General features: G+C 42.4%; 3 protein-coding genes and 1 non-coding gene across 10 annotated transcripts; all 4 read right to left on the bottom strand.

Annotated features, from left to right (window-relative positions):
- Positions 1–3014: 3014 nt before the first annotated feature.
- Positions 3015–7428, bottom strand: TMEM25 (transmembrane protein 25). Of its 4 annotated transcripts, none has more exons than XM_012524364.3 (9): positions 7347–7428; positions 6788–6878; positions 6280–6591; positions 5534–5824; positions 5195–5326; positions 4978–5008; positions 4728–4828; positions 4496–4585; positions 3015–4361 (listed from the first exon to the last, which is right to left on the bottom strand). In XM_012524364.3, the coding sequence occupies exons 2-9, from the start codon at positions 6855–6857 to the stop codon at positions 4288–4290; spliced, it is 1101 nt and encodes a 366-aa protein (XP_012379818.2). In that variant the 5' UTR covers positions 6858–6878; positions 7347–7428; the 3' UTR covers positions 3015–4287. The 4 variants fall into 4 exon arrangements, with proteins under 4 accessions (XP_012379818.2, XP_004456369.2, XP_012379819.2 ...); XM_004456312.4 differs by having other exon boundaries at positions 4496–4582; positions 7347–7405; XM_012524365.3 differs by having other exon boundaries at positions 6788–6875; positions 7347–7405.
- A 137-nt stretch (positions 7429–7565) lies between these two features.
- TTC36 (tetratricopeptide repeat domain 36) lies at positions 7566–11219 on the bottom strand. Its single transcript, XM_058289529.2, has 3 exons — positions 10964–11219; positions 9428–9616; positions 7566–7877 (listed from the first exon to the last, which is right to left on the bottom strand). The coding sequence occupies exons 1-3, from the start codon at positions 11079–11081 to the stop codon at positions 7615–7617; spliced, it is 570 nt and encodes a 189-aa protein (XP_058145512.1). The 5' UTR covers positions 11082–11219; the 3' UTR covers positions 7566–7614.
- A 673-nt stretch (positions 11220–11892) lies between these two features.
- On the bottom strand, positions 11893–101518 carry KMT2A (lysine methyltransferase 2A). 4 transcript variants are annotated; one of them, XM_058289521.2, is made up of 37 exons: positions 101046–101495; positions 98858–98956; positions 76495–76564; positions 70642–73289; positions 69150–69327; positions 68004–68238; positions 65963–66027; positions 65143–65520; positions 64721–64794; positions 64035–64166; positions 63526–63639; positions 60926–61072; positions 60400–60495; positions 60034–60154; positions 58958–59080; positions 58344–58528; positions 57252–57425; positions 56406–56516; positions 55629–55702; positions 54817–55010; positions 54383–54489; positions 53139–53276; positions 51172–51330; positions 50731–50848; positions 50534–50612; positions 49096–49256; positions 48715–48900; positions 44251–48493; positions 43532–43612; positions 42636–42700; positions 41316–41486; positions 38672–38746; positions 30016–30194; positions 29754–29857; positions 17821–17904; positions 17298–17427; positions 11893–16800 (listed from the first exon to the last, which is right to left on the bottom strand). In XM_058289521.2, the coding sequence occupies exons 1-37, from the start codon at positions 101478–101480 to the stop codon at positions 16525–16527; spliced, it is 12009 nt and encodes a 4002-aa protein (XP_058145504.1). In that variant the 5' UTR covers positions 101481–101495; the 3' UTR covers positions 11893–16524. The 4 variants fall into 4 exon arrangements, with proteins under 4 accessions (XP_058145504.1, XP_058145506.1, XP_058145507.1 ...); XM_058289523.2 differs by having other exon boundaries at positions 58967–59080; XM_058289524.2 differs by lacking the exon at positions 98858–98956 and having other exon boundaries at positions 101046–101518.
- LOC111763652 (U1 spliceosomal RNA) lies at positions 49399–49558 on the bottom strand. Its single transcript, XR_002796483.1, has one exon. It is a non-coding gene; the product is annotated as a U1 spliceosomal RNA (small nuclear RNA).
- Positions 101519–118380: the final 16862 nt, after the last annotated feature.

Here is a 118380-nt window from a genome sequence, read left to right as displayed (position 1 = left end):
GCTCAGCTCCTCCGTTTTCTCCACAAGGTCAGCTATAGACGATGAGCCTCTCTAGACTTTGCCTCTCTCCACAAGGTCAGGTGAACGGCTCTGTCTCTCCGTGGGGTTTCTGCCGTGTCTAAGGAGCTGTCTTTATTCCTCTGTGTCCTTCTCCTGGCTCAGGTCCTCTCTTCCTGGGGTTTCTCTTTCCTCTGTGAGCTTACTTCCTGGGGCTCCAGCTTAAGACTTCAGCATCAGACTTCAACATCAGAAAACCTCAACTCTGTCCTTTGCCATGCCTTTTATCTGTGAGTCCCCATCTGTTGGTGGGGGTAACTCAACGTGCTAACAACATGGGCCAATCAAATCCCTAATCATAATCATGCCCAGGTACAGACCAGATTACAAACATAATCCAGTATCTATTTTTGGAATTCATAACCATATCAAACTGCTACATCTGTTATCCAAGGTTGGCAGTAAAGGGGGAACTCTTTTTCTCCTGGAAGTTAATTTTTCTAAGGGTCTCTCACCAGTTAACACTGCTTGTCTTACGGCTGCCTCTCTGGCCAGCTCCGACCTGTCTGGTTGTGGCGTCAGGAGGCCTACCTGTTGCAGTCATCCAAATCAGGGATGCCTGTGGCTTGATGAGAGTGGCAATAGAGATAGACAGATTTGGGAAAAATTTTGACAGTTATGTCAGCCATGCTCCAGTCAGGAAATTGGAAACCATGTTCATTATTTCTAACAAAAGATGTTTAATACAGGAAATTGGTTGCAAGTGTTGGAAGGGCTGAAGGAGCCAAAGGGAGAATGGAGGGTGTTGACGAATGAAAAGGACAAAGGGGTGGTACCCACTGCTGGTGCTGGAGTCAGAAGAGGTACCACTGAGGCCAAAGAAGTGCCTCACTGCAGGCCTGCGGACGTCCACAGCCCCCTACCCAGTCCCTGCAGCAACTGGGATCAACCCTGCTGCTTCCTTCCACGTTCACATCTCCTGCCAGAAATTAACACCTGGCCAGAGAATCTGGAAGATGTAGCTCTTAGATTCCTAGATCCAGCAGTACAAAGCAGAGTCCAGAAGGGACAGTAGGGGGGCGGGCAGACACAACAAATTTATAACTAGCAGAGGTTGAACCAACAGAACTTGGTGGCAAAACAGATGCGACAAGAGAAGGATGACTCCCAAATCATCCTTGAGCAACTGAAGGATCATGGAGCCAAGTACTGATGTGGGGGAAAAGTGGGGCAAGTGTTGATTGGAGAGGAAAATTACATTAAAATATTCCACTGTCAGCCTAACATTTACACAATAAACAGAAAGGAGGGGCACTGTTTTCTTACAAACTTCTAAGCTATGATGTTCACCTCATGCCTGAATTTGACGAGCAGGAACATCTATGTCCCTGAGCTCAGCTGTCACTTTGACATTAGGCCTGGGTGCTCACATTTAACTAATAGGGAAAGAAGGAAGGCAGAATATGATGGGAACCCAAATGCTCCAGGGAATGGTCACATTGCCTCCTCGGCTAGAGCTGTGACCTGTACTAAGCCTTCCCACCACAGCTCAGGGTGAACGTGCCGCCCTCTGCGCTCATCACCCTGCGCGCGCATCGTGCGGCATTCAGGTGCAGATTTCATCATGCGCTCCTCTGTCATCAGCCATCTATAGATACTCCCTTTTGGCTCCTCGCTCTGTGGCCCTAGGAAAAGTCAGTTAACTTCTAGGCCTTAGGTAACCCAGCTGTGAAAGTTATAGTTAAAGCTCACAGACTTGTCCCTTGGATAAAAATATATTTCATGAAAAGATTAAGTGCCACAAAATCTAAGACCTCATACTTGCATTACTAAGTCTAACTTTTCAACTTGGCCTTTCGGGCTTCCCATTTGCTACTCCCCCAGTCCCTAGAGCCTCATTTTCCATCTTCCGCCAACCGAACTGTGCTCCTGCCGGTCCGTGCTTCACCCGTGACTGGGGAGTGCCCTTTCTCGCTTAGCCTTCATACTGGCTGTTTGCCTTGTTTGAAATGCCCCTCCTCTGTCATCCTCGGCTCTCAGCACTGCCAGATAAACTAAGATTGAACACGTATGTATTCACTTCCTCCTTAAAACCTACTGAAACAACAGCATATGAAAAAAAAAAAACCAACGAGGTCAGGTAATAGGAAAACTGATGACAATTGACCAGATAGCAGCAAAATCTTAGAAGGTGGACAAGTGGTATCTGACTTAGCAGGTGGGGGTGGGGGGTGTCCCTGAAATCTGACTGCCTGTAGCGGGGAGGGCTGGGGAAGCTGATACACCAGTCATCTCACGCTGTACAACCCTGGCAAGGCCCAGGAATGGAAAGTAACAAATTTCTGGTATGTGTAGGGTAGTGCTTGTTACAGGATTGGTTGAAAGTCTGTATAAGGAGTAGATCTCCAGAACATTCCTCAGAACCTTTGCAGAGAAGCTTACATGCAAAATCAGTAAAGAGGTCAGAACTGAGTTCCTCTCGCAAAGCTGGAGCAGCTCCAATGGAAGATTCTGAACTAGACAGAGGTGAGGGGAGGACATGGGCCGAAACCCCCGAAGGTACGCAAGCCAAGCCAATCTGTCACTAAACAAAGTAGGACAGAAATCTGTCCTCAAAAAAGTCATCACATTGCTAGCCTTTTTCCCCCTCATGATCCCCTAGTAAATTTTTTGGGGAAAATCACAGCCTCCTCTGAGCCTCCTGCACCTCTGTTCAGGACAAAACTACAGTCCTATGTGGGGGAAGCAGCCACCAAATGAGAAGGACCAAGTGAGACTCAGATGCTGGTATAGCCCCGAGTCCCGTCGGGCATTCCCTGTATGGGAAATGCCGGCCCTGCCACTGGGAACCAGGTAATTAAAGAAATAATGTTAATTATGTCTTAAAATAAAAGATCTGAAGCAAATATGGTAGAATGTTAAGATTCAACGGAGGTGGGTAATGGCTAGACAGGTGTTTAGGTTTTTTCTAACTGTGTGACTGGAAAACGTATTTGAAGAAGTGAAGCAGACGTGAATTCACTCGGTCACGTTTATTGAATTTACTGTGTGCTCAGCACTGACCTAAGCAGTAACATGAGAAAAATTACAAAACAAGATATCCAGGGAAAAATAGACTCTGCAGTATATTAATTTGCAATCCTATCCTTGTGGCTTTTTAAAGTTTTCTTAGGTCGCTCGGGGGAGTTTCTGGTTTCCCTCTTTATCCACGCCCCCCAAACCCCCGGCACTTTTGGATTCTGTGCCCACTGTGCCCATCCTCAACAGAGCTGAGGGTGGGGCAGGAGCAGCGCTTCACGCTGATGGGGCAGCCAGGGGTGCCCAGCCGGGCTCCCTTGGGGGTTGGGAGTGGGGGAGAAGTGTAGGGAGGAAAACCAGCCATGAACCTGAGGCCTCAGGGCACTCACAGTGACTCCTCGGAAGGCCAGTCTCAGGAAGACACAGGGGGGCCCTGGGGCCCTTGCTCGCCCCCTCCCCCAGGGGATGAGCTTAAAGTGCTAACACTGTAAGAAACGATGCACAGCTAGGCTGTCCTGGGTCTCCCCCATTTCTCACCTCCTCCTCTTCCTTCCCAACCTGTGCAGACACCAGGTGCTGGCACCTCCAGGGCCCAGGCCAGTGGGGAAGTCTCGTGCCAGGGGGAAGGTGGAGGAGGTCCAATCTAATCGAGGATGCCCAAGAGGAGACGGGCGGAGAAGGGCTGGGAGGTATGCAGCAAAAGGGACTAGTTTGTGCTTGGCCAGTGCCCCGAGCCGGGGCCTGCGTCCTGTGCAAAGGGCAGTTCGGTTCTGTACAGCTAGCAGGGGCCTGAATGTTCCCTGAGGGAATCAAGCTGCAGAGCGGGGAAGGAAATACAAGACATGCAGGGCCTCCCTGCCCCCACCAGGCATGCCCGTGCCTCCTACGCCCAGTGCTGGCATAGGGCAGATAGCAGGCCCAAGCCGACCAGGCCGTGTCACCCGGAGATGCTGGATGACATCTGAGCACACCAGTTCAGAGCGCCATGTGCCTGGGCACAGGGCCACCCCATGCAGGCCCCCAAAGCCAACCTGAGTTACAATGAGGCCGGAAGTCCAGCTGGCAGCCTTGCCAAGGATACCTGCGCCCCGGAGGATTAGATCCCAGTGAAACTCATCATGTGGATGACACGGAGGGCACCCCTGCCAGGAGGGCAAGCAAAAGTGGCGGTGGCATGGCCTCTTCGCATTGGCAAGGAGGAAGAGGATGCCTTAGAGAAGGAGTGGGAGAGGAACCAGGGGCCAAGAGGGCACCTCCTGTCTTGCCCTCGGCTCACAGCCAGATCTCGTCGCTGCTCACGCTGGACACTCGGTAGATGTAGCCCAGCATTGGGAGACGGATGAAGCCTGCAGGGTCAGAGATGCCCGGGCGTCTCAGCAATGCCAGGCCCCTGGAAGCTGGGAGACCTCCGCAGCCCCCCCGGATTTCAGAGGCCCCTGGCATAAGCACAAGGGCTGGGGTGCAGGCCCCTGCCCAGTACCTCGGCTGGTGAGGAGGCCACCAGGCTCCGGGTCCAGAAGTTCTGGCCGGCTGTTGTTGCGCGCCGTCGGCCGGTCTGCCGGTTTCCCTGCTGGGTGACAAATGGGGGGGTGCCCAGGGCGAGGAGCCTGCCTGATGGGGCCTGACCCCTCCTCAGTACGCCAGGCTGGCTCTCTTTCTCAGACGCAGCTCTGAAGATAACGCAGGGACCCGCAGCAGGGTCCCGGGTGTACCTCTGGAATCTGGGGTGAGGTCGTTGAGCTGCAGGTTGGACGGGAGGGACATGTTCTCCCGCGGCAGGCGCACGTTGTTGAGTTTCAGGTTGTTGGAGTCACTACGGGGTGGACAAAGGCTGGGCTATGTCCCGGCACCAGCAGGCACAGGCTTTGGGGCACATTCCAGACCTAGCGGACGCACCAGCTTCCCGCCTGTCCCCCTCGTGCATTTCAGGCCCGCCCATGCCCCAGTCCTAAGGGGAGTTACCTGGAGATCAGAGAGGGGCGGCGGGAGGGGCCTGAGGAGAAAGAAACCAGCACCTGGTTCTCAGCGTGCCCACCGCGCGGGCTCTGCTGCCAGCCCCTGCAGACCCAGGTCCTCAGGCTTCCCACGCCCGCTCCTGCTACCTGCCACGCGTGCTGTCTTCCCACCCCAGCCCCGCCTGCTCAGCCACCCCCTGCTCCGTGGGCCCTGCCAACCTTACCTTTGGTCATCTTCTCTTTCCTGCAGACCAGGCAGGCCACCAGGGTGCTGAAGCCCACCAGGGTGCCCAGGGCAAGCCCTCCAGCCACAATGAGGCCCAGCAGGGGAACTTCCACCTGGGTGGCCAGGAGCCCTGCAGGGCACCCTTGGTTAGGTCCCAGGGGGGGCAGTGCCCCCAACCGGGAGATGCCACAGTCACCACTCTGTCCTCATTGCCCACAGTAGCTGTGAAAAGCTCATCCACAAGATTCACCCAGAGGGCAAAAAACCGCCCCGTTTCTGTACCGTGTCCCCTGTGCCCACCTGAGGCTTTGATGTGCCAGTGGCTGGCAGTGCTTACCTGGGGCTGGAAGGGAAGCACTGGTGACACCCACGTCGTTGGTGGCCACCACCGAGAGGTTGTGTGCCAGGCTGCGGAGCTGCAGCTGCACGGTGTGGTTGGTGAGCCAGGGGTAGTTCTGGGCGTCCAGCACCAGGAAGTCGGAGGCGTTGACAGACACCTGCCCGTCCTGGTCTATCCAGGTAACGTTGGCAGGCGGGTTGGCACGCACCAGGGCAAAAAGGACAACCAGCAGCCCAGGGTCCTGACCTTCCTGGTACTTGGCTCCGACCTGTGCAATCTCTGGCTTAACTGGTGCAGAGCAGAAAAAGTGCTCTCAGCACAGCCCCTCGTACTGCTCGCCCTTTCTTCCCGGACCCAGAAGGAAGCCAGAGGCCTGGAACCCTCCTCAGAGTGGGCGCTGGGAAGCACAATGGCTGGGGCCGGCAGGGAGGCAGCATTTTGTGGTCATCCACAGCACCAACACCGGGCCCAGAGCTGAATCCTGGCTCTGCCACTTACCCGCTCTGTGGCCTCAGGCAGATTGCCTCATCTCTTTGTGCCTCAGTTTTCCCATTTGTAAAATGGGGATAACAGTAGTAACTACCGGCAAGATTCAACTGAAGTTAACAAACCCAGTATGTTTAGAAAGTGCCTGGCCTTGGTCCACGCTCACTGCGTGTGACATGTCCGGCCAGGCCCCAGCCCGCTGGCTGCTGGGGGTCCCTGGGCAGAGAACTTCTCCTTGCCCATCCCGGGGCACTCACACTGCACGTTGAGGATGACAGAGGCGTTGGCTGGCCGGCCACTGCCCGGCTCCTGCAGGGAGCAGTTGAGCTCGTGCTGGGCGCGCTGGGCGGTGACAGTGAAGGTGCTGGTGCCCCCGGAGAAGGCGTCCCCGCCCACGCTCAGCAGTCTGGAGGAGCCGGCCTCCTGCAGCTGTCCATCCAGGTACCAGGCCAGCCGGGGGCTGCCGGGCCCCCCTGCCACCCGGCAGGTGAAGGAGTGGCGCTCATTCTCCCGAAGGGCCTTCTCAGCCCAGGTCTGACCATCGATTTGTGGCGCCAGCTCCCCCCAACCTGGAACACAGCAGGGGGCCTCTGGGGAGGGCTGGTGCTGTGACCTGGATCAGGTCCAGTGACCGAGGTGGCAGGACCGTGGAAGGTGGGTGAGGGGAGCCTGGGACCTGAGGTGAGTACCCAGAGAAGAGGCAGGGGCAAAGAGGGGAGAGAGGCGGCTTGGGACCCCGGAAGGCCAGGGATGAACGGGGCGTACCTGAGCTCAGAAGGGCGGGCAGGAGCAGCAGTGTGTGCGGGAAGGTGGCTGCGCCTGGAGGCTGCGCCATGGTGGCCCCGGCCTCAGGCTGCTGAGAGATGGGGGCCGGCCTTGGTGCCAGCGCGGACCGGAGCAGGCAGGCCTAGAGACCTCCTCCTCCAGGAATTTACTCTCCAGCCACGAAACGAGCCACGCGCGAAACAAACGTGCAGTGACCCGCCGTGGCGAACCGCCAAGCTCAAAGGCAGACGCACCCGGGGCGCACCTGGACACCCCGCGGGCGCAGAGCCCAGCCCGGCCTCCCACCGACACCCCAAAACAAGGAGCAGCCGTGCAGCCCGCAGCAGGCCCCCGCACGCGCGCGCACACACAGGTACCCGGCGCACGCGTGCCCCTCCCGCAAGGGCCCGTCCTTCTCGCGACCCCGGCCTCTCGCCAGCCCCATCCCGCCCCGCGTCTCTCGCCCGACGCCCCCTCCCCAGCCCTTCGGGCGGCGCAGGTGCGTGCGGGCTGGGATCGCCGCAGCACCCCCGGCCGGCCCCGCCCCCGCCCCGCTCACCTGGCTCCCGCCCCGAGCGCGGCCCCGGCGACTGCTCGCGTCTGCGGGGCGCGGCGCGCCGCTGCGGGGCCGGGCTGCGCCAGGCGGGGCCAATCGCTGGCCGCCCCGCCCCAAGGCGGGTGGGCGGCAGCTCCCCACCCCGCCCCCGAGCGCCCTTCCCGGCGAGGACGGCGCGCCGGGGACCCCGGGCGCACGCGCTGGACGCACAAGAGGCGGGAGTCGGTGGCGGCGGCGCAGCTTTATTCCCAGGGCCCGCCCGCGCCCCGGCTCAGCGCCCCGCGCGCGGCCCGCGCAGCTGCGCCACCACGTCGGCCAGCATGCGGTTGCACAGCGCGGCGTAGGGGTTGAGCAGCACCAGCTGGCGCCGCGCGAACGGGCTGCCCAGCCGCGCCGCGCGCTCGAAGTCCCGGCGGGCGTCGTCGTCCCGGCCCTGCAGCCGCGCCAGGAGCCCGCGCTGCACGAAGGCCTGGCGGGCGGCGCGACCCCGGCCGCCGCTCAGCGCCACGGCGCGCTCCAGGTCCTCCAGGGCGCCTGCGGGGCGGGGCGGGGGTCAGCGCGGCGCCCCAGACCCGCCCGGCTCCCGCGCCGCCCGCCCGCCTGCGGCCCTCCGGCCCGCGGGGGTCACGGTAACCCGCGGTCGTGATTGCGGCCGCGGCCTGGGCGGGCCATTGCCACCCCGCCGCGCACATCTGCCCTCGAGCTGGCTATGGCTATTCCCCTGGCGCAGTTCCGTGGTTGAAGCTTAGAAAGAGCTGGCCAGGCTTGCCCTGGCTGCATTAGTGGCAGCTGCGACCAAAGCCCAGGTCTCTCCTTGTTCCTATTATTTTCCCACCACCTAATACACCGTTACGTGAGGGTTGTGGGGAGATTTTTGAACGGCACTTGGCAGGCAGTGCATTCCATATATAAGGTATTAAGCAGCTCCCGTGTGCCAGGTGACCAAATCTGAATTCCAGGGTCCAAAAAATCGTAAGTAACTGCACAACCGTTTCTTGCGAATACAGTAAGGGTAATTTCTCCTTTTCCTTTTAGGGTTTTTCTCTTCCACCATATGCTTTAAAACAGCTGCTTTCTTATCTGTTTCCTGGACTGGCCTGTTTCGTCATTCTTTGGTTACCTCCATGATCTTCATTACTTTGTATCCTAATTGCATTTAAAGGACGCCTCAGAGCCAGAGGTGGGCCTGCATCCTTTTCATTTTTATCATCTTCGTCAAATACCTGTGTTGGGCCTCAGAACTCTGAAGTCAGAGCCTCCCGGCAGCTGGGCTGCCTTTCTTTGGGCTCTGCCTCCACTCACTCAGGTTCTCTAGTCTCCTAAAGAGCCCCGCAGGGCACTTGGGGAGCTCCAGCTCAGCCCCATCCTGGAGCAAGGCTAATTTGGGTCCTGGCTCTAGGTGTGTTTTGATCCCCAGAGCCCCCCTCACCCAGTACATTGTCACTGTGATGGAGAAGCCAAGGAGCCCCAAAGTTGGCCGGCTAGCCAGAAGATACTAACCCAGGGAGGAAGCAAGCCTTCTGGCTTCTGAAACTGAGCCAGTACTGTCCTGTTGGTAGGCCAGCCCATTGTGAGCTGTTCGTTGCAGCAGCCCCGAAACGAAAACAGCTCTCAGAGGGACTGTATCACGTGGGACTTAAGAGCACACTCTGGAGCCCTCCCACCTGGGTTCATATCCCAGTTCTGCCACTTCTCAGCTATGTCCTGTTGGGCACGTTACTTAACCTCTCCATGCTTCTGGTTTTCTCATCTGGCAAATGGGAATAAGACTAGTACCTTTTGTAGTTGTCGTGAGAATTAGACAAGCTACTACAGTTTATTAGTACAGTGCCTACCACAGGGCCTGCACTGCACATAGTAACTGCTATCAAAATAGTAGCTATCAGTATGCTCAGCACTTAGCCCACTGCCACACATCGGTTCTCAGTGAATGTTAGTCACATGAATACCTGGAATGTAATTCCTTCTGACTTGTACAATAGCCCCATGAAACTAGCCGGGCCTGTTAATACGGCCCATAGTTTTATAGATAATGCAGGCTCTGGGGGGGCTGTACTGCAGAGATTTCCGGCATCTCCTCTCACCTGACACATCTCCCTGCAGTCGCCGGGCCTGGGCGCGGTTGTTGTACGCTGAGGCCCTCTCAGGAAGCAGGCAGATGGCTTGGCCAAACCTCTCGAGGGCTGTGCTGAGGTCCCCGGCCTCCGCTGCCATCACCCCCTGCAACTCCAGGGCCTTGGACTGCTCCAGCTGCTCTTGAGGGAAAACTCTGTCTGGACCAGGGAGGGAGCCAAGAGGGGAAGGTGAGTTTGGGAGTAAGAAGCAAAAGACCCCTCTGGCTTAGGGAACCTGGGACCTGAGCCAGAGCTGCCTGGCTGGGGCGGGGTGACAGCAGTGTTTGGGGCTGGAGGAGCTGAGGCCATCGAGGCTGGGAGCCAGCACTGCCTAGTGCCAGAGGCTCCCCCTGCTCCTTAGCCTGGGTTCCCAGCACTCTTTGCTTCCACTCTACAGCCTTATTTCTCACTTCTGTTTGAGTCAGGAACATCTCATTGGCCAGGAACTCTAAAGCCCCTCACTGACTCTGCCCCTTTCTCACTTGGCTCCTCCAAACCCCTTCTCCAGTCCCAGCTCCCACACCATGACAGCGTGCACGAGACATTGAGGCAACCATGGCGTGGTCTAGGTGGGATCTGGGCTCCCACCTGTCAGTGAGCTCTTACTTCTTAAGGGCAGGGGGTTTGTACCACACGTCACTCTATCCCCAGCACCTGGTGCTGGGACTGATAGTTATTGATAAATGGCAAAGAGGGCAACTAAACTAAGAAAGGGCATTATTTGCTTTTTGACTCCACGATTCAGTGTCCCCGATTCATAAATTGGGTAATGTAGAAGTTGCAGACGTGGATTTGAACCCAGGTCTTTCCAGCTCCTTAGCCTATCCTTATTTTGCTCTACAATCCTGTCCCCTCCACAGAGGCCACCGTGACCTATTAGTCATGAAAACAACCCCGGATGTGTCCCTCAGTTTTTCAGGCTGAAGTGTCAGTAAGCCCCAATGCTGGTTTTTGGCTTCATCACTCTAGAAGCAAAGAACATGACCCCAAAATCCTCCATTAGAGACTGACGGAAAGCCAGTGCATGCACGCACTCTACGTAAGAGCTCAGTGCTTGCTTATGGCAGTGCCTTAGCAAAGGCTGGTTCCGCTTGTCTCTGTCGGAAGCCACTCAGCTGAGCCATCCCTGCCCTGTTTCTGTCTTCCATCCACGTGGGGTGGTATTCTCTGCTAGGACAAGGAAGACGTTGAGAGTTTGAGTTTAAAACTCCCTCTCCCCCACAGTTCTGCAAGGTGGGTTTTAGTACCTTAAGTTAAGCTTGAGTTATGGGGGGAATTAGTGATGAGGTAAGTTCAGGGTTGTGAGGGCTCAAGGACCGAGAGAAGCCCTGGCTTTCTCCTCGCAGCAGTAACTCTTGTCAACCCCCACCACTGCACTAGCCATCAGCCAGCCTCTCTGATTTCGATCTCAATCATAATCCGAGGACCCTGGAACAAGGGGCCTTAAAAGATCACTTCCTCTGCCACCCTGGGGAGGCCAGCCGTGCTCCCAGGTCAAGTGCTCACCTTCATCTACTTCCTCCTCCTCTGCTTCCTCTCCTAGGTCCAACCCAGCAGCATTTCCGAATGGCGTGTCAGGGTTGAAGATGGCCTGCAGCACTGCTTGATCGTTTGGAGTGGCCATAGTGCTCAACTCCAGAATTCAAAACCCGCCTCAGGACTAGAGAAGAGGCAGGAAGCTGGGCTGGGGCACAGAGCCTCTGCAGCGGACAGAGGAAGCAAGTTCTGTTGGTGGCCCGTCCCCCACGAAGAGTGTCTTGGCTGCAGCATAAGCTCAGCCCCCTTCTGCCTGGGGTCAGTGACCCTGGTCTGGCAAAATATTGACAAATATTTCTTAAACTGTACCTTTCATTCCAGTCCTAGGAGAAACAGTAAACGAATCCAAATTTGACCTTAAGGTAGAGTGGAATAAAGAGAGGACAATCTCCTGCTTCTCTCTGCAGTGCTTCCGTTTTATTATAATCACAGATGGGGTGAATGAGATAAATATTCACCTCCCTTCACTATCAGAGGTCAAACAGTGGCTCCTTAGCCACTTCTCAGCCATTATCTGACCTCTGACAGACAGAGGGGTGAATATGTACAAGATGAGCTATTCCTTTGTAGTCTTGACCCCTTTCTCATGTCCAAAATTAATTAGGTCCTGAACATAGATTACTGACGGTAAGGGAAAAATATGGTTTGAGAGAGCCAGTGTGGAGTGGGGCCTAAAGGAAGACTGCAGGGTGTGCTTTAGTGGTTCCTCCTTAAAATAAAGGACTGTGGAAGGTGCTTTGTAATCAGGTCACGGGCCACCCTCCCGCCCCAAGTCTCTGCCCCAGCCATGGCCAAAGGAAAGCTCAACCATCTGCAGCAATAAACTTGACATGTTTATTAATTAAACTATCACTTAAATAAAAAAAAGTGCATAGAAAATAAACATGTTTAAAAACTCCTTTTTTTTTTTTTACAACTATGTACACTTTTTACTTTTACATTCAGTCTTTCGTAGAGAGCTTTCAGCATTATTATTTTTTGAACTATTAATGTATTTTCCTTCATCCCTGTCACAGGGAATTAACACTGATGGACTTTAGACACATTTTCCTTTTTTTTTTTTTTTCTCTTTTTCTCTAACCAGAAGCTTGGAAGAACACAAGGAAAAAAACAACAAAAGATCTGTTATACATGATAAAGTTGTCGAGAAATGTCTTATTTCTAGAAAAGAAGCTTGTCATCTGTTGAGCTCTTGAAACAATTATTCAACTACCTGTATTTACTAAAGAGACTGTTAAAAGTTCAATAAAAGAAACACCACAAGTCTATTTTCTTGGTTGAAAGACAGAACTAGAGTACCTCGGAACAAGATACCAGGAAAGCACGGAACACAATTTTCCCCTAAATGCAGGTGGTAACCCCAACATTCATAACCAAAAATAGAGAAACAAGGAGTACAGGTACTGACTGGCAACATTCATGAGCAGAAAAAATCCAGGTGACACCATTTCTGCAATTCTCTCTGATCCCAGGAACAGCCTGTCTGGCCACCCCTTCATGGTTTGGGTTATCCCTATTTTGGGAATCAGAGGGAAGCCAGATTGACATTTTCCTGCCCCTACTAGCAACTGTAACACAATCCTTATCTATAGTGTTAAGAGAATTAAAAGCCATGGACTGAACTAGGCTTTGTTACATGGTGCATCACTATATTAGTTCCTATATATATCATATTTATATTTATTTGAAAACCAAAACAAACAAAAAAGTTGCAAGTTTTCAGAGTGTGAGACTTCTTGACTGGTATTCATGATTCGGCACAAAACCATCTGCTCAATAACCTTGTATTGCTTTAAAATGAAGGAAATGAAATAAAATTACACCCAGCCCTTTGCAATGACCCGCTTTTCCTTTAACAAAACAAAACAAAACAAAACAAAAGTTGATTTCTATTAAAGAAAACCCCAAATCAAACTTAAAAGTTAACATCTGACAAGGTTTTGACCTTTAGTATTTTCAGATATTTGATTGAACGTCAGTCCTTTAGAAAGATACATTCATTAAAAGATTTTTTTGTGTTTTTTTCTTGTTGTATTTTTTTTTTTTTTTTTTTTTAAATCAAGGGAGCTGCATGGTGCTCACTGCATTGGCCGGGGATTTGACAGGCAAGCAGGGTGGTTGAACTGGATCCCGGCAAAGGAGTCTGGTTGAAAACTTATAGCTGCCAAGGCTTCCCCCTTAATTCTTGTTATTGGTTTAAAAATAGGAGGGGCTGTGCTGGAGGTGGTAGATGGCAACGGAGGGAGCCAAGGGACCAAGTTCCGGCCAAAGGGTCAGCGCCATGCAGCTATTCTGGTTACACAGTTTTCACTGGCCACCAGGAAATGCAGCCACAACAGGTTCTAGCAGCAAAGCTATTAAGTGAGCTGGCTCTCACTGAGAACTGGCCAGGTTTGCAGCTGTTACTCCTTAGGGATTTGGGATGCCCCTTGGGGGATCCTTGGGAATGACCCACTGCAATTCCTTGGTCTGCACATTTGTGCGGAGATTCCCTTGGTCACTTTCAAAACAAACTCAGAGGTGTTTTGGAGATAGCTATGCCATTTTTGCCTTCTTTCCCTCTCGAAGGGAAACCTTAGCTTATCCCCCAAGTTGCTGGCAGGTATGCTGAATTTTGGCAATGGACTCAAGGCTGCGTTATAAGAGGAATTTCTCATTTCTGTGGTTGACAATTGGGGGTGGAAAGGCAAGGCAAACCATCTGCAGCTGGCAGGAGAAGGAAAGATGTGGCTTCCTCCCCTGGCCTCAGGGTTTGGTACTGGTAGAAAGAGAATGAGGAGGGGGCTCACAGTACAGCATAGCCTAGCAGGGCAGTAACTAGGTCTATTTAGCTGAGTTTCCCCCACCCCCTGACTGGCCTTTGGGTCTTTCTCAATGTGAATTCATGACCCATCAGTGCATTAATCATTTCAGTAACAAATGCAGCTTAAGTTTTTTTTTTTCTTTTAAAAAAAATAGGAATAAAAGGATTTACAAAAAAACCTCACACAGTGCAATCATAAAGGAAACCAGACACTAGTGGAAGCCCGAGGGCCCCTGTATCTTGTTCATGGGCAAAAGGAGGGAGGGGAGGGGAGGTCTGGGTAGAGTGCTTTCCCCAGTCCCCTGCTGGCACTTCTCCGTGATGACAAGGAAGTCACTGCCATCCTGGCCACAGTGCTGGGCTCCCTGCATGACAGTGAAAACAGTGACGATGTTCCAGCAAAGCCACCAGACAAAGTTCTTAAGGTCACGGGAGAGAAGGGAGCCCAGGATGGAAGGCACAGCAGAGCCACGAGTCCTGGGGCAGAGAGTGCTGGGCTGAGTCGTATTGCTTTGCTAGACTTCCAGAGGAATGGGCTTCTTGTGGCAAGAAAAGGGTGCCCCACCCTCTCCTGGACTACGCTACTCTGAAACCTTGTGGCAGAGGCAGAGAAAAATCTGCTTTATCGTGAGTGGTCAGACTGTGCTTCAGTTTCAACGGGCTGCCCCAAAAGAGGGCACAAGGGGATTGGTGGGTTCTTTGCAGGCATATGTACTTGGTGGGCAGAGAGAAAGGGGGCTACGAGGCAGATGGTGATGGAAAATGTCAAGTTGCCATTCAACTTGTTGGTTGCTAACTCTGAAGTGGGAAAGATCAGGGACATGTCGATCACCGCCTCTCACCACTCTGGAACTAGAGCCAGAAAGGAGAGAGACGCAATGTGGGAAGGAAGAGGAGAAACTGTTGTATCAAGACGCTATTCTAGCCTTATTTTTTTTTTCCCCTACTATAGCCTTGTGAGGAGCTTCGACAGGGGAAGGAGGGGCGTGCCCAATAGAGTTGGGTGACCTTCCTTCTCCATTTATTGTCAAAGAGCAAACCCCGGGAACAGTTTTAATGTCAACAGGGCATAAACAAGCTACACATTAAACAAAAAAGTACACCTTCCAGGGGGAAGTTGGGCAGGAAAAACCAGACTTTGTGTGTACAGCTGAATATTTTCTCTAACTTCATCCTATGAAAATAAAAAATTATTAAAAACCGATCTTCTTTTAAATTAGGATAATACCGCGGTTTAAAAAATAGCCTTGTCATAAGTGCTTCTCCCTATGAAGTGCTTCTCATAGAAAAATATACAAAATATATTTACATTTATAAAACCTTAAATAGTAAACTGTAAACAGAACAGAGTAAAATCCAATGACTTAATTTAACAGGTTCAGGACACTGTCTTGAGGGAAGGAAGAGAAAAAACACGTGATGCTGTTCCGACCACGTCCTAAGGAGTACTCAGGGCAGTAGTGTCATTGAATTCACTTTATCCACGGAGTCACGCCGGTGGCGGAGTTCCCTCAACACAAGGTGGCCTAGTCCCCAAGTTTTGGGCTTTGAAATCTGATTAGTGTTCTGCCTTCAACTGGACACTGACCTTTCAAAAATTAAGTCTTCCTATGTCTTACCTTAACTAGGGGAAAATGAAAGAAACTGTCTCCTAGGGATGGGGTCCAGGGGTCACCCTGGCTTGATACTCTGGTCGTTGCATGATTCAGATCCTATGTAAATCATCTTTTTCCCTCTTCTAAAAAATCATGCTACATATATTTCTTTAAAACTCTCAGTGGAGCTTTATGAAAACTTCTCCAAATTCTGTCTGGTTCTGTCCAGTGGCTCCTGTCCACTCCCCCACCTGGAGTGCTTACGGGCTCCTGGAACTTTTTCAGGCACAGACTGTGCCCAACAGGGAGTGTCCTTGAGCAGGGAATCAATCTCCCCAACCACCCAGAAAGAAGAATGGGAAAGCAGTGGATGAAGGACAGGGGAAACAAGACAGTGGAGTGGAGAGAAGGAATGGGAGAGGGAAGCCGCTCCTATTGTCAAGAAAGGTAACTGGCTGAGATAAGGCTCACAGGGATAACACTCCCACCTAAAGCCCACAGGCTCAATGTTTGGTAATTAATTGGCACAACCCCAAGACAGCCTTTTGTCACCAAAGGTGCTAGGAATCCTGTCTCCCAACCAGAGTGAACTCGCAGAGGGAGGATACCAGGGAAACCACCAAATCTTCTGTTTGTTCAACACACGGTTACAGGATGGACCTGGCTGGCGGACCATCGTGTCCCCAACGAACCCTTTATTTGGGGCCTTGTCTGACCCCTCACTCATAGTGCTTGGGGAAGGGCCAAGCTGAGGCTGGCAACTTCTTTCTGAGGCCAGCCCTGAGCTCCGGCCCATCTCCCAACATAACTAACCCTCTATAGGCTCCTTCCAGGCAAGTCTGCCAAGGACCTTGTTTCCCACTTTTCAATGGCATACAAGCAGAGAGCCTCTCTGAGGGGCCCTAAGAGAAAGCTGATCGTGGATCTTTCCTTTGAGACCTCCCCTCTCTCTCCAGGTCTATGATCACATGAATAATGTGAAAACAGGACATATGGGAGGGAGCTTAGCCATCACGGAGGCCCCTCAGCTGGGCCCACTCAATCCCGGAGCTCCTGGCTGTTGCAAAAGGCCCTCAGCATTGCTTGAATGGCCCTGGGTCCTAGTACTCCAACACTGGGGGAGAAGAGCAGCTTTAGTTTAGGAATTTCCGGCATTTCTTGGCGCCACAGTTGCAGGGAAGCTTGTTGCTGGCATCCTCAATGGGGAACTTATAGTCATACGTGAGTTCCTCCCCTCGGTAGATCTTACGCATCGCAAAGATGACAATGTGCTTCTGCCCATCGATATTGATGACCCGAGAGTAGCAGTTAGGCTCGCATGAGTGATTGATGAAGCGTGCAGCATTTCCGTGCATGGTGGCATCCACTACCTCCGAGTCATCGATTCGGAACATGTAGCAACCAATGCCCTATACATGGCAGGAGAAAGGAGAGGAATGTGTTGTTTATTATAGCTCAGGTTTGAGAACACTGGCAGACCCCTTTCTGATATGAACTACAGATGCTGATGAACAAAATCTCTTCCAGTACAATTTCCAGATTCCTCCTAAGTAGCTCTTTTCAGATGATTTTATAAGGAGTCCCTCGGTTACAGATGCTAGACTAGAAGTTTCTTAATGTCTCTGCAGGAAAGGGACACCTAAGAATTGTGTAGCTATGTGCTTTTGATACTGGGTTCCACTTAGACCTATCTTCAAAAAGTATCACTGTCTACCAATCCTTAGAGTGGATTCTGAACTTTTATTGGGCTCACCACAAACTTTGGAGATGTTATAATGGGGGGCGGTTTGAATCAGTAAGATATACTATTTCTTCTGAGATCCAGGGATCATATTTATAGTGGATGGCTACCTTCTACAGCAAAAAAAAAAAAAAAGAACGGGGAGAGTGAAAGTGTGGGACTTGCCTTGCTGTCATAGTACTTCTCTCGTTTGTCAGTCTGGATGGAGCGTATGACATTGCCAGCATACTCAATCACCATCTCCCCGGCATCAATGTTTCTCTTACAGAAAAGACCCCGGCCGTGGATAGGGGATCTAGGACATAAAGATGAAAAAGACATCAGCCACAAATTTTGAAAGTGAAGTTAATTCATGAATAAATGAATAAAATCTCCTGGTCTGTTGTCCCCTAGGAGAGAGACACTTGAAAAAAGGAGTGAACTGATTATTCTAATAAATGGCCAAGGATTAAACAATTCTCCATTCTGTAGCCCACAAGAAGTAGCAATATGTGAATGCTTTTGTGTTAAATTCCTTGTTCAACACCAAGAGTTATTGGATCCCAAGATATTTGGTTCAATTAATAATATAAATGTAGAGATTTATAAACCTCACTTACTGAATGAAGGTCTCCCCAGAATTTGGTTGACTTTGATTTTGGAAAACTTCATTAGTTTTCTATAATTCTTTCCAGAATTTTAGTCATACCTGTAGACACCAACGGCCTCCTTAGAAGTCTTTTTTAAGTGCCGGAAACGCATGGGCATTGGCAGATCCATGCTAGTTGCCCTCCTAAAGAGACAAGGCATATTATTAATGAATGCTCTTCAGGAAATAATCTGTTTTGAGTCTTGGTTTGAAAGTTCCTAGAGGATATGACTACACTATTCTCTTTGTTCAATGCCAAGCATAACATGCGACATATAATATTAGGACTCTTTTAAGATACATAGTTGTTTCTGACCATGATGACCTTGGTGGTACAGCCAAGGCTGACAGAGTATACTATGATTAAAAACAAAACAAAACATACATATCTTATAGTTATTTGAGTTTCTCCTCTATAACCGAATTTCCTTTTTTTCCTTTTTTTATCAGTCAGAAACTGCTACTTGAACAGAAACTATATTTCACCCTGAGTAGTCAAAATATTGAAAAAGAGGAACAAGAAGAAGGATTCACACTTCCCAATTTAGAAACTTACTACAAGGCTACAGTAATTAAAACAGGGTGGTACTGGCATAAGGAAAGACATATATATCAGTGGAATAGAAGTGAGAGTCCAGAAATAAACCCATACATCTACAGTTTATTGATTTTGATAAGGATGCTAAGATCATTCAACAGGAAAAAAAAATAGTTACTTCAACAAATGGTGCTGAGAAAACTGGATATCCACATGCAAAAGAATGAAACAACCCCTACCTCACAACATATGCAAAGATGAACTCAAAATGATCAACAACCTAAACATAAAAGCTAAATCATAAAACTATTAGAGGGGGAAGCAGATCTGGCTCAACTGATAGAGTGTCCGTCTACCACATGGGAGGTCCAGGGTTCAAACCCAGGGTCTCCTGACCCGTGTGGTGAGCTGGCTAATGTGCAGTGCTGATGCACGCAAGGAGTGCCGTGCCACGCAGGGGTGTCCCCCACATAGAGGAGCCCCACGTGCAAGGAGTGTGCCCCATATGGAGAGCAGCCCCGTTTGAAAAACGTGCAACCTGCCTGGGAGTGGCGCCACATACATGGAGAGCTGACGCAGCAAGATGACGCAACAAAAAGAGACACAGATTCCTGGTGCCACTGACAAGAATACAAGTGGACACAGAAGAACACACAGCGAATGGACACAGAGAGCAGACAACTGGGGGGGATGTAAGGAGAGAGAAAAAAAAAATCTAAAAAAAATAAATAAATAAAATAAAACTGTTACAGGAAAACATAGGCGAAAATCTTCATGACCTAGGATTTGACAAAGAGCCTTAGATATGATACCAAAAGCATGAGCAACAAAAGAAAAAAGGAGATAAATTGGATTTCATCAAAATTAAAAACTTTTGTTCATCAAAGGACATTATCAAGAAAGTGAAAGAAAACCTACAGAATGAAAAAAATTTAATATCCAGAATATATATAAAGAACTTCTATAACTCAACAACTAAAAGACAAGCATCCTAATTTAAAAGTAGACAAATAGGACTTGAATAGACCTATCTCCAGAGAAGATATACAAATGGCCAGAAAGCACATGAAAAGATGCTCAACATCATTAGTCATTAGGGAAATACAAAATAAAAACCACAACTGAGGTACCACTTCATACTCTCTAGGATGACTATAATAAAAAATTTAAAAAATTTAAAAATGGAAAGTAAGCGTTAGCAAGAATGCAGAGAAACTGGAAGCCTCCTTATCCATTGCTGGTCAAAGGGTAAAATGCTGCAATTGCTATGAAACAGTTTGGTAATTCCTCAAAAAGTTAAATATAAATTACCATAGGAGGTAATTCCACTCCTAGGAATTTACCCCAAGGAACTGAAAACAGGTATTCAAACAAATACTTGGACAGAGCGGCAGGGTATACTCGTCCTCCAGAAGTGACAGGAAGACAAGCAGACTTGCTGGTGTAGGGGGAAGTGGCAGGGGAAGTGGCATGGGCAGCCTTGCTGGCTTGGGGGGAGTGGTGCGGGAGGCCCCTGAGGGAGGTCTTGCTGGGCACAGGTAGGCGTAGGCCTGTGCAGGGGGCAGCCAGACAGCGGTGCTTGGATTCCAGGGGACTTCAGTACATCAAGGAAGGAGTAGGATGGGGAGACTGAGAGGCTGCCCCAGAGGAACTGGCTCTTTGGACCTGGTCTGTGCCCTCTTTGTGGGTACCTGGCCTGGTTTTGATCAGTTAAACACAAGCAATTCTAAAGAATTAGAATAAGCTGAAACAAGTCCGAAAGAAGAGCCTTATCACACAGCCAAACAGCAGTAAAACTAGACAAAAGAGAGGAACTGTCAGAGTAAGTTCATCCAGATTAGCAGAAGCTTAGACATCAGCAAAAAATCACAAGCCAGACTAACAAACTGGAAGATATGGCTCAATCAAAGTAACAAACTAATAAGTTGGAGAAGACCCAGAAGTTATAACAACTAATTAGAGATACCCACACAAATTTCCTAAACCAATTCAAGAAGATGAGGGAAGATAAGAGAGATTAAGAAGATACTGAGTAAGTATACAGACGAAACTGAAAACACACATAGAAAAATAATGGATCTTATGGTAATAAAAGGCACAATAGTAGAGATTAAAAATACATTAGAGGGAAGTGGACTTGGCCTAGTGGTTAGGGCGTCCGTCTACCACATGGGAGGTCCGCGGTTCAAACCCGGGTCTCCTTGACCCGTGTGGAGTTGGCCCATGCGCAGTGCTGATGTGCACAAGGAGTGCCCTGCCACGCAGGGGTGTCCCCTGTGTAGGGGAGCACCACGCACAAGGAGTGAGCTCCATTAAGGAGAGCTGCCCAGCGAGAAAGAAAGTGCAGCCTGCCTAAGAATGGCGCTGCCCACATGGAGAGCGGACACAACAAGATGATGCAACAAAAAGAAACACAGATTCCCGTGCCGCTGACAACAATAGAAGCAGACAAAGAAAGAGACACAGCAAATAGACAGAGAACAGACAACTGGGGCGGGGGAAGGGGAGAGAAATAAATTAATTAATTTAAAAAAAAATTAGAACCATAAAAGCAGAACTGAACAGATAGAGGAAAGAATTTGCAAATTAGAAGGTAGGACATCCAAAATCACCAGAAAGAAGAACAGATACAGAAAACAATGGAAAAAATTGAGCAAGTTGTCAGGGAATTGAATGACAGCATGAATCACACAAACATAACATGTTATGGGTACTCCAGAAGAGGAGGAAATGGGCCGAAGGAATGTTTGAGGAAATATGGCTGAAATTTCCCAATTCTTATGAGAGACATTGATATACATATCCAGGAAGCCCAACATACTCCAAACAGAATAAATGCTAACAGATATACTCAAAGACATATATTAATACTAATCAGATTGTCAAATGCCAAAGATAAAGACAGAATCCTGCAAGCAGCAAGAGAGAAGTGATCCATCACATACAAGGGATGCTTGAGAAGACTAAGTGCTGATTTCTCATCAAAAAACCATGGAAGGGAAAGCGGATTTGGCTCAACTGATAGAGCATCTGCCTACCACATGGGAGGCCAGGGTTCAAACTTAGGGCCTCCTGACCCGTGTGGTGAGCTGGCCCACATGCAGTGCTGATGCGCACAAGGAGTGCCATGTCATGCAGGGGTGTCCCCCATGTAGGGGAGCCCCACACACAAGGAAAACGCCCCGTAAGGAGAGCTGCCCAGTGCGAAAAAAGTGCAGTCTGCCCAGGGTGGCACTGCACACACAGAGAGCTGACGCAAGATGACACAACAAAAAGAGACATGGATTCCCAGTGCTGCTGACAAGAATCCAGTTGAACACAGAAGAACAATGAATGGACACAGAGAGCAGACAACGGGGGGAGGGGGAAGAAGGGGAAATCAATCAATCAATCTTAAAAAACAAAAAACAAAAAACCATGGAAGGAGGAAAGCAGATGTGGCTCAAGTGATTGAGTTCCTGCCTAGCACATGGGAGGTCACAGGTTCAGTTTCCAGTGCCTACTACAGAAGACGAGCAAGAGAGCAAGCTGGCACGACAGGCAGGTGCAGTGAGCTGCCACAACAAGATGGTGCAACAAGGAGATACAAAGAGGAAATACAATGAGAGACACAACAAAGCAGGGAGCTGTGTTGGCTCAAGTGATTGAGCACCTCTCTCCCACATGGGAGGTCTCAGGTTCAGTTCCCAGTGCCTCCTAAAGAAAAGATGAGCAGACACAGAGAGCACACAGCAAATGGACATAGAAAGCAGACAGCAAGAACAAACAAAAAAGGAGGGCGGGAATAAATAAATAAAATAAATCTTAAAGAAAAAAAAAAGCATGGAGGCAAAAGAAGGCAGTAGTATGACATATTAAAGGTAAAGAAAGAGAAAAATTCCTGCCAAGATTTCTGTATCCAGCAAAACTGTCCTTCAAAAATGAGAGACGGGAGCGGGTGTTGATTAGTGGTTGAGTGCCTACTTCCCATGTACAAGGTCCTGGGTTCAATCCCTGGTACCTCCTAAATAACAAAATAAAATTTTAAAAAATGAGGGAGAGATTAAAATATTCACAGATAAACAAAAACTGAGAGAATTCATCAACAAGAGGCCCGTACTATAAACATTTATTTTTAAAAAATTTATTAAAGGGAGTTCTGCAGGATAAAAGGAAAACAAAGAAGAGTGGGGTTTGGAGGAGAGTATAGATATGAAAATTTATGAAAATTATTAGTAAGGGTAACATAAAGGGTAAAAAGAGAGGCAAAAATAAGATATGACATATAAAACCCTAATGAGAAAATGGTTGAAGGTACTGCCGTCACAGTAACAACAATGAATGTTATTGAAAACTCCCCAATTAAAATGCACAGATTGGCAGAATGGATGAAAATATATGGTCCATCTATATGCTGTCTACAAGAGACTCACTTTAGACACAAGGACATAAAAAGGCTGAAAGTAAAAGGTTGGAAAACAAATATTCAACACAAACAGGACCAAAAAAGAGCTGTGGTAGCTGTACTAATATGAGACAGAATAGACTTTAAATATAAAACTGTTATGAGACAAAGAAGGATACTATATATTAATAAAAGGGCAATCTACCAAGAAGAAGGAACAATCATAAATATCTCTGTACCTAACCAGGTACCGAAAATACATGAGGCAAACACTGGCAAAACTGAAGGAAGAAATTGAAACCTCTATAGTAATAGTGGGAGACTTCAATAAACCACTCTCAGCAATAGACAGAACATCTAGAACAAGGATAATAAGTTTTTGTTTTTTAAGATACCTAATTACACACTTAGAGGAATTAGAAAAAGAAAGCACGCAGAAGAAAAGAAATAATGAGGATTAGAGCAGAAATAAATGAAATAAAGAATTAAAAAAAATAAAGAGAATTAACAAAACCAAAAGCTGGTTCTCTGTGAAGATTAATAAAATTGACAAACTCTTAGCTAGACCAATAAAGAAAAAAATAAGAGAAAATGTAAATAAATAAAATCAGAAATGAGAGAGGGGAATCATCACTGACCCTCAGAAATAAAAAGAATCGGGAAACGGACTTTGGCCCAGTGGTTAGGGCGTCCGTCTACCATATGGGAGGTCCGCGGTTCAAACCCCGGGCCTCCTTGACCTGTGTGGAGCTGGCCATGTGCAGTGCTGATGCGCGCAAGGAGTGCCGTGCCACGCAAGGGTGTCCCCCACGTAGGGGAGCCCCACGCGCAAGGAGTGCACCCATAAGGAGAGCCGCCCAGCGTGAAAAGAAAGAGCAGCCTGCCCAGGAATGGCGCCGCCCACACTTCCCGTGCCGCTGACGACAACAGAAGCGGATAAAGAAACAAGACGCAGCAAACAGACACCAAGAACAGACAACCAGGGGAGGGGGGGAAATTAAATAAATAAACAAATCTTTAAAAAAAAAAAAAAAAAAAAGAAATAAAAAGAATCATAAAAGGATACTATGAACAACTGTATGCCAATAAATTAGACAACTTAGATGAAATGGATAAATTCCTAGAAACACACAAACAACCTACACTGATTCTAGAAGAAATAGAAGACCTCAACAGACCAAGCACAAGTAAAGAGAGTGAATCAATCATCAAAAAGCTCCCAATAGGGAGCAGGGGTACCTCAGTGGTTGAGAGCCTGTTTCCCAGGTACAAGGTTCTGGGTTCAATCCCCAGTACCTCCCAAAAAATAAAAAACAAAACAAGAAAAATCTCCAAAGAAAGAAAAGCCCAGGGCCAGATGGCTTCACAGATTAATTCTACCAAGTATTTCAAACAGAACTAATACCAATCCTGTGCAAACTCTTCCAAAAAATCGAAGAGGAAGGAACATTATCTAACTCATTCTATGAAGCCAACATCACCCTAATACCAAAGCCAGATAAAGATGCTACAAGAAAAGAAAATTACAGAACAATCTCTCTATTGAATTTAGATGAAAAACTAAAAAAAACAAAAACAATGGCAAATAAACCGAACAACACATTAAACAATTATACACTAAGACCAAGTGGGTTTTATCTCAGGTAGGCAAAGGTGGTTCAACACAAGAAAATCAACTAATATAATATACAACATTAACAAATCAAGGGAGAAAAAAATCACATCATCAACACTATTGATGCAGAAAAGGCATTCAACAAAAATCCAGCATCCATTCTTGATAAAATCACTTCAAAAGACAGCAACAGAAGGAAACTTCCTCAACATGATAAAGGGCATATTTGAAAAAACCCACAGCTAACATACTCAATGGTGAAAGACTGAAAGGACTGAAAGGTTTCCCTCTAAGATCCAGAACAGCACCAGGATGCCCACTCTCACCATTCTTATTCAATACTATTTTAGAAGTTCTTGCTAGATCAGTTAGGCAAGAAAAAAAGGCATCCAAATTGAAAAGCAAAAAGTAAAACTTTCACTATTTGCAGACAACACAATCCTATACAGAGAGAGCTCTATAAAATTTACAAAAAAAAAAACACAACAAACTCCCAGAGCTCAACAAAGTGGTAGGATATAAGATCAACACACAAAAATCAGTAGCATTTCTATATACTTGTAATGAACAAGCTGAGGAGGAAATCAAGAAAAATTCAATTTACAACAGCAACTGAAAGAATCAAATATATAGGAATAAATTTAACTAAGGATATAAAGGACTTGTACACAGAAAACTACACAACATTGCTAAAAGAAATTGAAGAAGACCAAAATAAATGGAAGGACATTCTGTGTTCATTGGAAGACTAAATATTGTTTTGTTTTTTTAAGAAAAAGATTTATTTATTTATTTCTCTCCCCTTCTCCCTCACCCCCCCACCCCGGTTGTCTGTTCTCTGTGTCTATTTGCTGCGTGTCAATTCTACCCAAATTAATTTACAGATTCAATGCAATTCCAATAAAAATTCCATCAGCCTTTTTTGCAGAAATGGAAAGGCCAATTATCAAATTTAATTGGAAGGGTAAGGAGCCCTGAATAGCCACAAATATCTTGAAAAAGAAGAACGAAGTTGGAGGACTCACCACCTGCATTTAAAGGTATAGTGCTCAGGGAAGCAAAGTTGGCTCAACTGATAGGACGTCTGCCTACCATATAGCAGGTCCAGGGTTTGAACCTGGCCCATGTGGTAAGCTGGCCCACGCACAGTGCTGCCACGTGCAAGGAATGCCGTGCCACGCAGAGGTGTCCCCTGTGTAGGGGAGTCCCATGCACAAGGATTGCACTCCGTAAGGAGAGCTGCCCCATGTGAAAAAAATGCAGCCTGCCCAGAAGTGGTGCCGCACACACAGAGAGCTGACACAGCAAGAGGATGCAACAAAAAGAGACACAGGCGGCGGACTTGGCCCAGTGGTTAGGGTATCTGTCTACCAATATGGGAGGTCCGCGGTTCAAACCCCGGGCCTCCTTGGCCCGTGTGGAGCTGGCCCATGCGCAGTGCTGATGTGTGCAAGGAGTGCCATGGCATGCAGGGGTGTCCCCCACGTAGGGGAGCCCCACGCACAAGGAGTACGCCCCATAAGGACAGCTTCCCAGCACAAAACAAAGTGCAGCCTGCCCAGGAATGGCGCCACACACACAGAGAACTGACACAACAAAAAGAGACACAGATTCCCCTGCCGCTGACAACAACAGAAGCGGACAAAGAAGACGCAGCAAATAGACACAGAGAACAGACAACTGGGGTTGGGGAGGGGGGAGAGAAATAAATAAATAAATAAATCTTAAAAAAAAAAGAGAGAGACAGATTCCCCATGCTGCTAACAAAAATACAAGCAGACACAGAAGAACACACAGCAAATGGACAGAGCAGACAACGGGGGGGTGGGGGTGGGGGTGGAAGGGGAAATAAATAAAATAAATAAATCTTTAAAAATAAATAAATAAAGGTATAATGCTCAAAACAACATGGTACTGGCACAAGGATAGGTATATTGACCAATGTAAACAAATTAAGAATCTAGAAATAGACCCACATACTATGGCCAACTGATATTTGGCAAGGCTGCTAAGTCCACTCAACTGGGAAATAGTCTCTTCAACAAATGGTGCTGGGAGAACTGGATATTCATGTCCAAAAGGATGAAAGAGGACCCCTATCTCGCACCCTATACTAAAATCAATTCAGGATGGATCAAAGACCTAAATACAAGACCCAGCACCATAAAATTCCAAGAAGAAAATGTAGGGAAGCATCTTCAAGATCTTGTGGTAGGCAACAGTTTCATAAACTTTATACACAAAGCATGAGCAACAAAAGAAAAGAACAGATAAATGGGACCTCCTCAAAATTAAAAATTCTGTGCTTTAAAGGAGTTTGTCAATAAAGTGAAAAGGCAGTCTACTCAATAGGAGAAAATATTTGGAAACCACATATCCAATAAAGGAATACAGCATATTCTAAAGAGATCTTACTACTCAAGAGATCCTAGTCTTTTGGACTTTCAAAAGACAGCCCATTTAAAAATGGGCAAAGGACTTGAATAGGCATTTTTCAAAGAGGAAATACAAATGGCTAAAAAGCGCATGAAAAGATGATTAACATCATTAGCTATTAGGGAAATGCAAATCAAAACCACTATGACATATCATTTCACACCTACTCAACCGGCCACTATTTTAAAAAAACAACAGGGAAGCGGACTTGGCCCAGTGGATAGGGCATCCGTCTACCACATGGGAGGTCCGCGGTTCAAATCCCGGGCCTCCTTGACCCGTGTGGAGCTGGCCCATGCACAGTGCTGATGCACACAAGGAGTGCCGTGCCACACAGGGGTGTCCCCCGTGTAGGGGAGCCCCACACACAAGGAGTGCGCCCCATAAGGAGAGCTGCCCAGCGCGAAAGAAAGTGCAGCCTGCCCAGGAATGGTGCCACACACACGGAGAGCTGACACAACAAGAAGACGCAACAAAAAGAAACACAGATTCCCGTGCCGCTGACAACAACAGAAGAGGACAAAGAAGAACATGTAGTAAATAGACACAGAGAACAGACAACTGGGGCGGGGGGGGGGGGGGAGGAGAGAAATAAATAAATCTTTAAAAAAATAAAAATAAAAAAAAAAAAAACAACAACAGACAACTACAAGTGTTGGAGAGGTGTGAAGAAATAGGAATACTCATTCACTGCTGGTGGGAAAACAGAATGGTGAAGCTGCTGTGAGAGACAGTGTGGTAGTTCCTTAGGAAGCTAAGTACAGAACTGCCATTTCACCCGGCAATCCTGCTACTAGGGGTCTATCCAGAAGAACTGAAAGCAGGTATACAAACAGATCCATGTACACCAATGTTCACAGTGGCATTATTTACAATTGCCAAAAGATGACGCAATAGAGGAATGGATAAACAAAATGTAGTACTTACATACAATGGAATATTATTCAGCTGTAAGAAGGAATGAAGTACTTATGTATGTGACAACATGGATGAACCTCGAGGACCTTATGTTGAGTGAAATATGCCAGGCATAAAAGGACAAATATTGTATGATCTCACTAATATGAACTAATTATAATATGCAAACTCATAAAGGTAGAATCCATAAGATAGGTCACCAGGAGGTAGAATGGGGATAGAGAAGAGGGAGCTGATGTTTAATCTGTGCAGAATTTATAATTAGGTTGATTGCAGCGGTTTAGCAGTGAACAGAGGTGAGGGCAGTACAGCAGTGTGAGCATACTTGGCAGCACTGAGGCATGTGGGCGTGCATGGTTAAAGGGAGAGATTTTGGGTTGTATGTGTTACTAGAAGGAAAGCTAGATGATAAAACATGGGATTGTACAACACAGTGAACCCTGTGGTGGACAAGGACAGTGGTTAATAACACAAACATAAGACTGTTCTTTTGTGTAGCATGTCACTACTATGGGGTGTTAATAATAGGGTGGTATATGGGTGAAAATATACCCAAAGCAAAATATGTACTATTTTAACATATTTTACATTCAAAATACGTAACGTTTTACCATTCTTGCATCAACTGGAAAACAAAGGTACCACACCAATGTTAAGTGTCAACAATGGGGGGGGGTATGGGAATAATGCATATTTTATTCTTACAGAAATGTTTTATGTCACAGACACAACCAAATTTCCCTGTAAGTTATACTGTTTTATATGTGTCGAGATAGACAGGACCTTTTAAATAGCTTGAACATTTTATAACCACATACTTCTTTGGGATATAAATGTATCCTTGTTGCCATAGGTAGGTGTTCTGGAGAGATGGAGGTCTGCACAGTAGCTAACAAAATATTAAACTTTCCCTCCAGAGTCCTGCTACTTTCTCGATGGCCATAAAGCGCTGGAATATATAAGCCTTGCTTAATAAAGGAAAACAGACTAATTAAATTAAGCCCTCAATCTTAATGATTGTACTTACAAACCTTATTCTTGTAATGAAACTAAGCCTAATCACAATTAATGCCTAAGAGTAACCTCCTACAAACCTCCTTATTACTCAAGTGCGAATGCTTTCAAAGCCAAAATCTGCGAATGAAGTTACTACCTCCACCCACCTCCCTCGACATGGGTCATGACTCCCAGGAATGAGCCTCCCTGGCACTGAAAGATTATTACCAAGCATTAATCAGTGATGCCATTTGAAGAAAAACCTTGATCAAAAGGATGAAATAGTAAACAGAATAGAGGTTTTATGGCTAAGAGATTTCAAAGTGAGTTGGGAAGTCATTCTGGAGATAAAACTTCTGCAGGTCTCAGCCAGACTTCACAAAATGCCACAAACAGAAGTGCTCCTGAGGGCCCTAGGGACATCCAGACACCATAGGTAAGCCATGTGGCCACACGAAATTAAAACGCCCTCATATATTTGGGAATGTATGAAAAGCTATTTACGCAGTATAACATGGTTCACTCCTTTGTAGGTCACCTAATCATGATCCTTCTACTTCTTTTATTTGAACCTATAATTTTCAATACACTTGGTAAATTTACTTCTCTGGGACTTAAAGCCCCTGGATTCATTCTATGCTGGTGGAGCCCTGAAATTCAGCAGATATGCAGCCAACTCCTACTCTCTTCAGATATGCCCTGGACAACTAACAGAACAAATGAAGAGGGACCAATCCCATCTCCAAAGCAAGCAGTGTCTTTAACTACAAGTGAAATAATTCCATTCCTCTGCCCCATAATAATTCAGTCCCTTTACAGCCTGAAATAGTTAGAGTGGACATCGTCCCAAATTCCTCAACTGAATAAGAACAATAATAAGGGGGAAAGTAACCTGTGACTACAGCAGATTCACTGTTACTATAGTTATTATCTTGTGTTAACTGAGTAACTTGTAATATTGATATTAAAAAACCCATAACTATCTCACACACCTTAAATGTTATCCAGAAAATTGTGATCCAAGCAAAACTACATATTGCCTCAAACAGTTGGAGTAGATGGAAGCAAAGAGTATTTCTAGTGCCCCCTCTCCAGGAAAAACATACCGAGCTGACTTCAGCTGTACCTCCTCCTCTTCCTCATCATTGGGGTTGTATTCAGGAGGCTGTCGATGTTTAGAAGCCAGGAAGTTAAACATGTCAAATGCTGACTTCCTGGAGGCAGAAAATTAAAACATAGTAAGAGAAATGCTTTGATAGAAGCAATGAAGGGCAATAATACTGGAAATATCGAAGGTTATATGGGAAAATAATTCCATCATTAGATAATACAACCAGGACCCAAAGCTGCTTACAAAGAAGAATGAACTTGCCTCAGGTGGACTTCAGCCCTGGCTGAGCCATGAGGGTTAAGGGGGGGTTCATTGGCTTCCTCTGGTTTGTGGAAACGGAATTTGTAATTCCTACAGTGCTTGGCACCAGATAGCTGCTCAATCAGGAACACAACCGCATCATGGAGAATCCCCAGCATCCTCAAACCATTAACACCTGTAGGAGCAAAAGCACCAGGGTGGTGAGGAGCGTGCTGCCAACAGGAAACTGGATAGCAGTAAAGGAATGCCTGCTAGATAATGACTGCCAGAGGCTGCTCAAGGGCAAGTCATATTAAATACTAGGCAAAAATTAGCATTAGGTAGCTATGAAAAGTGGTAAAGATTCAGTGATATGGAAAATGTTCATGAAAATGTGAAAAAAGCCAGCCACCAAACTGTGGAGCAGTATGCCCACAGAATGCTACAAGCTGCCACCAAACTGTGGGGTGTTTTCTGTGAGTTCCATGTCCACAGAAATACAAGCATCATCTCCTTTCATGCTCAAAAGGACATGAGGCAGGACTTCCTAGCTGCATTTTAAGAGGAGTAGCCCTAGGCTCGGAGAATTTAAATAACATGTTCAAGGCCACATGCCTACTGTGACAAGATGTGAACCTTGGACTGTGATTCCAAATACAATCCCATATTTGTTAATTGGTAATGGAGTACTTGGTTCTGCAATCTCATACTCAAATGACATTTAAAGGGAATGCTAATACTCCCGAAAACAACTGTTTCTGCTGTAATTAATGTTTAAGGTAATATACTAATTGCTGCTTTGTTTTATGTACTTTGTCTCAGGCTATTAATGAGCACTTTTCATTTTTATTTTATAAAAAAATAACATTTATATAAGTCTGCTGGCAGAGACAGTGAAAGATTTTTTTAAATGATTGGCTTTTTTCATCACAGGGGCTTAGTAACATTGCCATATCTCTTTTGTGACACTAGCAAACTCTAATGTTATTTTTTTTCCTTCATTTTCTTTTAAATGTTTAGTGTTATTTTTTATTAAATAAACATTTCATTGACTTTTTTTTTGAATTATGGATACAGAAAGAATGATAGTACTTGCTGTGGACAAAATGTGTATTTCATAGACATAATTGTGTTTGGATCACACACACAATTCCAATAGATATACAATTTGTCTGATGAAGCATAGAGACGTACCCTCCATGTAATTTGGAGACCACATGCTATATTTGGAAAGGTACCCATATTTAAAAGTTACTTCTGGGAGTCAGGACCTCCTTACCTTTTATTTTTCCCTTCACAGTCCATCTCTTATCCATTGGCTTCGAAAAATGAAAACACTTTTAAAAATTGAGTCCATTTATACACTCATGAATAAAACCAAGTTTAATATTTGGAATTCTTAGCCTTTTCCTGGGTCATAAGTCTCTTTTGTTTCCCCTTGGTTACAAAGCTTATCTGAGGATTCCAATTTAAGCTTTTAAAAAACTACTATAGGAGGAAGTGAACACTGAACAGGAGCTCTTAATTACTAAAATAAAAAGGTTTTTGTCCCTATTCAAAACAGTTGAATAAAAAAGTAGATACATATTCCCTCTACTTGCTAGGCAAGGGAGTAAAATATATTAAGAATAATAGGGAATAAGAATAATAAGAAAATGAGAAAAGTACACGGTCCAGGGCATGGATGTGGGCATACTGCAGGGTGAGTTGCCTTTATATATATATATATATTTTTTTTTTAAGATTTATTTTTATTTTTCCCCACCCCCTCATTGCTTTTGCACTTGCTGTGTTTGTTCATTTTCCTTGTTTCTTTAGGAGGCACCAGGAACCGAACTTGGCATCTGATATGGGAGGTGGGGATGCCCAATTGCTTGAGCCACCTCCCTTCCCTGCTTTGTTGTGTCTCTTATTATGCTTTTCTTTTTGTATGTCTTGTTGTGTCAGCCTGCTGCACCTGCCCGTCACATCATCTTGCTGTCTTCAGTAGAAGGCACCAGGAACCAAACCAGGGACCTCCCATGTGGTAGGCAGGAGCTCAATCACTTGACCCATGTCTGCTTCCCCCTTAACATATTTTTAAAACTTATTTTTTTAAAAATCATACCTATTTATCTACCTATCTGTCTGCCCATTTGTGGTGGAGGCTCTGAAGTACCAGAGAAGAAAAACCACCATGTAACTTCTTGGTACATACCCAGAGCCTTCACGCCTCCTTCCCTGAGTTCCTTCACATCAGATGTCACACACAGCGCCCACTGCAGGGGGGTGGGGCTGGAGCCTCAAAGGACATTAATAAACTTTCCCCAAACACAGGTCACTAACTCCCAATGAAAGTCTGCCCAGCTCTTATGCTAGTTACTACGCATGCCGAGTACCTGGCTAATTTCTGATTCTTTGAACAACCCTGGCTGTTGCCTGAAAACAAACAAACAAACAAAAAACCCCCAGAAAACAAGCAATGCCAGTGTCAAATGAACTTGCTAACTATTCCAGCCTGGAAGTGCTCCCCAGTTCAGGTTTGAGTCCTGATTTGCTCTATCCCCACGTTGCCTCATTTGGGCCGACTGCAGAGCGGCCTCAGGCCTGGTGGGCTTGTCGTTGGAGGCTGAGCGCGAGCTTCAGGGCCTCCCTGTCCATGCTGGAGTTAAGGCTCTGGGCCTCCTTGTCCTGCTGGGGGTGCAGATGCAGCCCACCCCGCGGTGACGTATTGCTTCGCGTACACATAGTGGCTGCCGTAGAGGCCCGCATCAGCCGAAGGACTGCGGTGGGCGTGTGCACCGTGGACAAGTTTCAGGCCTGAAAGCGGAAGTTCTCTTCCCCAGAGAGCCAGGTGAGGCAGCCCGGGCACAGGCAGTAGACCTCGAGCAGACACTTGGGACACCTTGCTGGGTCGCAGGGAATTCTACAGGCCCAGGGCCACACGCTGCGCACACAGGCCTAGGCCGGTGGCCGCAGGCACTGGGTGGTTGGAGGGCAGGGCCCAGTTGGGAGCTCACATTGCGCACCGGCTCGCACCGGCTCGCACCGGCTCGCACCGGCCCACCTGCACCGCATGGGGGAAGGTGCCGAGCACGCCGGCCACCAGCCACTCCTACAGCCACTCGAGGAGCTCCTAGGGCTGCTTGGCGCAGCTCCCGGTCACCGGCCCTCCCACAAGGCGCTTGCGGGCAACTCCAGCAGGGAGCCAGCCAGCAGCAGCCAGGCCTCTGCTCCTAAAGTCCCTCCTTCACCTTTTCATGTTGTGGTTGTTTCCTTTTCCGTATTTATTAATTCTTCAACTTATTGTTTATTTACTTATTTTTTTTAGAGAAGGAGAAAAGTTATTGGATGCCTGATTTCTGTGTTAGAGATGACTTGGTTTCAGGGGCAAGCAGGAAGTCAGGTCTTCAGATAAGCACCATTCTTATGAACACAACCAGTGGTCCAGCAAGAACTCAGAACTTAAGTATATACCAGAAGTGTACGATATAAGAGCTTAAAAACCACAGAAGGTGATGGCAAACTTTTTTTTACAGCATACTGACTTTTCCCAAGAATTCTTTCCTGGGAGTTTTAGATTGCTGTGGACTCTTAAGTAGGAATAGATATTTAAAAATATACCAAATACTCAAGTATATTTTCATGGAAAGCTCATTTTCATATTTAGGCTGAGTGTTTAATTCATCATTCACTGGAGGGTTTACAAGGAGATTAGCATAATGTAGAAAGTATCCAAATAGAGGAATAGTGGGGTTCAAAAGCAGGGGTTCTTAACCAGGGGTCAAGGGGTCCGTGAGTTTGAACTGAAAAAAAGTCAACTTATCATCTTTATTTTCTCTGACCTCCAATGTTCAGTGTCATAAAACTATCTACTGCTATATTCTGAGAAGGGGTCTATGGCTTTTACCTAATTGGCAGAGGGGTCCATGGAATAAAAACGGTTAAGAACCCTTCCTATAAAGGACTATGGGAAAGGAGAGAGTAATTTATTCTGTTTGTGGGGTTCCATTTACTCTGTCAACAAATACTTACTGAGCACCCACTATACTCCAAGCATTCCTTCTAGCTATCCATTATGCCATGAAGGATCTTGGGAACAGAGGTATAAATAGGTGCCTGTATTCATGAGCTTTAATTTAGTGTAGGAGACAGACAGTAAACTCACTCAAGGTATTCCCACTTCAGGGCTTTTTTTCATCTGCTGTTTTGTCTGTGTTGAGGACTTTTACTCTAGACCTTTGCACAACTGGCTCTTTCTCATCATCACCAGAGCCTCAGTTCAACTGCCACCTCAAGAAATTCCTTTCCTGACCACTTTTTCCAGAAGAGGCTCTCCCACCACCCACTACCCACCTTTGTGTCACTCTTTTATTTTCTTCTGAGTACTTATCTGTCTGTATCTACCACTAGAATATAAGGTCCATGAGGACACTGGAGATGGAGAATTATAGATTTTGGAATGAGGAATGTATTGGGCATTGTTGCTAATCACCAACATCCATTTCACCCCAGATAGTCTAAGCCAACCATGGGAATCCCAGTCCCCTTCCAAGTGATTAGTTAAGGAATGGACAGGTACCAAATTCTAGTCTATAAGGGGAGCAGATGTGGCTCAAGCAGTTGAGCACCTGCTTGCCTCATGGGAGGTCCTGGGTTTGGTCTCCAAAAAAACCAAAAACCAAAAATAAACAACAAGCAAACAAAAAAACCAACTCAGGGGAGCCACAACAATGTAGCTCAGTGATTGAGCACCACTGGCTTCCCACATATGAGGTCCTGGGTTCAATCCCTGGCCCCAGTACCTCAAAAAATAAAATTCTGGTCTATGAGATGTGAGATGTCCATTGTTCTTAACAAAGGGACAAAGGAAGAACAGGCTCTTCTGCTCCTCTGAACATTCTATGTCTGAATGTGACGCCAGGAACTGCTGTAGCTGTCTGTTGTCGGAAGAAGTGTCATGGAGAGCAAAGTGGAAAGAAGAAAACAATCTAGGTCTTTGATGACATTGCAGACTCCTGTATCAACCAATTGTGATGCCCTCCCTACCTCTGCACTTTCTGTTATATAAGAAGAAAAATTACCTTACAGTTTAAATCTCTGAGAGTTGGGTTTTCTGTAACCTGAGGCCAAAAGCATCCCAGGTGATAAGGAGGTACTACAGGGGAGAATGGTCAAAAGAGGTTAAAGAGTAAAGCGGGACCTTGAAGGGTTAATAGGAGTATCAAGTAAATAAGGGAAACTGGGGAGCAAGAGGGAGATGGAGCGAAGGAGACCATTCCTGGTAGAGGGACTGCACAAACTGTGATATGCTAATGTGAACATACATGTAATACAGTAATAGGAATTACTTGAGGCACATTTTGTAAAATTCACATTTCTCAACTCCAAGCCCAGAGATTTTGATTCATATCTATAGACCACACTTGAAGACATACTGTTGGATCTGGAACAGAAAATAGTGTAGTGTGGCTACAGAACAAGCAATTTTGAGGGGTGAGGAAAATGATGAGAGCTGAGGCTGCCCAGATGAGCTGGTGTCAGATTGAACAAGACCTTGTTATGTAAGGGATCCACAGAATGGAAACCTCAGGAGAGCAGGGCTGAGTCTACTTCTACTCAGGGATTATGTCCTGGAGTGTTTGAGACAGTGGTGGGCACATTACAGCTGCTCAGTAAATATTTACTAGTGACAAACATTTAAGGATTAAAGATTTTATTCCACAATTAGAAGTCAACAGTAAGTTTGGTTTTTTTTTTTCATGAGAGAAAGCAGGTTTATTAACGGTGGAAGGACAGATGGAGTGTCTCAAATCTCCCTTCCCCAAACCTGGGCACAGGAGTTTTTATGGATTCAAAAGGGAAGGTAGAGTGGTTATCACGTAGCAAGTATACACAATAGTGAGCCTAGTTCTGAAATAACCATAAGCAACCATAAACAAAGGTAAGCTCAGTCTAGAATTACCATCACAATAGTAGGTATACATAAGGGTGAACTTTGTCTTTAAAGAAAAATAAACACAGGTAAGTTCAGTTTAGAATTAACTATCATGATCTCTCTGGAGACACTGAGGATATACAACAAGGAGGAGATAGTTTTTTAATATAGATGAGAGAGTAACAAGGGCTGGGGTGAGGAAGAAGAGGGAAGAAAGGGATGTGATGGATACTTTTGGGAGTAGAATCAATAGCAGTGACCAACTGGATATGTATGATGAGGGAAAGGAAGGATGTCAAGATTTACTAGTTTTTTTTTACCTTGAGTAATGAGGAATGGTAGGGCAGAAGTAGGGTTTGAAAACAAGGATCTGTGACTCATGAGTGTGTAATATGAGAACATGGGAATGGCTGAACAAGCCAAGGGAGTGAGAAAAGGCTGAGTATAAAACCTAGGAGAATGCTAATATTTTCCTTTTTTACTTATTAACCATCTGTTCTTTTTAAACAATATATCTGCCTTCACTAGTCGTGTTTTTTAATTAGAAAAGTTAATACAATGCCCATGGTAATAAAGTGAAATACAATGGATAAAATGGCACATTTTGCTATATTTATGTTACCACAACAAAATAAATTTTTAAAAAGGGGAATTTGGCGGGGGGTGGGGTGGGGGGGAGTGAAATTGTACAGAGAAATAAAGTAAAAGTGGCCCTTCTAACTCCCAGCCCCACTGCTCAGAGGCGACCACTATAACATATGTAATAGAAAAGTATACAAAGGGAATCATGATCATTCTAGATGCATATTTTTTCTCTTAATTTACTTTGGACAACTTTCCAAATTACTCTATTGAGGAGTACTTGGGTTGCTTCCAGTTTTTACTATTACATGTTGTAATGACATCCTTATATATTCTTATGATGTGAGACTACCCATATGATAAATTCCTAAAAGCGGATTGTTGGATAGAAGGGCATGTGATTTGAAAATCTGAATATATTGCTTATTGCTCCTGAAAATAATTTCTTAATACTTTAAATACCTATCATTAATGTAAGAGAGAGTCCCTCTCCTCAATCTTTATCCAGCTTGAAATTCTGAATCTTTGGCTAATCAAGGTGAAAAATATTTATCATTGTTTTAATTTGCATTTTAAAAATCATGAGTGAGATTGAGTATTTTTTCATAAGCTCGTAACCATTTGTATTTTGAGGCTGGGGGATAAATCATCTGTTAAGTTCTTCCTTTGTCCTTTTTTTAAATTTAAAAAAAACTGAAAATTAAAACAATATAGAAAAGTACATTTACTGCTTTAAGAGCCATACATATACCTGCCACCTAAAATGAACAAATGTTAACATTCTGTAAAACCACAATGAGGTACCACTTCATACCCCCTAGGATGGCTATAATAAAAAAGACAGACAATGACAGAGGTTGGCAATGATGTGGAGAAATTGGAACCCTCAAACATTGATGGTGGAAATATAAAAAATGGTACAGTTGCTTTGAAAAACTGTTTGGTAGTTCCTTAAAACATTAAACACAGAGTTACCATATGACTCAGCAATTCTACTCCTAAATAAATACCTAAGAGAAATGAAACATGTCTGTACAAAACTTGTACACAAATGTCCACAGCAGCATTATCCAGGATAGCCAAAAGGTGGAAACCATCCAAATGTCCACCAAACTGATGAGTGAATAAACAAAATGTGGTATACCACCTCAAATTTAAAGGCTACCTTATTGTATGTTTAAAAAGTGTATTATGGACACAACCAATCCAATGTCCACAGAGAAAATGTGGAATGGGTGTGGGAACGGTAGCCATGGGGGCTGCTGGGTGTGGGGAACGGGAGGAAGAGATGAGATGTGGAGGCGTTTTCGGGACGTGGAGTTGTCCTGGATAGTGCTTCACGGACAATTACGGGACACTGTAGATCCCCCCAGGGCCCACTGGATGGAACGTGAGAGAGTCTGGGCTATGATGTGGACCATTGACTATGGGGTGCAGTGATGCTCAGAGATGAACTTACCAGGTGCAATGGATGTATCACGATGATGGGAGAGAGTGTTGCTGTGGGGGGAGTGGGGGGCGGGGGCGGTGGGGTTGAATGGGACCTCATATATTTTTTTTAATGTAATTAAAAATAATAATAATAAATAAATATTTAAAAAAAAATTAAAAAAAAAATAAAAAGTGTATTATAACAGTGTGGTAGTTAAACATTATTTTTTTTTCTTTTGAAAAAAAAAATGTGGTATATATCTATACAATGGAATATTATTCGGCAATAAACAGGAATGAAATATTGATGCATGTTATAACATGGAGGAACCTTGAAAGCATTATTTTAAATCAAAGAAGCCAGTCACAAAAGACCACATATTATATGATTCCATTTATATGAAATATTCAGAATAGGCAAATCCATACAGAATGAAAGTAGATTAGTGAAGGTCAGGGGTTGTGAGGCAAGTGACAGGGGATGACTGCTAATGGATACCGGATTTCTTTTTGGAGTGATGAAAATGTTTTGGCATTGAATAACAATGACAGTTGCACAACTCTGAGAATATGCTAAAAACCACTGAATTGTATACTGTAATGGGTGAACTGTATGGTACATAAATTGTAGTTTAGTAAAACTGTTAAAAAATTATTAAAAAGAAGAAGAAAGTTGATTCATAGAATGAACTCTGGTTTAGAGCAACAGGTTACCAAATATTCTGAGACAGTTCAGCCATTACCTGCAAATGAGAGCTGCTTTAGGCGGGCATTTGATCTTGCTTCCTGAACTTTATCTGTCAGTGACTTCCAGGCATCTGTAAGGAAATAAAAGAAAACTGTAGGCCAGAAAATATTCATGCCAACATCTCTTAACACCAATGGCCTGCAGCGGTATTACAATTAGAATCCGTACAGCATGAAAACATATCCTGTCATAAGAGTTTTTGTTGTTGTTTTTCTTACATCTTTAAATCAGGTTCAGTGCATACCAAAGAGCTGGAAAGATGCACTAGGTAGCAGTGCTTCTTTCTGTTAGAGGAGACTAAGTAAGGAGTATCCTTAGGAAGGAGACTCATACCTTCAGAAAATGATCTCTGAATCCCCAAAGCATTCACATTCCTTGGTGGTCGTTTGGATCCCAACCCTTATTGTTTGATATTAATGCTATTCCCTGAACCCCTAAACAAAATAATCCAAGCATTAAAGATTTTTTTTTTATTTTTCAATTTTTAAAAAAAGATACCTTTACTTATTTCTCCCCACCCCCTCATTGTCACATTTGCTGTGTCTCTCTGTTGTGTGCTGGTATTCTTTTAGGAGGCACCAGGTACCGAACCCAGGACCTCCCATGTGGGAGGGAGGCACCTAATCGCCTGAGCCACCTCCACTCCCTGTTTTGTTGCGTCTCTCATTGTTTCCTCATTGTGCCTTTGGCTGCTCATCTTGTTGCGTCAGCTCGCTGCGCCAGCCCATCACATCAGCTCTGTCTTGTGTGTCTTCTTTAGGAGGCACCAGGAACCGAACCTGGATCTCCCATGTGGTTGGTGGGAGTTCAGTCGCCTGACCCACATCCACTTCCCTCAAGCATTAAAGATTTAAACAGCACTGTGGGGAGTTCAGAATCTTTCTGCGTCTCAGTTCCTTAAAAGGAAGAGGTTGAGCTATAAAACTTTTTAACATCCCTTCCAGCTCTAACCTAAGAGTCTATACTCGCTTACTGCGTGGTAGACATTTCCACTTGAATTTCTTAGCACCATTCTACAATCCGTATGTCTTATGTGGAACTCATACTCTCAAGCTAGTTGTTTTTCCACTGTCCTTACATTTTGTTTGGTTACCTTTATTTAGTTCCAGTCATCTTTGATTCTTCCCTCTCCTTTACTTCTCATATCCAGGCAGTCACCAAGTCTGGCCATTCTTCTTTCCTTCCCTTTCCCACTGGAAATGGGCTTTATTACCTGACATCTCCTACAGCAATATTTTCATTAGTGATCTCGTGCCCTCTAGAGTCTCCTATTCAATTAATATTATACAGAGCTACTACAATTTTCTTGAAATTCTTCTTTTATTCCATACCCCAAAACTTTGAAAGGCCTCATGGTTTGGTTCTCCAAAGCCTGTGCCCAATCCACCTTCCCCATTGTCTCTTTTATTACTACCTTATATGGGCTTCACCATCACTCTTGATTTTGCTTACATCCCTTCTTCTTAGAAAGTCTTACTCATTCCTCTTGCCTAACCCAAAATTCTAGTATCTCTTTTTATCCCCAGCACCTTCATGGGTTTTTGATAACCCTAGACTACCTATAATGATCTTCCTTCCTCTGAATTCCTCTAGCACTTACTGCCTAGAGAACATTTACTAGTCCTTCAATAGCTGATGAGCAAAATGAGTAAGATGAATAAAAAGATAAACTTCCAGCCTTTTGGGGAAGTTCACTGTTGAATAAGTAAGATGTAAAAGCAAATATGTACAAAACAAATTGTCAGCTATGAGATAGAAACATAGGATTCTAAAAGAGCAAGAAGTAAGGAGTGGGAGTGCTTATCTGCCTCAGAAGTTCAAAGACTTTCTGAGCTGAATCTTGAAGAATGAGCTGGAGTTCACCACGTCAGTGAGGTTAGGAGGCATTCCAGGCAGAGGAACAGGATGTGTGAAGGTACAGAGGTGAAAGAGAATGGCATTTAAGGTACAAAAAGAAGCAGGGTAGACAAGCCTCAAGAGATAAGCAAAGACCATGTGCTATCCTCAGTTAGGTGCAATTTTAAAATATAATCTGTATCATTAACTTTTCATATAAATTATGAAGTATTTCTCCAACAAGACTAACTTCTTTTTATTTTTATTTACTTATTTATTTTTTAAAGATTTATTTATTTATTTAATCCCCCCCCCTCCCCCGGTTGTCTGTTCTCTGTGTCTATTTGCTGCGTCTTGTTTCTTTGTCCGCTTCTGTTGTCGTCAGCGGCACGGGAAGTGTGGGCGGCACCATTCCTGGGCAGGCTGCACTTTCTTTTGCGCTGGGCGGCTCTCCTTGTGGGGTGCACTCCTTGCGCGTGGGGCTCCCCTACGCTGGGGACACCCCTGCGTGGCACGGCACTCTTTGCGCGCATCAGCACTGCGCATGGGCCAGCTCCACATGGGTCAAGGGGGCCCGGGGTTTGAACCGCGGACCTCCCATGTGGTAGACGGATGCCCTAACCACTGGGCCAAGTCTGTTTCCCAAGACTAACTTCTTAGGGACAAGGAAAGTATATAATGCTTCTAAGTATCCTCCATAAACTAGCACAAAACTGCCCACATAAATAGTACTAATATATATAAAACGCAGACCCAGCTGAAACGGCCTTTGCTATTGGTTCAGCCTAATTTAATCCACTCACCTTCAATACTTTCTGCACAAATCTGAAAGCCATCATCACTTGAAATCTCAAAAACAAGTCCTTTCTTTGGCTTTTTCTCAGCAATGCTTTCCTTCCGCTTTTGTTCTTGCTGGAGCCAAAGCATCAGTGGAGAGCTGAAATTATTTTCTTCTTCTTCCACTGTTTTAGCTTCTGCAAAGGAGAAAACAGTGAGGGGCTGAAGTAGTTGAAGTAGCATGTTCACTGAGCACCAACTATGTGCGGAGTCCTTTTCAGACATTGTCTCTAAGTCTAACAACATGCCATAGTTGGTATTATTATTATTTCCATTTTATATATATCAACACTGAGGCTCAAAGAGGTGGAACAGCTTGCTCTAGGTCATACCTAGAAAGTGACTAAACTAGAGGTTTTTTATTGTAATTTTATAATTTGTGTGTGTGAAGTTATGTTGCCTCTGTGGTAAGTTTCTCTTTCTGGAATGACAATTAGATAGTTTTTCAATAAGCAGCTGTCCTTAATAGAGTCAAAAGTAATTATGATTAATACTGTATGAAGCACTCACTATTTATGAGCACTCTTCTAGGAACTTCACATATTTAAACTTCACAGTAGTCCACTGAGGAAGGTGTTTTTATTATCTCCATTTTAAAGATATGAAAACTGAGGTTGAAAGCGGTAAAGTAATTAGCCGAAGTTCCTACAGTTAATAAGCAGTAAAGCTGGGATTTCAGCCCATCTGGCTTCAGAGTTTAAGCTATCAACTCCACCCCTCACTGCAGGATGATACAAGAGGATATATCAATCCTCTTGAGTTATGAACTAATCAGCAGAATATGATAACATCCCAAATCTGATGCCTAAGCCTTTTCTTTACCTGGTTGTCTTTTGGTATATTCCCTCTATATAAATGGGTAAAGCCTTATATTCAGGACTCTAATCTTTAACTGATCAAATTCATTAGGACAGATGGGAAGTGCAGTGACGCTGTATCTGGTGACATAATAAAAATGGTTTTCTTTACTGACAGCTGAAGGAGTAAGTCAGTTCATTACTAGCTATTTTTAAATCTCACTGCTGTTAAAGCAAGCAGAGCAGAAGAGAAGGTTTTTAGTCTGTGTGTCCTTTAGGTGACAGATATTTACAGACCATGCAGTGGGAGAGCCCTGGACCAGGAGATGGATGCTTCGAGTTTCAGTCTGCAACTCTGACAAATCACGGAACTTCTTTGGAATTTAAGACTTTTTTTGAATCCAGAAAATCAGGAGGTAAAGTAGATGATTTTTATAGTTCTTTTAGGTTTGAAATTCTGTGATTCTAAGCTGTTATCTACCCACATACCTGTACTTTCTTGTTCATTTGCTGGATTTTGCATCGCCTGAATCTCTGGAAGAACAGCCATTTGCCTAAAGGAAAAGAATACCAAATGTGAGGTGTGACATCAGCTAGTTCTTCAATTCAAAAATAGACTATCCAGAATCTAGTGTACAGTCATGCCAGCTATTCGAAACAACCACTAGAAAATGAACTCGAGGGTGCTTTCTGTAGAATCCACTGCATAAACACCACTACCCACTACTGTCTAGCATACCACATAAAACTATCTTTCATAAGACATCAAGTTTCTGCTTTTGAAGTTAAAGATTGTGTCCTTGAAATTCTTCTCATACCCTTAGTATTATTGAAAGGACACTTGACAGAAACTGTTTTGTACTTACATAAGTTAGCAACTTAACTAAAAATAAAAGTAAACATGATCTAGTAACCAACAACCAATTCTCACTTTTTAAAATTAAATAAATCCTGGAAAGAATCCAAATGTATATATCTGTAGGGGACTGGTTAAATAAATTAGATTCTACAATAGAATCAGAGGTAGGCATTAAAAAAAAAAGTGTATCTGTGGGTACTGGTACAGATAGATGTGCACAATACAACCTAAGTTAAAAAACAAGTACAGAATAGTATATACAGTATCACACAGTATATATCCCTTTTATGTAAAATAAGTATAAACATATATACATCATATATATCTGTATTTGTATTGAACAGGGAGCTTTTACTCATTATTTCATATAACTCTATGCTATAGTTTTTTAAACAAGCATATATATTACTTTCATTAAAAAAAAAACTCTTGACAACAAAAATCACCCCAAACCAGGAAAATATATTTTTTAAAAGAGGTGGACAGAGCTGAAGGCTTAATCCCAGAGAAATAATTTTGAGCTCACCCTGCAGGCTGCCCACATTCCTTCTGTGGTGACTGATCCTTATTGGCTGTGTCCTGCGGTTCAGTCTCTGCCCCTGGAGTCCTGGAATAGAGTTATTTATGTCTTTTCAAGAAGAGTCACAGGTAATATGTGTCAAACTAAATCTGGAGGTCAATCTGAAGAAAGGGCTCTATCAGGATCTGACAAAACTAACCAAGGTGAGACGAGTTAACAAGGGTCACCTCTGAGAGGTGCTGACTGGGAGAGTGAAAATTTCAGATCTAGATCTGAATGGTGGCTACATGTGTGCACATTATGTAACCATTCACTCATACATTTCATGGATATTCTATTTCAATAGTAAAACGCTAAAAGAAGGACTCCCATTAGGATTGGCAACACAACAGGAGGCTTTGCTCTCCAGAGAAAAATGGTCATTCCTAGCTTCCTACGCCTGGCCAAAAAGAAATAGGAGCAAAGGGCAGCACTTTTTCAAATCAGAGCAGAATCAGTTGAAGTAGGGTACTGTCCGAGAGACAAACTGCCCAATGAGGGGACTAAACATTACTATAAATCACTACCAGATGAGGGGAAAAAATCCAAGTCAGAATCCAGAGAGCCCCCGAGTAATGCAACCTGGGCAGAGGAGTGCCACTTCCAAAAGACTACCACTCGGACAGTTTCTGTTCCAGAGCACAAAGTCCCACAGATCCAGCACAGTTAATATTTGGATTTCTTACCCTGTGACGGAGGTCAGGGGTGCTGTGTTGGCTTCTTGGTCTGGAATGTGTGCTTCAGAAGAACTGGTCCGCAAATGGGAAACTTTGTGCTTCTTGCCATTCCCTTTGTCCAAAGGCAGATGAATCCGTTTGATTTTTGGTTTGGGTTTAGTGGGACCGGGCACTGAGGGGCTTGCTGACTGCTGTCCGGAAGATGGAGAGCCCCCTGGAGAGGCGGAGCTGGCTTGCATAGCTGAAGCTAAAGCCTTGTTCTGCTCTAGCCCCACGCTATTAGGAGCATCTACTGTCTGGGTAAAGTTGGATACCTGGGTTCCTGAAGCAGAGTCAAGATCATGCTGGGAAGAGAGAATCCCAGTTTTGCTGGCAAGGAGCTGGTTCACGTGCTGAAGCTGATAGTGTTCTTCTGCTTCCCCAGAAGGTGAAGCAGCGGTTACGCCCGAAGTCTGAGTAGAGGGGAGCACACAGATGCTAGATGCTGCTGTCATTGCAGCAGTAGAGGGAGTCTGTGATGTCCCTAGTTGTGGAAACATTCCTGAACTTGGCGGCAAAGCCACGGGCTGGTCCTGAATCCCCAGGCTCTGTTGGCTAGCTTTGATGAGAAGATTGCTTATTGAGCCAATATCTGGGGTACCAAGCAACCTTGGGTTGGTTAATGTGACATGTCCTGGAATTGATGCACTGCTTGCTGGGGTTGTTGTTTGCATGGATACAACATTCAGGACTGAGGAACCAGATGCCAAGCCAGACACAGGCCCTGATGAGAGGTGGCTAGTATCCTGGCTTATTGTTGATGTGCCTACCGCTGTGGCAGCAGTTCCTCCCACACTCTGTGGTAACAGGGGTGCCTGTTCAAAATACATGATGCCAGATTTAGACCTTTTTATGATGTTGGGGACGGTTCGGTGAGATGAAGTATTAAGTGACCCCAAATCTAACAGATTGGGATGATTTGAAAGCTGGGAAGGTGTGAAGTTAATCAATGTCATATTAGAAACTACATCAGAAGGGGCAATGTTTGAAGGGGTACTAGAGGGAGCAAGTTTTTTATTCTTTCGGGTCAGTAGACGAGAAATGGGTCTTTTCTTGAGTCCAGAGGATGAAGTGGCTACTGTGGTACTGACATCTGTCCTCTGGCTGGCTTCTGAAACCAAAAGTTGGGGATCTGGAGGAGGCTGAACCCCAATAAGTAGGCCTGAAGGAGGACTACTGATGTTGGGTGGGAAACTACTTTGAGTAGTTGCAGAGAAGGAATGTAAGTGCTGGTGATGAGGCATGGGGAGCAATCCTTTGCTAGCAGAAGGGAACAAAGATTGAGAAGTTGGCAAGCTTGGGTTTAGTCCTGTGGTTAGTGTGAGACCACTTCCCATGGGCCCCAATACTGAAGTATTTGTCTCCATCACACTGGGTGTAGAACTAACAGAAGAGGTCAATTGGATTTTCTGGGTCACTCCATTTGGTAGAGTTTGGAGAACATAAAGTGGCTGCATGTTCTGGTTAACAACAATGAGTTTCTCAGTGGCTGGTTTCAGGTGGGGTGGAGTGGTCTGGACAGCTGCATTAGAAATCTGTGATGGGCCAGGACTGTCAGTAGAATTGGGCACATATTTCTGGTTCTGGATAGGAACAGTAGGGGAAACAGGTACCTGAAGGCTAGGGGTGCTACTGTTTCTAGTTAAATCCTGATTGCTGCCATGACCTTGTTCCACTGAACCACAAGGAGGGCTGGAGATGTGGTCTGCATCCATGTGTCCTTGGATAAAATGATCAGGAGTCATGTGCCCTTCAGGGGTTGGATCTACTCCTGGACTCAACAGGGCTGGGTCACCTTCAGAGGAGGCCACAGATTTTTCTGTGATGGTTACTCTCTTTTCCCCTGAGTCCGAGATCACAGCTAGTCTGCTAGGATTCTGGCTAGGGACAGTGGGACTCCGGGTGGTCAGGACAGAAAGATCAGATGGTAGCTCTAGAGGTAACTCAAACTGCTCCTCTGCTGAGATAGAGGAAGACACACTACTGTCCACAGGTTCTGTTGTTGGCAGCTGCTGAGAGAACACTTCAAAAAGACCCATGTCTTTCCCACGGTTACTGTCAAGACCCAAACCTTCACCAAGATTAAGGAGTTCTGATGAAGATGACTCTGGACTCTCACCCAAAGCCTGCATGGATGGAGTATTCTTTAGTACAAAGTCCATAATGTCTGAGGGCAAGATGTTTCCACAGTCATCACTGTTGTTATTGTCTGAATCAGATTTCAGGAGCTCAGTATTGTAGGTGTCCAGTAAATTTTTATCCGAGGGGGTACTTGTATGAACTCTACGACTTGACTCTAGTGAACTGAGCTGAGCTTCCAAGGAATCCTGTCCCTGTGTTTTAACTCTGCTTACAGAGTGGCAGTTATCCATCTTTGGCTCATTTTTGTGGCCAGCAGAACTCTTAATGACATGTTCTTTTTCACTAGCATCTTCAGGCCGGTCCATCTTTATGTTCTCTGTTCCATTTTCTTTACCATTTCTTTTTGGAATCTGGCTGCTTTTCCTTGTTGTGGCTGTAACACTAGTATCACTCTCCGTCCCATCATCAACTCCATCCAACTGTGAAATTTTGGGAAGATCACATTGTTCCTCTTCCCGAAATAAATTATGGGATGCCAATCGCTCTTCTGCACTTGAAGAAATCACTGTTCTGGTAAAATTGTAGTAGTATGAGTCATCTTCATCTGAAGTGCTTAAGTCATCAGCCCCATCCACCTGTCCTTCAGCTGATCTCTTGCCTCGTTTCTTTCCAGTTGAGCTGCTGTAGAATGGAATGTCTTCCTCACCATAGGATCTTACTCCATAGAGTGGGGTAAGACCAAAGAACATGTTAGAACGTGCCCGGGCACTGCGACGGGGATACCTCCTCTTAAAAGAGCCATCCTCTTGAGGTTTGGGGCCATCTGGAAGCATTAGGTTTCTGTCCTGTACTGGAAGATTCTGATAATTATTACTGTGAGACTCTTGGGATAAGGAATCATTGGGACCTGGTTGGGCCACTGGACCATCTCCTGAACTTTCAGAAGCTGAAATTGGTTCTGTTGGAGACACTGACTCTACCTGCAAAGGGGAAGAAGGATTACTTTCTTTCAGGGTGTTTTTGGACTGACTTTCACTTTCCATTTTTAAAGGTGTCAGAGTTACTTTGACTGTGCGTTTCCGCTGTGCCTGTAATTCCTTGGCAGATCCTTCTACTTGCATGGATGGAGCTTTGGGGATGCCAGGAACAGAAAGGATCTTATCCCCAATCTTATCAGAAGAAAGATTATTACATGGTCGTTGTCCCATAAGTTCAGGAGTCAAAACCTCATCAACAAACTCTGGCTTTAGGTTTCCTTCCTCACCAATTGTCACCTGACCAGGTTCCAAAAAAGATTTAGTAGAATGCTTTTCTTTGAAAGTTTCTTTATAAGACTTTTTCCCTTTTTGTCTCCTGTCTCTGGAAGCAAAGCCCACATGTTCATTGATAATGGATGACCTGTTGCTCACTCCAGATAGCTTCAAGGTTTTGACTTCAGTATCTTCATCTGGAGTGGGGTTTGCCAACTGGGTAGATTCTATGTGTTGGTCTCGATCATTCCTTTGCCCTCTCAAATGAAGTGGTGGGAAGGCGAGGGCCTCTTTAGAAGAAAACGGCACAGAAGAGGATTCAGCAAAAGGGCTGATTTTACTAACATTTAGTTCCCCAGATGTCGTATTATGAACCTGTGGGGCCAATTTAGCAATTCCAGGGTAAGCCACATTATGTGCAGATACCTCTGAACTCTTGGAACTGAGCATTTTGGTCTTCTCTCCCTTCAAAAAGGAACTCTTGGATGCCAAGTCTGAAGCACTGGTATGCTTCATTTCTGAAGATAAAGATCCATCCAAGTTATTGTTCTTAGTGCCTGCAGTAACCACTGTCCTTTGTGAATTTGAAGAGATAGGAGTGTTTTGCCCTAAATTAGTACTTGAATTAAGTGGCCCTAAGACATGATCAACTGCTTTGGCACTTGACTCAAGGACTGTAGCAGTCCCAATGGTAGACACTGAAGAAACACTGTTCCTAGTGTAGGTATTTCCAGTCCTCATTGGAGACATTATTCGGAGTTTGGACTGCTGAGGTGACAAGGAAGAAGTACTATGACGCCTGGAGCCAATGCTTCGAAGTCCAGAGGAGAGTAAAGGGTCACCCACTGTGACTATTTCATGAGTGGTTGGGGTAGGACTTCCTAAACAAGGAGAGAAAAGATAGTAAAGTCTATTATAGACAGAGCAAATATGTGGGTAGTAATTGTTTTCAATGACTTGGCTATAAATATTTATAGGTGACTGAAGATCTACACTTTCAAATAGCAAAAGTCACCAAGATAAAGCTGCCTAAAAGAATTACAAACTAATCTTGGGCTGGCCTTCCTGGGTCTAAGTCAAGAGGGTCAATGAAGTCCTTTACCTGCAGAAGGCAATGGGCGACAGCCAGGGGATCTCTGTGTTGGAGAATAACTGGGTGTTCGAATTCTAGGGACCTTTGAGATGACATGATAAAAACAGGAGCTGGAGGTTTGTGAATGAGGAGGTCGGTCCGGTGATGGTGGATTTACAATTTCAGCTGTGTTTTGACTCTCTTTTGATGAGGTTTCTGTGGTAGGCAATAAAAACACTTATTTTAAAAGCCCAATTAAAACATCAAACAATGAATCAATAACAAGTCATCTGTTAGGTAAATGTCAACCTCGAGATAAATGAGACCTCTCAAATAAAGGATATTTTCACACTCTTCAGTCACAGTACTCCCCAAAATCCAATACAGTTCCCATCTTGATTAGAGACTGACCTGTAAAAGACATTGGACTATGAGCAATCGTCCTATTTTCATCATGTTCAACAGTGCTGTTGATATCTGGCTCTACAACAGGAGGACGGCACTCCACTATCTTGCATGTATACACACAGCGCTTGCGAGCATCTGTGGTACTCCAGTATACCCTGGAACACCTGGCAAACAGATATGTAAAAATCGCAGTAAGTGCAAGTACAGAAGCAGAAACTAACATTTGTTGAAACTACTTCTCCATCCTAGGTTCCTTGGTGTCCTCTCTTTACAGAATTTAGTCATCTTTCATGGATTTTTTTTTAACATGGGAAAGTAAACACAGTCTCCACTACCACAAATTAGCAGCCGAGTTTCCCACATTTGAGGAGATCACAGGGGTCGGCACATCCATAGTACAATGGATAAGCCCCACCCTGGGAAAACCATCCTCGTGATCATGGTAGCTCCCCTGCCAGGTAAGTATCTTTCATGGATTCTTATTATAGATTCCCTTATAATTGGGTGTTCCAAGCTTTTTGAAGTTCTTCGTTTTTCCTAGTTTCTCAGAAAACAACATAAGATCTTTTTTTATTGTATCATAAGCAGGGGCAAAGAATAATAAAATAGTCTAAAACCCAGTAGTATTAAGTGCTACAAGAAATAATTTCTGGCCTTCAGGAGGGATTCCCGCTCCACAATGCCCTAAAATAGAACAAGGGGCAAACCTAAAGTGTTTCCTTGGAAGAAAAACTTCATCAGGCAAGGGTACTGCAATTGCTTCAAATTTGCTGGATACTGGTGGAGCCTCGTTTGTACAAAGAGCTGCCAACTAAATGTGGAGTATAGACTATGTTGTCAGAATTGGAATGAAGAATAAACAAGTATATGAAGCAAAATGAGACTCCAAAAAAGGAGAGGTAAAAGAGTAATTTTTAATTTATACTTGCCAACTTCCTAGAAGTTTCAATAATTTGCTTCATAGATTCTTACTGGAGAATCTGATTATTATTATTGTAGGGTTATAACGCTATAGGGTTTTCTGTTTTTAGAAAGGCCTATCAAACATAAAACGGGCTTAGGGAGGTAGAGGCATGGGGTGTGTTTGAGCCATGACAACAATCTATAGATTTTTGCATCCAGATGAATGGAATTTACAGGAATCTTAAGCAACTGACCCTATAACATTTCTGTGTTTTCTCTTCAGATTTTATTTGGAAATGGTTCTAAAATCATGCCAAAAATACTTTCCTTCTATAACTGGATTTAGCTAATGTAAAGTGCTGCTTTAGTTCCACTCTACAAGCTGATAGAAGCAGAGAACTAGCAAAAAAAAAGTAGTTAACTTTTAGTAGTAGTTCAGAGTAGCCAACAAGTGTGGCTCTGCATTTACTGACCTGCTCGACATTCTAGAGTGCTCAAGTTGTGGGGGCTGCTGTCTTTTCTGGATAGTGCTACTTACTGATAGCCAATAGGAAAGAGCTTGTCTTCACAGTCGGAAAGATCATTCAGAATTCCTAAGCAGTCAATTGTCATGGAGCCTGACCAAGGAAAGAAACACCCATTAGAGGAGATAATGAGAAGACTCATACCTAACTAAGGACTAGAAAGTGCCCTAACAATACATACACAGCCTTCCCCAATAACCAATGGCCATACCAATCATCATGTGGATATTTTCTGGTTCCAAGCCATTGAGAAACTTCCTTCTCAAGCTGATTCCTTCAAAGTCCACAAACACTCTTCTAAAAACTTCAAATCCATTCTCAGGAACCACCTTAAATAAAAACCCGGGGTAGCTGTTAATATGCTGCCCCTTTACACATTATACTCATGATACTCTCTCAGGGGGAAAGTCATATCTCAAATCACCATTCTGTTGTGTGTTTTTTTTTAAATAAATCAATTTAATTGATAAATATTAATAAAGCATACAATCCATCCAAACATCATCGTTCTACTAGCAGAATTTCTGTATTTCATAGAGGTGACTCAAGGATCACCTAGTAGGAAGGCAAAACAGAGTTTACTATCTTGATATTTTTCAGTCTATTTTTCCTGAATTCCTAGGGAATTCAAAAGCAACCGATGCCATCTCACCTCGCCTTTGATCAAATCCCGATGTCGTTGGCAATATACTTTCTTATCGTCCAGAAAGACACAGTTCTTGGCTCGGGAACACATGAAGTGATAGTTGCTGGTGCAGGATGTGAGACAGCAACCCACAGTGGCTCCTGGCTTTTGGCAGAATTCACATCTCTGAAAATCCAGAAAGAACAGAGTTCTATTCAGGTATCTTATATTTCGTTTATTGGTAATCTGCTGAATTACTGAGAAATTATCTGAACCACAAAGCCTCCTCTGCAAATCCTCTCTGCCATTGTCAGGGAACCCTAAAACTATTAAATTTAAATAATATGATTTGTTCTAGAACTTGGATGAAAAAACATTCTTTTTCTAGGATGATGTACTGATTTAGAGAAGATGAAACCTGGAAGATCAATGCAAAAACATACTGCTAGAAAACGATTATAGCCCAATGAGAGTCAATTCTAGAAAGATTTTTTTTTATTTTTATTTAATTTCCCCCCCTCCCCTGGTTGTCTGTTCTTAGTGTCTATTTGCTGCGTCTTGTTTCTTTGTCCGCTTCTGTTGTCTCAGCGGCACGGGAAGTGTGGGCGGCGCCATTCCTGAGCAGGCTGCACTTTCTTTTCACGCTGGGCGGCTTTCCTCACGGGCGCACTCCTTGCGCGTGGGGCTCCCCCACGCGGGGGACACCCTTGCGTGGCATGGCACTCCTTGCGCGCATCAGCACTGCGCATGGCCAGCTCCACACGGGTCAAGGAGGCCCGGGGTTTGAACCGCGGACCTCCCATATGGTAGACGGACGCCCTAACCACTGGGCCAAAGTCCGTTTCCCTAGAAAGATTATACTGGTCAGAAATATTATGATTCTTTAACTGCTAGATTTAACAGTAACAATTCAAACTTACCATATGATTCAAGAATCTCCGTCAACCAGCTCTGTATGCCACCACTTTATTTTGTCATAATAACAATCTGCGCTCCTCTCTGGAAACTTTTTGTTTGTGCTCTCCACACAACTTATGTTTCCTTGCACGTGCTATTTTCTTTTTTTAATAATCCTTCATCTTCCTCCCTCCTTCAAAATACATCTTTTAAAATTGTATTCCTATATGGCCTTTTTCAGATTAACACTCAGTTGATAACTTTCAACATCCTCCCTTTTTAAAAAAAAAAAAGTTTCTAATACAATTTAAAAATATATATTTATTTATTCCCCCCGACCCCGTTGTCTGCTCTCTCTGTCCATTTGCTATGTGTTCTTCTGTGTCTATTTGTATTCTCATTATGTGGCTCTGGGAACCCATCCTGGGACCTTCCAGAGTGGGAGAGAGGCTGTCACTCTCTTGTGCCACCTCAGCTCCCTGTTCTGCTATGTCTTATTTTCTCTCCTCTGTGTCTCTTATTGTGTCATCTTGCTGCATCAGCTCTCCATATTGGTTGGCACTCCAACGCAGGGCAACACTCCCGTGCACGGCAGCACTCCCCCGCAGGACAGCATTCCCACGTGGGCTGGCACTCCACATGGGTCAGCTCACCGTGTGGACCAGCTTGCCCTCACCAGGACGCCCTGGGCATTGAACCCTAGACCTCCTATATGATAGACAAGAGCCCAACTGCTTGAGCCACATCCATTACCCTCCTCCCTTCTCATATGTATTTATGTGGGTTTTATCCTATGGAATGACAGAGTGATTCAACTGGATTCAACTTGAGATCATTTAGGCTAAATCCTTTAATAAATTAACACTTCTTTCGTACATCTGAATTATCTTTCAAATTATGTTATACTTCATTTTTCATGTGTTTTGCATCTTTAAGGGTCAAAACAGCCACCTGCCTACAGTGTACACACAATACCTGTTGTTAGCTAGCTTTCCTAAAGGCACTTTGAAAAAAATCAGTGAGGCAGTCTTTAACCACAGAAAGAATATCTGGAAATGAAAGAGAATTTCTTTCACAGTTTATCCATTAGTTCTTACCAACTGCTTGCCCCTGATCACAGCCATGTGCACATTCTTCAGCGATCCATCATCATCTTCAAACACTTCTGCTGACCACAAAGCACAATTTACATGTGTCCACTCATTCTGGCCAATGTATAGCAAACGGCCAGCATCCTATGAAGTAAGGATAGGTTTTCCTTGGTATTAGCTTTACCTCAGTCAAGATAACCTCAAGAAATCAATCATAATCCTTTAACTTAAGGATACACACAAAATGGATACACAAAACAATTCATTTTTTCAATGTTTCTCTGTCTCCATTTTCCTCCATTCTAGACTACTTTTTCCATAGACTGGAGCTACTTTATAAATCTAGAGAATAAATAACATGTGAAAAGTTTATAAAAATGCAAACTGACTTCTTTAAAACCACACTTCAAAGTCAGTTCTCGGGAGCGGATATGGCTCAAGCTGTTGAGCTCCCGCTGCCCACATGGGGGTCCGAGGTTCAGTTCCCAGAGCCTCCTGAAAAAAAACAAAAATGAACAAGCAAAACAAATGAAAAAACCAACTCAGGGAAGCTGATGTGGCTCAGTGGTTAAGCACTGGCTTCCCACATATGAGGTCTCGAGTACCTCAACAAAAAAAAACACAAATCTTTAAAAAAATAAAATAAAAAACACAAGCTATTTAATATGCAAATTATATTTTACTGACTTGCACAAAATCTTTTTGAGGAACTTCTAGTAGAAGTTACCAGACACCAGCAGATTATTTTAAGGCAAATCATTTTTTTCTTTCCTTTTTTTTTTTTTTTTTTTTTTTTGAGGTACTGGGGCCAGGGATTGAAGCTGGGACTTGATATATGGGAAGCTAGTGCTCAGTCACTAAGCCACTTCAGCTCCCAAATTGCTTTTGTTTGTTGTTTACTTGTTGCTGTTTTTAAAAGATTTATTTATTTCTCTACCCCCCTCATTGTTTGTACTTGTCTGCTCTCTGTGTCTGTTCGTTGTGCGCTCATCTTTTTAGGAGGCATTGGGAACCAAACCTGGGACGTCCCATGTGGGAAGCAGGCACTCAATTGCTTGAGCCACATCTACTCACACAAATCATTTTTTAAATCAAGTAAATTAGTTATTTAAAAAAAAACTCCAGGTACACAAACTAAGTGACAAATAAGCATTAATTAATAAATATCATCCAGGCATCAAGTCAAAGCAAAAAGGAACAGTCCATTTGGGGAGTTTATTAACCAGGTCCCTGTATCACAAAATACTTACATTAGCACTGTCATCACCATATGTCAAACATAATGCACATTGTCTATTATCTTCTATGCCTGGGGGTGGGTTCAGCTCTGGACTGTCTTCTCGGCTCCTGTCAGTACCTTGGAACCCAAAGCACATCCAATTAAAATTGGCAAATTATGTCTGATTTTCAGGGAAAAAAGAAAACAATTTAGCTTAAATAGCCTATTAAAACAGACACTTTCAAAAAGTGGCCCAAGTTATGCTATCTCAGTATCTGTTACAATATTCGAGTATTTATACCAAGTCTTGTTAACATCCACGTGAAGCAAAAATAATGATTTTGTTACTTTTAAAGTTGTCTTGAAAATTCCTTTTGATATCCAAGTATATTAAATTCAGATTCACAAAGACAGTCGTTTGCATGTAGAGGGAAATGGCTAATGACTCTTAATTTGGTGCCTTACTCAAATTTGGTGGTGTAGGAGGATGTAGAGGAGTTGGTGAGTCTGGTTCTCCAGGCCCTTTGGGTTTGGGAGCTGGAATGATTTTCTTCATTAAAGGAGGCTGCTCAGTGTGGCTGTTTTCCTCTCGCTCCTGCCACTGAGCATAATTATGGTCAAGTGAAGGTGGAAGCACTGCGTTTGGTAACATCCCACTGCTGAAAATAATTGATTCAACAAGTATTTATTGCACTCCTACAATATACCTAGAACTGTATAAAATAATCCAATTCTTGATATCATCAGGTCTTGGCCCGATATACAAGCCACTCACAGAATATATAAACAAGTCACAGCATTTGAGAAGTGCCCAAATACACAGGACTTACTTTTAAAAAATATATAGTCTTAATACAGGATTCTTGGTTAAACTTCCAGAAACAAATAATCCTATCAAAGAACCAAAATTATTTACTAGAATGAAAACTACAGACTAACTATGGAGACTCCAAGAACAGTAGAGAGCACCACTTGAAATAAGTAAAATGGAGCCCATTTATAACTAGGTCAATTATATGACTGAATTTCAGCATTTGCATTGTTTGAATGCCACAAATTAAACCAAGTTCCCTAACACATAACAAATAACATAAAAATAGTCAACAACGTATAACAAACATTAAATGTTTCTGACCCCAAACTGAAAAAAGCATTTCAACTGATTCATTTTTAAATACATAAAACCTAGTTTTTAAAAAACCCCTCAATCTAGAAATGAGAACTCTCAGATTTCTAGCTGATGAGAAGAGGAAAAAGTTATTACTGCATTTACTTACTTGCTTGATACTTTATTTGGCTCCCAAAACCTGGACTTTTTGACACTGAACCATGGAAAAACACGTTCCATTTGCTAAAAGGAAAACAAACAAAATGTAAGCATGTGACTATTCATTTGGAAATCGTACAAAAACCAAAAACTTGGGAAGCAGACTTGGTCCAGTGGATAGGGTGTCCGTCTACCACATGGGAGGTCCGTGGTTCGAACCCCAGGCCTCCTTGACCCATGTGGAGCTGGCCCACTCTCAGTGCTGATTCGGGCAAGGAGTGCCCTGCCACTCAGGGGTGTCCCCGCATAGGGGAGCCCCACACACAAGGAGTGCGCCCCGCAAGGAGAGCCGCCCAGTGCGAAAGAAAGTGCAGCCTGCCCAGGAATGGTGCCGCACACAAAGAGAGCTGACAGAACAAGATGACGCAACAAAAAGAGACACAGATTCCCGTGCCACTGACAATAACAAAAGCAGACAAAGAAGAACACGTAGCAAATGGACACAGAGAACAGACGATGGGGGAGGGGTTGGGGGGGAAGGGGAGAGAAATAAAAAATAAAAATCTTAAAAAAAAAACAAAAAACACTTCATACTAGTAGGAGGATAATTCCAAGCCACCAAGGGAAAAATCTATCTACTCTGGCAATCCCATGAATTCCTCCCAAAGAATCAGGGAAATGAATTAAATACATGGCAGAGCTAAAAGTAAAAGAGAAAAAGTCCATTCTATTCCTGGTAGTTACTGACATATAAGCATTAAAAACATGAGCTATCAATATTATTCACCCGGATAAAGAAGGACTTGACCATGCTGTTTGCCTTTTTAATCTCCGGCTGTCCTCCATCTGAATTAATGGCTGCTTGAATGATCTTCACAATGTCATCACTGAACTCCAACTACATACAAAAACAAAGCTAATTATTCACAAAACAGTAAGCTCTCAAAACCACTTCCTCTTCCTTCCCAAATCATCCAGCACAGAGAGCCAACCGAAAACTGACACCTTATTTTAATACAGTATAATTTCTCAAGGGCTAAAGCCTTTGGGATTTGTTTTACAATCAGCTTGTGGCAATTAAGAGATGCCAATATTGTAAGGCAATAATGAAAATAAATTACCTATATCATGGTAAGTTCCCCAGAAAGTCCATAATTTTAAAATCTGAATTAAAATGAATAAAAAACCAAGAAGAAAATATGGACCATGAAATAATAGATGACCATTTCCTAAATATTCTGAAAACCCTAAATCTACAAATGAATTCCCTGTAAAGAAAGATACACTATTCTGATCTGACTTCAAATGGGGCAAACTAATTAACACCACATTAGCATTTTTTCCATAGACTGTTCTCTCAGTAATTCCTCCTAATACAAAAACAATTTTCAGAAGTCAAATGAAAGCCACATTTAAAACAAAACATTTTAAACACTGCCTTTCATATGATAATCCATCTTCTGAAACACAGAACTAAAATTACTCATATAATTTTAGGTGTCTAAAGCAACAGGACATTGTTAAATATAACACAGATCACCTTTTAATTTACTTATATCCAGCCTCATTCCCAGAAGACCCAAGGAAGCTAAACTGGCACTTGGAATGCTGGTACTCTGCTCTAGAGACATACCACAGATGTGTAGTTCCCTTGGTCCATTTTCCTCTTGACTCCCTCCAGATCTAAAGGCTGCTGATCTTCCTGTTTGCTGACCTCAGTGAGTACCGGTGGATCAGGTCCTTCTGGGGAGCTGCGGGAGGGTATACTCTCCTCTGTTTCTGGATTTAAATCTGGAGGCTTGGCAGCCTGTTGCCAGGAAAGATAGGTTTTTTATCTAACACTGAAAATTAGGCATCCATGTAAATTCTATTAAAATTAATAAAGATGACACTGACTTGATTCAGATTTTAAAACCGACAGATTATGAAAATAATCAGAGAGTTTCAAATAATAAAAAAGGAAAGTCAGAATAAACCTGTTATCTAATAGTTTGCCAGGCTAACTCGCCTGATAATTTCCAAATCTAGTAAGAAATCCAAATTGTGTCTAGTCTCTTTGAGTAAAACAGCAGCATATTTTCCTATTCAAAAAAGGGAGCTCTTTTGAAAAGATAAAATAGCAGCCTAGCACTGAGTTAAAATTTTCTTTTTGGTTCTTCCAACTTTATAAATTGTGTTTCCTATGAGTACTTTATACATATATAGTTCATAAACTTATATGCACTAAAAACAGTGACTTAAAACTGTGTCCTGAGGAGCCCTAGGGACTTCCCAGAGCCAGATGGTTCTCTAGTCCTACTACTACCACTCTTTCTTGTACCTGGATGACTTAACTACCTCCTAACCATTGCACCTGCCTCAAGGATCAGTCCTCTTCCAGTCATCATCTCCACCCCCTCAGGATCTTTTTTTTTCCTAAAGCACAATTCTGTTCAGTTACTCCCTTGGGTGAAGTCCCTCATTTGCTCCCCATGGCCTTCAGTGTATAAAATAAATTTCTTATTATAACAGCAAGACTTTGAAACATGGCCCATTTCCTATTTCTTATCCCAAAGAAGCTCTAAAAATTTTCCTAATGATTATGACCAAAACAAGTAACTCTAAGAAATTAAATCAAAGAGTGGAAGCAAAACAAAAAACAAAACAGAACGAACAGAACAAGGCATTACTAATAAAAACCACCTGAGAACAAGTTCTCAGAAAACAAAATGAGACTTGGACTTACCTGTCGGTAGCGTAGCAAGTGGCTGGTGGTCCGAGAATTCAACAAGGCTGTCAGAACTTGCTTCAGAGAAATCTGTAGTTCTTTTTCAAGCGCAAGTCGCCACTCTGCAGGGTGCCGCTCAGTACAATTCACGCAAGTGTATGCCACACTTTCGGGCAGATTAGATAGAATCTCATACATCTCATCTAGAAAAACAAAAGCCTTCAATGACAAAGTGCTCTGAAGACATGGGAGAGAGGGAACAGAGGAAACTATTCCACTAAACTAACTATAAAGCTGTATGTTAGCAATAGCATTGAGACTCTAATATTCCCTAGAAGCGTGCACATACTGATCTTCAGAAGAGGTGCTGTTAACACTAAACTAGGATTTGGTTATTGGAGAATCAGTAAGTGATGTTACCCATGAGGGACAACAAAGAAATATTTTAAAGGATGCGCTCAAGGTTAATGAGCATGAACTTAACACAGTGCTTTTCTACACATCAAAAACTAAACTTTAAAAGAAAAGACTTCAAATAAAAACACTATTATAATTTTAGGCTTATATTGCTTTGGGGGCTGTAAATGTAGAATTCTCTAGAAAGAAAGAAACTATAAAAAAAAGACTCCAACCTTCTGTACCTGAAAGATTCTCACATTTGGAATGGACCCAGCGATCACACTTCCCACATTGCATCATCTTACTCTCATAGTCATCATCATCGTAACACTTGTCACAGAGAGGGCAGAAGTTTCCTGAAAGCAAAGCAAAGCTTTCAGCAGTGCTTTGGCTCACGTACCAATAGCATTAATGCTCTTAACTACATATGCCAACACAGATTAAGATGCTAGCCACTATATTCTTCTGGAATCACTGACAAATGCCAGAATGGACTTACTTTGGAGTCTTTATGCCTCTGCAAAGTGTCAAGACTATTTAGAAGTTCTAGAAATGCGTCCTATATGCCACTAGTTCTGTTTTTTAGACCCATATATAAAGGTCATGAGGTAGTTTTACAGATAAGATAGAGAATGGAAGAAAACTTTTTTCAAACATTCCAAGAAATATTTAAATTTTTAAAAAGAAGTGATGATGTGGGGGGAAAAATTAAACTTTTTCCTTATTCCTAGTGCTTTTATATTAGTGCTTAAAGCAGTACTTCCTGCAATTCAGCACTATGTTGAATCTTCATGAATTTCCTTTAGCCGTGTATCCCCTCCATTATTTTTCTTTTTTTCACCTAAGATTCCTTTAAGTTGATTTGCTTATTTTACTTAAATAATTTTAACAGCGAACTTTATATCATCACTACCCTAAGTCAGCAAAATAATGAGTTTAGTATGTTATAACTCTTTTCCAACATAGCTATTAAGATAAAATGTTAAGACTGAGTACCACCTGAAATAATCAAATGTATATGTACTACACTCTGGGAAATATTGGCTCAGATTATTTTAATTAGCTATTATGAAAAGTCCTCTTAACTATTCCCATACAAGCTAACCAAACATTCCCAGCTGCTATAATCTCTACTCAATAAGAGCAAGATCAGAAATTTACTAAATGTGTCCAAAGTCTCTCTGGCAGGATGTGTAAGACATTTCATTTTCTTCTATTGGAGTATCTGGTTCACCTATGAATCACCAAGTATAACCTCTAAAAGTTGATAAAACTGTTTTGTTTAGTTTTTTTTTTGGGGGGGGGGTACCTTTAGCAAAGAGTTTGGCACAGTCATGGCACAGTGAGAAATCGTGAGACCACTGTGCATCCCACCCTTTGCCTGGAGTTGTGGATCCACAGCTCTTGCAGCGAACACACTTGGTACAGATCTGGAAAAGACAAACAGAAATTCAATAGGAATTTCTTATTTTTACTATCCCTTCTTATTTAAAAAGGTCTCAAATACAATCCACTTTCTAGATTTGATTTTTTTATTGGGATGGCTTTCCCTAATAATGAAGCAAATTAATCGTTTCACTGACATCCTCAAGGACGGATATTCCTATTATAAATAAAGGATATTCCAACAGTCACCTGAAAATTCTCTTTGAAACACTGTAATGTGTGTACTCACCCAAACTTTCTTTTTCTTTGTGGGTTTGGTGGGGTAGTTTGGTCCCAGGCACTCAGGGTGATAGCTGTTTCGGCACTTATTACACTCCAGCAGCTGCTATAAGAAAATATAATAAAAGGGTAGGCATCATGTTAACCTCAAAAATGCTGATTACTCAGGTCCTATTTCATATGTATCTTCAAGTAGGTACAGTACATCATTATAACAGTTTAAATTTCTTCATAAATTATTTACTCTCAATTAAAACAGGGATTTATCTCCTGCCAAAAACACTTGTGTTGAGTCTTCTAATAAGGTAGAGTTAATTTTCTAATCTTACTCAGTGTCAATTTTCCTGCTATACTCCCAAAGTTAAAATACAAGAACAGGCAATTGGTTACACCCAAATTAAATGTCAACATAGACTAAGTCAATCGATAAAAGAATTTAGGCACAAAAATCCTAACACCTAGGTCTTAATAACTCATTAGAGGGCAGAAATAGAGATAGAGAGGAATACTCTTAGTTCTGTTATTTAGTCCTGTACCTTTGTAGCCTGATGCTGCCTTCCACACACGTGACAGAACTTGCAGCGACGACAACACCAATTTTCCAACTGGTCCTCCAGAGGGCGCTCGTTCTCCTCTAAGCAAAATTTGTGGAAGGGCTCACAACAGACTTGGCAGTACACAAACTGCCGAAAGATGGGAACAGAGAAGTGTGTCAAATAACGTGTAGAAATATCAACCAAACCCTACTTATGTACTTTGGATTTCATTATGTAATGATTATGTAAAGAAAGCACAGTATTTCAGGCATTACAGGAGATTCAGCAGACTACTGTGATAATAATAGTAGGATTATAAAGTAACAAAATAATTATAATCCAAGATGTAACAGAATGTGCTAAATACCATGAGAGGTATAAACAAAACAGAAACAGAGAATGGGGAGATGAGTACGGAAGAGATCTTGTTGGATGCAGAAGAGAGACCCGAAAAGATTTCATGAATAATAAGGTGGCATTTGAGATAGGGTCTCTCAGAACTGATAGTATGTTAACAAGGGAGATGGAAGGGAGTGGACAGAATCTCAGGTATAGAGAAAGATGTTTATGCAACATTCTTGCATTCTTCAAACACTTGAGTGATTGTCCATTAACTGCAAGGCAAAGGGGTGCAGTTTAAACCACTGCTCGGGGTGCATGAGTAGGCAATGGGTGTGAAACTGGAAAAAGATGTAAGGGCTATGTCACAGAGCACTAGGGGTGTGAGAAATCATTACTTCATATAAAAGGCTTTGAAAGTTTTTGTACTCTAGATGGAACAGAGGTTTGTCTTTCCTATCTCCAATTCCAGAAATAATGAGGATGACCTGGAATTTTCTTTTTCCATAAAGGAATTATTGGGACAAATGGTGAAATCTAAATAAGGTCTGTAGACTATATAATAGTAATGTATAAATGTTAATTTCCCCTAATTTTGATAATCATACTGTGGTTATGTAAGAGAATGTCCTTGATTTTAGGAAATATACACTCAAGTATCTGGAGACAGATGGGCATGATGTCTGCAACTTGCTCTCAATTTTAGAAAGAAACTTGTTTCTATATAAAATGTGTGTATTTTATTTCTTATTTTGTAACATATATGCACACATACACACAAAGAGATAAAAGGATAAAGCAAATGTTGGTAAAATAGTATCATTTGGGGAATCTGGGTGGAGGATATATGGGAATTCTTTGTAGTAGCCTTGCAACTTTTCTGTAAATCTGAAATCATGTTAATATAAAAAGTTTTTAAAAAGTTTGAATGGAGATACAGTAGATCCCTGGCACTTGCAGACTGAATATTAGTCTCAATGATATCTGAAGCAACCCTAACACTTAGAACAATATGTTGTTCATAATAGGCCCTAAGAAATATTGCTTAATGAATGAATATCAGGCAATAAACTATAATTTTGATAATACATAATTTAAAAGAGCAAGTGGGCAAGACTGAATCTCTTAGCTAGTAAGTAAGTCTGACTCACTGCTCAGCATCCAGATTTCAGCTTGGCTTTGGATTTTCTTTACAACCTGTTGAATCTTATACGATAATGAGTTATTCAGGAGGTAAGGACATACTCAGGAATTTGAGAATTGTAGAGATCTTGAGATGCAACTCTTGTGAATGTCAAACTACTGCTACCTACTTAAAATTGTGCTTTTTCCCCCTCATTGTAAAAGTAGTACATACTTTCTGCAAAAAACTCACAAAGATAAAGAAAAATAGAGAGAAAATAAAGGTCACCCATAACCCAACCATACTCTTGGTATTTTGGTAAAAACTCTTCCAGAAAATTTTCTACAATTTTCTACATGTGCTCTAAAAACCATTTTTAGCCTGCTCTTTTCACTTAGTGATATATTACAAATATCTTTCCACACCAATATCTATATTATCTTTAGGACTTAATATTTTGCCATTATATAAATGATGATCTATAATTGTTTTAACTAAGGACCCTTATTAATTAATGGACTTTTGGGTGGTTTCCAATTTTTTTTTTGTAATAATTTTTAATTGTTTTTTAAAAAGATAAATATTGCTTCTAATTTTTTATCATAAACAATGCTAAAATAAAACCATATTTAAATATACAGATTTGCCAATTTAGCCCTCCTAACAAGATTATAAATAATTTATATATCCACCAATAGAAAGTCACCATTTCTATATCATCCTTGTTATCATGGTGCTTTACTGTTTAGTTTTCTGTCATCAGAAGGCTTAACTTTTTCTCCCTCATGCTTATAGGTAATTTCTGTTTCTCATTTTGTGAATTATCTATTCTTGTCCTTTGCCTATACTTTACTGGAAGTTATTCTTTTCTTCTTATTAATTATTAAGAGTTCTTTATAGACAAAGGAGTTTTGATATTCAGTATAAAACAACCATCAATGGTATCCTTTTTTCTAGAACACTATCTTTTTTTATGTTTGGATATCTAGCAGAATAATCAGAACTTTAAATTATCTGGTTCAAACCAGGGCTCGTACCTGCTAAATAACAATAAAACAGACTATAATGATTTCTTTCATCCAGAGCAAAATAATCTACTTCTATACTTTCTGGGGAAAAAAGAAGCAAAATCGCTTACCTCTACATGCCCACTACTGGCACAGAGAAAGCAAACCACCCTGGGTGTTATAGGAACAGAGGTCAGGATACCTAGGCCTCCCATCTCCCACACATTTTCTGCTTCACAATCCTCCTGTGGAGTGAGAGAAAGATCATTTACGAAATCTTCCCAATGGCACAACTTTGGATTGAAAGCATAAAATTAGAGGGACACCAGCATGTCAAGAGTACTTCATTTCATTGAGTTCAAAGTAGCTGCTACTTTAAAATTTTATTTCCTCAGATACTGTCCTTACCTAAAGGCAGTTATTGCGCAGGATAGGTAAGGAAGTCGCAAAGCCTGTGTTCTTCCGCTGACCCTCATACAGTGACCCCCCCACACTGACCAGCGCTCTCACACCCCTGAACTCACCTGCTAACAGCAGTTCTTATTCACCGCCCTCCTCTTTCAACACTTTTGGTAACATTATTTTGTCTATTTAAAGTCCACAATGCTCAAAATACTAAGTGGTCACAAAACACCTATACCTTAAAGTCCACTCTGATCCTGTGGACTCCATCTGCTGGGATTTTTTGCTTAGAACCATTGCCATTGGAGAGAGGGCTGAGGATGTTCAAAGTGCCTGCATTCTCCTGCTTACTGACTGGAGGTGGCTTTTCCTATGGAGGCAGAAGATGAATATAGAACAAACGACACTCCAGTTAAAAAAGACAAAAACATGACACCCTTCTTGCCTTTACTTCTGCAACAGATAATAAAGCAAACAACATTTTTTATTAATAGATCTGGAAAACATGTTCCAGTAGAAGTATCCTATAGACACAGAAAAGTGACCTTCAGAAGATCTTAAAGGCCTCTCTACACATAAGAACAATAGTGGACACAAGGAAGAATAAATGTTACAGATACTGTTAAAGGATATTGAGGGCAAAAAAACCATTAGGTCAAGTGGCCTGTAGCACAAGCAAATTCTTAGACTAAAACATGGGGGGCACAAAGAAGGACAAAACAACAAGGGGAAGAGACAAAAACAGAAAGGGGCCTAAAGCCTAACTCTGAAGTAATGTATTAATTTTAAGAAATTCTGCCATCTACGTGGAAGCAGAAATGCAGTTTTATTCACGTAATCACTTAAATATCAAGGAGAAGGCTATTTTCCTACATAACTAGAATACATCCCTGGGAAATGGCCAGAAAACGCATGTCTCCTCACCTTTTCTTTTGGTTTTTGTTTTACAGGGATACTTGGGCGGGGAGCCACTTTTTTCTGCTTGCTTTGCTCTGGACCTAAGAAATTCAAAATAAATTAAAGTGAGATGCTACTGAACTTAAAGTTAATGATAAATAACAACAACTACTTTAGGAATGATTGGCCTGTGAAGAAAGGGACATTAAAAGAAACAAAAAACTACTTGAATTTTAGGTTTTAAATAGGAAATTAAGACAGTATCTCCATTTTTGACTGGTTTTTGCGTCTATTTCTTTATTATTACATAGTAGTTAAAAAGAGAGCTAATCTTCTTGAACCCAAGATTTAAACGTATACATTTCAGGTTTCCAAATGCTGTTTAAGAGAGGAGTGCTTCTTTGTTGGTACTTCTGGTTCAGCAATTCCTTCTTGCCTTCCTCACTCACCTGATTCTGGTGGTGGTGGCTGCTTTTTCTTGGGCTCGCTAGGAGTGGTCTTGGGAACTTCTTTTCTCGGTGGTCCGGTGCTAGGTGGCTGCGGGGGGATGACTGGTGCTGGCTGGGAGACCTGCTTGCTGGACTTCCTGGAAGCTGGAGTGGTTACTTGTTTGGATTCAGGCCCTGGGACTGAGGCATTCCCTTCTTCACTCTTTTCCTCACTTGGCTTTCGTAGAGGAGGTTCGCTGCTGCTTTTCTTTGGGGCAGGATCCTCTCTAGCTGATGGGGTAGGTTTCTGACTAGAGTCCACTAAATTCTTGACAACATTGCTCTCTTTGCTCTCTTTCTTTTCACTGGTCTTAGATTTTTTCTCTTTCTTTTTCACAGCTAGGGGAAAAAAACAATCAGGGAAAGATCACCTAATCTTAAATTGTGCAGAATAACTTTATTTAAAATAGAAGCAAAGAAATGTAATATAATCCAATTCTCAGTTTCCTGCAGCTAAAGTTGGCGTTGAAAGGCTCAAGAAAGTTAATGCCAAGTGATGAAGTGAAGAAGGTATACTTTTATTGCTCTAGGAAATGTAATTGGCTGATATTTCTATATGAAATTATAAAACTTTTTAGTATGGAAATGTACAAACATATCTCAAAGTAAATGGAATAATAAAAAGAACCTTCATGAACCTATCACGCAGCTTTGACATCCATCAACTTCCTAGGAAAGGGCAGTACTTTTTAAAAAGCTAGTATTATCTTTCTCTGAGTATACATGACCATACAGCATTGAAGCAAGAAGCATCTGGGGAAAGGTCTTTTAACAACACTACCTTTAGCTTGCTTCTGAAGGTAGGCTTTGGAAGGCATCCATTGTAGATTCTGGCATTTTCTCATCCTAGTATAACAAGGATAAACAAAAAAATAAGTACATTTAGAAGAGAAGCAGTTGAAACGAGTTAATTTGTCTGCAAGAACCAATGAATCCTTCCTCCAGTTCATTTTGTCCTTTGAAAAGAAGGACTGCTCATTACTCATTAAATCTGAGCCTCTGAATTCTTGGATCAACTCTTTCACTTACCTTTAGGATCTAAAAGGAACAAATTATTAGTCCATATTTCTTATAGTCAAATCACTCCTGTTTTCTTATGAAAGTAACATTCAATAACAACCTGATCAGAAAATTGACTAAAATTATTCAACAAATTTTCTGTCTGCCAGCAGAGTACTACATGGCATTGATACATATTTCACTTCTCAATTTAAATTTAATGAAACTCAAATTTAATTTGAAATCTAAAAACTGCACTGAATCTATTCCAAAGCCTAAATTTAGTGCAGTTTTATCTTGCAATCATGTATCTTATTGCCCATCTGTGAACTGCCTCACTTCTTTTCACTAATGGGACCGAAAGAAGGCCAAACAAGTCCAAAGCACAAAACAACTTACTGTCTCCTAGAAACTATCTCCCCTGAAGTAAATAGCATAGCACCTCTCCCAACTATGCTTTATAAATCACTCCCATGTTATTCATTCATTCATTCATTCTTTCATTCATTCAATAAACATCTATTGACCATATTCATTCCTTGTGCCAGGTACTAAGATGTGAGATGTTCAGACATCAAAATTTCTATTTAAGTACCTCTCTTGATCTACTTTAAACAAATTATCCCAGATGGCATTGAAAAAGTATTCACAAACTGACTAAAAAAGGGGAGGAAAGGAATAAGAAATCCCTTATCAGGAAGCAGATGTGGCTTAGGCAATTGAGCTCCCACCTACCACACGGGAGGACCCTGATTCAGTTTCTGGTGCCTCCTAAAGAAGACAGCAAGCTAACACAACAGGCAGACGTGCCAAGCTGATGCAACAAGAGACACAAGAAGAAAAACAAAATGCAAGACACAAAAGCAGGGAAGGGAAGTGGCTCAAGCAATTATGCACCTCCTCCCACATCGGAGGTCCAGGGTTCGGTTTCCGGTGCTACCTAAAGAAACAAGGAAGATAAACAGACATAGCAAGTGCAAGCAGCGAGGGCGTAGAGAGAAATAAAATAAATAAAAAGAAATCCCATATCAAGTATAATATGCATAAAGATAATCTAATGAGAGAGTCAGAGGGCAAAAAGACCTGGATTCTATAAAGATAAAAATGATTTCATTTACTCTAGTAAATATTATGCCTATATCTCTCTGTTTTTAAGTAGAAACCCTCAAGAGCTGTGCTGTGCAATATAGCAGCCAGCAGGCTATTTAAATTTCAATTAATTAAATGAAATTAAAATTTCAGTTCCTCAGTCACTCTAACCACATTTCAAATGTTCAGTAGCCACATCTGGTTAATGGCTATCATATGGGATAGAGCAGATATAGAATCTATCATTGCAGAAAGCTAGACAGTGCTGCACCAGGGTTATTTATTTTTCCCCCACCCTCAGATGGCTCCTTCATCTGCCTGCTAGTTGTCTGCTTGCTGTATCTGCTCATTGTGTCCACTCAACTTCTGTAGAAGGCACTGGGAACCCAACCCAGGGAGGCAGGTTCTCAACTGCTTGAGCCACATCCACTCCCTGCTCATTGCATCTGTTTGTCTTTCTTTTAGGAAGCACCAGAAACTGAACCCAGGACCTCCCACGTGGGAGGCAGTAGGCCAACTGTTCAAGCCATATCCACTCCCCCTGAGTATTTCTTATTTAAGCACAGCTTAAACCTACCCACATCACAAAGTCCAAACCGCAACTAATCCTGTAACTCAAGGAGATTTAATACAACCACATTCAGTTTCCTGATGCATCTTTGCAATGAACCAGGAATAAATAAACAACTTTCAAGGCCAAGAGGGCAACACTTCAGAGTAAGACACCGACTCACTTGCAGCATTGCTTCTTGATATTGCGGCCACCAAACTTGGGCTTGTCTAGGCAATTAGTACAAATGCCGCAGTCCTCAGGCACCTGGCAGCCAGGACACTGCCCACAACGCCTTGACCGCCGTCCTTTCTTTACTGGAGGTTCCTGAGGCGCCTTGTTTCTGGTGACAGGTTTAATTGGTTTGATGGGCGGAGCAAGAGGTTCAGCATCTTCTGAGCCAGCAATTGATGACTTGTCTATTACAGAAAGAAATGTTCCATTAGTTCTGAAGGAGTTTTTTAACCCCTTACTAGGAGCAGAGGCAGGACCCTCAAAATCCATTTATATTATATAATCCAAACTTTTTTTTTTTACTTTAAAACCTTTATTTTGTACATTTACTAATTGAAAATATAAACAAAAACTAAATAAAAAAACACAGTTGAATAAAAAGATCCAATTCTCAATTACACAAACATCATTTTAATTGGGACTCCAAAAATGAAATATATCATAATAGAAATATTCATGCACAGAACTTGGAACCTGTTTTAAATAGTTATTTAACTGTTGAAAAATGCCTAAAATTTGCAATTTGTTGAAAGCAAAAACCCAAAGACAGAAAAAAGCACAATCTAACCTAAAATCAAGAATGTGAACTGACTACCTCTAAAGGTTCTCTAAACCTCTAAGTTTTATACAAGCAATTGCCCACCCTTAAAAACTATATGGCAGTCAGAAGAACGTGCTCCACATACCTCCATCTACGAGATGCATAACTGACCCCAGGTCTGTTCCTGGGAAACAAAAGTCTCCTTGAACAGCCAACTTTTGCTCAAGGAGTGTCCAACAGCCTTGACTGAACCTTCCTTTCACTATTACAGAGCAATCTAGGACACTTTCACCCAACCTTCACTCGGGTCAGACTTGCACTTCAGTCTGACAAGCTCTCCCCTCCTTCCTTGGCTCCCTCCCATTTTCTCTCACAGGCATTTCCTCTAGTAAAATCCTTGCACATTTAATCTCATTTTGTCATCCGCTTTTCAAAGGATCCAGACTAAAACAAATTGCTATGAAGAGCCTCTTGGGTGTCCCCGAGAATCCGAGAATGACCAATAAACAAAGGCTATGTCTGCCCAGACTCCCAAGTTTGACAACTCCAACCTACCATCATTCCCCATGGAAGACAAAATCTTTTCTCGTTCTTCCCATGGTAAGGCACTCAGGGTGGGCATGTCATCAGGAAACACAGCTCGTTTTCGGCCAAGGGCAACAGCAGCTCTTCTGCAGACGTGTTTAATCCGGGGTCCTCGCACAGAAGTCTCTGATGAATCACTTTCTTGACCCTGAATACGAGGCAAGCAAAACCAAACAATAACAACCATACATGTTGAAAATATAATTAAACGATGCCAAGGTACAGCTGACTAACTTATTATGAGCTAGACTCGAAACATACAATTCTGGTTTTCCCAACTGATAGACTATATCAATATGCACAAATCAACTACTGCTGTATCCTAAAATTGATGGCAAAAAAGGTCGCTAATCAAAAAAGGGCTATCGACTAAGCTCATATTACCAATATTACTACTTTTTAGACATTCTCTTCACAATTCAAGCTGTCTGTCTGTGTTATCAAAAAGTTCAGTCTGGGGTAAATAGGGCTTATCTAACCACAGGCTATCTCTTATATTTCCTTGACCAACAAAGGGGGAGGGGGAAATGACCTATCCATGGAATTATGAAAGATCATGGCTCCAAACAGAAATGCCCCACATTTTGAAGAGCCATTGTTTCTATTACTAGGAGGTTAATCAAAATACATCCAGTATGGTGTCAGAAAAAAGTCCAGCTTGAACTCTCAACTGGCAGAAAACTAAATGCAAATATGGCCCTCGATTGGGTAACATTAAAAATCTAAGCTTGTGGCCATCTAAACCTAACTTGTTATGTTGGCATAAATATGCATCTATTACCTTTTTTTTTTTTTTAAACTAAATATCAGCAAGTGTTCTCAGAAAAGGCCAGTGCCTAACTCATTCTGCTTAAGCCATGCTGTTCTTTGTAAAAATTTGCCTTATTTTATTGACTTCTTAAGAAACTGTCCTCTTAATTGACTTCTTCAGCTTTTCTGTCCCACAGCTTATGGTGAAGTACTTCTCATTTGTGTTCTGCACCTATTATCTAATGCTTTCATCGTTCATTACTCAGAGGAAGAGGTTTCCCTCCAATTTTCTCTTCCATCAGGAATAACAAAACATTTTGACTATAAAAATACGCCTTCAAAATTAAGTCACAGATTCCATTACACCAAACCCATTAAGTACAAATAAGTCAGCATTCTTTATAATTTGGCCCCAACCTATCTTTTAGCCTTAGCTCACCATTTTCCTATAAATACTAATCTAGCAACTCACTGGTCCTCCAATGTTTTCTATTTTTCCACTTTCCGCTCACACTGTTCCCTCTACTTAGAATGCTTTCCCCCCTGCCATTTTCTACCTATCAAAAGCCTGTCTTTAAAGAATCACTACAAATGCCACCATCTCCACAATATTTCTCCTGACTCCCATTATTGGATATAATTAAAACATTTAGTTTAGAACTTGCCCATGGAAGGGGCTAGTGATTTTAATAGACAAGGTGGAAAAGAGTACCTGTGCTTTGGGCTGGTCAGTTTGCTTAAGACTCTTACTCTTCTCAATCTTGCAGAGCTGAGCTTTGGCCTTTTTTAGGAGGCTGGCAACCCTCTTGTCAGTCATTGGAAGCTTGTCTGCCTGAGCCAACATGGAGCCTATGGAGGAAGTGGAATGTTTAACAGTGCTAGATGAAGGAGTGGAAAGGCAGAGGGTTTTCTCCTTCTCCAGGGATGGGGCAGTTGGGCCGAGGTCCAAGTTGTTTTTTTCCAGATTTCCTCTCCCTTTCTTTATAAGTATTTTGGTTTTGACAGCTGTTGTATCCCCAAGAGTCACAGAAGCACTATCAGTCCCAGAATCAAGTGATGAAGACTTCTTCCGCCCTGTTCCTTTTTTGGCAGAAGATGAAGTGGCAACATCTTCACCAACAACCTTCTCTTTGGAAACCCTACCCACAGGATACAAAGCAGAACTACTCTGAATTTCTGATCCCTTTTTCCTTTTCTCTTTCCTTGACTCCCGCTTATTCTCTTTTTCTCTCTCCCGGTCTCTCTCTCTACTCTTGTCCTTCTCCATGCTCTTGTCGGTGTCTCGATCTTTGGACAGCTCCTCGGGGGTCTTGTCTTTATTTCTCCCTCTTTCAGTCTGAGAGCCTGGGGTAAACCAGGGGAAGAGAGGAGTGGGGCTACTTGATGAAAATGGCTCTGCCGGAGCACTAGTCTGCTTCCTTGGTCTCTGAGTTTTCTCTGCAGAGTCCCCAGACTGAGTCAGGGAATGAGAAGGAAAAGGAAAAGTTGGGTTTAAGGCACTAGTGGCAAGAGGACTAACAGAAATGCTTAATGAGGAAGAGACAGAAGACGGTGGGGTGAGAGGTGACAGCTCAGAAGTACTAAGCCTTCCACTTCTTGTCCTCATGGAGTGAGAAGGAGATATTGGTTCAGATCGAATAGGACTGAACACTTTTCTTTTCCTTTTTCTATTAGATACTCCTGAAGATGTTCCAGCAGAAGTTCGATTACTAGGCAAGGTTACTGACTCAAATATTCTAGAGTGAGCCTCACTTGGAGTAAATCTCGGAGCTCTCAGAAGAGGACTCCTTTTGTGCATATCAAACCTTGTTCCAGAATGGAGTGGTGAAAACAATCGGGCTGAAGCAGCAGTACCAGATGCAGAAAAACCAGATGCGAAGCCAACATCCTCAGGAGTCAGTGGAGGGGGTCGGAAATTATCAAATATTGGTTTGCGAATAAGACCTTCTTTGGCATACTTTGCTGAGGAAAAGTATTGTGGCTCTGACCTAGAATGCTTTAAAGAAGTCCACCTAAATGTCGGTTCTCGCAAAATAGATTTTCGCTTCTCTTGCATGGGAGCAGCAGAAGCAGGCAAAAATGGTGATGCTAAGGGGATTGTTGGAGGCATAAGCCAAGGTGTGTGGTCAGAGATACTGGAGGCTGGCTGCAGCGGTGGGGGTGGAGTGAGCAGAGGTGGAGGTGGAGAGGAAGAGGTTTGCTGCTGAGGGGCACTTTGTAGAGAGGACAGTTTTTTAGTTGTTCGGGATCCAAAACTTCTCTCTGACACTGAGTATCTTCTGCTTCTCCTATCATTACTACTGTTTTCTGGGGACTGGGAAATAGGCAGTGGAGTATGAACTTCGGGGGTATCGCTCCGCTCCTCAGGAAGTACCTGAATCTCCTCAGAGGCCTGAGAATCTGTGGAGGTATCAACACTGGGGCTACTAGATCGGGAGGAGTCTGAAGACATTTGAGAGGAGTGCTGAGAAGCTGCACTTGATTTCTCAGAAGATCCACAGGATGTGGCACTGAATCTACTATTCGGGGTAGACTCTAGTCGGGCAATTTTAATCGGAGGGTCATAGTCCTCATCCTCTATAAAGCGCCGAGGGGTTTTAATGATCCGTGAGGAGATAGCACTGACGACAGGCATGATGAACTGCCGAATATTTTTGACTTGTGTTTTCACCTTTTTTCCTTGCATCTGAGCCTCTTTTTCAATTTTCTTTTGAGCTCCCTTTTTTGCCCTTTGCAAGAGTTGCTTAGCAATTGTTGCATCTGTCCTTTTAGAAGAAGGAATAATCCTAACTGGCTTAATCCTTCGAGGGCTTTGTCTGACAACTGTCTTATCTTCTTTTGTGAGTGGAGGTGTACCTTCCTTGTCTTTCCGGACCTTCTGGGGCTTTTCCAGTTCAGAGTTAATGAGGAGACCCGAAGGGGTCTTTATCCTTTCTGTTGACGGAGGCCTTCCTCGCCGTCGTACAATCTGTACCCCTTTCCTTCCTAGTTGAAGCTTCCCTGTCTTAAACTTAGACTTGAGAGGAGAGAGTTTACCTGCTCTTAATTTTTTAATCTTTGTGGCTTGCTGAAAGGTAGCAGAAGGTGTCCGTTTAATTTTTTTCAGGCTATCTTCCTTGTTTGCCTTTGGTAACTCTGAAATGTCCTTTCCGTGAGTTATTTTGATTTTTACTCCAGGGAAGGTGGGAGGTCTTCCTCTCTTCTTTTCTATACTTTTAGAATCTTTCTTCTTGATCTTATCTCCAGATTTGGTCTCTGATTTACTTAGAGGGGAAAACACAGATGGATCTGAGAGGATAGCTGAATTTCGGTCAGAGCCACTTCTAGGTCTCCCACGAGGTTTTCGAGGACTAGTTTTAACTGTGTACAGAAATTAAACAATGAAGAGCATATATTTAGCTTTGTAGTTCAGTTCTTAACTAAGCTGAATATAATTTAGCACAAGTCATTCTGTATTGAACTCTACTTGGGTCTAATGAGCCAATAAAACATCTTATTTATGCTTAGTTTCTTTTCATCAAAAACCAGTCTCAAAGAAATAAAATAACATTCCACCTGAAAAATACATTTATCTACTTTTTCATAGAAAAATCGAGATAATGATAAAAGATTTTCAATTGAACAATTTATCTATAAAACTGATTTTCCTACTACTTTAAATGAGCAAGAAGTTTTCTTCTGAACGCCAAAGAATATGTTTTAAAAAATACTTGAGAACATGTTTATAGTATGTCATCACACCTTTTCCATTCAGAATTTTAGCTCTGAATAAATTTGAACAAGGTGCTATATATTAAATAGCTTCAACCTAGTAACACACCAAGTCCCACAGGAAAAGACTCCTGGACAGCTCAGCTTGCCATATTTTCAATCTGTTTTGCCAAAGTACACTCAGAAAGTTTTATTGAATGGAAAAATATTCATTCATGAGACATCAGAATAAAAATCACTGAACTCGGTGGCATGTGAATTAACCAGGGAAGAGAAATGATATGTCCATTAATCTCTTCCCCTAAGTAGAGATCCCTGAATTAGTCAGTCTTAAGTTACAAAAAGATTTAACCCGGGGAGCAGATGTAGCTCAGTGGTTGAGGGCCTGCTTCCCATGTACGAGGCCCTGGGTTCAATCCCCAGTACCTCATTAAAAAAAAATTAACCCTAATTAAAGTCAAGAGTAAACCAACAATATATTAATCAGAAAATGGAATTTGCCAATTTATATATCAGCTCAATTTGCCTACTTATCAAGAGATTTAAGAAAATAAGGCTATTTCCTATAATACTTTGTATAAGCTTATATTTTAAAAATATATTAAGAGTTATCTTTTCTACCATATATTCTCTTCCCCCTTGTCCTCTCAATGTTTTATATGACTCAAAATTCTTCTGAGACTAAAACCAACCCTACCAGGCACCAAAAGAGATTTATGCCATTACAATGAACACTGAAGACTACAGAACCAACCTTTCAACAAAACAGAAATCAGGTCTTATTGTGAAGCTTTCTCAATATAAATGCTTTTCTCACCAATTAACTTATGAGACTTCCTGAATCAATTAAGGATTCACATATCCATTCTAAATATATGCTAATTACCACAAAAGTAAGGACTAAGACAGCAGAAAAACTGTCACTCTTAAATAAAGCATTACATCCAGATGTTTTAATATTTTAAAAATTGAGACAACATTCAAGGTAGACTGAGAGTCCAAAAAAAAAAATTTCCTAAGAGGAAACCATCATGAAAGACTTGTGAATTAACAAAATCAAACTCCTAGAGGTACATCACAAAATTCCTTATCATTGTGGTACACTTCAACCTGGTCACTCAGAGGGCTTTATGAAATCTCTTCTATCCAACTTTTAAAAGAAATATTTGATGGATAAGTAGAAAAAGTGGAACAGAGAAGAGTTCCAGCTCAGCTACTAAATTCCGTAATCTACAATGCAGTCAAAGAACTCATAAATCAGTTATAAATAATTGCTAAGCATGTATATTCTTGTTTTTGTCAACTGTAAATGAAGGGTCAGATAAGATTATCTCTAAAATCACTTTCTATGAGAAGTTTTAAGATTTTGTCACATCTTAAAGAGAACATTGCTCCTGTCAAAACAGCACAGATACTGGTATACACTGTTGGCTAACTCTTCTCAACTAGAATGGCAATTCTGCCACCATTTGGAAAAAGAAAAATTGTCAACTTAAATGTTCAAATTAGATAACTGTGTAACATGATGACACTCTTCAAATGACATCCAAATGCTAGTGAACATCACAAAAGTGAACATTACAAAGTCAAGTCAGAGCCAAAACACTGCTAACAATATCACCATTAACTAGATTGTCTATCCACATAAAATCAAGAAAACACCACAGAAGAAGTTAGAATGGCAGCCCAAATGGGGAATATATATTCCATCAAAACAGCTATAGTCCTCTCCTATACAGAATGGAATTCTACTAGCCATTAAATGTTATTTCTACTGAGGAGCTTCTCTTGTAAGCTAGCTTGTAAATCTAGAATTTCAAAACATTCTAAGACACTGCTCAATCAGAAACAGATTGAGCATCACCATCCCAAAATCTAAAGATTGAGGAATGAACAAACATAAGGGGAGAATGCCAACTATGGACTAAAGTAGACTTACTATTATTTTAGCAATGGAAGAACTTGTATCATTGATATAAAGGTAGTGGCCACCAGGGGTTCTGAGGGGAGAGAGGGAAGAATAGATGCAACATGGGGCATTTTGGGACAAAGGGACTGTCCTGCATGACACTGCAATGACAGATACCAGCCATTATACATTTTGTCAAAACCTGTAAAATTGTGTGGTACAAAGTGTAAATTCTAAGGTAAACTGTAGACCATGGTTAGTAGCAGTGCTTCAGTATGTGTTCATGAATCAAAACAAATGTACCACATTAATGAAAGATGTTGTTAATAGGGTAAGTGGGGGTATCTGGGAATCCCCTATATTTTTGACATAACATTCATGTAATCTAAAGTTTCTTTAAAAATAAAAAATAAACATTCTAGGTATTTTGTTGGTAAGATCAGTGACAAATATTGCTAATAAATGGAAACACTCCCATATCATTTTTATTTTCTTTATTTAAATACAGCCTTCCAAGGATCAGGTAAAATAGTTTCATATTGTGCTAATTTCATATGTAAAAAATAATGACCAAATTATTCACAAAGGCATATATACTACCATATAATATAAGTAAATCTGAGGATGCTTTTAGTAAGTTACCTTAAATTTGTCTACCAGGTTTCCCCATCATTCTTTGGAAACCTACCTCTGATGTCCCAAGTGGCTCACAGAGAAAAACATACTAAAGAATAAACCAAATGTGGCCTGACAGAGAAGAGTACCATAAAGAATTCTAATTCATAAGCCTTTTCCTTCTGTATAAGGGAAGGGAAATGATATACAAAAAACAAACAAACAAAAACCAGTATTTTAGATCATCCTTTACATGCAAAGAAGGCATGGGAAAGCCAAAGTCACCTAACAAACAAAACTTGAAGGCACTACACACTTCATTGGCCATACCTGAAGGAGACCTTGTGGGACTTCGCACTCTGACTTCTTCATCTGAGCCAAAACCTAAGAACTGCTCATCCTACAACAAAGGAAAATTATTTTAAAATCAGAAGCAAAAATATGAATCTGAACACATCCCAAAGAAACGTCCAGAGGAGACACAAATGAATTTGGAAAATTAGCCTCTATACATTAATCATCATCATTCAAATGGATACTATTAATTAACTAATATTGAAATAAATGGATCCAGCCATACAGCTTCATTACAGACAAATAGGAGCTATGTAGTAACTGAACAATACATTGAAAGTCATCTTTGGTGCATAGTACCCATGGGATAGTCCTAAATTTCAAACTATAGATACAGCCCAAAACAATTAAAGAACAACTTTAATTCAGGTAAGCAAATCAGTACAATGACAGAAATACATAGCCCCAATAAAACAAATGCTTTTCAACAAGTAGTTTAGTCTACAGACACATAAGGAATAACATAAACAATATCATAATCTCTTGCCTACTAAATATTAATAGAGACTGAAAGTGCCATAACTGTCAGTTCCTTAACTCAGGAATTGACATTTAGATGTGATTTCTGTACATTTGAGATCCAAAGAGTCTCAACATGCATTTTATGGCATCATTTAAAAATGCCCTGTGATAAGAGACTTAATGGTGGGCAGCAGCATTTGTGAAAGGGACCGTGACTTGACCACACAGAGGGTGAAATCCTATCACTAATACTCAGGGAAACAGCTTATTTTCACTTATACTTGGAATAGACAAAAAGCAAAAATTTCTCCTTACCTCTAACCGTTTTCCTGCCCTTTGAAAAAAGCCAAGTAACTAAGAATTCATTTAATCTACTTTGGACAAGTTCTCAAGAAAGATCTTCTATTTAAGCAAACCGATGAACAGAAATTCACTGGTTCAGAGACTAAGCGTCCTTTCCAGGGATAGAGACATAGAATTTCAGAATCCAGAAATAAAACCCATGTAACAGAAGAACAAAATAAAGAATGAAGAACAGATTTTTTTGAACGTCCAAGTTATACTGATAGGCCCCAGGGCTGAGTTCCAACAATTAAAGCACCAAAAATTTCCTCTCAAAAGCTGAGACCATGTTAGTGGACAACAACATCTGTAGATTTTCTGCTGAAGAGCTGTTTACCCAGCTAAAGCTAGAGTCAGGTACTAATCTGTTTAACCACTTTTCAACCAGGAATAGATTAAAAGGTAAATGCAACCTGTTAGAAAAATTAGAAGGCTCGTGTCTTTTTTTATGTGACAAAAAAATGAGGGCCAAGTCTTTGCATACTATGCAACAGAGAGACAGACGATTCTCATTAGAATCTAAAAGGGTCTTTGCTCTACGGTGGCTAAAATTATCAAAATATTTAACTATATATGAAAAAGCTGAAATTCTTCTCTTCAAAGAAATTTGTTTGAAAACAGATTATAAATCTAAGAATGTGTTAGCTGAATTTAAGAAATACATACTAGAGTACTTTTTACACAGCCTCTACCTTCATCACTAAATAAATCCAAAATTGTAGCATGAGTAGAAACTCCAGGCTGTTAATTTTTAAAATGTACATTTTGGTGGGGGAAAAAAGGCATCTAAAATAGTAATCCTAAAATCTACTTTGAGAGAAAGGCAAATAAATAAAATCAGTGATGGTAAATTACACCAAATGCTGTTAAAAAATTTTTTTTCATAGTATCTTAGAATTTTATAGGGAACCAGTCCAATCCTCAATCTTCTCATTTACTGGCATGTGAGACCACTGAGGAATGGGGGATTTGGAGAGAAAAGGGCTGATTTAGGATCTTGGCTATAGCACTTGCAGACTATATAAATTACCTTTGTATCTTAATTTGTTTATTGGAAAGTTTTAAGGAGTACATGAGGTAATTTATGTAAACCACTTGGAAAACTATAAAGCAACATGTTGTATTGAAGAAACTGAGGTATTGAGAGGCCAAATGACTTGCCCAAGATCATACAAGGCACCTACATATGTAAATTGGGCATACAGTAATCTTCCTTCCAAAATAGTTACCATTTTAAAACTATAAAGAAATTTAAAGGAATCAAACAAACCATTTATGGCAACATGAAAGAACTGATATTCTTTCAGCAACTATTAAGTAACAGCATACCCATGTTCAGATCCTTCAGGTTTCCTATTAATTCATTTCATTTCCTGCATTATCCTTATGGAACAACTTGCTAATCTAGGCATTTCACGAAGACATCTGGGAATTTCCCAACATTTACTAGGGGAATACATTGCTAGGTGTATGAAATTTTGTGAACCAATGTTGCAATGACAAACAAATCAAGCACCTATACATACAATATTCAACATGTAAGATAATCAACAGGAGAGGTAAGGAAGATTTTACTAATTTTTAAAAGAAATGTAAGAGATCCACACTGCTATGCTCATTATCAGCATCCTTAGTGGATCACTTTTCTATATTTGAAAATTTCACAAAGTGTAACTATACCATTCTCACTGGATGTACTCCAAAAAACAAAGAGTACTATTGAGCTATCAAGCAGTAATTTAACTCTGCCAAGGTTTAAAGTTTGCAAGTACTTTCCAAAATTACGGAAAGCATGAAATGTTTTTCCCTTCCGGTCTTGCAGATGGAAAAAGGAAAGAAAAGAATGAGTAATCAAAGAGAACTACACTTCTATTCAAAAACCTTCTTTTCACTTGAAAGATCTGTTAAGTTCTTGAAGCAGGTTAAAAAAAAAAAAAAAGTATCCGTTGTTTAAGGAATCCAGACAGTTTAGCCAAAAACAAAAGCCCTCATTGTTATGTTAAAAAAAAACTTTAGGCTTTTAACTCTGAACTTCCAATTCAAAGTTAAGAGCCCTTAAAAAAAAAAAAAAAAAGGAAAGCCAACTGAGAAAGGACTGGAAGAGAAAATGATGCTGCCAGAGGCTGCCACGATAGAAGTCCTCCCCGTGGCACACACTCCCCTGGCATCAGCACCAGGTTTCTAACATCTCATGCCCAGCACGCCCTTTAAACACGTGGGGACCCTAGAGGATGTAAACAATGTAACCGTGCTGGCTCCCTAAGGATTTGAACTTGCATAGAAATCAAGACTAAGGGAAAAAGTCTACAGAAAAGACAACAAAAGTGCTGCAGTAAAAATGAAAAAAAAAAAAAGAAAACAAAAGGAACTGCAATGAAATCCATGTTTGGAACTGTCACACCTGAAGCCTGGACAGTCCTGAAGAGGGAAGTTATGGAAGATGTCACACCGCACGTGACCAGGTAATTCCTGGGAATGGGGCCCAGACAACCAGGCATCACACAAACTTCTCTTCTCAAAAAGGCCCTCTCTGATGAGCTTAGCATTCTGACACATAATATAGGGAAACGCCAGCAAAGCTACTCCCTCCTGACAATGATGTGCTTGGAGACTAAATGGCTAAATTTTCAACATTTTCTTCCTGCAAAGATTGAAAACTACCCTTGCCAAGCTGAGCACTGTAAAACACTGTTTAATTGTCTATAACTCCCAGTTATTAAGGCTGCAATGAAGTTACAAAGTTACCAAATGTCACTTTCTAAATGAAATCTAATTGTAAAAATAATAGACTTGTAGAATTTCTTTCCTAACATCCCTACCTCTAACTCTGGGTAACCAATAACTTCTAAACATTTCTTTCTAGTAAATTCTACTTGATGCATAAGTATTTTAACATTTGAGGGTTTTTTTTTCAATGGCAGAATTTTAATTCTTTAGTGACTGGTTATTTTTTAAGCCATGAAGGAAGAGAAATATTTTCTCCACAAGAGAACCTAAGTGAACCCAAAACAAATATTATAGATAATAATGTTTACATATAAAATTAATGAAAAATTTAGAAAAATTCTGTGTTTCAAGGGATTATGTACTATTAGGGACAACTTTTCAACAAAGTACCATTTCATTTACTTGTTCATTGAAAACACATTTATATGCTTGCCACAGGGCTATATGTTCTAGATGCAAAGATGAGTAAGACATGACTCCTGCTCCCAATAAATATCAAAGGCAAAGGCAGGTATATGCACTATTTCAGCCTTCCTTTCAAAAACCAAATTTGCATTAAAATATCACTAGAGGACAAATACTATGTAATTTATATTCTGGAATTAAAATTTGCTCTAATCTTAGAATAGTTCATTCTTCATTATACATTAGTATTTGGTGGGTGGCAAGATACTCAGCACATTTTAAAACTCCTCCAAAGAATGGCATTCTATATCTCTATCCCTTGGTATTGTAACTAAGTCCCACTCCAGTGTTAGAAATCAGAGAGTTTAGGTAACTGAGACCTAAATCATCTGCAGTCATTAGATGTGACACGGTTCCTAGTATCTGATAAAAATTTCAACGGATAGACCTCAACTCCCTTTCTTCCCCTCCCCAATTAAAATAAAAAGATTTTAGTGCCCCCCATAGATTTTTCCCAACTTAGCGAAGTCAGAGCAAAGATCACTCACCTGGAGTTCTTCACCTCCCAGGTTTAGGTGGAGGCTCCGAAGCTATTTTGAAAACATCTCTATTAAACAAGCTTGGCCTCTCCTGGCCTCAGGAGAGCAAGGCCTAGGATGACCCTGTTCAGACCCTTCCCCTTTCTTTTCTAGCAAAGCAGATTCAGCACTTCAGAGCACTTAACTGAGGGGTAGGTATCTCAAACATGCCCTTTAGCAACCCTGTCTGAGCACTCTTCTGTCTCTAAAATCTTCAGTCTTAAAGAGTTGGAAAAATGACACTCTTTTATCTACAAAGGTTTACAGATGAACATCTGAAAATAACATCCATAACCACAGTCAGTATCAAAATCAATCCTGATGCTCTTTTTTTGCTTTCTTTGTTTCAAAGGCTCCAAATTCTGGGTATCATCATATTTGGTTCCATCACAGGAGGAGGCCACAGGAGAACTATGAGAAGTACAGAGAACAACTAAACTTGAAGAATCATCCAGGAGGCATATTGTGCATCTCAGCAGCAATAGCTTAAAAAGAGTAACACTTCTCCTGTGGGAATTTATTCCACAGTTAGCTATCACTTCTGCTGGCACATTTCCCTTTGTGTCTACTGCTAAAAGTACCAAAATGATGTTGCATTTTTAAAGACATACACACATAACTATTAGGACATAATTAGCAGAAGGGATTTTAAAAATGTGTTTACATGTTTGTCTCCTTCTCTAGAGTGTGCACTATTTGAGGAGAGAGACAGTTTCATTACTCATTTTTGGATTCCTAGTATATGCCATAAATTGGAACCCAGGAAATGTTTGTAAAATGAAAATAAAGGTAATGCAATTCCTAACTGTTTAAAAAACATCAAGTAGCTACTGTAGTAGAAAATACTGATAGATTCCAAAGAATAAGACAATATGATTCTTGTTTTTAGGAATGCATAAACACATTGGGAAAATAGAATAAAGCAATTCATTCATTCATTCATTAAAATATATATGAGCCCACTACTGAGTTTTAAGGGATGAGGATAGTGATAAAAGCAAGTTTCTGCTTTCAAGGACATCTAGTCAGAGAACAGATGAGTAAATTAATGGATTACAGTGTGCTGCCTGCAATGCTGGAGTTGTATATATCATGTATATGGGAGCATAGCAAAAGGCAACTAACCCAGGCAAGGAGAAAGGGTCAGGAAAGCCATCAGAGCAGAGAGAATGAAAACTTAGTCTAACTTTTGAAGGATGATAAAGCTTGGGGTTGAGGGGGGAGTACATTCCAGGCAGAGAGAAAAACACATACAAAGGTAGAGAGGCACAAAAGAGCATGGCATAGAGTGAAATTACGAACAGTTCAGTATGACTGGAAGGTATGGCTGATGATGGGAAAGGGGCAGAAGGCACTGGGGTGAGGGGAGAGGCAGAGGCAGATCATGAATTTAAAGTTTATCCTCAAGAAGTGTGAATCTTTTCCTGAAGGCCATAGCACATCAGGGACTCTTTCAGGCAGGAGAGAAGTATGACTAGATTTATATTTATATTTTCAAAAGATTACTATGATAGTGGGTGTGTGTGTAGTGTGTAGTGTGTGTGTGTGTGTGTGTGTGTAGATTGCCTTTAAAACCAGAGGCAGGGAGAACAGTTATAAAATTACTGCAGTGGTAGTAGGGATTGAGGGAAAAGGACAGATTTCATAGACCTTTTGGAGGCACAATGAACAAGGTTTGAGGACTATTTTGATATAAAAGGATAAGGGAATGGAAAGAAGAGACTTGAAAGTGTCTGGTTTAGTTTGATTTGGTTTATGGTGATATTTACCAGGGGTGGGAATACAGAAATAAGACAGGATTTTAGGAGTGGGAAGGCAGTTCTCTTGAGACTTTTGTATTTGAAATGTCTGTACAAGCTATCCATAAGATACAATGATCCAGAGAAACCATTATCTGACTCAATAAATAAGTGACTGCTGAAACTGTGTTTGAATTCCACCATCCTGGGAAAGAATACTGAGAAAACTGGAGAGTCACTGGCAGAGTGTTTAGGAGTACTACTCTTACCAATGCACGTGGGAAAGTGAAGCCAGGGAAGGAGGCGAAGATGGGATGGCCAAGGAGGAAGATCCCGTGTGGCAAGTACAAAAACGGTAAGGCCAAAATACATATCAAAGGATGGTCAAGCTGGGTAAGGACTGAAATGTGTACAGCAGGATACTGAAATGGGGAGGTCCCCTGTGACCTTACCAAGACCAATTTCAATGCAGTGTTACAGGCAAGAGGAGCCAAACTGCAGCAGGTTACAGCATAATCAGAGAGTAAGAAAACAGAAATGAGTATAGACTATTCTATTGAAAAACCCAGTATTATGGAGAAGGGATGGGCACAAAGTAGGGAAAGACTAGCGTAGGAGAATTACTCTTTTGAGCTGATTATGTTTATAGGCTGAAGAGAACACAGAAGAAGCAGGGAAGAAAAGATTGAAAATCCTGAAAAGCAAAAAGGTGATAAATGCAAAAGGGCAGAGGTAAGGGACAGAGGAAAACAGTGGAAGGAAATGAGTACTAAGCCCAAGGAACAGGAATTCTCCTCTTCTTAGAAAAGAGGCTAAGCATGGATTTACCTCCTGAAAAGTTTACAGGCAGGAGTAAATATAGAAATTTCTCCTAACTCAGAGGCAAAATTTTGTGTATATATGCATTTGTCAGGTAAGAAACAACAAGTTTCTTCAGATTCTCAAGCAGGCTCAAAACCTAAAAAGTTTTAAAGAATACATCTCTGAAGGAAATAAATCATGAAGAAGATAATGGACAATGACTAAGAATAATGGGGGAGAGGGGAATAAAATGAATAAAAATAAACCTTAAAAAAATGAGGAGGAAGAAAAAAAAGAGAAATGGAAGAAGTAGAAAAATTAGATGCAAGGACTAGTAAAAACTGATTTGGTTGGAGAAGGATAGCCACAGCGGGGCCAATATAAGACAAGTGAAATATTAGAAACTCATCAGTTCTCGGATGGTATGGTCAAAGGTAATACAATACACAGTAAGAGCTACCAACGAGTCCCAAACATAGAAAAGGTGTTTAAATTTATTCTGGACAAATTTCTCAGGAAAAGTTACTGCATAAGGGGAAACAGGACTGCAGTCTACAGTCCTAATTCAAATGTGACTGGCGTTCAATCATTCAACAAGTATTTACTGAGTACCTACTATGGACAGGCACTGCTTTAAATTAAAAAGATATGCAGGTGAAGATGAGAAAAAAATTCCTACCCCATGAGGTTCTGTTACAGAAACAGAAAATAAATACATACCAAACAGAGAAAAGAAACTAGGGCAATGAGAAGGATTGACAGGGGTGATCTGTGAAGATTATTTTCACTAGGGAGGTCAGGAAAGGCTTCTCTGAGGTGATGCCATTTGAGTTTAGACCAAGGATTGGCAAACTATGGGTGTCAAGTCAAATCTAGCCCAACTGTTTTTGTTTGGTCCATAAGCAAAGATGAAAATTGTATGAAATTCAAATTTCAGTGTCCATACACAAAGTTTGTTTGCTCGGTCATTGGTTTATGGATTTTTATGGCTGCTTCTGCACTATACTAACAGAGCTGAGTAGTTGCAACAAAGACCTTCTGCAGAAAAACTTTGCTGACTCCTGGGTTAGACCTAAATGGTGAGAAAAGCAAGACAAATAAAGAGATGCAGGTAGAGTAGCATTCTAGGCTGACAGCAAGTGCAAAGGCCCAGGGATAGCCACAAGCTTGGCGCGGATGAAAGTCAAAAGGAGACAACCATGGCCCTGTAGCAGAACGTGTCAGAATGAGAAGAGATGGTGCTTGAGAAGCAGGCTGACCAGAAGCCAGATCATGTATGGCCTTGTTGGCCTTAAATGAGAAATCTGGATTTATTCTGGCAGTGGAGAGATACTGATGAGGTTAAGCTAGGGAATAATATGATCAGATTGATTTATACTTGGACTGTATAGTTGCCAGGTGAAGAACATGCATTTAAAGTGAGGTAAGGGGCGGCGAACTTGGCCCAGTGGTTCGGGCGTCCGCCTACCACATGGGAGGGCCGCGGTTCAAACCCCAGGCCTCCTTTACCCGTGTGGAGCTGGCCCATGCGCAGTGCTGATGCGCACAAGGAGTGCCGCATCACGCAGGGGTGTCCCCCACGTAGGGGGGGCCCCACGCACAAGGAGTGCGCCCCGTAAGGAGAGCCACCCAGCACGAAAGAAAGTGTAGCCTGCCCAAGAATGGCGCCGCACACACGGAGAATTGACACAGCAAGATGACGCAACCAAAAAAAACACAGATTCCCGAGACGCTGACAACAACAGAAGCGGACAAATAAGACACAGCAAATAGACACAGAGAAGAGACAATCGGGGTGGGGGGGAGGGGAGAGAAATAAATAAATATTTAATTTAAAAAAATAAAAAATAAAGTGAGGTAAGGGAGATGCAAGAAAAGTCCAGCCAAAAGATTATAATGGATAAGCCTCGGCTTTTGATAGTAGGGGTGATAAGAGGAAGTTGGATTTAGGATATATTTGGGACGTAGTGCAGACAGAATTTGCTAATAGGTTAGATTTGGAATGTTGAAAGAAAGAAAGAAATCAAAGATGACTCTTCAAAGTGTAGGATCGAGCAACTGGGTAAATGGTGACATCACTAACAAACAAGGACACAGAGAATGGAAAAGGTTTGAGGGAGAGTGCAAGATGATACCTATTAGACATCCAAATGCTTCAATGTATATTTGTTTTCTTGCCTATAAAACGGCAATACTAGTGGCTACCTCAGAGAATAGTCATGAATATTAAATGAAAGAATACATGTAAAGTGCTCAGAAGAGTGCCTGGCCCACAATAAACATTCAAAAAATATTAGCCACTCTTGGATCCATGTGGAAATGTTAAAAAGACAATTAGATATGTTAAGTCTGGAATTCAAAGAAGTCAGGGTTTTAATAGTCCTCAGGTTATAGATGAGGCCAGGATGAGAAGAAGAATGTGTAGACAGAGAAGATTGTCAAAGGATACACTCCCAGTTGACTCCAACATTCATAGGTTAAGCAAAGGAGAGAAGCCCTACAGGACACTGAAAGTTAACAGCCAATGAGTAAGAAGAAAAGCAATTAAACATAGTGCTAAGAATCCAAGAAAAGTGTTTCAAGAATGGAATAGTTTGCTGGTTCAAATGCTACCAAAAGGTTTAATAGGATGAGGACTGAAAATTATGTATCCAATCAGGTAAAGATGGAGGTTCTTGAGGAGCTTGATAAGAGCTATTTCAGAGGAATCATGGGGCTAAAAGCTCAATTGGAGTGGCTGAAGAGAGGTAAGAAAGTGGAGGCAGCAATTACAGACAGCACTTTCAGGGAGTTTCACTGTGAAAGGGAACAGAGAATTAGATGATAGCTAGAGAAAGATGTAAGGTCAAGGGTTTTTACAAAACTGGATTACATTATATTAAGATATTTTCACATGTTGCTGGAACCAATCCAGTTGTGAGAGAAACTGCTGACAGAGGAGAGGAAATAATGGCAGAACAACTCTGAATAAAAGAGAGGGGATGGGATCCAGAGCACAAGTAGAGAAGTGGGACTTAAGATAGGAGAGGGGCACTTCTTCTATTGTAGAAGGTGGCAGAGATTATAGTAGTACTAAATTTCCTTTGAACAGAAAAGCTGTTAAAGAATATTTAAAATATTTTGATTCATATATCACAGTTTGATATAACTGACTCTCAACAATCAATAAGACATTAAATGAAGAATACTAGCTGAATTGTTCCCAAGGATAATTCTGTTAATATTAGTTTTGAGAGTTTCAGACTTGAAATTATCAGTTTCTACAGTATCTTACAAAATACTACAAATAAGTTTAGTACTTAAATTGATGTTATACTTTAAGATGAACTCATCTGACAATAAGTTCCATGAGGGTAGGGAAGTATTCGATGCTAAAGCCTCAACACTTAGGCATCTATCTCCTTATACAAAAAAGATGTTCTTTGAAAATTCAATTAGGTCTCCAATCTCTCATCCCTTATTTTGTAAAATGCTATTTTTGGGAATGCCATTTAGGAGGAAGATGAGCCTTTCTTTGCAAGCAGTGTTTCATCACCTGTCATTGAATAAAATGTGGTGACACCTGTAAATCATTTCCAAAAGTAGAACATAACAATAATGTTGCTGAATCTATTAAAAGGGAAAAGTGTAATATACTCAAGCCTTGTCAAATATACAGACATCAAGAGTCAAATTCTTAAATGAAGATGGTTACTGAAATTCAACCTGTCAAGAAACTTATGCAGTTACTGAATTGACATATAGATTCCTATGAACAGACTGTCAGAAGCATGGGCAAGAGAAAGTTATCTCTGCTTATTGGTAAATAAAAGAGAAAAAGGGTTGTTTGGCTGTATAACGGATAGGAAGAAATTTACATGAACTCTGCCTGATACTGAGAAACATTAAGAGAAAAAGGTCACATAGACTAAGAGTACAAAGACAACATATGCTGCTCTTCAACCACCCAACAATGAACACCAGTTTTCAAATACTTAATTCAATTCTACCAGTAGCTGTCACCTAAGAAACAGAAATGCTGCTCACTTTATAATTGAAGAGATAGAGTCATCATCCCCACTAGATGTCAAGACCAAGAAATAAAGATGCTCAAAAGAGCTAAACAAATGTGACAGATGAACTCCATCCATACAGCTTCAGAAAAAGAAGCCATAATAAAGTAGCTTAATGATCTTTTAAAAAAAACTAAATGAATGCACTACTTCATATAGTAAGTTATACAGATTCTTGGCAATGACCAGATCCACTTGAGTAGTCTGCAAAAACTAAACAAACACCAACACTATTTTCAGAGATGGTTCTTTTTATTACACAAATATGCCATATGCCAACTTTAAGCAGTTAACTTCATTTTGAGCTATATCCTCATTATACTACATGTTTCTATTATTAGAACTCAGTTTTTCTCTTCTGCTTGTTGTCCTTATCTTGCTGCAAAAGTCAGGTTGCAAGGTTGCATCTTTCTTTCTGGGAAGATGGGTTGTTGAGTGATCAACACCAACTGAGGAATCCACAACTTCCTTCTCTAAAGTAAAGAAGGTTTATCTCTCCATAAAGTCAGTTTTCTGAAGGAGCAATATGAAATTAGATGACAAAAGTGAACATTCCCACTGGCAAAACAACAAAACTACCAAGTTAGTCAACACAATTTTGACCTACTAAATTAATTAATTTAAGGGACATTACTAAATTAACGTTTAGATTCATAAGTTGGGAAGTTTTGTGTTCTAAATATTTGAAAAACCAATCAGTCTCTTTTGCCTACCACTTCACATTTGGGAAGTTTACCATCACATTCTGGAGAAGCCCACATTAGTTGACATTAACCTATTAAAAAAAAAAAAGTCCCTGGGATTTTTTAAATACTCCAACACTAAAGTCTCACAAGTAGAATAAAGAAGCATAAGATAATTATTTTTTGCTTTCGTAATGTGCTTCCTGAATTTATACCTAAATGACTAGCAACTATAAATCATAGGAAAAGCAGTATGAATCTCTTGTACTTCCAATTTCAAGCATTTCTCAAATGACACCTAACTTTAGAATTAAGGAGTTAAACTGCCCTTCACTTTGCCACCACTTGCAGAATTCCTGCAACAACCCAGCTTTCACCTGTGAACTCCAGTCTTTTTATGAGACCTGTCTAACTGGTTAAGAGTAGACAGCATTCACTGTATGAATATAAGGAAATATTATATTTATGTAACTAATTTCAAATAAACTCACCATTGACTTACCTAAAAAGAGGAATTCATACACAATTTCAGTAAAACATGCTAAAGTCCCAAATTTACAATAGACCAATCAAGGTTTTGGAACTAAGAGTTGGTAGGAAAATGGCCTGCTGTTAATATCAGCTCTGCCCAGACTTTTGGTAATCTTTATGAATAATCCCAATTCACAGTTTTCATTCTGACTGTACAGGAAATGCTTTCTGCACCCAACATATCTAAAAAAGTTTCATTCTGAGTGATGCAAACCTCTACACAGCCTCAAAAGCCAAGGGTCAGGGGACTTTGTAGCAGTAATTCACATGAAGCAAACAGATTGAAAAGGAATTATAAGCATTAGTTTTAATACATCCACAAGCAGCAAAAACCATAACAAGGAATATGTAGAAGCACATCTCTTTAAGTTGCAATTGAAAATCAACATAAATGCTACTAATACTTATTTGTTTCTAATATTGAGACCATACCGACTGTTTTCCCATAGTTTCTCCTGATGTTGAAGATTTCTCTTAGCTCTCACCTACTAAATTTTTATTCTCTTATAAATCTACTACAAAACCATCATTTCATAAAGAGAGCTCTCCAGAAGCTTACTCCTGAAATTAATTATTGCCGTAAATCGACAATTCAAATCAAATATTTCTTAGGGAGCCAAGGAGGAATACTAGAAAGTATAAAACATGATCTATGCCCTCAAGGAGCTAACTAAGAATATATTTATTATGTCACAGAATGGAAAGATAGCTTGAGAGGTCATTTTATATATCTACAGGGAGGACTGTACTTTAAAAATTTACCTCTTGAGAAGAAGATAAAATTTATGTTGGTAACCTTTCTACCACTGCTGTAAAGACAACCTTCATTAGCAACAAGACTTGCTTCAGTTTAAACCCATTTTATCTTATTCTAGAGTCAGGGGAGCTGGAAAATAGCTGGTTACCAATCCTAATAATGGATCCAGTCATGCTTTTTGAAGAGTTATTAATTAAGTTGCCTCTTAACCTTTCATTCTCCCAACCTTTCCTCATAGGACTGACTTCCAATCATATAATCATCTTTTGAGTCTCCTCAGAACCGTCTCCAAGGTCTCCTCATCCTTTTTAAGTTGAGGAACCTAGAAATGGAAACAACACTGAAGTAAGGGGATGGCCAGTGCTAAGTATTTACTACATAAAAAATAATATCAGCCCATCAGGATACCGCAACAACACTTTTTTTTCCCCTTATTTTTTATTATCCCAATTTTTCTTTTTAAAGATACTTAGATTATTGCAATATCACTTTTAAAACCCCAATCAACTGAGTGTACACTTTGGATGGAATGTATAAGGCATAGGACTGTGTAACACAGTGAACCATGTGGTGGAAGATGGACTGTGGTTAACAGTACAAATATGAGTGTTCTCTCATGGACTATAACAAATGTACAATACTAATACATAGTGTTATTAATAGGGAGTGAAAAAATAATAATAATAGGGGTGTATGGAAAAAATATACCAAGTGTACCCTATGGACCATAGTTAGTGGTAAAGCCCGATCATGTTTGTTCATAATCTGTAACAAAAGTTCCACAACAATGTAAGGTTTTGGTGGACAGTGATGTATGGGAATTCTACATATTATGCATGTTTGTTTTGTAAGCTCACAACTTCTCTAACTTAAAAAATGAAAAATAATAAATAATAAATTTAAAAGGATGTAATATTAAAAAACAACAATCAGTACTTTACAAAAAAGTCCTTTGATGGCTCCTGATGGTACTCTGCCATACTTAAATTAGTTCAGTATTTTTTTAATTAGTCAACAAATATCCTAATAGTCTTGTACAAATTCTACTAACTTATGTAATGTAACATGTCCTTGCAAAGTATTCCTAAAAGTTGTATATATATCAAATCTTCAATTTAACAAACATTCACTGATTACCTCCTATCTGGAATGCCAGCATTGTAAACAATATAAAGCATAAATGAAGTCACAATCCAATGGGACAAACGGAGGCACATGCACAGTTATTTACAACATATAATATAAGGTATCCTATGACAAGTCCTTTAAGGGTAAGATATAAAGTACAGTAAAAAAAAAAAAAAAACAGTAAAGGGGAAGCAGATGTGGCTCAAGCAGTTGGGCACCCACCTCCTACATGGGAGCTCCCAGGTTCAGTTCCCGGTGCCTCTGAAAGAAGACAAGTGGACACAACAAGCAGACAGACAAGGGAGCCAAGGTAGAGAGGGTTAAAAAAAATAAATTAAAAAGCAACCAGAGAAAAAAGCAACATTGTAAGAAAAAAGAAAAGAAAACAGGAAAGGAGAAATTAGGTTTCAAACAGCAGTGATACCATGAATGCTCCTGGAAGAGCTGGGATCTACACATCTGGGTTCAGCCATGAAAGATGAATAAGCCAGAGGCAGGCCAAAATGGGAAAAAGGAGAGGCATCAGCAAAGGTATAAAATCAGGTACACAAAGATTGTGGAGGGCACCTAATAGTTCAGTAATCCAATGTAGTGGAAGCATACAGGTAAGACTCTGCATTCAGGAGATATAAAGGCCAGCTAGATTATGAAGGGGTGAGAATTTTAAATTTTATTTTATAATCAATGAGAAGTCAAAGGGTTTCAGGAATAAAGTGACACAATCAGATCTGTATTTAAGAGAACCATGGCAACACTGTGTAGGATGAAAAATAATGCAGGGATACCAGTTAGGGGCTTTCTGCAATAATCCATGCAAAGGTAAAGGAAATTTAAACTAAGACAGTAAAAACAGAAAAACAGGGACAGATTAAACAATCACTATAGTAGCATAATGGACAAGGCTCAGAAATTAATTGGACAGGGATGGGAAGAGAAAAGAGTTGAAGACAGCACAGTGCAGAGAACATGAATGAGCTTCAAACAGATGCAGGTTTGTGTTTGAATTCTCATTCTGCCACTTACTAGCCATAAGACTTAAGGAAAACTATTTAACTTCTCTGTACCTCAGTTTCTTCATCTGTAAAAGAAGGTGAACCTTTCAGTATTGAGTATTTTAGCAAACTCTTTAAAAAGAGAGGTAAAGCAGTACTGTTATTTTTCTTCTTTAGGCATACTACCTCCTACTAGTCATTACTAAATTTTAATCTTTTTTGACCATTCTACTTGGGATTATTTTTATTTGTCTAGAATAGTTCCAGGGAGTAGATGTGGTTCAAGCAGTTGAACCCCCGTCTACCATATGGGAGGTCCAGGGTTTGGTTCCTGGTGCCTCCTGAAAAAACAAAAACAGCAAGCAAAACAAATGGTACAACCAACTCAGGGAAGCTGATGTGGCTGAGTGGTTGAGTGCCAGCTACCCACATACGAGGTCCCAGGTTCAATCCTGTGCGCCAGGTACTTCGAAAAAAATAAAGAACCTGTAACCTACAAACTTAGCATTTCTTCTCAATGAAATTGTTAATTGCATTAATCTCTGGCAACCAACACTTACTCTCCCCAACCTGGAGCTTGAGAACAAAATGTCAAATAGTTACCAAGTATAGACCAATGCATCTGAATCTGGGGCCAAGAATCCTAAGGAGCCTTGGCGCAAGGGATCACCAAGTGATCTCTTTTTATGAGTTTTATGAGTTCATAAAAAGATTAGGAACGCTAGTTACAGAGACCAAAAGTAGCAACCCCAATATAGTCATCTTGGCCTGATAACAAGGCAACTCCTGGTGGCAGTAATTCCTTGGTATCATATATCTGCCTATTTACTGTCTTGCTCCCTTTCTTCTCCCTTTTTTGATTTGTCTCTAATTATGTCTTGGCTGGACTTTAGTTTGGTTCCACCTAGCTTACTTGACAACCAGACCAAAATCAAGAATCTACGATTATGGGAAACGGACTTTGGCCCAGTGGTTAGGGCGTCCGTCTACTACATGGGAGGCCCGCGGTTCAAGCCCTGGGCCTCCTTGACCCGTGTGGAGCTGGCCCATGCGCAGTGCTGATGCGCGCAAGGAGTGCCCTGCCACGCAAGGGTGTCCCCCGCGTGGGGCAGCCCCACGCGCAAGGAGTGCGCCCGTGAGGAAAAGCCGCCCAGCGTGAAAAGAAAGAGCAGCCTGCCCAGGAATGGCGCCGCCCACACTTCCCGTGCCGCTGACGACAACAGAAGCAGACAAAGAAACAAGATGCAGCAAATGGACACCAAGAACAGACAACCAGGGGAGGGGGGGGAATTAAATAAATAAATAAATCTTAAAAAAAAAAAAAAAAAAAGAATCTACGATTATAGCACTCATGTCTTTTCAATCTTTCGGTCCTGAAAATATTTAGGACTTCCTGTGTGTTAGGCACAGTGCTAAGTATTTTGTAGGTATGATCTTAATTAAGCCTCACAATCATTTTACAGTATATAATTGTGCCGAATTTACAAATGAGGAAACTGAGGCATGGAGAGGTTAAGAAACCCTTCTAATGTTGCTCAGGTAATAAATGGCAGGGCCTGATTTGAACCCAGGTAGTCTAAATCCAGAGCCCACATTCTTAGCAGCTCTTAATTATTGTGCTATACTATCTCACATCAGTACAGATTAGATTATGAGACTTTCCCTCTCCTTTATGAAGGTATTTTATACACAAATTAAAAATCCTAGCTGGAGAGATTACGAAAGGATTTCCTCAGTAACTTAGCTTAAAGAGATATTATATACATGGTTTCCACTGTTTATAATTAAAGGTAATCTAATGACAATATTGTAGATCTGTGTTTGATCTAAAAATTAGTCAATACTCATGGTCGGACAGAATTTTAATATACGCATGTGCAAATAATTAGTTTTATTAAACACCCCTATAGATGTGGTATTTATTATAGACTTTTGTGATTAGCTTCTCCCTCCTTTTCAGAACTGAGATACTACAAAGGAGAGCCTTAAGAAAAAATTTTCTCCAAAGACACTCCTCAGACAATGCTACTCCCCTAATTCAAAACATAAAATCAAAATTATTTCAATGCTGTAAAATGAGAATAAAACAACGATGCTTCGGCAAATCATGGATAACTGTCATTAGATCCTTCTAAAGCAGCGTGAATTTTAGAAAGGTTCAATTCTTATTGCTGAAAGACATCAAAACATCTACATTGAAACATTCCAACAAAACACAAAACCAGAAATGCAAGAAAACAGATAAAATATCTGGAAAGAAACTCCAACTCCTGAAGTAAATGCCAGTGTACCTCATATGGTATTGCTGTGAGTGATAATTAAAGGTAAGTTATCTGGGGAAATCCCTTCAGTCTATTGGTCAAATAGAAAAACAACTACTCATTTCAAGGAAAGGGGAATTTTCATGTAGCACAGAAAACTGCCAACTAACTCTTATATTTATATGCTTATTAACTGTTTCCCTAAAACTAAAACTTATTAGGGTAGTATATTAAACATTTAAAAAGTAAAATCAAGTTTGGTCTCCAAGAAGTTTTGCACTAATTCTACAAGAGGACTTACAACATTCAAACATCACAAATGGAATTCTTCCAAATGTCTTGGTCTTTAAAAGCAAACATTTGGCATAGGCTGCAGCCTCATGGTTGGCTTCCCCTGGTGTGTAACCTGACAACTGACAAGGTACAAAGCTCACTGAAATATTTAAAAGTGGTGGTATGGATTTCTTTGGATAAGTCAAGAAAAGCAACTCATCCTTTTTAAAAACATAACCATTTTATGGGATATGTCACTCCTTCAGTCCAAGTGTCTGTATATTTCCTTGGGGCTTTCCCAGAAACCTTATTGAGGGGGGAAATGAAAAGGCAACAAAAGGATCCTTTTCTCTGCCTGTTCCCAACATAATCCACCTCAGCCACAGGGCCAGTAGCATCCACACTGTCATAAATGTCGGCAATTAGAGAATTAGGCCATAAAACCACCCACTCAGGTATAAGAGCTCGGCCTACAGCTTTATTTAATGCATGCCATAAAAGATCCTGTACTTCCTTCTTTCAGGCCTTCTTCACAATCAATGAAATGACAATAACAACAACAGAAAAGTAGCCCTTTGTGTGCCTGCCTCGGATTAACGTGATCAATGAAACCAACCGGGTCCAGGTGAAGGCTTTAAGATCCCTTTTTCTTAAAAGACTGCATTTCCGCTGGTATGCCACATGTAGATCTATTAAAGGGCATGCTGTATTTTGAGCACTAATGGGAACTAAAAGGACACTTTCTCCAGAAAAATGGTTCATAGTCTGAAACTACTCAAGAAACCTAGCCAATTCCTGAACTTCTTAAGAAATACTGAAGCCTTATAAAGAGTATTCTTAATTAACTCAACAAGTCCTAGAACCTCCTAAAGTCTTTTCAAATAAAAAAAAAAGTTAATTCAAATTTCAAAGCTAACTTTCATTCAGGCTGTTTCAAAATCTCATTAGGAGCAATCAGTAATTTCATTTGATTGTCTTCACAACCTAACAGTCCACAAAATCAGAAGTCTGTGATTTAGTCTATGATAAGATTTTATTTATCAAGCTTCATAAACCAGTCCAGATAAGATCCACTGAAATACTTCTTAATTATTTAGCATCCTCTTTCCTAGTAGAACCTAAAGGGTTAAGAATTTGATTAAAATGTAGGTATGTCATGCCAGGCTCATTAGTAATTTAACCTTTCTTAATTCCTGAAAATAACATATGCAAACAGAGGAAGGTCCCATTCCAGCAATACTAGAATAATTCCTCCCAAAGTAGTGATAGTCACAAAGCTACTCCTTTTCCCAAAGGTCTATGCCACTGGGCTCTCCACCTTGGCAGAAGAAGAATGGAAAGAGACAAGATATTCACAAAAGGCCCAACTGAAGGCTTTCGGGTAAGTGCTAGAAGGAGGCTGAAGTTCTGTGCCAACAGTAGTGGAATGTAGGCAGGCACAAAGAGATCTTAATTAGGAGACCTACAATTAAAATACAGTGAGTCTCCAGAAGAGAGAAGCACAGCAGTCTGTTATGCCTCAGAGCAAGCAAAGAACTGTTGCCACCCTCTCTAGCCACCAGGCAAGGAAGGCAATTGGTAGAATGTGCACAGCTGCTCTAGGCTCCAAGGTGAGCAAAGAGATGGGAATTAAGTCAGGATGGAAATGTTTTCTCTCCTTAACTTCCAATCAGAAGATAAATCACTATTTTGTGAATGATGATTTCCTTCAGGACCATGTGCCTTAAGATAATTAAATGGAAGGGAAAGATGGAATGTCAAGTGGTTTTCAGTGAGAGATGAAGAAAAGTTCTAAAAGACTCCATTTCTGATGTTCAGTGCAAGCCAAAGTACTTCATTTCAGAAAATATTAACAACTACCTGCAACACAGGTACTATCACTTTGGATTTATAAATACATTGATGTACTGAACTGCTCTTTTCCATTTTTAAAAGCTCACATAACTAAAGGAGTATATCACTTAGACTGAAAAATACTTCCCTCTTGGTCAGTTAAGAATCCACAACACTGAAAACATGAAAACAAATTTAGCCAAACAAGAGGTTCTCTAAACACCAAAATAATGCCTACAGGTTAAGAGTCTCTCAGAGCTGTGTTTACAATTTGCTTTTCATTTTTCTTATAAATGGAAAAGGTCAACTTCAGCAAAGAACTTCTATATACTAAATCCTTATATTTTGTCCAATGAAAACTTCCCTGCCAAGATGAAATTTCTCTTCCTAATCATAATACCAGTTAAATGGGCAAATGTAAGATCTTATATTAAAAATTGCCAAACAGGTCCACTGACTAACTCTTTAAATAAACTCAGATCGCCATGAGGTACAGCGGTGCTCAGAGATGTATTCACCAAGTGCAAAGAATGTCTCGTGATGATGGAGGAGATTGTTGTTATGGGGGGAGGAGTGGGGTGAGGCGGGTGGGGGATATATGGGGATCTCATATTCTTTGAATGTAATTTTAAAAAATAAAGAAAGGGGAAAAAAAAGAAAAATAAATAAACTCAGAATAAGAAATTCCAGTCTGACCAAAAAAAAAAGGAATATAAAAAAGGAATAAGAATACTGCAGACTGGAGCAGAAAAGATTCATGAGCTTTTAGTTTAACCCTCTCGTTTTACAGATCAGAAGTAAGGTTAAAAGTGAATTGCCCAAGGTCACAGAACTGTCTGCCACAGAGATGAGCATCTATGTCCACTGACTTCTACTCCAAGGCTCCTTCCACTTCACTTGTATTCTCTGCTTCAGTTTTTTTCTGTCAAGCTGAGACTTCATTGTGAAGGCAATGAAGGAGCAACTGCCACTTTTGGGACATATGCCCAGTGAAAGTAAAAAAAAAATCCAAAAAAAAATTATAATCTCCAACTACCTTGGAGCTCTAGGATCACCACCTTTTCTAAGCCCAACCCAAAAGCCCATAGTTCTCCTCGACTAAACTGCAATTTCAAAGGAAAATAAATACACAACAACGTTGTAATTCAGTTTCAATTTATATCTAGTTAATGTCTGTCATGTTCTATCCAGGGTAGAAATTTTGCTTTAAGGTGAGGTGGTATGGAAGGTAACTGGATTATGAAATGAGTATATAAAAGAGGGGGTGCTGATAAACTGCTTCTGCAGTTTATATTAAAACAGCCCAAATTCTAGTCAATAGAGAAGATGCTATGCTATGTTTATTGAGATGAAAAAGTATAACAGCACGAAAATTACCTGAGACGATCCTTAGAAAAGTAGGATACTGACAAGGGTAGGGAAGACAGAAAACAGATCTCTGTGTTTTCTTTCAGTATTCTATAAAATAAAACTTTAAATCTACTTCCTAAAAGCCATGCAGAATGCCCAAATAGGAGACAAGCAACACCTATTTATTTTTCAAAAAATAATCCCCTTCTACCAGAATCTTGTCACAAAGAACTCTTACATGGAGTTGCTACCATGAGAGATATTCAGTACAAGGGAGTTAGAACCTGTGGCAGCAAAAGACAAGTTTCCTGTGGCTAAGGGAGTTTAAAGAAGGTGCAAGTTCAGACACCTTTCAAACACCTTAGCTTACTAGTTTTATAAATATTAACTTAGGTTTTGTTATGGATGGAGTTATAGCTATTATTCACTTAAAGCAAACCAGAATTTAAAGAGACAAGAATCATTTGGGGATCACATAACTATTTCTTCCTGAATCCAGACAAGACTTGATACAGAGCTGTGAGAGAGTTCTGAGAGGCAATCTTTAGAATTCTATTTGGTCAGCCCAGGGTGAACCCTGAACTTCACTTCTGGAACTTTATCCTTAATTTGTAAGACTATGTAATATACCCTGAAAAAGTTACCAGTTTAGAGGATATAATCACTGTTTGGTACTTAAGTATTAATCAACCCAATCCATCAACCCATACTAGAACTCATGCTATCCTATAAAAAGATTATCAATAGAACAACAGCTCATTTGAGCCCAAATGAGAAAAAAATACTGAAACTTAAGAAGTCAACCACTCTTTACACAGTAAAGTAGCAACTACTGTTCAGGCAAAAGTTTTGAAGAAATAAAAACCAAAACATTTAATATAACCATATTTGAAATAACTGCAATTCCTTGCCAGACTTAACACAATATACTACTGTCAAGCAAAATAAAAACAGCAGTTTACAATCCTCTCTTAATGCCAGTGGTTAAGAAAATGTTAGCACCTGATTAAAACTTTCAAGGTGATTTGTCAAAGACCAACAGATAAAATATTCTGGTGCCCAGACATTAGGTCCCTGAATCCAGGTGGCTCTCTTTCTAACCAGTCTCTTGAAAAGCTATGATTGGAAGCTGTCAGCATAAAACTTTGCTTTTGAATATGTGATAATATTTGGAACGTGAACACTTGGTCCTTCAATAAAAATACATATGCATGCTAAACAAGAAGAAAATGCTTCTTAAGGATCCCCTTAAAATAGACTATCTTCTCCTAATAGAGACTTTCTTATTATACTCAAATATACATGGGGCTAAAATTCTACATATAACCAGGCAAGTCTCAATTTTGAAAATAAGCAGGTAAATGAAATGTCAGTAAGTCTATTTTTTTGCTGCTGTATCTTTTTAAAAAAGCAAAATCAACTCACATTTAAGCACCAACTCCATGCAAGTAACCTGAACGGTTCAGTCTTTTTGTCATGTATGAGGCCTTTGGTTCTCCAACTACATGGGATCTGTGTTGTTAGCTTAAAAAATACAGAATTGGCCTTTCAAAAAAAAATAATAATCTACAGCAACCAATAAATAGTCTCAAACAACCCTGCTGACTGCAGCTGCCTTCTGAAGGCTGGGAAAAGGAGGTGGAGATAGAGCAGAGAGAGGCAGGGAAAGGGGCCGCTGCAGCTAGCTACATAGCAAGGAACACGCCCCCATCATGTCCTCCTTGCTCTGTCAGAAGGCGGGTTGTTGTCAGTCTCATCAGACTGCCTTAGAAACGCTTTAAAAGAGGAGGCAGGAAGACTAACAACTAAAAAATGCCAGCTCCTTGAAAGGAGGGGCCGGGGTCCCTGGGGCCTCCTCCCTCCCCTTCTCCCAGGATCTTTCGGTAAACCTAAAGGGGTGCGGGGCACAATAGGGGCCAAGGGGTTTGCCCAGGATATTTTGTGTGCACCAACGGCAGAGCACGCAGGAAACGGCTGGTTGTTATCTTTCCCTTTCTGTTTCAATCGAGAGCACTCCAGAGCAGCAATCCCCTACCCCCCTTCGCTTCAGCCCCTAGCAGCTGCTCTTCCTCCTCCTAGCATCCCCCACCCCACTCTTCCCCCCTCCCCTACAATTCCAACTCCCCCTTCTGCATCCAATGGAAAACAAATGCGCAACGCCACTGGTGAACCTGAACTGAACTTCCCTTCCCAGGCCAACTTTCCTTTTTGCTCAAGGGGGCTGAATAAGGCTTATCAAAGCATCTCCCATTCTCGCCCCAGTACTAATGGGGAGGGGTGAAAGCTCTTGACCCTTCATTCACCTTGGGTCCCCTTATAAGAATCAGAGAGAAAACCCCAAGTCCGCTTTCTAAGGAATAACTTTGCTTCATAACCCTCTTCTTTCTCCCAAGCAAAGGCAACCACCACCACACTAAAGTAAAACTGTCCCTTATCTACTCTCCTCACCCCAACCCTGCTTCCCCCACCCCTTCTGAGCCCCAGGATTGGCCTAGGAAAAGGTGGATCGATAATGAAATGACGGAGAAAAGGAGAAGGGCGGGAGGGAGATGGGGTTGGAGGCTGCGTGCTCTCAGGCGCAGTGGGTGGGGTAGGAGAGCAGCTGCTTCCCCTGGGAGGATGCTGCCCGAGTCCCCCCACGAACACCTCCCCTCGGCAGGGCCCCCTTCCCCGGAGCTGGAGGCAAAGCCTGCTCCCCTCCAGGGGGAGTGTGGAAAGCTGCTCTCTGAGCCTAGGGGACAGTGGACTCACCTTCCCCTCAGAGATGCCACTAATCCTTCATTCTAAAGGAGGGAAAGGGTGGAGTGCAGGCAGTGAGTTCCCGCTACCGGCGGGCTACAAACTGTGGCTCTGCAAGATGGGGGGACACTGCAGCCGGAGGGCAGCACCGCTCTCTTCGGCGGCAAAGGGGGCGAAGGGAGGCAGGGTGGAGGGGCCAAGGAGCTGGTTCCCGGTGGGGCAGGGCGCGAGGAGGCGGGAGGGTTGGCTCCGTCGGGGCTGGGGGGTGGAGGTGAAGGAAGGGGGAGTGGTGGGAGTGGCTGGCAACTGGGGGGACCCAGCCCGGGCACGGGGCGCGGGCTCGGTAGGTTTTCGGAAGCGAGGAGCTGGAAGGGACATCGGTCCCCAAGGGCCAGGAGAGGAACGTGGCCCTGGATGAGGCCAGCCCTCGAGAGATGCCCGAGAGGCAAACTGCCCTAGGACTAAAACATCTGCCCAGAGAGGGAGGCGGAGATGTGGCGGGATCAGGTCTCTAGGAGGGAGGGAGGGAGGAATCTTGCTCGGATGAGGTAATCTGTGAAAGGGAGGAGGGGTTCAGTCCCGGGATGGGAAACCCCGGCGAAGGGGGTCTGTGCCAAGGGATTTGGGGAAGGGTCAGGGGAGTGAGGGCGGGGGTAAATGCCCTTGGCCAGATGGATCCAAACCCCGGGGTGGGGGCGCCCGGGGGCGTGCACCCATGTGTGGGGGGCTCCCACGATGGGAGTGCCATTCGCCCCGGGTCAGGGACCCCAGGATGGTCCCAGGATTGGGATGCTCCGCAATCCCAGATGGGGGAGGGGAGGGGGCTCCGCAGAGGGTCGAGACCCCGGACCTGGGGGGTTGCTCGCCCCCTTACCTCTCCGCTGCCGCCTCCCCCGCCGCTCTCCCCAAACACGGCCCGGAACCGGCGCAGGTTGGTGCCGATGGCGGCCGAGACCTGCAGCGCCGCGTCGAAGCCCGGGCCCACCCGGAGCAGGGCCGGCCCTGAGGAGGCTGAGGACGATGACGAAGACGAAGACGAGGCGGACGACGAGGAGCCTGCTGAGGCGGCGGCGGCCGCTCCCCCTGGAACCCCGGCCCCGCTGCTTCCCGCCGCCGCCGCCGCGGCCGCCACAGCCGGGGGGGAGGGGGGCGCCCCGGGGCCGCCACCGCCGGCCGGGGGCCCGGGGGGAAGCAGCAGGGCCGGGACGCGTTGCCGCGGGGCGCCCCCTAGGCCCCGGCGTCCCCCGCCGCCGCCGCCCCCGGTGGTCCCGGGTCGGGCGGGGAAGCGCCACCGACAGCTGTGCGCCATGTTCGCCCCGTGAAGTGAAGCAGCGAGAGGGAGAGGCGACAACACAGGGGGGCGGGGAGGCGGAGGGGGGGGGCGAGGGCCCCGGAACCTGCCTCGCCCGCTCCGCGCCGCCCGCCGCCTGCTCCCTGCCCGCCGCGGTGCCGAGCGCGGGGCGGCGTCCGCGGGCCCCGCAATCTGGATACAGGGCTCTGGTCCCCGTTCCCGACGCCGGAGCGCCTCTACTGCATCCCGAGTCCCGGGTCGCCGCCTTCTGCCCGCCCGCCCGCCCCGCAACCTGGATAACTGCATGCCCCGCCCTCCGGGAGCGGCATTGCTCGGGAAAAGGAGGGGGGAAGGAAGCCCAGGAGCCCGAAGCGGCGCGCGGGTTCCGGGGAGAGGGGGAGGGGGCGAGGACGAGCAGGGAGGACGCGGGCGGAGGGAGCGCGGCCGCCGTCGGCCCCGAGCGCCGAGAGGCCGGTTACACACGTTCCCGGGATGCGCTGGGAACCGAACCGCCCGGGAGAGGAGCTTCCAGTCTAACGCGGCTGCTCGGGCCGGGAGGAGTGAGCCTTTTTCATCCGCCCCAGGGCACGTACACGAGATGTGCTACCCCCGAGTCGAACGCTGCTGGAATAAAAGAGCCCTGTTCGTACTCCATGCAGAACAGAAGCGGCGCCCAGTCTAATCGCTACTCAATAGAAAGAGCTCCAATTAGCGCGCTTTAAAAAAGAGAGGGCCCCTCCCATTTTCACGCTGGAGCTCCCTCCCGAACGCACAGCCCGAGTGGCCGCTCTCCCGCCACCTCCTGGCCCTGCTGTGCACGCGGGGCTTTCGGGCCCGCCTGCACAGAGTTGGGCTGTGTTCCTCCAGCCCGGGTGTGGGGGGACACAGCGTGCTCCACTTGCGCCGCGGCGTTACAACGAAGCCGAAGCTGGGTGGCTAACGGGGCCTGGAGGGAAGAGGCGGGCAAAAGGGCCCCCGCCCCTTCTTCCTCCGCTCTCTGCCTACCGCTGCATGCAAAGCAGACCCTAATGTATGCACGCGGAGGGAGGGGGGCTCGCGAGCACGTTTCTGATTAAGAGAGGGGGAGGAGAGGAGCGTTGGGCATTATGATGCACTGGGTGGAAGGGGCCCGCCGGCGTAGAGCTCTGAGAGCGGGGTTAGGAGGCTAGGGGGGGAGGGAGGGAGAAGGAGGAGGGTTAGGGCAGGGGATGAATATCCACCGGGTTTACTTTATTGCGGGAAAGAGGGGAGGGCCCCTCCAGCTAGGCGCTAGAAGTGGCAAGGCTGGGAAAGCAGAGGAGGGCGGGAGGGGGGTTGTGCCCGGCGAACTTGCGTAGGCTGAGGTTTGAGGATCGATACACAGCCTGTAAGCCCTCGGGCAGCCCCCATCCCCCCAGCCGAGGAGGAGTTCGCTGGAAGGTCACGCAGCCTTCCTGGACTCCCGCACCCGTACAGCCTACTGCCTGTTATATTACAGCCTGGAGCGGCGAATTTGGGAAGAAGGGGGGAGGGTCGTGGTGAGCAGGTTGCAACCAGTTCTGGCCCTCTGGAGGGTGCGCTGCACGCCTCTAGAGAAAGTCCACGGCCTCCTGGTGCTGAAAACCTGCGTCCCTCCTCCGGCGAAACGTTTGTGCAAAGCGAAAGATGGGGTGGGGACTGGAGGGGAGCAGAGAAAGGGAAGGCAAGCTCCAACTCCCCCAAGTCGTCCGGGATCGATCGTCGTTCCAACCGCGCAGGATGGGGCCCAGATGGTTTGCAAAGCGCACACACACCACGCACACACAGAACCAAATTCCGTTGTTACATCGCGTGGTTTACTAGGCGCAAAAAGGATGGGAGCAGCGGGACCGTCTCCTAACGGCAGCCCCAGGACTCTGCTAAAGACATAGACACCCCATTGTGGACGGTTTCTCCTTTGCAATATTTTTAGCGTTGGACGCTGGGGGTTTTGCTTCAGTGTAGCTGCTCTGATCAGTTACAGATTGGCGACCACGTGGATTCCCCAAGCATCCTGATTTGTTCTCTCTCTCATCTCTCTCGCTTATATTTCTTTTGTATTTGCCGCCCCCCTTCTTTAATATGCATAACGGTCTGCAGAGGTAATAGGCAGGGGACTGAGTGACACAGCTTTATATAACTGTGTCAACAGGATTTCTTCCTGCCACCCCACCCCCAAGAAAACTTAAACCGACTGGGTTCTCAGTAACCTCCTTCACTTCAAGCACACTTTATCACAGGTGTGAGGTCTGCAGTTTGGGTAGGGGACAGCAGGAAGGGAAAATTGTTTGGAGTTCCCAGACTCAAGGCTCCAGGTAGAAAGACTCCTTAAGAAACCATCTCCAGTGTCTGTTTGCCTTGAAACTAGTCCAAGAGGAGCCAGAGTAAAGCAGAAATTTGGTTTATTGTTGGAGCTTTTGAAGCAGAAATAATAACTAGCATTTAATGAATTCTTTTTATGAGCCTAAGTGCTTTATGTGCGTTCAATTCTCACTACAATCTTATGAGATAATTCTGATTTTACAGATGTGGGAAGTGAAGTTTAGAATAATTTGCCCAAGGCCCTAGAGCTACCAAGTAGCAGGATCAAAACTCACTGGGTTCTGACAGGAGTATCCACTAGCCATCCTGCTGATGACAAAAAGAAACTCTATGCCATTTTCAGAAGATACTTAAACTGGAAGTTTTGTTTGTTTTTATTTTGAAATGTATTTTTCTTGACTACCTAGCACATTCATATGGTTAAAAATTTTAAAGTAATGAAAGTCCTCACCTGTTCTGACCACCTTCTCCCCTCACCCCCAGCCATACCTTATCCTTCTGTAGGAGCAACTAATGTTATCAGTTTCTTGTACGTCCTTTCAGGGATAGTCTATGCCTACACTAGTAAATATATATCTAAGTTTTCCCATAAGAGAAAGCATATCAAATTCATTTCCTGGATCCTTCTTTCACCTAACATATCATGGAAGTCATTCCTATCAGTAGACAGTTTCCTCATTCTTGGTGCTTTATGGAATAGATGCAGCATAATTTACTTTCTTATTGGTGGGCATTTGTTTCCAATCTTGTTATTTCAAACAATGCTGCAGTATATAATCTGGAATGTGTGACATTTTTCAAATGTGCAAATAGATCTGCAGTTGTGATTTCTAGAGGTGGAATTGCAAGTCAAAAAGTAAGCATGTTCATCATTTTGATGGATAGTGCCAAGGTGGTCCCCCCAAAGGTTGTTCTAATTTATACTCCCACCAGCAGTGTTTGAGTGCCTCGTTCTCCATACCCTTCTAATAAAGTAATTGAAATGCACATATTTTAATTTTTTCCCCAAAGAGGTTCTTAAGAAGAGAACCCCAAATTTTGCCTGTTTCTGCAAACTCATGAAGGGGCCTCGAGATGTTCACTCCCCTTTTCTCTCCCCTGGACAGATCTCTCACTGCAAACCAGTACTGTGATCAAACTAATGTGGGGGCAGAGTCACAAAGCTGGGCTTGAACAGCTGGTCCAGTCATTGTAGATATGGGCTCTTGAACCAGGCACCTAACCTCACTACACCTCACATTCTTAATTTGTAAAACTAAGGATATTAATAGAAACTTCACAGAATTATAATGACAATTGAATTGCATAATCTAAGGGTCCTCTCTCATTCATTCCTCCTCCCCCCCCAAGCATTCCCTTAGTCATGGGTGAAGATAATCCTTTCATATCAGCAATTTCCTTGCTCCAAAGGGGCTCCAAATGGACACGTTGCATTATTAGTCCCCAAGGTTCTTGAAATAAGAGAAGACCCAGAGCTGAGTCCTTTAAGCTTGCCCATAGGAAGTCTAGATCATCAGTGAACAGGGGACTGCTTAGAATCCTTAGGTGCTGCTTTCTTCAGAGAAAGGAAGGGCCAGAGCCAAGGGCGTTAGCCTCGCACAAGGGCACGCTCCCATTAAAGAAGCAACGGTTGTATTTTTGCTACTGCTCCTGAATCCGTGAGTTTCCATTTCTGAATTCCAAAAGAATCACATATAGCCACACCTTTGACTAAAAGGACTTTAGATACCAATCCCAACATGGACAGCTGGACTTCTTAAAGGCGAGAAGGAAAGGACTAGGAGATTTGGAGACCATGCGCTCCTTCAGGGCAAGAACTTGTCTTTGTCCCTCCTCTGCCAAGCACTGTGTGTACCAGCCCAATCAATGTTTGCAGACTAAATTACCCTTCTCCTGCTCCCTTGGACCTTGGGTTCATACCCAAGGAGTCTTATTTTATCAGACGATTTTGGCAGTGGCATGTGCCGGATTGTTAGTTTGTTGCTGTTGTTGTTTGAATATTGTATTTTAAAGTACTTAAATTGTTTCCACTTTAAATTTGTACTGGTGACCAAAGTTCATAATTTTCAAAGGTAGAAAAATGATAAGAATTATTATTTGATAATTACTGTCTCACCTTGTAGATGCTTAAAGGAAAATGTTGAACTAAAGCATTTCCTTTTCAAGTTACCACTAAGTTGTACTCCTGTAGTAGTCTTTTTTTTTTAAAGATTTATTTTTTTTTAATTTATTTCTATCCCCTTCCCTGCCCCACCCCCCCAGTTGTCAGCTCTCTGTGTCCATTCGCTGTGTGTCCTTCTGTTACGCTTGTGTTCTTCTCAACAGAATCTGTGTCTCGTTTTGTTGCATCATCTTGCCGCGTCAGTTCTCTGTGTGATGCCACTACTGGGCAGGCTGCACTTTTTTTGCGCTGGGCAGCTCTCCTTACAGGGTGCACTCCTTGCGCGTGGGACTCCCTGACACGTGGGACACCCCATGCAGGGCACTCCTTGCACACATCAGCACTGCACATGGGCCAGCTTCACACGGGTCAAGGAGCCCCGAGCTTTGAACCACAGACCTCCCGTGTGGTAAGCGGACGCCCTATCCATTGGGCCAAGTCCGCTTCTCTGTAGTAGTCTTCTGACTGCTGTCAGTTCTGAATTCTGAATGCTTCAATCTCTATGCTTTCCCATTTTATTTTGTCCTTTTATTTATTCAACAAGCATTTACTGAGTACCTCCTTTGTACCAGGTATTAAGTTAGAGCTGGAGATGCAAAGGTGCTATGACACAAAACTTTCACAAGAACACAAAAACCATGAGATGTATGAGAAACAGAGTGCTTCAGTGTTGTTGAACGTAAGGTACATGTGGGAAAGTCTCAAAAGATGACTGGCCAGATCATAATTAAGGAGTTCGGATTTTATCCTATAAAGGCTTGGAAGAAATTGAAAGATTCCAAGCAGGGACTGACATAATAGAATTTGTGTAGGAGAAACTTCACTGTGGCAGCTGGATGTAAGAAGGCAGGCCGGTGGTGAGATGAGAGCAGTTAAAATATGTCTGAGCTCCGTCTGGGGCTTCCGACTCATCACTCCATCGACAGTCGTCCAGAGGAAGGGTAAAGTGCCGTGGCAATGATGAGGTAGGGATGAGGAGAGACTCCAGAGATATTTAGCTGATAGAATGACTTTTGATGTTAATTTAGATGGGGGGGGGTTGGTGAAGAAGAGGAGCTATTCTCAGCTGCCAGCTTGGGTCAATTGGGCAGATGATGATACTACCCGCTAACATAAGGAGAACAAAGGGAAAAAAATGTTTCTTCTTGGAAACTGGTGAATTTGATTTTGGAATAGTTGAGTTTGAGATGCTTATGAGATTCACAGGTGGAGATGTCTAATAAGCAGTTGAATTTATTGGTCTGGAGCTGAGGAGAAAAGGTCTCGTTCTTGGCTAAAAAATGTAGATTTGAGATTCAGAAGCATAGAGATACTGTTGAAACCGTTGGCATGGATGAGATCACACAGTAAGAGTGTGCAGCCCACAGGGAAAAGGGGCTGAGAATAGAACCAGAAGAAACCCAGGTCTATGGGCTGGAATAACAAAAAACAGCCAATGAAACAGACTGAGAAAGCCTGTTTCCCTAGTTCACTGTGCTTTGACCTCCTTGCAGTGAGGTGAAAGGAGACGAGAGAGAAGCCAAAGGAGAAGGCCTTTCAGAAAAGAGCTAGAAACACTATTAAATGTAGCAGAGAGGTCGAGAAGCAAAAGGACTGAAGGATGTTTGTTGCAGTCATAGGGAAGTCATAGATGATTTCAGTAAGAGCAGTTGTAGGGAAAAGGTGAAGTCAAAAGTCAGACTGTATTTGGTTAAGGAAGAAATGGGGACGGCATGGAGGAGCAAACAGAGAGGCAACACTTCCAAGGAGCTCAGTGGTGCAAGGAAAGAGAAGGGGACTTCAGCTGGAAGGCAGCACATGGTTAAGAGTTTATTTTTTAAAACCAATTTTTGGTTATAAAAGTAAAATATGCAAGGTAAACATTTCAAATAATTTGGAAGAGTATAAAATAAAAACTGAAAATTTCCCTTCCTTCCAACTACTGTTTGACTCCCAAGTGGAAGGTAATCACTCTAAGTTTGTTGTCTAGTCTTTCAGAATATAAACAAACACATATACATAGCATACATATACATACACACATATTTTTAATCAATGTGAATATTCCATATAAACTACTATGCTTCATCTTTTTCATTTAACAGTATGGCCTGGAAATCTTTCCATGGCTTTCTGACCTCTCTCTCCCTAGTTCACTGGGCTTTGACCTCCTTGTAGTTCCTGGAACATGCCAGGCACACTCACACCTTAGGGCTTTTGCACTTGTAGTTGGCAGATTCCTCTTGGCTCACTGCTCACTTCCTTCAGATCTCTGCTTCAATGTCACCTCCTCATTGAGGCCACCACCCCCTGTCATTCACAATACCTTCCACCACTGCATTTTTCACAGTACTTACCATTATCTCGCATCTGTTTACTTGTTTAATTCCAGTCTCCCTACTAGGATATAAGCTCCAGGAAGGGAGGGACTTTGCTTCCTTGCTCTCAGCCATGGCCTCGAACGGTGCCTGACCCTTCATAGGTGCTCTCTCAAATTTGAAAGAGCACGTAGAGTTGGCACAGTAGAGTGTGATGGATGAGACACACTGATCAAGAGTGCAAGCTCAAACTGCTTGAGTTCAAAGATTTATTTCTCAGGTGTGTGCACTTGGGTAAGTGAAACAGTTTCCTCATCTGCAAACTGGATTTGTACTACTGCCTAACTTCCTGACGATTAATGTGGAAATGTCTGTAAAATGCTTCAAACAGTACCTAGAGCATAGTAGATCATTAGTGTTAGTCGCTATGCATACCGGTGTATTCTATAATGGCAATACAGAAGCATTGCCATCAGTGGTTCCACTTTTCCAGCTCTTCTGGTACCTCTTTGATTATTCCTTCTCTGCCTCATATCTCTGACCTTCACCCAACAAACACTGGTGTCTCCTGAGTGCTTCTTATTTCTCACATTCTCTTAGGGTGAACTCATCCACTTTTGATGGTTTTGACTGCCACCCAGGCTACCAAGTGCAGTGAAGGCCACCCCAAACCACACCGTTCCCCAGAGCCTCAGATGCTTGCATCCAATGACTGTGGGCATTTCCATTCTATTTACTCCTTGGGTTCTATGACTCACTACTGTGTGGGTTCCTCAAGGGCAGGAATAGTTTCTTGATTATCTTTGTTTCTCCCCTCCTCCAGGGGAGGTGCTCTTAGAAGGAGCCCTTTGTAGGTACTCACAGTCTAGGAAGGGAAAAGAGACAGTAATAAATACCACCATGAGTCAGTTGGTGATAAGGACTATGTAAGTAGGTTTAAGAGAAATAGAGAGTTAGGAGAGGCTGAGCTGTAGTAGTTTATAAAGGATGGCTAGGGGGCAGTAGATGTGGCTCAAGCAATTGGGCAATTGGGCTCCCACCTACAACATGTAGGCCCTAGGTTCAGTTCCCAGTGCCTCCTGGAGAGGGTAAGCTGGCACTACAGGCAGACACAGCAAGCTGATGCAACAAGATGATGCAACAAAGAGACACAAAGAGGAAAAATAATGCGAGACAGGGAGCTGAGGTGACTCAAGCAATTGAGCACTTCTCTCCCACAAGGGAGGTCCCAGGTTTGGTTCCCATTGTCTCCTAAAGAGAAGACGAGCAGATACAGATAGCACACAGCACATGGACATAGAGAGAAGACAGTGAGTGCAAACAATGGGGGTGGGAAGGAATAAATAAATAAAATAAATCTTTTAAAAAGCAGTTTAAAGAATTTGAAAAATTAAAAAATAAAGGATGGCCAGGGAAAACCTTTAGGTAAAGGGGATATTTGAACAGAGACTGGAAGGAAGTGAGAGAGTAAACCAAATGATGGCTGAAGCTAGGAAGGGTATTCCAAGCATAGACCTGCAAATGCAGAAACCCCGAGGTGGAATGTGTTAGGGGGAAACTTTCCCATATGTACCTTATGTTCACGCAACACTGAAGCACTCTGTTTCTCAAGAGGCCAGTGTAACCAGAGTAAGGTGAATTTTGAAGGGAAAAGTGGTAGGAAATGAAGTCAGGGAGGTAATAGGGAGGGGGCTCAGATCATGCAGGGACTTAGAGTGAGCTGAGAAGCCACTGGAGGGTTCTGAGTCAAAGGCTGATATGATATATATGACTTACTATGTGAAAGGATCACTCCAGCTGTTGGGCTGAGAATAGACTACAGCAGGGGTTCTTAACCTTTTTTGTTTCATGGACTCCTTTGCCAGTCAGGTGAAAACCATGGACTCCTTACTAAGACCATACTATACTGTGTCTTATTTAATAAATATACCACACCTGCACCAACACATTCCTGCAAGAATAATGTTATTTTGAATTTCAATTCAAGCTCACGGACCCCTTGTTAAGAACCCCTGACCTAGAGAGAGGCAAGGGTGGAAGGTAGAAGACCAGGCAGAGATATTGCAGTGGTCCCAGTGATGGACGACAGTGGCTTGGATTGGGGTGGTAGTGATGGAGGTGATGAGAAATAGATTCAGGACATAATTTGAAGGTAGAGTTGGATTTGCCGATGTATTAGATGTAGGGTATAAGAGAAATAGAGGAGGCAAGGATGAATTGCTAAAGTAAATGAATAAATGCACTGAATATATATCGATATACAATATATACAGTATATACAATATACAAGAGCTGCCTAAATCAGAAAATAAAGGGGGAATCATTAAGAGAACCAATAGAAGAAAGAAGATTCAAGATATACTCACACCACTTCCATTCAGCACGTAGAGAAGAAGGGTAAAGAAAGACAGATCAGTAGCTTAAGAATGAGGTAAAGGGAAGGTGTTTTGTTTTTAAAAAATTTATTTAAAGATAGGGAGACTTGAATATATCCGTAGCTTGAGGGGAAGGATCAATGAAAAAGGAAAGAAAAAAATTGCTTAATGAAGATGCAGCCTAGTTTCTGAAAAGAATGATCTATATTCACAGCTTCTTTACCACCTTCCATATACTCTTCAAACTGCTATCATCTAACTGCCACCTTCACTGAAGGCGAGAGTGACTTTTTAGTTGCCAAAACTAATGGGCCCTTTTTCATTCTTAATTATACTTGACCTTTCTGCAGTATTGAAGATCAGGAAGCCCTCCACCCTTGGCTTCTGTGACCCCACCCTCCCCTGCCTTTCCTCCTGCCTGTTTAACCGTTCCATCTCAATGCTGTTCACTGGCTTCTTTTTTCTTTTTTAAAAGATTTATTTATTTATTTCTCTCCCCTCCCCTCCCCTCCCTTTCCCTCCCCTCCCCTTCCCTCCCCTCCCCCACCCTGGTTGTCTGTTCTCTGTGTCTATTTGCTGGGTCTTCTTCTTTGTCCACTTCTGTTGTTGTCAGCAGCATGGGAATCTGTGTTTCTTTTTGTTGTGTCATCTCGCTGTGTCAGCTCTCCGTGTGCGCTGCGCCATTCCTGGGCAGGCTGCACTTTCTTTCGCGCTGGGCGGCTCTCCTTTCCAGGCGCACTCCTTGCACGTGGGGCTCCCCTACGTGGGGACACCCCTGCGTGGCAGGGCACTCCTTGCACACATCAGCACTGCACATGGGCCAGCTCCACACAGGCCCGGGGTTTGAACTGCGGACCTCCCATGTGGTAGACGGACGCCCTAACCACTGGGCCAAGTCTGCTTCCCTCACTGGCTTCTTTTCCCGTATCCCTCCCCAAGTGTTGATGTTTCATAGAGTTATGTTCTTAACCCTCTTCTCTTTTCACTATTTCACTGATTAATTCAAATACTTACTGGATGCTACTACATGCCAGGCACAGTTCTATGTGCAGAGGATACTGCAATAAACAAAACCTACAAAAATGCCGCTCTTCATTCATGGAGCACATCCATTCTTCCTCAGCAATCTCACCTATATTCATGGACCCCAGTCGCCTCTCTGTGCTGTGACTTCCAAATTTAAATCTCTAGCATTAACCACTCATTTGAATTTCAGACGCTTGCAAAACAACACTGTTGGGCATCTTCACTTGCATATCCTTAAACTGAATTCTTCTTTACACTGAAGTTTGCCTCTTTCTGTATTCCTTCTTCTATAATGACACTGCCATACACCCCCAGTGAAACCTCCGCTTTACGCAAGAAGGCCATACACAACACCAGGTGTTTACTAGATCTGACTATGATAATCCATGTGTATCCAGCACTATCTTCGGGGTTTGATACTGCTGCCAGTGGTGATCATTCCAGTGGCACAGAGAACATACCTGAATTCTTGATTCCAGAATTTCTGTGTTTTTTTTTTTTTAGCCACACCTTCTCTGGTCATAATGCCAGAGAAATGCCCATTTCTCTTGAGGACTACTGCAATAGTTCCCAGACTTACCGTCCTCTGATACAAGATTAAGTTTTCAAAAATGCAAATCTGAACATATCACTTTAACCCTTAAATTACTTTAATAATTCCCCCACCACTTTCAAGATCCTTTACTGGGATCCCTCAACCCCTGCTTCCAGCACTTGTCTATTCTTTGTGTTTCTGCCTTCCTAGACTACTTTTGATTCCTTGAATTCTCTCATATGCTCATGTTGTTTCCTGATCGAAAGTGTTCTTCTTTCCCACCCCAATCCCCTTTTATTATGAGGAACCAGGGCCGGATATTGAACCCATGACCTTGTATGTGCAAAGCTGGTACGCAACTACGGAGCCATATCGACTCCTCCACTTTTCCTTCTTATCCTCATGGCAAACTTCTAGACCCAGCTCAGGTGTCGTTTCCTCCACTCCAGCCTTCTCCAACCTCTGCTGTGTCTACAACCACGGCATAATGTGCAGACCTCTGCTGTTGTTCTTTACACACCATATTGTAAGTGTCTGATTTTTAATGACCAATTTTGTCATCTCTCCATTAGATTGTGAGCCTCTTAAAGGTAAGAAATGCATCTTTAATTTCAGTATCCCAAGTACTTAGTCTGACACGTGACAAGAATGTCATAAATGCTTGTTGAAGATATAAATGAATGAACAAATGAAATTGGAGAATGGATAGTCAAGAGGTCACTGAAGAATGGAGAGGAAAAGGATCAAGAACAAACGTAGAAGAATAATTTTAGAAAGAATGTGTTCACTGTTTCCCTCTGGGACAGGAGAAAGAGGGAAGGGTGTAATCAGAAGTAGATCAGTTTAGGGTAAACGGGAGGAAATTGAAGGAGTTTGAGATAGATGGTTTCTCTTTTCTCTTTAATGTATTAAGTAAGGTGTTCCTCTTTCCTGGAAAGCACTGCACATGAGTGAAGGTACATAACAGCTCCTCTGAATCTCAACCTTCACACCTGCAAAAGTGGGAGACTACTACTTGAATCTACTCTCTATTCCATCAAACTTATTTCTTGCAAAGGTGTAAGGAAATCATACAGGAAAGAGCTTTGAGCTCTTTAGATAAACAGCAATAAACTTGAAATCTAACTTTAAATAATCCATGAAGTTGAAAACTGCTAAATTCCAAAGTCCCTCCCTTTGTGTCACTTTTTAATTCTTTCTGTGTATTGTCAATGCTGTAGTTCCCAGAATTGGAATATTTTGTTTGCCTCCAAACTGATTTGAAAAAATTCACTAGACTTAGCATTACCAAACAATGCTTTTTATTACGGGGAGAGAAAGGATAAAACTGAGCAATATTATTCCCCCACTAAGATGTCTAGCTTTGATCATGCTTAAGTCTAACTAAATGGTCTAAAATTGGGTTAGGAGTCCTTTAAGCCACCAATGCTAATGCTAATTTATCTTAGACCAACAGGACTAGAGTTGATCTAATTTAGAGCAAAATTTTTTCCATAGATGGGATGGAAAATCTAGGTGAGGATTAAGATCATGGCCAAGGTACAGGAGGAGGAGGAAGTCTGAGTTAATTATAACCTGGGTTCTGCAGTCTTAATTCCAGGAAGCTGTCCCTTAGCTAGGTGGACAACTTGTTGATTGAGGAATATTCTCAGAGGACCTAGAACCAATTCCTGAATTCTGAGGTGAATTTCCACAAATGAGGGTGTCAGTATTGAAAGACTAGAATTTCTAAGAGAAACATGTCATTTGAACAAGCTCTTAGAGTAAGAATTTTTTTTCCCTCCAGCAATCATGACTGGCCTGGAGATTCTCCAAAGGCCAAGGTTCTCTGATTGGCTAAGATTCTCCAATTGGCTAACGTTGTTTTGCCATATTAATCTATATTATAATGGATGCATTGTGTTTAGTTGTTTCTTTCTACACTTAAAAAAATACTCACTGAATATCTTTCAGTAGTTAACTAAGTAAAAAACAAACAAGCCAACAATAAACAAAATCATGAGAACATGGACATCATTGCACAAGGCAAAGACCTCATACCCTCTTTCTGATACAAACATGTAAACCTCAATTGAAAGCTACATTTCTTAATGTCTCTCATATGTGAAGTTATATGAACTTCTGATACCAAGTTTAAAACCTGAGAATTTGGGCGGCAGACTTGGCCCAGTGGTTAGGGAGTCCGTCTACCACATGGGAGGTCTAAGGTTCAAACCCTGGGCCTCCTTGACCCGTGTGGAGCCGGCCCATGAGCAGTGCTGATGTGCGCAAGGAGTGCCCTGCCACGTAGGGGTGTCCCCCGCGTAGGGGAGCCCCATGCGCAAGGAGTGCGCTCTGTAAGGAGAGCCGCCCAGCGCGAAGGAAAGTGCAGCCTGCCCAGGAATGGTGCCTCACACATGGAGAGCTGACACAAGATGACACAACAAAAAGAAACACAGATTCCCATGCCGCTGACAACAACAGAAATGGACAAAGAAGACGACACAGCAAATAGACACAGAGAACAGACAACGGAGGGAAGGGGAGAGAAATAAATAAATCTTAAAAAAAAAAAAACCTGAGAATTTATTTCGAAACATTATGGCTATAGACTAGGTGGTTAAATGATCACTGGTTAGTTTAACTTTTAAGAAGTTTAGAATTAGGTCTTAGCTTCTGCTCTTTTGCCTTGCTCTCATTTCTATTTGGAGCCCTCTCTACTAACATAAAACCAATCCTATTGCTCAAGACCCAGGAAAAATCATGGTACCAAAGGCTGTGATGCAAATCATATGTTATGAATCATCACTTGCTCCTGCGAAGTTGCAATGGAGTGTCTTATATGTGGGTTAGAGTTCAGATGTAAGTTTCTGAGTAAATACATAAAAAGCAAACCATCCCCCCTCCCCACTCCTGCTCCTCACAGTGCAATAACCAACTTAAATATCTAAGAGAGGAAGTGGTTAGAGTTAGGAAACCAGGAATCAAGTCCTGCATTCCAGACCTCTACCCCTAACTCGCTCACCTCAGGCAAATGGTTCCATTTCAGTAACATTTTGTTTCAAATCTTAGATGAGTGCTGCTGCTAATCTGCTAGAGGCCTTTGCTATACTTGACATGGATAAATAAGGAAAACATGCAACTACAGATATTGTTTTAAGAGAGAAAAAGTGGATTTTGTTGTGGACTTGTGTCCTTCAGATCTTTCCCTAGATAACTTTGAGGGGTTTACTACTAAGTTCTTATAAACAGCTTTCTTCTTGGATGGGTGGATGGGGAGGCAGGAGATGTTACATGGTGATGACAGAGCAAACAAACTCAAAGGTCCCAAATCAAGGGCCATTTGGCTTCAGTGTTTTCCCTCCCTGTAGCAGGGGGCTAGGTGGCAGGGGTGTGTGTGTGTGTGTGTGTGTGTGTGTGTGTGTGAGAAATTTGAAGCCCAGGGTGAAGTGGAAATTAGTTTCCCCAGTGTAGTAATTTGGGTACCAGATAATAAAGCACACTTCTTCCGGCATATTCAAGGCATATGAAACTGTAATGATGATCAAAATATCACTCGTGACTTAATGTCTATTTGGTAAGCATTGCTTTCATTTCTTTCACCAATCCTGGGTTTACATGGCTTTCTTTTCACTGGTCCACCTGAAGGTGACTAAAATTGGTAATGACTTTTCCACCATCATCTTATAACTCACTGTGTCACAGAACTATATTTATTTATTTATGCTATTAACTTCCTTACTCTCTTGAGACCCAGAGTGAGATGACATCAAGGTAAAAATGCAGGCTGTCCTTAGGGGAAACATAGCTATTTTAACAAGTAGGCTATAATTCAAAACCATACAACAATGTTTAATTGCTTTTGGATTTGATAACACTGGAATGCATTAAACCTTGCAGCCATTGGAAGATAACCTTTCTTACTTTGTGCAAGAAGTTCAAGGTATAATTCTTATAAAAACCCCTCCATAGAAAAAAACAAGTGTTGGAAAGGATATGGAGAAAGAAGAACGCTCACTTGTGGCTGGTGGCAAGGTAAAATGGTGCAGCCTCAGGAAGCTAAGTATAGAATTACCATATGACCCAGCAATCCTGCTACGAGAAATATACTTAGAAGAAATGAAAGCAGGGGTGCTAACTATAATTTACAACTGATATTCCAACTGATGTTCATAGTGGAATTATTCACAATTGCCAAAAGATGGCAGCAACCCAAGTGTCCATTAACCTATGAAAAATGTTGTATACACATACAATGGAATATTATTACGCTATAAAAAGGAATGAAATCCTGATACATGCCACAACATGGATGAACCTAGAAAACATGATGCTGAGTGAAATAAGCCAGACACAAAAGGACAAATATTGTGTGATCTCACTGATTTGAAATAACTAGAATAAGTAAACTCATAGCTTCAGAATCAAGCATATAGGTTACCAGGGAATGGGGTGGGGATAGGGAATGGGAGGTTAAGGCTTAAAATGTACAGCGTTCCTACTTGAAAAGATGGCAATGGTTTGCTAATGGATTATGGTGATGGTAGAACAATTGTGAACCTAATTAACAGCACTGAAATATATATCTAAATGTGATTTAAGGGGGAATGTTAGATTGTATATATGGTAACAGAATAAAAAGTTTGAAAAATCCATGGAACTCCATTACACAGTGAACCCTAAATTAATTCATGGACTATAGTTATGACTACAATTATAAAAATGTGCTCTCATAGACTGTAAAAATATTCCATGCCAATGCGAATTGTTAATAATAGGGTGGTATATGGGAATCCTGCATTTTATGCGTGATTGTTTTGAAAATCCACAAGTTCTCTAATAAAGGAAAAAGAAGAAACCCATCCATAGATTGTATGTGTAAATCCTATATGTGTGGCACTATAAATCTATATATGTATGATGTTTCTTTTCAGCTGTATTGAGAATGTGAATCCCGAAATGCAGCCTTAGCAAAGACAGAGGGAGCAAGGATGATCAGTTCCTGAGGAGTTTCTGAGATTTTCAGATTTCAGGCTAGGTCCCCTATGAATGATCTGCTGCTGTCCACCCTATCATTTTGTGCTCCTTCTCCCCCAGCCCTTATGCAAAGGCAGCCCTGTACTAACCTTGCTTTAGAGAAAAGGGCTGCTAAACAGGGATCCAGATCTGTTTCAGAGTCAGAGGTTGAGATGCACGAGTGACTCAGCCGGCATCAGCTCTGTAGCAGTTCAGTCTGCAGGCTTTCAGGAAATGAGTCTCCCAGGCCTGCATCTCCCTCTGTGGCAAAGTGCCACCAAATTCCTCTGTTTATCAATCCAAAACCAAACACAGAAAGTAGTCTGCCGTTTTATTGTTTGAAAACCTACACTATACGAATGAGATAATTTGATAGGTTGGGACTACAAAGGTGAATTAGACACAGTACCTTTCTCAAGAAGTTTACAGTTTAGCAAGGGAAATAAATCAAAATGCATTATTAGGAAATGGACGTGGCTCAACAGATAGGGCATCTGCCTACCATATGGAGGGTCCAGGGTTTAATACCCAGTGTGGTGAGCTGGCCCACGCACAGTGCTGCCGCGCACAAGGAGTGCCATGCCACGCAGGGGCACCCCTGCATAGGGGTGCCCCACACGCAAGGAGTGCACCCCGCAAGGAGAGCCGCCTTTGTGGAAAAAAAAAGTGCAACCCACCCAGGAGTGGCACTGCACACACGGAGAGAGAGCTGACACAGCAAGATGATGCAACAACAACAACAAAAAGAGACACAGTTTCCTGATGCCACCTGATAATGCAAGTGGACGCAGAAGAGCACACAGCTAATGGACACAGCAGACAACTGGGGGGGGGGGGTGGAGGGGAGAGAAATAAATAAAATAAATCTTTAAAAAAAACCCCAAAAACTAAAAAACAAAATGTATCATTAGAATACTAGGATGCATGCTACAAGAGGCATCAACAGGAGGGCAAAGGGAAGCCGTTTGGGAAAGTCAGGAGACCCTATTGAGAGTGGACCAGGAATGTGGTAGGTAGAAAAGGCCAGGATGAGCACATTTATAGAGACATGGATTCTTTAATCAGTAATTTAACTTATTCATCACATTTTTATTGAGTGACTTCTCTGTGCTTGGAGTTTGGGATATACCAGTTAGAAAAACAGATTTTAAAAAATCTCTGCTTTTGTGTCACTTACATGTTAGCAAGGGGAAACAAGTAAACAATAAGC

Source organism: Dasypus novemcinctus, chromosome 27 (genome assembly GCF_030445035.2).
Source record: "Dasypus novemcinctus isolate mDasNov1 chromosome 27, mDasNov1.1.hap2, whole genome shotgun sequence".
NCBI classification, from domain to species: domain Eukaryota; kingdom Metazoa; phylum Chordata; class Mammalia; order Cingulata; family Dasypodidae; genus Dasypus; species Dasypus novemcinctus.
The sequence above is the reverse complement of the archived record's forward strand: the minus strand, read 5'-3'. Positions and strand labels throughout refer to the sequence as shown.

Bases quoted from the DNA above. Each gene is read 5' to 3' on its own strand.
- TMEM25 (XM_012524364.3), bottom strand. From the start codon at position 6,857: ATGGCGCAGCCTCCAGGCGCAGCCACCTTCCCGCACACACTGCTGCTC. The intron at 4,829-4,977 runs GTAACTCCCCTT...TCCACCCCGTAG, and splicing joins CGCCCCTCTCTGATCTCCAG to TGACTCCAACAACCTGAAAC. The intron at 4,362-4,495 runs GTACTGGGCAGG...CTGACCCTGCAG, and splicing joins TGGCCTCCTCACCAGCCGAG to GCTTCATCCGTCTCCCAATG.
- TTC36 (XM_058289529.2), bottom strand. From the start codon at position 11,081: ATGGCCACTCCAAACGATCAAGCAGTGCTGCAGGCCATCTTCAACCCT. The intron at 9,617-10,963 runs GTGAGCACTTGA...TCCCTGGTCCAG, and splicing joins GGAGGAGGAAGTAGATGAAG to ACAGAGTTTTCCCTCAAGAG. The intron at 7,878-9,427 runs GTGAGAGGAGAT...CCCGCCCCGCAG, and splicing joins ACTGCAGGGAGATGTGTCAG to GCGCCCTGGAGGACCTGGAG.
- KMT2A (XM_058289521.2), bottom strand. From the start codon at position 101,480: ATGGCGCACAGCTGTCGGTGGCGCTTCCCCGCCCGACCCGGGACCACC. The intron at 61,073-63,525 runs GTAAGCGATTTT...ATCTTTCGGCAG, and splicing joins CCAGTAGTGGGCATGTAGAG to TTTGTGTACTGCCAAGTCTG. The intron at 57,426-58,343 runs GTAAGTCCAAGT...TCCTGGCAACAG, and splicing joins ACTTGCTACGCTACCGACAG to GCTGCCAAGCCTCCAGATTT.